The sequence below is a fragment of the Saccopteryx bilineata genome, chromosome 5, assembly GCF_036850765.1.
Source record: "Saccopteryx bilineata isolate mSacBil1 chromosome 5, mSacBil1_pri_phased_curated, whole genome shotgun sequence".
Taxonomy (NCBI): Eukaryota; Metazoa; Chordata; class Mammalia; order Chiroptera; family Emballonuridae; genus Saccopteryx; species Saccopteryx bilineata.
This window is the reverse complement of record NC_089494.1, coordinates 100963441-101107619: the sequence shown is the minus strand read 5'-3', so window position 1 is coordinate 101107619 and position 144179 is coordinate 100963441. Positions and strand designations below refer to the sequence as shown.

At 36.4% G+C, this 144179-nt stretch overlaps 1 pseudogene; it reads left to right on the top strand.

The window, feature by feature from the left end:
• The first annotated feature begins 83593 nt into the window (after positions 1 to 83593).
• Positions 83594 to 83734, top strand: LOC136307189 (small nucleolar RNA SNORA57; annotated as a pseudogene).
• The last annotated feature ends 60445 nt before the right edge of the window (positions 83735 to 144179 follow it).

The window sequence follows — 144179 nt, the reverse complement described above, 5'->3', positions numbered from 1 at the left end:
ATTTATACAGTGTGACATGTTTAAAGTATTATAGATTTTTGCATCAATGATAATTCCAAAAAGCTCTCTTTCCATCTCTTTTATTCACATGTTCCTTGGATCTCTCATGAACATGCTAGTCTCCTTGGTTACTTCCTCCATCACATCTCCCCTCCCCTTTCTTGGGCCTGGTCAGTCTTCCTCTCTTGTCTGGTAGTTAGGTTGTTCCATGGAGGCTCATTCTTATAAAAAGGGTCAAAGGTATATTATTCAGTTAAAAGGGAAATGTTAGTGCAATTATTATTTCTAGAATCAAAGATAACACCTGAGTCCACAGAGCTCCCTTGCTATCTGTTCAGCCTAAAAATCTCATAACTGCATTTCTTAAAGTGCATTTAATGGAAGAATCACAAAATATGCTATTAAAAAATATAAAAAACCCCACAGGCTTCCAAAGTCAAATTTGCTCAATTATTTTCTGTTTAGAGATTCAACATATATTTCAACATGGTAAAGATTCTGAGATGTGTATAGTAAAGAACAATCTTTTTTTTTAATTGATCCATTATTTCCTAAGATGAATTAATCATAGAATTGGTTACTTTCTTAGCTATATCTTATAAGTCATATTTTGTGGAACTCTAATTTAGGTTATCTTGTGGAACTATGGAGAAAGTATTTTCTTAGTAGTTGACAGACTAAATTTCTTTTTCCTTAGAAAATGGTCATTTAGTTGAAATTTCTACTGATGGTAACAAAGGGTAGTAGAGTAGAAAGACATGATATTTGAATGGAAGCAGGATCAATTAAAATGACAGTGAAGACTGTGGTTTACAATGAAATTAAGACTTTAGGGGAGACAACATAGCTGATGATTACTTTGCTATGTGGTATACATTATAATATTCTTTTTCTCCCCATATTTTTTTTTTCATTTGACTCTATAATGCTTATTAATGCTCTGTGAAATGCACTTGATTTTGGCTAATGGGACATAAACATGCTGAGTCCTTTCCATGGCAACACTTTGGTAGGCAGTTAGACAGACATGAACAGAGCAAGGATGACAGGCCAAGTACAGAAGATCACCAGGGCAGAAAGCCCGGGGTGCCTAGCAATAGGCAAAGCTCAGAAGATAAGAACCCCATTCCCAGGGTAACCTTTCCTCCCCTGGCATGCTGCTAGTCATGCAAGTTAGACCCCCCTTAAGTGGAAAAACTAATAAAACAGAGGTACAGAATAGTCCTTAAGCATTAACCCCCCGAACAATGAGATGCATCAAATACATGTAGGCCTCAGTTATATTTTAGCTCCAGCCTCAGAAATGCAGCAAAACCAGACAAGCCACCATGGCTGACAGCAGGACAGCTGCATTGACACCCTGCCATGGTACCAGCTAATCAGGGGAGACACACCTGGGAAGCTGATGAAGAGTTTATTTAGGTCCCCCTAAAATCTGCACCCCGAACGTCCTCAGTACGGAGGATCCAGTAGCCTCTCCCTCTTGGGAACAGGCCCACACCTTCCTCCTCCCTCCCCCCCTAGTCCCCCAGGTGTGTTTTTTTACCCTTCTCTCTCCTAAGCTCCAAAAGACTTTTCTTTTGCCTTTGGAACTTGTATCCTGATTTCAAGCTCAGCTGGCTCATTTTTCCTACTTCTGTAACTTTCTAAGTACATTTTCTCTTATAGTTTGAGTCATGGTTCTGGATTTTCTCTCAGTGAGAACTTAAATATCGAGGTTGCTCCACCAGGTTCAGTCTGACTTCACCTGTCTGACACCTGGCACCATTTTGCTGCCAACAAACCCAGAGGCTTCTTGTTCATGGAAGAACAGACACTTAAACCTCTATGAACCAAGATGAGAATCTTATTAATGGAAGTCTTAATAATGTGTGTAGTGGGAGGAATATGATTTGCCAAAAGAGAAAGAGAAAAGAAGCATCCAAATATGAAAGTGTACAAGGTTGACAGGGAGAGATTTTGAAGAAGGCAACATTCAATATGGTGCTTAACTATCTATATGGGATTGAATTTTTCACATTGCATCTTATAACCCTAGTTCCCATGGATTACTGGTTAATACATATCTTTAGCACAACCCATCCACAGACTGCAGATTGGAAAGCCATCTGCTAAAGACAAAACAAAACAAACAAACAAAAAAATTCCACCTGCTATTATGTAGGCAAACTCACTTTTAAAACTCATTGCAGCAAGAGTGAAGGTCACACAGATACTTCTGAAATGACGTTTTGTTATGTGAAGTGAATGTACAATTTATATAGCTTATGGGTTGGGCTCAGAAGTTCTTCGAGTTGGACACTAGGTGCTGAGAGAATATTTAGATTGATTTCTTAAAAGGAGGGTTATAATGTTCTGATCAAAGAAAGAAGTGCTATTCAAAATATTTCTTACTTATGTTTGTTTCATAGGGTGATTGCTCAGGTTCTTGTGATTAAACAAGTAGTATCAAGACATATATTTTATGAACTTTTGTTATTCTGATACTTGATTTCAGACCCTCCAAATAAGTATCTGCTTATATAAAGAAAAGACTTATATAAAGAACAACAGACTTTCTGAAAAAAACATAAAGCTCTGATTTTTAGAATTTCCCATTTATTTGGTATAAATGTTCCTTTCTACCATGATCAATTTCAAGCTATCAATGTTAAGTAAGGATGCATAATAGCACAGCAATGTATAGTATGCACTCCATACAGAGATAATAGAATATAAATAATCTTAAGAGTATACATAAGAATAAAATAATTATAAAGTCTAAGTTTTGAGTACTTATTAACTTTGGTTTTGTAATTACACAATTCTGAGTTTATGTGGTACTTCTTGTTACTTTTAATAATGGCTATATTTAAGAACAGGTTTATAACATTACTGAAATATTTTGGGTTGGCTCTGATAAGTTGAAATGAGTTGCCTCTAGCATATCACTGCCTGCATCCAAAGAAAGTGATTTAAAGATTACCAACAATTATCTTTCAAGTCATTTGCTTAGCCAGAATTCATACATTTTTTGTTCTTAGCATTGTAGTTGTGTATGTCCATAATAAACTGTGAGGTGTTATCCTGGTGATGGAACTGAGAGGTACTATACATGCTTCCAATGGAATGGAATACTGTACACAGAAGGTTGATGAGGTGGAGGAAAATGAGAGAACGTTTGTGATGCATGCAGGGATGCTGGGCAGAAAGAAGTCATAAATACTCAACACTCTGACTTCTTAAATGTTTTACTAGAAATAATGAAGACCGTTTTTAGTCCTGAACTTTGATCTGAACTAATCACACTTAGAATGAAACCAACAAACCAACCAGCAAAATTCTTCTTCACATACTTCCAATGAACTAAATAAACATTAAGTATTAATATTTATAGATCTTTGTTCACAAATCCTGTGACAGAATCAGATCATGAGTGTAAAAATTAACAGAGAAATAAATCATCCCAGTAGCAATCAATGCACGTGCAAGTATGAACAATGAAAGCATGGTTTGTATTGATGTCACCTCATTATCATCACTCTTTTAATAGTTCTTGAAACTTATGAGAGCAGAAACTGTTTATTTTGTTTAAAACGGCGTTTCCCCACTGCCTGGTACAGTGGCACTGGAGGTTTTGTATAGAACACAGAAGTTGTTCAATTAAATTTTTGTTGAATGAATTAATATATGTTATTATTTTTAACATAGTGTACTTGGGTTAATTTTATCTGGAGTATGTTTCTCTATTTAGCACCTGTGTGACTATTTACAAAATATGTAATATCAGCATCTAAGGTAACTCATGTATGAAACAAGGATAATAATGGTATTATCTTATATGGTTTTGTTAAGGTTTAAATGATGCAATTAACAATGTCCTCAGTATAGTGTTTGATCTTTGGCAGTGTATTATTGTTCTATCCTCTGATGAAGAGACATTGATTATATTCTTGGCATCTTATGGATGATATAATAATAAGCACAGTTATATCTAAAATAGTTTTTTGTGTTAATAAAATAACTCTGTTAGATAATGAGTCTCAGGATTTTGACATTAACAAAAATGATAGAAAAAATCAAGTTTTTAAAATTTTTTACCGGTATAAACTCAGAGAATTATTGACAATGTTGTGTTAAAATTTAGTTTTCATATCATCTAAAAGCTAAGTAGATGGTTTGTTAAATGTAAAAATAGAAACAGTTTCTATTAACCAGCAATGGTAAATAAATTCACAGGAGTACCTGTGAAATGTTAGGCTTGGTTTATTAACTCAAATGCTGCACTATTAAAATAAGGGGCCAGATTGAATTTCTTTATGATAATTTCACAAGTTCTTGTTTAAATATGCTTTTAAATTCAGAGCAACACCACCTTAGCGTTTGACATAATACATGTGGTTGGCTTTTATCTACGGCAATAATAATGGCTCAAAATGTCACTACCATTACACAACACACTTTATGTTCTTGTGAAATGCCCTTAAGCAGCCTAACTGCTAAGTAGAACAGCAAATTACTGGACTTAAAGATAATCTTCTTTCAGTAGCTTGGTATTTGTATGTTTTTAATTGTCAAAGTAATTATAGAGCCTTCTTGAGCAGGCTGTGTTATGTCGTCGGTGTGACTTTGTGTGTATCAGTAAAATCTGTTGGTCACATTCCGCAAGGTCTCATGTATGCACTTTCTGTTCTTTCACAATCGATGTCTTTCAACTGATTTTGAAAACAGCAGAGATATAAATCTGGTATATTAGAGCACTGGTGACTATCAATATATATAAATATTTTTCTGTTTTTAAGTTTCCTACCATTTTTGCAACTTTAAATGATAGGAAATCTCATCATTTTTATTGTACTTAAGGCACAGTGCTTTGCTTTTCTCAAGTTCTCAGTAATGTGCTATTTCTTTGCAAGTGTTCCCTTCAGGTCAGGCATCAAGGCATCATTTTAGCACTGTCTTCATGAAAAGGCAATAAATATGAAACAGTCTCTGAAATTACAAGTAGAGTTTTGCATAATGATGATTAAGGCTCTAATTGATGGTACCCTTGATACAATGTTCAATATTCCCTGAAAAAATATTAGCCAACTCTCTGAATAAATGACAGTCAGAAGAAATATAGACACAACTATTGATTGGTTCAAAGCTGTCTAGGTGGCATAACATTTGGTGCATTCAGTCCAGTGTGCATAAAGGCAATAGCTCATCAAATTGTCAATTCAATCCGTCAGATCACAGGAAAGTCTGTCTTCTCTAGTGGCGGGAGGCCTCATTCCCCATGCCCAGCTCTTTAATAGGGAAGACTTAATGAGTATCTAGTTGTTATTTCTTTTTTTTTTCCAAAACTAGGTTGAGTAAAAGAGTTAAGAGCTTTTAGAACACATCACAGTGCAAACATGCTAGGATATTTCTCTTCTTTTTTTGTTTATATCAAATTTATGTTCATTTCATGGCATAACTGTATTTATGGGATGATATATAAAAAGGACCTGGCTGAGTGGCACATGGTGCACAGTCTATAAGTGCTTATGGTTCATGGTCAAGGTAAAGAACAAGATACTGAGGCCCTGGTTGGTGGCTCAGTGGATAAAGCATTGGCCTGAAGTATGGACATCTTGGGTTTGATCTCCAATCAGGGCATACAGGAGAAGAGATCATCTGCTTCTCCATCCCGCCCTCTTTCCCTTTTCTTCCTCTTCTTCTCCAATGAGCCAATGGCTCAATTGGTTTGAGTGTTGCCCCAGGCTTTGAGGATAACTCAGTTGGTCCAAATGTGTTAGCCTCAGGTGCTAAAAATAGCTCTGTACTCAAGCATTGGTCCAAGACAGGGTTGCCAGGTGGATGCTGGTCAGGGCGCATGCAGGAGTCTGGCTCACTATCTTCCCTCCTCTCAACTACAAAAAAGAAAAAAAAACCCAAAAAACAAACAAACAAAAAAGACATACCTAGGTATAGTGCTCCTGTTCTGTACATATTGAAAATATCTGATTAATCTATTTTTAGATTTTTATCTCCTGAATCACTTTTTTTCTTTTCTAATCTAACTTTCAGATAGATAGCAATGCCTTACTTTTAAATTTTTATTTATTTCATGTAGAGAGAGAGGAAGGAGAGAGAAAGAAAAACATTGATTTGTTGTTCCACTTATTTATGCCTTCATTGATTGATTTTTGTATATGTCCTGATGGGATTAAACATGCAACCTTGGTGCGTTGGATGTTTAACCTCAGCCTAACCAACTGAGCTACCCAGCCAGGGCATAGAATTGCTTTTTTTTCTCTGGATATGACTAATTATTTTTTCTCTCAGAGTCTTTGCTAACAGAGGTTCTTTTAATTCTCTTTGCTTAAATAAAAATCCAACAATTTTAAAAGATCCAGTTCAATTATAACCCAATCCATGGAAATTATTTAAAACTGAAAAGCCTGGAACACAGGTAATCTTCAATAATGTATGTAAGATAAACTAATGAATGAGTGACTGAAGAATTAGGAGGGATTCTCAGCCCTTCCAAATTCAGTGGGGTTTTTCATACCCATGTCATTAAAATATATTACTTTACCATTCTTAAAGGTGTAAGAGACTTTTGGAGAGAAAATGTGTCATGAGTTAAACCAAACAGTTAATTAGCATAAATATGGCATAGATTTTTTTTTTTTTTTTGTATTTTTCTGAAGCTGGAAACGGGGAGAGACAGTCAGACAAACTCCCGCATGTGCCTGACCGGGATCCACCCAGCACGCCCACCAGGGGCGATGCTCTGCCCACCAGGGGGCGATGCTCTGCCCCTCCGGGGTGTCGCTCTGCAGCGACCAGAGCCACTCTAGCGCCTGGGGCAGAGGCCAAGGAGCCATCCCCAGCGCCCGGGCCATCTTTGCTCCAATGGAGCCTTGGCTGCGGGAGGGGAAGAGAGAGGGGAAGAGAGAGACAGAGAGGAAGGAGGGGGGGGGGAGAAGCAAATGGGCGCATCTCCTATGTGCCCTAGCCGGGAATCGAACCCGGGTCCCCCCGCACGCCAGGCCAACGCTCTACCGCTGAGCCAACCCACCAGGGCCTAGTTTTTTTGTTTGTTTGTTTGTTTGTTTTAAATGATGTATTTTGTATGGCTTTGGGAAAATACTTAAATTTCTGTGCTTCAGTTTCCTTGTATACTAAATAAGATCATTCTTAAGTAATCTTTAGGAAAGCTTTTAGCTTTGAAAATATGATTCTGTAAACAAACAAAAAATGAATCTAAAGTAAGACCATATGAGAATAGTACCCTAAATATCAATATAACAGAGTTTGTACTAAAGTGTCATTTTATATGAATTAAATACAGGCCATTCAATGAATTAATGTGGAAACTGAGGATCAGCATTTAGTGACCTGCCAAAGGCAAAGACATTTACTGAAGAAAATGATTCTACCAAAAATTAAAAAGCTAGTAAAAATGAGTAAAATATATTATATCAATTAAGTTTCTTATGTTGCAAATAAGAGAAAAAATCCACTGTGGCCTAAATAACAAAAGAAATACATTGGTCCACAAACTGAAATGTTCCTAAGTTGTTCTGGTATAAGGTGAGACTTGATCTTATAGCCCTAAATATTTAAGAAATGATCTGATTTTTCTTTCTCATTTTTTTTTTTCGCCTTGAGTGCCTTGCATCTTCAGTTATCCTGGTTGATTGAACACAATAAATTTTGAACACCAAACTTTCTATTTCACCCTAAAAGAACCAGGGAAAATAGTAGCATTATGGATCACTGCAATCAGAAGAAATAAGATATTTGCCACATTTAATACAATCAGGGCCCATTCTTGGGGTCTGGGTTGTGGGGTCAAACACATTGACTAAGAATGGGAGAGGAGAGATGATTGTCTAAAGGAAATTTAGAAAACTTCCTAAAAGGTAGGGAAATAGAAATGAGAGTCAAAATCATAAATATTAAAAAGTAATAATTTTTATTACTTTTTCTCACCAAATATTTACTGAGTATAAATACTACATAATGGACACTGTTAGCAACTAGAAGTTCATGGTTCAGAAAGGATAAGCAATAAAACCTATGGTGAGAGCAGTGTGGTTAGTTTGCGAGTGTTCTGCAGAGAGAAGCACAGAGATCTAGTTTATGGAGCATTGATCAGGAACTAAGCTAATTATCTTGTATTTAAATCTTTAAGAGGTTGAATAACCTGTTCAAGATCATACTAATAAGATTAGTGCAATCATGCAATAATACTACAAAGCCTTTGCCATTCACCTATCTTAAGCAGATACGTAAATTTATTGCAATGAGACAAGGTAGCTCACATAGTCAAAGAAAGAGTTGAACATTAAAGACTATGATGATAGCAAATATAGTGCCCAGTTTTGAAAATCTCAGGGGTAGTGACACATAAAAATACATTTTGTAATTGCCATCAAAATGATTATGAGTGGCTCTAATACTACAAGGTGATAGAACATGGAGGAAGGTAAGTGGAGCTTCAAAAGATACTTCTATGAGAGGGTAAGTTTTAAATTGAGTCTTGAGTTGATAACACAGATGAAGAAGGGAGTAAGAACAGTCCACGAGTAAGCTGGAGCATTTAAGCAAGCCTGGAGTCATGGGAGACCTAGCTATGGTCAGGAGTCTTCAAATAATTTTTTGTGCTTAGGTTTTAGGTTGCATGTGAGGAATGGATAGGTCTTTACCTGACAGTAAGCAGGTGCCCAATTATAAAGGGCCTTTTATATAATAGCAAGAAGTTTGGACTTCATGCTTCAAATAAAGTGACCTGTTAAAAGGTTTAATGTAGGGAGTGGCATGTTTCAATAGACATAATAAAAAAAACTTAATTGGGGAAAGGACAGAAATAAGAGATAGAAAATTATTTGGTATCAATAAATAAACAGAAAGATGAATAACACATAATAATGCATTTGTGTGTGTGTGTGTGAGAAAGTCTGCTGTAATACTGTCCGCACTCCATCTACATATGCTTTAGATTTTTTCAAGTAAAGATATCTAGTTAGAAGTTGAGATATGAATTGGAGAAAACTTTAGGGAGTCACCAAACCAGGGGTCCCCAAACTACAGCCCGCAGGCAGCATGCAGCCCCCTGAGGCCATTTATCCGCCCCGCCGCACTTCCAGAAGGGGCACCTCTTTCATTGGTGGTCAGTGAGAGGAGCATAGTTCCCATTGAAATACTGGTCAGTTTGTTGATTTAAATTTACTTGTTCTTTATTTTAAATATTGTATTTGTTCCCGTTTTGTTTTTTTACTTTAAAATAAGATATGTGCAGTGTGCATAGGGATTTGTTCATAGTTTTTTTTTTTATAGTCCGGCTCTCCAACAGTCTGAGGGACAGTAAACTGGCCCCCTGTGTAAAAAGTTTGGGGACCCCTGGTATAGACAGTCACCAAGGGAAATATGTACATAAAGGAACAAGAGCAGAAGGTTAAGGATGGAACATTATAGAACATCCATATTGAAGTGTTGGTATGAGGAGGAAAACATAGCAAGACAAATGGGAGGAAAATCAAAATAGTGTTATCTCTCACAATTACCATGGAAAACTGTGTCAAAGGCCACCAAGATTTTTTTTTTTAATTGCAAAGAAGTAACCATTGAATTTGACCAATATAAATACCATTAGCCAAATTAAGGGAGAAATTTTCTGGCTTGGTGATAGCAGAAGTCAGATACAGTACTCTGAGGACAGAAAAGGAGGAAATAAAAACATTGAGTGTTGATTGGTCTTTATTGGAATTTGTTCATGAAAGTCGAGAGAAGGATGGTAAGATGTAGGCAGGGGAGATAAAGATTTTTTAAATGGCAAGTATTAAAAACAATAACATGGTTTTTTTAAAATTTGTTTTGTTTTGTTTTTTAAATGAGATGGATAAGCTGCTGGTATAGGGAAGAGAAGGTAATTGGTGATAACTCCAAGAGATGGAGAGCAGGACTGGGAGCCAGGGGCAGGATTAGATGTGGATAGAGAGGGGGTCTACGGCCATACCACCCTGAACGCGCCTGATCTCGTCTGATCTCGGAAGCTAAGCAGGGTCGGGCCTGGTTAGTACTTGGATGGGAGAGAGGGGGACATATTTCCTGCAGTCTACAGGCCAGCAATATTGGCTCTGTCAACATTACAAACTTGAATTTCTAAGGAAGCAATTTCTGAACATTTAAACAAAATTATTTTAAAAACCCTCATAATTGAGGTTTTCTGGGTTATAGTATCTATTGTTGGAAGATATTAATGTCATATTAACTTGAGTGAAACACTTTATAACTTCACTCGGAAGGTCTTGTCCCTGAAGTAGGGTATTGTCATAAAAGGAATTTTTACTCTGAATGTTTCTAATATTTCAAAGAACAGGTTGACCTAGTCCTCTCCACATGCTTTTTTCCTTGCTTTTCTAATTAAATCCAGATACATGGTCCAGCTTGAAACAAAAGAGGTGTGATAATTATTTAGTTATAAAAATGTAAAAACAAAGTATTTGCCTTTATGTTTCAAATTCACCCAAAGAAATAAAATTCAAGTATTTATTTGGTTTATAGACTGCATCTGTGTTTTAGATAGTATGAGGTTTCATTAAAAAAAAAATCTTAGTAATTTAACTGAAGTAGAAATAGGCGTTTTAGGAAAATAGTAGTTTGATACCCTGGCCTCATTTGGAAAAGCTCCCCCTTGTTTCCTCTCTGCAAGCTGACACTTAGAAATAAGTTTCAATTCTTGTTTTGTCATTAGAATGAGAGGAGATAGAGTAGAGAATTAAATAAACCTGTAAGAGTCCTTGTCTCATATTTAAATCTGAGTATTTCAATTTCTGTATGGCTGTCTTCTGGCAGCAATGATTTTTAATTATTCTGTTTCTTATTAAAATGTCTTTTTGTTATTTCTGCTTTAAAATTTATGTCTTTTCTATTTCTTATTATGGTCACTGTAAATTTGCAGAGATTTTCAAAGTGGTTCTCTTTAGGCTACATTTCTTGGCAACCTTAGCATCTGATTTTATAGGTTCATCTGGGGACTTTTTCTCCTGAATCTTTAAGCTTTTCCATCAGAATGCTCTAGCTACAAAGCCTCATTCTTCCCGGTTTTCATGATATCACAGTGAGTAACATTTGCGAAGCACATGGCAGTTTATAAACCTTTTGATATATGTTACTTTATCTCTCAAACAAGACTTTGGTATTGAAAGGTGACAGTCCTCATTTTATGTAGTCTTTTGGAAATGGTACTGGAATGAGAAACAAGAGACCTGAGTTATAATCCAAGGTAAGATACTAACTTTTAGCCTTTTTGTTTTAAGTAAAATAAATTATTTTTGTTAAAACCAATTATTACTTACATTTTATAAAAAGTATAAGATTTCCTTTAAGAATAAAAATTACATGTAATCACTAGACACGTTGTTGGAATCGCCTGACAATATCTGGAGGCAAATGCTGACTGTGGAGTATATTTCTCTAGCTTCCTGATCACTTTTCATGAGTCCTTGAGAATTCCTGGATAGTTCTTGATGCTCCATCATGTTCTTTCCCCTCCATTCTCTTTAACTGAAGTTAATAGACCCTTAAAAACAGAAAATAGCAAAAGTATGACTTGTGGGCCAGATTCAACTTGTAGATGTGTTTTGGCATTTACAATACTTTTGAAAATATTTAAACACCTTGGCTAGTTGGCTCAGTGATAGAGCATTGGCTGGGCATGTGGATGTCCCCAGTTAGATTCTCAGTCAGGGCACACAGAAGAAGCGACCATCTGCTTCTCCACCCTTTCCCTTCCCTTTCTCTTTCTCTCTTTCTCTTTCTCCCACAGCCATGGCTAAATTGGTTTAAGCGAGTTGGCCTCATGGCTGAGGATGGCTCTGTGGCCTCTGCCTCAGGTGCTAAAAAAATGGGCTGGGTTGCTGAGCAACAGAGCAATGGCCCTAGATGGGAAGAGCATCATCCCCTAGAGTGGGCTTGCTGAATGGATCCTAGTCTGGGAACATGTGGGAGTCTGTCTCTTCCTTCCTCTCACTAAAATAAAAAAATTAAAAAATAAGAAAAGAAAAAAATATTTAGTTGCTAAAATTAATAAATTAGAATATTTCACATAAAAGCTAAATTTTTTGATACACCAGAAATATCAGAAAATCCGAGACACTGGATCCTTGCAATGATCAACTGGGACTCTGTAGAGATTCTTCCTTTTAGATATGGCATGGAGTCTCCAGCTGGCCACTGTCCTGGTATATATTTATGCTGCCCTCTTTGTCCCTGTGCTCTCTTTTAGTTTTAAGCCCCTGGTTTACAATCAGGAAATATGCAAAAGAACACCAACCTCTGCCAAGCATAGAACCCAGGGCTTCCATTTTCCAGGTGTTTTCTTATATAACTCTGCAGAGTTGTCCATAATTTGACACCATGTACTATTTGCCATTTGATCCTGTCACGTGATTCACTGCAAAGTCTTTTCATGTCTTAAATTTTTATTTTAAAATTTTAAAGTATTAGTTTGGAAGATAAGATCAGATCACTTCCCTTGCTCCTTCACACTGGAGCTTTCAAGTAAGACGTCGAAGGTATCAGAGCTGCTGCCGGCGTGTCTTAGTTTATCATTTCCTCATGTCCGTCAACTAATGCATACAGGGGTCCCTGGTTTTATGGTTCTTAAAGAATTCTCTGTCACATTCGGGTGCACAGTTCAGAGAAGTGGTGCCTTTTCTGATTAGCAGCATGATTTTAACTTTGACTAACTTCATACTTTTCAATAGGAAGTCACCTAATGATAATGTTATGGTAGTGTGTGTATGATTTCAGATATTTTGGGGATCCTCCATTGTATATGATATGATAGCAATGATCTAATTCTTATTATTGAGGGAAAAAAAGGTTTTTTTGTGTGTGGTGGGGGAGAACTGCTAGTGATTCAGGCTTTTGGTTTTATAATTCATCAGGATTTATTGTGGAAAAAGAAAGAGAGAATAAGAATATGGCCTTATAAAAAAGTTTTATGTGATGGACAATGACCACCAAAGCAGGATGAGAAAAAAGGAAAGATTCTGGTGTGAGTGTGTGTGTGTGTGTTCACTCACATGTGTATACACACTAGCTTCACAGTGACCAACCATCCCAGTTTTCCAGAGACTGGGTTTCCTAGTATCTGAGACATGCTGTGCTAAAACCAGAAAATCCCAGGAAAACTAGCCCACGTTGGTTTCCTTAACTATCCTACCACCATTTCTCTTTCTTATATACAGCCAGAGTTGAGGGAATTGCTTCTCACATTGACACAGTTGGTGGAAGTGGGCAGAAGCTCCCAACACATTCTTCACTAGAAAGCTAAATGTTCGTTTATGTCATTTAAAAGAAAAACAAGAACTCCTGGCAACTGGGGTTCGATTTCTTCTCCCCAGAGGATTTGTGACCAGCCTTTTACTCCTAGGAAACTTGTAATTCCTGGTTCCTGGCAATTCCCAAACAGCCTTGCATTCTTCTTATCCCAGAACACACTTTTTTTTTTTTTTTTACTGTAACCAAAATTCTTCACAAGTATAAAAGATTTCCATATTCAGTGCCAAAGTTACAATTTATTCCAGAATATTTGTTGAAGAAATGAGAGGGAATGCTGTCAGGAAGACCTGGAAGGTGAGCCTGGTGCTGGAGCTATTGTAAGTGCCCATGGGATGCTGTCAGCTGAGTGGTAGCCCCTGACTCAGCAGAGTACATAGAACAACAGTAGTTTAGAACTTCCACCCAGAGCCTACCAATTGATTCCACTATTTGCCAATCAATTATCAGCACTAAGGTAGTGAAGAAGACATTGTTCAATCTATGTTTATACCTCACTATTAATGGCCAGGAAGGGTTGCCTGAAGTTTGCTATCATTTGACATTTTTTTGTCTCTAATTAATTTGAGTAGACCCGTCATACACTACACTAACATACCTATACCAAAAAAAAAGGTAGAAACTATTCACTTAGTGAGATGATAAAAATATTTCCCTTGTTTTTTTTTGTTTTTTTTAGCCTAGAGGAGAATGAGTTAGAATTTAGAATGAGTTTAGAATTTCAGAGCTGGGATATGATTGCTGAAGACCTTCTTATGTTATCTCATAATACCAGTATTCACACTCTCAATTCTGACCTAGATTATTTATTCTAAACCTTCTAATAACCATTATATTTTCTTAGAATTCAAAGGATTTAATAGTATTTTCAACTTTATATATTTGTACATTAGCAGGGCACCAGTTTTAATTATGCAGTAAATGGAATTGATTACTACTTGATAGAAAATGCAGATGGTGCATACTTGCAAAACCATTAAGATGATTTCTAACTGTTCCTACTGTCTGGAAGTCATGGTATCCTTTATGGCTGTCCTCTAGTAACAGTCTACTACTAACACCTGTCATTGTTGTTGTTGCTTTTAATTTGCTTTTTCTCTTGCTTAGCTGTATTGTTTTTATTATAAAATATTAATAATTATTACGCACATGTGATTTTTCTCAAACATGGTGCTCAAAACACTGTATTATCGCAAGCATGTAAAGGCAGTGCAATATATGATTAACAGTCCTGATTCTAGAGCTAGGCACCTGAACTTGCATTCAATGTTGTCATTTAGCACAGTGGTAGTCAACCTGGTCCCTACTGCCCACTAGTGGGCATTTCAGCTTTCATGGTGGGTGGTAGTGGAGCAACCAAAGTATAAATAAAAAGATAGATTTAACTATAGTTTATAAAGATTTATTCTGCCAAACTTAGCAAAAATCCAACATAAAGTACTTGGTAAGTAATTATTATTATATGCTTTAACTTGCTGTAACTCTGCTTTATAAATTTTATAAAGTAAAGTTACTTCCCTACTTTATAAATCACCATTACTGTGGGACTGGTGGGCAGTTAGAAAATTTTACTACTAACAGAGATACAAAAGTGGGCAGTAGGTATAAAAAGGTTGACTACCCCTGATTTAGCATTATAGGCATGCAACATAAGCCTCAGTCTTTCAACTGTAGAATAGTGATGACAGTGGTGTCTGTCTCACAGGGCTATATGGGTTAAATGAAGTGATATATGCAATCACTTGAAACAGTACCTATTGATATATGTAAATCACCTGAAGTTGTATATTCAAATGTGATAGAGAATTCTTCAAGACTCATGCAACCCAGGGACCTCTATATTTATTGGTTGATTGACATGAAAAAATAGAAACTATAGATACAATGGCAGCATCTCTGGTGTCCAGAGGTCCTTCTAGAAAGTCCTAGTGTGGAGGGAACATGGGAAGTGATTTCATTTTATCTTTTGTATTTATTTGATCTTGCTTGGTAAATTTTATATCCATTGCCTATTCTCACTGTTATATAAAACCAAGTGATTTTGGTTTACCCCCTCTCTGGACCTGTTGCCACAGATCTTAGATTTTTCTTATGTTTTATTTCTGACTCTAACTTCCTTTGTGATGAGCATGCTTGTGTGTGTGTGTGTGTGTGTGTGTGTGTGTGTGTGTTTCCTCTAGAATTCTTCTTTTTAAGTGTCATTTTTTATTTTCTTTTACTAAAAAAAATATATATATATTTTTTCATTTTTCTGAAGCTGGAAACAGAGAGAGACAGTCAGACAGACTTCCGCATGCGCCCGACCGGGATCCACCCGGCACGCCCACCAGGGGCGATGCTCTGCCCACCAGGGGGCGATGCTATGCCCATCCTGGGCGTCACCATGTTGCGACCAGAGCCACTCTAGCGCCTGAGGCAGAGGCCACAGAGCCATCCCCAGCACCCGGGCCATCTTTGCTCCAATGGAGCCTTGGCTGCGGGAGGGGAAGAGAGAGACAGAGAGGAAGGAGGGGTGGAGGGGTGGAGAAGCAAATGGGCGCTTCTCCTGTGTGCCCTGGCCGGGAATCAAACCCGGGTCCTCCGCACGCTAGGCCGACGCTCTACCGCTGAGCCAACCAGCCAGGGCACTAAAAAAAAATATATATATATATATATATTTTTGTGTGTGTGTGTATTTTTCTGAAGCTGGAAACGGGGAGAGACAGTCAGACAGACTCCCGCATGCGCCCGACCGGGATCCACCCGGCACGCCCACCAGGGGCGACGCTCTGCCCACCAGGGGGCGATGTTCTGCCCCTCCGGGGCGTCGCTCTGTTGCGACCAGAGCCACTCTAGCGCCTGGGGCAGAGGCCAAGGAGCCATCCCCAGTGCCCGGGCCATCTTTGCTCCAATGGAGCCTTGGCTGTGGGAGGGGAAGAGAGAGACAGAGAGGAAGGAGGGGGTGGGGGTGGAGAAGCAAATGGGCGCTTCTCCTACGTGCCCTGGCCGGGAATCGAACCCGGGTCCCCCGCACGCCAGGCCGATGCTCTACCGCTGAGCCAACCGGCCAGGGCCTAAAAATATTTTAAAAGAATAATTTAAATTAAATCAGTCTGTCCCTAGTAGTAGGAATATAGTTTCTTCCAATGAGAAAAATTCCTGGTCGCAAAGATAACAAACTAATCTAACTGTTCAAGACTATGTGCTATGTATACAAAAAATAAAGTCCTAAACAACTCTTAAAATATTTGTCATTTGAGATATTTAAGATACCCTAGATGAAGGCATTTATCATTCCACTGTTAAATGTAATATAAGTCACTAAAAATATAGTCATTATATTCATGTTATATTATATATATATATATATATTCAGTATATATGTGTACTCTGCAAAAGGCACTGTGCTAAAGTATTGTTAAATAGTTTATTAGTTACCTACCCACTGTTCATTTTTCTTCTTTTTTTTTTCTTTATTTTCTTTTTTTTTAATTTCCACTAACATAAAACTAAACTTGTTTAGGGTAATGTGCTTAAATAATAAAATAAAGCAAAAACTTGATTACTTAGGATTTCTAGAACCTAGGATTGGCTGTGTGATATATCTATCATCCCACTAAGTGAATAATTTCTACCTTTTTTAATGTATGGCTACATTGGTGCAGTGAGTGAGGGTTCTACTTAAATTAACTGGAGACAGAAGAAAGTCTAATGACAGTTTTGATCAATAGGATGGAAGTGGTTGTTGTAGTACCCCAGCCTGCTGGGAACTACCAGCGTCCTGTGGAAGAAACCTACTCAAGACACAAACTTATGTCAAGAGGAAGAGGCGGAGCCCTGCCAAGGGAGGCAAAGAAGAGCTCCTGGAACTCCTTCTCCCTCAGCTTTTATTGATCAGAAACAGAACAGAGGAAACAGGATTACAAGAAAGGTAGGCCAGGTGATAAGAGGAAAGAATAACTAATGGATATTTTGATTACATGGACAGGGCTAATTTGGGTCAGTACTTCTTTTTCTTTTGCTAATTAACAAGCACAAAGGAAGGGGCAATCTAGAACCTCTAGGCTAATTTTCTAAAGCCTGTTCACATGCATTTCTTTGTGTCTGCACAAAGGTCACTCATACAGCTTCTTGGTGTTTTCATCCAAGAGACATTCACTCACGGCTTTTAACTGAAGTTCCCCAATCTAAGCCATGGAAGGTTCAAGGTTAAATGGGTAATTCTCTAAAGGTTGACTGAAAGATAAATTTTCCAGGATAATTATCAGTTTTCTATTTGAAAGTTTATATTTATGTAGCCCATGACTTTTACCTTTGTCTTTTCCCCATTATTCCAGCCTAGAGCTGGCATGCAATGCCTGGAGCTGTAGCAGCTATGTTATGATCTATGTTGTAATTGAAAGGATAAAAGGCAAGGTAGCTTGGCTTATTGATGATAAGGAGCCTGGTTCTTTATTACTTTCTAGGGTATCTGGACTATGTCTGGACTACTTACTTCCAGGTGTTTTGTTGACTGAGGAAAATAAGCTTCTCCTTTCTTAAGTAGCTCTCATTGGTTTGTTTTAAATGCAGCCAAATAAAATCCTTGCTGACACACTGAAAAAATACACATGATGTTTCCCCTCAGCAAGCTTGTCATTTTGCAAAAATTAAAAAATATTCCCTCTTTCAAGTCAGTTTCAATTTTTTTTAGTGTCTACCTATAATTTACCTTGCTATGTTTATTATGTGGTTGCCTTTATGTTTTTTGTTTTTTTTTTTCTTTCTTTCTGAAGCTGGAAACCGGGAGAGACAGTCAGACAGACTCCCGCATGCGCCTGACCGGGATCCACCCGGCACGCCCACCAGGGGCGACGCTCTGCCCACCAGGGGGCGATGCTCTGCCCCTCTGGGGCGTCGCTCTGCTGCGACCAGAGCCACTCTAGCACCTGGGGCAGAGGCCACAGAGCCATCCCCAGCGCCCGGGCCATCTTTGCTCCAATGGAGCCTTGGCTGCAGGAGGGGAAGAGAGAGACAGAGAGGAAGGAGGGGGTGGAGGGTGGAGAAGCAAATGGGCGCCTCTCCTATGTGCCCTGGCCGGGAATCGAACCCGGGTCCCCCGCACGCCAGGCCGACGCTCTACCGCTGAGCCAACCGGCCAGAGCGATGTTGTTGTTTTTTTTATTTTATTTTTTATTTTTTTGTATTTTTCTGAAGCTGGAAATGGGGAGAGACAGTCAGACAGACTCCCGCATGCGCCCGACCGGGATCCACCCGGCACGCCCACCAGGGGCGACGCTCTGCCCACCAGGGGGCGATGCTCTGCCCTTCCGGGGTGTCGCTCTACCGCAACCAGAGCCACTCTAGCGCCTGGGGCAGAGGCCAAGGAGCCATCCTTGCTCCAATGGAGCCTCGGCTGTGGGAGGGGAAGAGAGAGACAGAGAGGAAGGAGGGGGGGTGGAGAAGCAAATGAGTGCCTCTCCTATGTGCCCCGGCCAGGAATCAAACCCGGGCCCCCCGCACGCCAGGCCAACGCTCTACCGCTGAGCCAACCAGCCAGGGCCAATGTTGTTTTGATTTTGTTTATTTTTGTTGTTTTTTTTGCAACAAATACAGTGATTAGTCAGCAATAGGCAGAGTAATTGGTGGAGTGATTGACTTTCCATGTTTAGTAGGAAATATAAATATATATGTAAGTGAATCCTGCTTATGATTTTGCAAGGAACAATGTATGAAACACATACTGAATGAAGAATTTGGAAGCACATAGGGAAATAGGGACTTGGTATAACCTTAGTGGTCTGTGTGGAATATTTATGACTGTGAATTATGTTTGGTTGATAGAAGCCTTTTCTGAAAGTATATCAACCAATTTCTCTCCTGTTAGTAGCACAAAGAGACACCAATGTAAAATAACAAGTTAAAAATTAATAGGTGTTAGGGAAAGGGAGATTGAAGAGGGATATTTTAAAACCAGTAGCCACGGGCACCGTCACAGCCGCCTGTCCCATGCAGGTTCGCATTAGATTTGGACAGACGGTAATGAAACAATGGAGCCAAGAACTGGTGGGCCATCATCTTTAATCCTAGCTTGCACCCAGCGGGCAAGTAAAAACACACACTGGGCTCCAAATCCCACTCATTCAGCGCTCACAAAGCTACTGACTTATCCAAGTTTCCTAGAATCAAAGGTTTCTAGCTCACCAGACTTATTCACCTCTGTTCCCCATCTCTTTCCTTTTCCCTGCACAAACTCTGCACAAACTGGCTTCGCCCTCAGCACTCCACCATCTTGGCTGCTTCTCCTGGTCTCCTCCATGTGACATTTCTCTGCTCTCCAACCTGCTCTCCTCTCTAATGCTAATCTCAGGAACTGAGAGAGAGCAAGCTCCTGGTCTGCCTCACTTTTTAGTGTAGAAACCAAAACCTTTAATCCAATGTACAAACAAGGAAGTCTCTGATACAAAGTCATTTATCTGAGGCATAATGGGATTCCTCATGAGATTGCACCACCTTACATCAAAAAGGGTTGGAAAGGCTTAGTCCTAAAACCAAGCCCCAAGCTACAAGGATCCTGCCTGCCCACAACCCACCCCTAACACACATTAATATAACCATGCCCATTCCAAGCAAGAAGGGCAACTAATATCACCTGGGTGATAGGCTTCCACGTGGGCAGCGCCATCTTTTACAAAGTGAGCATAATGTATTTTACCTGCTCAACAGATATTACACTGTTTTGGCTTTGAAGACCTTATACAATTTAAGAAATAAAAAAAAGCATGTAATACAATTTAAAATACTCAATATGATTTATAGCAGGGGTGGTCAACCTTTTTATACCTACTGCCCACTTTTGTATCTCTGTTAGTAGTAAAATTTTCTAACTGCCCACCGGTTCCACAGTAATGGTGATTTATATAGTAGGGAAGTAACTTTATAAAATTTATGAAGCAGAGTTACAGCAAGTTAAAGCATATAGTAATAATTACTTACCAGGTACTTTATGTGGGATTTTCACTGTTTGGCAGAATAAATCTTTATAAAACAACTTACTATAGTTAAATCTATCTTTTTATTTATACTTTGGTTGTTCTGCTACCGCCCACCATGAAAGCTGGAATGCCCACTAGTGGGTGGTAGAAACCAGGTTGACTAACACTAATTTATAGTATATAGAATATGAAATCTAAAATTTATAAATTATTTTAGGGTGGAAAATAAAGTTAGTATATGGAGACAAAGTAAAATAAGGAAGATCTCCTGGAGTGGATGGGTGTTGAGCAGATGAATTTGGGGGTGGATAGAAAGGAATGAAAGGACTGTTTCTGAAGTTGAGGAGGGTTTATACAGCAACCATAATAAGACCAAAAATAAATATATCAACCACTGAGCCAGAGATGTCAGGAATCAAGTTGCTGAGATTCAGAGAGCAAGACAGAGGAAATATATTTGGGCAAGGCACAGACATACTTATGGATTTACAAAGGTCACGTGAGAGAGTCTGGGGTCTATAAATAGACAATAAGAAAATATTTTTTCTCTTTTATTTCAGAAAGAAAACAGTTTCTTTGGAATTTTTCTGTTTATATCCTTCTGTTTTGGTCAAAGTATTAAGGAAGAATGAAAGAATGCATATCTAAAGTTTGCAATTTAATTAGAAATTAAAGCACTTTAGGGCAAGTGACAAATTAGATTTACACTCATATTTATCTTTTCACCAACCCCTAAATACAACAACAAACATGACGAAACAACTCTTTTTTTCTTTCCCTCCATCCTTTTTTTAAATTTAACACGTCTGAGTTCCTTTTTATTTTTTAAGCAAGAAGTTTCTGGTACATCAAATGAGTCTTTGAAAACAATATGCACTGCAGTCAAAGCAGGTCAGCCCTAAAGGAAAAGGCACACTTATTAAAGAACACACAACTCTGAATAAAGAGAGGGAAGCATTTCCTTCTCTGAAGAAAAAAGTTTTCTTATAACAGGGCAAGGGATGCTTTTGAGCCCAGTGACAAAACCATCTTTTCAATCCCCCAAAGGTCATATAATAATTGAGATTCAGTGGTTTTCTTTTTATTTTTTAACAGCAACTTCTACTAAGTGAACCAGTAAAAGTTAAGTACTTAAATTAACTGAGCTGAGCATAGACCTAAACATCCCTAAGGCAGAAAATGACTTTTACTTTGACTCTCCACACTTTCATATCCCTGGTGGTTACAAACATACACCTCAGCATCATTGCAGCTTAAATACAAAACACATGATCTATCAGAAGCAATTTCAAACTTTGGCTTCCACATATATAGAGCTGTCACTTTGCAAAAACTTTGGGATTTTTCTCTACCAAATTCCCTAAGGCCTCAAAATTCCAGTTCCCTCTCACATAGCTGACTTTAAGTCTCTTCTTTGGAAACTAATTGTTGCCACTAGCATAAACTTTTTTTTTGCTTTGAAGCCTTTATATTTTTTGCTTTACCTGGATTGAGGTTTTACTTGGTAAAATACTAGCTTCCTTCAATACTTAGCCAAATGCTCTCACCCTTACTGAATTTTTTATGGTATCCCCTGATTCATTAAAACAAAACTATGTCTCTTATTAATTTTTGTGTTTCTATAGCTTGTATCACAGAGTTTTGATCACAGAAGTTTCTTATTAAATTTCATTGAATGAAACTCTACCATGTCCTTTAAACATAGTCACAATTTATCAAACTCTACCTTCATCCCTGACAAACTTTTAATGAGCACTAATTGATATAAAAAATGTGTGTATGCATAGATAAACCTGTAGTACATATATATGTATATATACTGTATCTTTTTTTTTTCTTTTGATAGAGACAGAGAGAAGGACAGATAGGGACAGACAGACAGGAAGGGAGAGAGATGAGAAGCATCAATTTTTTATTTGGCACCTTAGTTTTTCATTGATTGCTTTCTCATATGTGCCTTGAGTGTGTGTGTGTGGGACTACAGCAGAACCAGTGACCCCTTGTTCAAGTCAGCAACTTGGGCTCAAACCAGCTACCATGGGGTCATGTCTAGGATCCCACGCTCAAGCCAGTGACTTCACACTCCAGCTGGTGAACCCACACTCAAACCTGGTGAGCCCCCACTCAAGCCAGCGACCTTGGGGTTTTGAACCTGGGTCCTCTGAGTCTCAGTCTGATGATCTATCCACTGTGCCACCACCTGCTCAGATTTATACTGTATATTTTTATATCCATACTATGGGTATATATATGTATTATATATGCTTAGATACACAAATGCATACAGACACACTTCTGCTTAGATGACCTCTTTTAAATGATGAGACATATAGACAAGAAGCAGTTTGAAGTAATATGCAACGCAACTGAGAAACAGAAACTTCTTATTTTTCTTAAAATATGCTTTCTTGTGAATAAATTTGAATGCCAAATATGACAACAATCATTCTGAGATAGACTTATGTATTCTAAATGAAATTCTTAAAAAATATTATAAAATATCTAATTATACCTATTTTGTTTTAAATTTTGTTAATATATTTCAAAATTTTGTTTAATGTTGAAGCCATGGTAGATCAGGTTAAACTCATTTAGCTGCCCCTGGCCAGTTTGCTCAGTAGATAGAGCATCGGCCCAGTGTACAGACGTCTTGGCTGTGATCCCTTCTTCTCTGTGTCTATGAGTTTTCTTTTTTCACTGTTTTTTTTGTACTTTTGTGCTCAATCCCTCCACCCTCCTCACTCAGCTTCCCCTGCCACCACCCTCCACTCTGACAGCTGTCAGCTTGCTGTCTGTGTTTGAGTCTAAGACAATTGTTTTAAAGTCTTTTCTACTACATCCAATATCTGAGCTTCCTGAGAAATTATTTGTCAATTTCTTTTGTTTCTTTGAATGAGCCATACTTTCCGGTTTCCTGGTATGCATTATGATTTTCTGGTTGTTGTTAAAAACTAGGCTTTTATATTATATAACTTAGTTGCTTTGGAAATTAAATTCACCATATCCTCAGGTTATACTGTTTCTTAATTTTAAGTTTTGAAGGATACAACTGTCCATTTCTTTAGTACATTTTTAAAACTATTTTTTGCAAAGATTATGTTCCTCATGTGTGGTCAGTGAATTCTTTGTTTCTTTACCTTGTGCTCAAAGAATATTTGACAGATTGCCAAACAATCTCTTAATTGCTGTTTTCTTGATTCAGTGTTATCTCAATTGCTGTAAATTTTTGATTATTTCCCAGATTCTGACAAAGCTCTGACAATTTCTGCCTGGTTTTCAATTCTGTGGGCAATGAGGGCATGGGTGTGCATATCCCACTACCTTACTGACCATTATCTTGAGATGAGTTGTTTTGTTGAATATTGAATTATTTATATATATGTATATATATGTATATATATGTATATATGTATTTATATATATATGTGTATATATATATGTATTTAACACTTTAAATATGTCATCAAAATGCCTTCTAGCTTCCATGGTTACCAATGAGAAATCAGCTTCTAATTTTTTTGAAGATTCTTTTTTTCATTTTTTTTTTCTGAAGCTGGAAACAGGGAGAGACAGTCAGACAGACTCCCGCATGCGCCCGACCGAGATCCACCCGGCACGCCCACCAGGGGCGAAGCTCTGCCCACCAGGGGGCGATGCTCTGCCCATCCTGGGCGTCGCCATGTTGCGACCAGAGCCACTGTAGCGCCTGGGGCAGAGGCAAAGGAGCCATCCCCAGCGCCCGGGGCCATCTTTGCTCCAATGGAGCCTCGGCTGCGGGAGGGGAAGAGAGAGACAGAGAGGAAAGCGCGGCGGAGGGGTGGAGAAGCAAATGGGCGCTTCTCCTGTGTGCCCTGGCCGGGAATCGAACCCGGGTCCTCCGCACGCTAGGCCGACGCTCTACCGCTGAGCCAACCCGGCCAGGGCTGTAGATTCTTCATACATGATGAATCACTTCTCTTCTGCTGCTTTCAAGATTATCTCTCTTTGGCTTTTGACAGTATTGTTATTGTATGTTTAATTGTGTATCTCTTTATTTTGAGTTTATTGATATTGCTGGATTTACAGATTCATGTATTACTTCAAGCTTGGAGAGTTTGACCATTATTTCTTCAAATATTTTTCTGCCCCTTTTTCTCACTTCTTTTTATCTATCCTTCCATTATGTGTATGTTGAAACACCTGATACTGCCCCAGACTTTTTCTTAGGCTCTGAACATTAGTTATTGTTTAATCTCCTTCTGCTCCTCCAACTGGATATTTTAAATTGACCTGTTTTCCAGTTCATTGATCCTTTATTCTGTCTGGTCTAATATGTTATTATAGTGCTCTAGCAATTATTTTTTTATATCAGTTATTATGCTTTTTATTTCTAGAATTTCTATTTGATTCCTTTCTATAATTTCTTTCTCTTTATTGATATTTGGTGAGACATTGTTCTTCTCATTTCCTTTAGTTTTTATCCAAAATTTTTAGCTTGTTTAGTTAAGACAATTTATCTAAAGTCTTTGTCTAGAATGCAAAATGTCCAGTGTTTGAGTTCCCTTCAGCACAGCTTTGTTTAATTAGTGTGTGTGCACCAATGATACATTTTGTTTTATTCTATGTCTTATATTTTTAATAAACACTGGTCATTATAAATGTTTATAACTTTAGAACTCAACTCAGTTTTTCCCTTTCTTTAGAACTTGTTATTTTTACTTATTCTAGGTTGTAGTTTGTTTATATAGTGACTTTTCTAAACTCTTTTTATAATGACTGAATACTTTGTAATATGTAGTCACTCAGTCTTCTTTCTGTGAGCTTAATAGTTAGCTGTTTAGTAAATAGCAATATCCTTAAATGTTGTAACCAAAACAATAGTAATCTTTTCTGGTCGTTGCAGTTTTGCTCTGTGTTGGGGCATTTCTATGTTTATTCATGCTGTTTACTCTGCCGTTAGCTTTCAATTCTGTGTGTACACAGAGCCTAAATGTCAGTCAGAGGTGATATTTCTTCTCAGTTCTTTTCTGAGCATGTGTTTAGCCCTAAGCATATCTATAGCTTTCTAGATTCTCCAATATATGCAAAACATTTTTAAAGATTTAATTTCCTATGTATTACCTTCCCCAGCCTTTTATTCCCATACTTTTGGTTATATACACTATTTGCTCTGCCTTTTATCCCTTACTCTAGGAATTTGAGACTAGTATATATGCTTTTCAATGCTTTTAATAAGCCCCTCCCAGATGTACATTTTAGCCCGGAACATGTTCTGCGATAGGTAAAATACAAGTTCTTGAGCTGATCTTTGAAGAAACAAGCAGATAGGTCAAAATATACAACCACAATTCTTTGAGAACAAGGTTTGTAGTGTTCCCTCTGGTATCAACAAGCTGTATGAAAAATTTAGATTGCCATTTTATTTTCACTACTAAACTAGGGAGTGAGGATTAGTAGGTAGGTAAATTTAAATTCTGTAATACTTTCTTACATAATTTCAGTAGACTGTATTTATATTAAACATTCCTTTGTTTTCTTTTGGTTTTTCGGTTTTTTTAGTGAGAGAAGAGGAGGCAGAAAGAATCTCCTACTTGTACCCAATGGGGATCCACTCAGCAAGCCCACTAGGAGGCAATGCTCTGCCCATCTGGGTCCCTTTCTCTGTTGCAACTAGAGCCATTTTTTAGCACCTAAGACAGAGGCTATGGAGTCATCCTCAGACCCTGGGGCCAACATTACTCTAATAGAGCCTTGGCTGCAGGAGGGGAGGAGGAAGAGAGAGAGGGAGGGAGAGATATGTGAGAGAGAGAAGGGTGAATAAGCAGATGAAGCAGATGGCTGCTTCTCCTCTGTGCCCTGACCAGGAAATGAACTTGGGACATCCAAAGGCTGAGCCAATGCTTTACCACTGAGCCAACCAGCCAGGGCACCTTTGGGCTTTTTAAAAATTTTTTACTAGTTCCCAGATCCCCTTCCCTCCAAATTTTATTCTGACAGTTTTTGCCAGTTTAATCATTGCTTTATTGGAGAAAAATAGTTTTGGAGTATCTTACTCTCTTTTCCCCAGTGACATTACCCTTGGAATAATAACTTTTATATGATTAATAATAAAGGAGGAAAAAGATAGAAGCATTAAGAAGAAAAGAGAATAAAGGGCATTTGATAGATATACCAATAAGAATGATTTTGGAAATAATCAGCCTTCTGCAATAAAAAAATATGCCATCCCAGACAAGAAGTTTATGTGGCTGTTATGGAGAACTAGGTTTATGGATGCTAAAAACTTTTGTCATGTTGAGATATAGGATGGGCCATTGTAGAGATGAACAAAAATTATTAAGCCCATGCATTTCTATACTTGGCATGCAATTTAAAGTCATATTTGCAAAGGTAATTTATTCTTTCCATTTTTTATTATCTTGGCAAAATAAAATTAGGGTAAATTTAATTCTACCAAATTATTTTTTCCAAAAAAAAAAATTCACAAACAAAATAAATGCATACCTTCTTTTTTCTGCTCTGTTTCTTTTTCTCAGATATGAAATTCTGCTTCTAAATTAGGTTAGATCTTATGTGAACAAATAAACTAAAACACCACTTGGCTTTTGACTATAGTAATTTCTCCATGTGAAGTTCAATATTTATATTTTTTCTAAACAGTGGTTATATTTAACCAGTTTATTTGCAACATTTAACAAACAATGTTAGAATAATATTTTTTCACTTTTTGGAGAAAAATGAGTTTAAATACAAAAACTATTGTTAAGTAGTAAGGTTTTATAATTACTTGCTAAATAATAATCATAAATGATTATTAATTTTCATGACTGACTTACTTTTCTTATTATTAAGCTATACCTTCCCAGTGTGATTCTGAGTTACATAGTTATTCCAACTAGGAGCTATTGAGTAAAGAGCTATTACTTGGGTAGTTTTTGAAGTTCTCTGGCTCAGAGCTCGCAGTAAGATCCATTACTCACAGCCTCTTGCTTTGGTTGTCATCAAGTATGAGAGTTCAAACAGAATTGAAGGTTGTTTTTTTTTAATCTACATCCCCAAAATTGAATGTTACTAGGGTAAATAAAGACATGTAATGAATACTTCTGTCAGCACAGGAGCATCGTATTTTAGAGAGGATAACATTTAAGAGAGTTTTTGTTGTTGTTGCAAAATAAAGCTACATTTGAGTGATTTGTTTTCAAACCATAAAAATGGATGAAGAGCCTGACATGTGGTGGTGCAGTGGGATAAAGCGTTGACCTGGAACACTGAGGTCACCGGTTTGAAACCTTAGGCTTGCCTGGTCAAGGCACACATGGGAATAGATGCTTCCTGCTCCTCCCTCTTCTCTCTCTCTCTCTCTCTCCTCTCTCTCTAAAAATCAATAAGTAAAATATTTTAAAAAAATGGATGAAGAGAAGAAGATGCTTCTTTTAATTCCAATATTTGTCCTCTTTGTGTGGTGTGTCCCAGGAGTCAGATTTAAAGTGGAACCTTCTGCTACAGTGCCTTGTTATTAAATGATTCATTTCTTCAGTGGCCCACATAGAGCTATAATAATTTTCTTTCTGTTGGTTTTCACGTCAGTGAGAAGATGAGTGAAAATGGATATATCTGTTCTCAAAGTGGTAATGTCTCACCTTCATCTTTTATCCCAATTTCTCTCTATCAAATGGAAGTATTTTTGTTTTTGTTTAAAGAGTAAAGAAAGGCAAATAAATATTCTCTTTGTTGACTATGTTAGTCCAGCATAAAGCCAACCACTCTGCCTTATTAATGGCTGGGAGTGGAGAGCACCAGTTACACATTCACTGAGTGAAAAATACTTCCCAAGAACAAGAAGCAAGAACATATGGGGTATGGTAATAAAAAACTTCTTTTGTATTTATAATTTGAGAAAAAACACTTGCCTAAAGTATTTTTTTGTACACACAATAGCTTCTAGGTCTCAATGCTTTTGAAATACAAGTACTATAATGCCGAGACCAGCTTAGCCGTGGGCGTGCACAAAAGGAAGGCACTGCAGGACTTAAGAAGAAACATACACAAGACACAACATACAGAAAAGATGGGTACAGGGGACTCACAGCCTTTAGGACTGAGAGCCCAGATCTCTGCAGCCTCATTGTACTTATTGGTCTCTTTGTCATCAAGCAAATTAGCAGAGCCTGTGTCAAATTAGTCCACAATGGATTCAGGTGCAGAGAAAGATGGCCAACCGATGTCCCCCCAGGCATGTAAAGAAATGGCTATACGGATCAGCTGCTTCCTATAATCAGTCATAGTAGTGCCTGCCGGGGCAGTGTTCTTCCCCCACAGGACTTAGCATTCCAAAGTCCACTCCAAAGATTTGTCTCAAGGCTGCAGTTTAATCTCTCAGCCATTTTTATAGACTATAATAACCATATTTAATCTACATAAAAGCTCCATGAATATCCTGATAATCCTAGGTTGATTTAGGCTTTATCAAAAATATAAAATTGTCTTTGGCTGGTTAGTTCAGTGGCAGAGCATCAGCCTGAAGTGTGGAAGTCTCTGATTTGATTCCCAGACAGGGCACACAAGAGAAGTAACCATCTGCTTCTCTAGCCTTCTCCCTTCTCTCTATCTCTTTTTTTCTCTGCCTCTCCCACAGTCATGGCTTAAATAGTTTGAGCTAAGTTAGCCCTGGGTACTGAGAATGGCTCAGGACCTGGCCCGAGGTGCCAAAATAGCTTGGTTGCTGAGCAATGGAACAGCAGCCCCAGATGGGCAGAGCATCAGCCTGGTAGAGGGTTTGCCGGGTGGATATCTGTCGGGGCACATGCAGGAGTTTGTCTCTCTGCCTCCTTGAGTTATATATATATATAATTGTCATTAAGTCAAGGTTTCACTTTAAAGTCTAATAGTAAAATTTTACCTATCAGGAAAAAATAAAAACACTAAAATGCTTTTTGTTTTGTTTTTGGCCAATGTACTAATTATGATCATTATTATAGAAATGATATCCGTAAGAATTGTGATGTAAGATGGATGATTTTGTGTGTTCTTGAGTGCATACAGAAATAAAATAACAAGGTCAAGTCCTTTGTAAGCTCAAGTGCCAGTATAAAAAAACATTGTTTTTCTGCAGCAACTTCAGGCTGTAGTAAAGGCCACACTACCACTTGAATCTTGGGGTAAACAGATATAAAGATACTTGAAATATTTATGAAAAATGGAGGTAGTATATGGAATCTCTGGGCAGCACTAATGGGAGAGCCAGAGCCAGAGCATTAGAATGGGGGGGGGGGGGGAATCTATGTTATTCTGAGAAAGAGCTACTGGATTAGTACTAGGCCTTTAAAAAGACTGAATTCCCAAGTGTGGAATATCAGATTGCTGTGTAGTTTAAGCTTTCCATCATAAGTTGGCTGTTGTGTGACACACTTGTCCATAAATTTGGGCGTATTCAGCAGTAATGTATAGAAATGGGGCAACACTTCAAGAGGCAACAGGGCTAACCTAAGCAGCTCACTGACACTGAGGTTTGTTTACTGATTTTAAAAAACTACAAGAATTAGTAAATAATGAAGGCCAGCAATTTGAGTACTTATAAGGTAGTACCTAAGTGCCCTCTGCCACTATAATGTTCTTTTGGGTTAATAAAGCTACTGTAATAATAATAACCTGCTTGTCTTTTATAATACAAACAACTGTAAACCTACTTTTATAATTAAATGATTTATAAAATAAAAATATGTCTAAATATATTTTGTAAAATGAGAATGTATAATAAAATGAAAATGGCCTATAAGAGACTGAACTCAAGCAGGTCTTAAAGGTATGAGTGATTTCCATATGCTGATGTCACTCAAAAGTGGGCGGCTACAGTACTGCAGCTCCTCTTAGGGTGCTCTCTGAATGACACCATTGGAGGAAATGTTTCCCAGTGGAAGAACTTCAAACAATGCATTTGATTGTCCACTATGCCTATAATGAAAGATATAGGGAAGTAATATATAATAGTAATAATGATATAAGGATTATTATTAATTTATGAATAATTACTAATGGTTTGGCTAGATTATCAGGGACGTGAAAGAAACATAATTTGATAATTGGCAACAAGAGAGTCTGAGAAAGAGGTAGATGGACCTCTCAGAATGGGAGCAGATTGGGAAGATATTTGTGATCCACGTGAATGCTGACCAAAGTTTATCCAGTGAGGAGGACAAACTTAATAATCAGGTGGACAGAATGATACATTCTGTGGATAACCATTTCCACCACATTCTCTAGTGCATGATCAATGGTCTCATGAACAAAGTCATCATGGTGGTAAAGATAAACTACACATGGCTTAACAGTATGGTATTTCTCTTACCAATGATGACACGGCTAACATACTGTTTCGTATATAGTAGATCCGTGACAGAGACAAACACTTAATTTCCAATATAGCACCATTTTTCAAGGGGAGTAGCCAGCCCTCTGGTGGCAGTTTGATTACATTGGGAGATCATCTCTCCAAAACAGACACATAGTCTAGAGATAGATTTACCTCTCCTGCCTATAATTCTTTTGAGAGCACCACTATCCATGGAATGAGAGAACACCTTATCCACTGTTAAGCCATTTTCTATAGCAGTGCTTCTGATGAGAGAACTGATTTCACAGCAAAGGAGGTACAACAATGGTTTATGCTCATGGAATTTACTGGTCTTTCCACATGCTTTGTCAACCAGACATTACAGATTAAATGAACATACAGAATGCCTTACTGAAGACTTCGATTCAGTGACAGTTAGGAAACACCACCCGCAGAGGATGAAATTCTGATATAAAAACTAACTACATACTTGGAAGAATAAACCTTCATATGATGTTATCTCTGCCATAGTGAGAAGACATCAACCTGTGAACATGACAGTAAATTTTCTCACTATTATGCCTAATAAACTCCCCTTGCAGAATTTTTATTTTCAGTCCTAACTACCTTACATGCTGCTAGTTTGAAAATCTTAGTCTTTAAGTTGGGCATGTTTCAACTATGGGACACAAGAGTAATTCATTGAATTGGAAGTTGAAACTGCTACCTGGCCAATTTAGGCTCTTTATGACACTGAATCAACAGACAGTAAAAGAGGTTATTCTACTTGCTGGAATGATGCATCCCGACTACCAAAGATTGTTACTACATGATGGAGATAAGCATGACTAATTCTGAAAATGAGATGCTCTTCTTGCATGTTTTCTAGTACTTCAATGCCCAGTGATAAAGGGTAATCAAAAACAAAAGTTAGGAGAGACAAGATGGTGATGGAGTAGGTGGACATACCAACTTCCACTTCCCAGAACCAAAGTGGATTACAAACTAATTTTAAGAACCATCATCTTGAAAAACCAACTTTGGACTAAACAAAGAGGACTCTTCAACCAAGGAACACTGATGAAGTCACACTGAGACTGGTAGGAAAAGCAGAAAAGCGGAGAAGGCTGCCCAGCTCCCAGGAGCAAATGGCAGCCAGGAGAGACTCATGTGGTGGGAAGTGAGTTCAGCAGAGAGGGAAGCATCCTGAGTCCCAGGAACAAAGCCCCAGCCTGCAGTCCCAGAGCCTAGAAGAGGCAAATAGATAGTATTTCGCTGGAAACAAGACAGGATACTGTTTGTGAGAAAGAGACAGATTTCGCAGACCCAGGATTCTTCTTAAAGGGACTGCGCAGAAAACCTCTCTTACAACCACTCACCTGGGCTCCAGGGGACAGGGAGAGAGGAGAAGACTGGAGTAGAAGAAATAGAGTGTAATCTAGGAGGCACAGGGAGAAACATTTTGAGAGACAGCCACCCTACTCTCTGGGACAAGTCATTCCCCAAATCTGAAGTGAATATTTCCCCTGGAAACAGCAATACCAGCAAAGGGAAGCAGGACACCAGCCAAACAAGCCCTCCTGCGGCACTCAGAGCAGAGTCACTTAGAATGAGGGAGCTTCCAAAACTACAGTAGTGAGTCTTAGGGTCTGAGCTGCAGCACCCCCACCCACACGGCTGAGAGCTCCCTGGAGGGTGGATGGTGGCAGGATGCAGAAGCACGGTTCTATCATAAGGGCAGAAGCTGAGTGGCCACAACTAAGGCCCAGGTGTGAGCAAAGTCTTGCCCAGCTGGGGAGGAGGGGACGTGCAAAAGTGAACAATCCCAGCAACAGGCTGCCTGCAATCCAGCCTGTGGGGGAAGGGCAGAAGCCCTGGAAGGGGTGGAGTCCTGCCTTTGAGCAAGGGCACTGCAGCACAAACTTGCCCTGCCCACGGAACCTGGGTTGTGGCCCAGAACAGGCAGAGTCCCACTACTGAGCGTGGGCATGCAGTCCCACCCAGCCTGTGGAGCCAAGGCTTGCAGCCATCCCACCAGCGAGCTCCTCCTGCAAGGGCGGGACAAAAGCCAGGAATCAGGCGGAGACCTGCAGCTGAGCAAAGGTGCACACCCCTGCCCTCAGGACTGAGTATAATGCCACCCACGGAGGTGGGGCAAAGACTGAGGCCACCAAGGCATGTACACCTGACCATGTGATCACAGCCACTCCTGTGAAGGAGAGGAAGAACCTATAGCAACAGCCTGGCACCAGCAATGACCATACCAGAATGCCCTAGGCAACAAAAGCAGAGGGGGTGGTGGGCCTGCAGACAGACAACACCTAGGGAACACAGAGGCCACACTCAGTGGACTCTAGTGGCCAAAACCTTCCTATACACAGACAAAATTATAAAGCAGAGAAATGCAACACAAATGATTCAAGAGAAATCACCAGAAAAGGACCTCAATGAGTCAAATATAACCAAATTACCAGATGCAGAGTTTAAAATAACGATTTTTAGGATGTTCAAAGATATTAAAACAACAATAGATGGTCATTACGAACACCTAAATAAAGAGATAGCAAATATAAAAAAGGACATTGACATAATAAAAGAGAATCAGACAGAAATGACAAATACAATATCAGAAGTGAAGAACACAATGGAAGGAATTAAAAGCAGGATGGATGAAGCTGAGAAATGAATCAGCGAGTTAGAAGACAAGATAAATAAAGGCATGGAAGCAGAGCAGACAAAAGAAAAGAGACTCAAAAAGTCTGAGGAAACTCTAAGAGGGCTCTGTGACAACATGAAGAGAAATAATATTCGTATCATAGGGGTTCCTGAAGAAGAAGAGAAAGAACAAGGTATACAGACTTTGTTCAAACATATCATAGCTGAAAACATCACACAATTAAGGCAGGAAAATGTCTCACAAGTTCAAGAAGCACAGAGAACTCCATTAAACAGAAACCCAAAAAAATCTACACCAAGACACATCATAATTAAAATAGCAAAGCTAAGTGATAAAGAGAAAATATTAAAAGCTTCTAGAGAAAAAAAGACTATCACCTACAAAGGAACCCCCATATGATGACTTCCGACTTCTCAACAGAAACACTTGAGGCCAGAAGAGAATGGCAAGAAATATTCAAAGTAATGCAAAACAAGAACCTACAACCAAGATTACTTTATCCAGCAAGGCTATCGTTTAAAATTGAAGAAGAAATAAAAAGCTTCCCTCCCCAAAAAACTCAAGGAATTTACTACAACCAAACCAAGGCTACAAGAAATGGTAAGGGGCCTGTTGTAAACAGATCAAAGGAGAAAAAGAATATAGCAAAAGAGGAATACAATTTTAAAGAATAAAATGGCAATAAACAATTACATACCAATAATAAACTTAAAGGTAAATGCATTAAATGATCTGATCAAAAGACAGGGTAGCTGCATGGATAAGAAAACAGGACCCATACATATGCTCTCTACAAGAGACACACCTTAAAACAAAAGATGCACATAGACTGAAGATAAAAGGATGGAAAAAATATTTCACGCAAATGGAAATAAAAAAAAAAAAGCTGGGATAGCAATACTTATATCAGACAAAATGGATTTTAAAACAAAGACTATAGTAAGAGATAAAGAAGGTCACTACATAATGATAAAGGGAGCAATCCAACAGGAAGATATAACCGTTATAAATATCTACGCACCTAATATAGGAGCACCTAAATATATAAAGCAGACTTTGGTGGATTTAAAGGGTGAGATCAACAGCAATACTATAATAGGGGATTTCAATACCCCACTAACATCACTAGTTAGATCCTCAAGAAAGAAAATTAACAAAGAAACAGCAGACTTAAAGGATACACTAGATCAACTCAATTTAATAGATATCTTCAGAACCTTTCACCCTAAAGCAGCAGAATATACATTCTTTTCAAGTGCTCATGGTACATTCTCTATGTTAGACCACATGTTAGGGCACAAAAGCAGCCTCAACAAATATAAGAAGATTGAAATCCTATCGAGTACTTTCTCTGATCACAATGACATGAAACTAGAAATCAACCACAGCAGAAAAACTGAAAAATACTCAAACACTTGGAAACTAAATAGCACATTATTAAATAATGAATGGGTTGACAATGAGATCAAAGAAGAAATAAGAAAATTCCTAGAAATGAACAATAATGAGTATACATCAACTCAAAATTTATGGGACACAGCAAAAGCAGTCCTGAGAGGGAATTTCATAGCATTACTGGAATACCTCCAGAAGCTAGGAAAAGCTCAAATAAACAACTTGACCCTCCACATAAAAGAACTAGAAGAAGAACAGCAAGAAAATCCCAGAGCTAGTAGAAGGAAGGAAATAATAAAGATCAGAGCAGAAATAAATGACATAGAGGCTAAAGAAACAATACAGAGGATCAATGAAACCAGGAGCTAGTTCTTTGAAAAGGTAAACAAGATTGATGAACCTTTAACCAGACTCACCAAGATAAAGAGAGGACTCAAATAAATAAAATTAGAAATGAGAGTGGAGAAATAACAACTGACACAACAGAAATACAAAATATTGTTATAAAATACTATGAAGAACTGTATGCCAAAAGACTAGACAACCTAGATGAAATGGACAAATTCCTTGAAATATATAATCTTTCAAAAATTAATATGGAAGAATCAGAAAACCTAAACGGACCAATTACAACAAATGAGATTGAAACAATTATCAAAAAACTCCCCCCCCAAAAAAAGTTCTGGGCCTGATGGCTTCACAAGTAAATTGTACCAAATATTCAAAGAAGAACCAACTCATCTCCTTCTCAAGCTATTTCAAAAAATTCAAGAGGAAGGAAGACTCCCAAGCTCCTTTTATGAGGCAAGTATAATTCTGATTACAAAACCAGGCAAAGACAACACACAAAAAAAAGGTATAGGCCAATATCCCTGATGTATTTAGATGCTAAAATCCTCAACAAAATATTAGCAAACCAGATCCAGCAATATATATATAAAAAATCATATACTATGATCAAGTGGGATTTATTCTTGGGAGGCAAGGCTGGTACAATATTCGCAAATCAATCAATGTTATTCATCACATAAACAAAGGAAGGAGAAAAACCACATGATAATATCAATAGATGCAGAAAAATCATTTGATAAAGTCCAGCACCCATTCATGATCAACTCTCAGCAAAGTGGGAATACTGGGAACAAACCTCCACATGATAAATGCCATCTATGACAAACCCACAGCCAACATCATACTCAATGGGCAAAAATTAAAAATAATCCCCTTAAGGTCAGGAACAATGCAGGGTGCCCCCTTTCACCACTCTTATTCAACATAGTTCTGGAAGTCCTAGCCACAGCAATCAGAAAAGAAAAAGAAATAAAAGGCATCCAAATTAGAAAAGAAGAGGTAAAACTATCATTATTTGCAGATGACATGATATTGTATATAGAAAACCCTAAAGTCTCAGTCAAAAAACTACTAAACCTGATAAATGAATTCTGCAAGGTGGCAGGATATAAAATGAATACTCAGAAATTAGAGGCATTTTTATACACTAACAATGAACTGTCAAAAAGAGAAATTAAGGAAGCAATCCCCTTTACCATTGCATCCAAAAAAATAAAGTACCTAGGAATAAATTTAACCAGGGAGATGAAAGACTTGTACTTGGGCCCTGGCTGGTTGGCTCAGTGGTAGAGCATTGTCCTGGTGTGCGGGATTCCCAGGTCCAATTCCCAGCCCGTGCACACAGGAGACATGCCCATCTGCTTCTCCACCCCTCCCCCTTTCTTTCCCCTCTCTCTCTCTCTTCCCCTCCCACAGCCAAGGCTCTATTGGAGCAAAGTTGGCCCGAGTGCTGAGGATGGCTCTATGGCCTCTGCCTCAGGTGCTAGAATGGCTCTGGTTGCAGCAGAGCGATGCCCCAGATGGGTAGAGCATTGCCCCCTGATGGACATACCAGGTGCATCCTGGTCAGGCACATGCGGGAGTCTGTCTGACTGCCTCCCCCTTTCCAATTTAAGAAAAATACAAAAAAAAAAATCCCATAAAACAAAAAGACTGGTACTAGGAAAATTATAAAACAATAATAAAAGAAATCAGGGAACATACAAACAAGTGAAAGCATATACCGTGCTCATTGTTAGGAAGAATAAACATCATTAAAATGTGTATATTACCCAAAGCAATTTATCAATTCAGTGCAATACCGATTAAAATACCAATTACTTACTTCAAAGATATAGAACACATATTCGAAATCTTTATATGGAACCAAAAGAGAACACTAATAGCCTCAGCAATCTTGAAAAGGAAGAATAAAGTGGGAGGTATCACACTTCTGGATATCAAGTTATACTACAAGGCCGTTGTACTCAAAACAGCCTGGTACTGGTGTAAGAACAGGCATATAGATCGATGGGACAGAATAGAGAACCCAGAAATAAACCCACAGCTCTATGGACAACTGATATTTGACAAAGGAGGTAAGAGCATACAATAGAGTATAGACAGCCTATTTAATAAATGGTGTTTGGAAAATTGGACAGCTACCTGCAAAAAAAATGAAACTAGACCACCAACTTAAACCATTCACAAAAATTTACTCAAAATGGATAAAAGACTTAAATGGAAGCCGTGAAACCATTAGTATCTTAGAAGAAAACATAGGCAGTAAGCTCTCCAACATCTCTCACAGCAATATATTTGCTGATTTATCTCCATGGGCAAGTGAAATTAAAAACAGGATAAACAAATGGGACTATATCAAACGAAAAAACTTCTGCACAGCTAAAGACAATAAGAACAGAATAAAAAGACAAACTACACAATGGGAGAATATATTTGACAGTACGTCTGATAAGGGGTTAGTAACCAAAATTTATAAAGAACTTGTAAAACTCAGTACCAGAAAGACAAACAATCCAATCAAAAAATGGGTGAAAGAAATGAATAAACAGTTCTCCAAAGAGGACATACAGATGGCCAATAGGCATATAAAAAATGCTCAACATCACTAATCATTATAGAAATGCAAATTAAAACCAAAATGAGATATCGCCTCATACCAGTCAGAATGGCGCTCATCAACAAAACAACACAGAATAAGTGCTGTCACGGATGTGAAGAAAAGGGAACCCTCCTGCACTGCTGGTGGGAATGCAGACTGGTGCAGCCACTGTGGAAAACAGTATGGAGATTCCTCAAGAAATTAAAAATCAAACTGCCTTTTGATCCAGCTATACCACTTTTAGGAATATATCCCAAGAACATCATAGCACTGTTTGAAAAACAGAAATGCACCCCTATGTTTATGACATCATTGTTCACAATAGCGAAGATCTGGAAACAGCCCAAATGTCTGTCAGTGTATGAGTGGATTAAAGAGCTTTGGTACATATATACTATGGAATACTACTCAGCCATAAGAAATGATGACATCAGATCATTTACAACATGGATGGACCTTGATAACATTATACTGAGCAAAACATAAGTAAATCAGAAAAAACTAAGAACTGTATGATTCCATACAGAGGTGGGATATAAAAATGAGACTCAGAGACATGGACAAGAGTGTGGGGGTTATGGGGGGGGGAGAGGGAGTGGGTTGGGGGAGGGGAGGGGCTCAAAGAAACCCAGTTAGAAGGTGACGGAAGACAATTGGACTTTGGGTGATGAGAATGCAGCATAATCAAATGTCAAAATAATGTAGAGTTGTTTTCTCTGAACATATGTACCCTGATTTATCAATGTCATTCCATTAAAATTAATTAAAAAAACCACACAAAAAAACAAAAAACAAAACAAAAAAACAACAAAACAATGAAAAGAAATAAAGAAAAAAACCAAAAGTTAGTAATAAAGGCTGTATGATTGAAAACTCAGACCTTTCAAGAAAGGAGTTTTGCCTTATCCCACCATGTGAAGAGCCCTGACCATTGGAGATTCTGGTTGACGGCAAGGTAAACATGAAATTGTGAGAGACTGAAGCAATATGTATCAATTATATCCCTGTGATCAGTTACAGAGATGAGGCAGGTAGTAGTCTTATATAGATATTTTTGCTTGTTCTATGTATGTTTATTGGTATATACTAACAGTTTTTTCTTCTCTTACTTCCTCCTTATTTTTGCTTTTTATAGAAGTTATTGGAAATTAACTTTAAAATTTAGTTATTAGGTAAGAGAATATTTCCTGAAACTATGATTGACCTTGAGGATTATTTGATATACTCTTCCAGTAATTGATATAATGACCTGTGAGATGGTGTTTTTCCTCATTTTGAAGAGAAAGTGAGAACTTGCTTACTTGTAAAAAGAATATCTTGTTAGGTAAGAATATAGAGTTGTTTTGTTATGGTAAAAGAATACAAATAGGAGAATACAGAAGCTGAGAAGCCAAATTGTGAACTGAGTCAGTTACCAATATATTGTTTGTCGGTTCCCAATTCACCTTCATTACTTACTCTGTTATAATGAAGATGGGGCCCTGTAAAACTTTTTTTTTTTTGCAGCTACCATGAGAAGGCAGGTCAGTAGAGGCCATTGGAGGGACGCTGGGGCAGGAAGAGGTTCCGATGGGCTTCTCGTGCAGGCTCCTGCAGGGCGCACTGGTTTTCTATCCCAGGTTCTTGAACTGTGGGTGGATTCAACAGCATCAGCCTTCTGTAGTGCAAGTGGTTTCTAACATGGGTTCTGCTGAGCATGGTGACCATCAGTGCCCTTTAGCAAGCACTTCCCCTATCATTCCTTTGATACCCTGGCATTTCAAGTTCTGAGAATGTGGCAACTTCTGTGTATTAAATCCTAATGGTGTTTAGGTGAGTGTGTGTGCCCCTGTCTTAGATGTTTTCCTTATACACGCTATTTCTATATTTTTTAGTCTTGTTTTATTTCTTGAAAAATTGTGTTACTTGCCTTATAAGTTACTATATTTATAGTTAATTTTTTAATTAAATTACTGTGTGGTTTCTGGCTCTTAATTATATCCTTTTTGTGTGTGTGTGACAGAGACAGAGAGGGACAGATAGGGACAGACAGGCAGGAAGTGAGAGAGATGAGAATCATCAATTACTCATTGCAGCACCTTATTTGTTCATTGATTGCTTTCTCATATGTATCTTGACTGAAGGGCCAAGTGACCCCTTGCTCAAGGTAGTGATTTTGGGCTCAAGCTTGTGAGCCTTATTCAAACCAGATGAGTCCATGCTCCAGCTGGCGATGTCAGGGTTTCAAACCTGGTCCTCTGCATCCCAATCCAACACTCTATCCATTGTGCCACCACCTGGTCAGGCGGTATCGTGACTGATAATGTTAACTAAGTGGCTTCCTGCTTGGTTTAACATATAGCACACCAGAAAGAACCCTTGCCCTTGAAATATTTCCCATTATTCACTCTACATTCCTAGCATATCATATCTGCAGACCCATTTAATTTCATAGATATTTATGAATACCTGGGTGCTGGCTCTATACTATGTTTTGGGAGGTAAATAGAATAATTGTGTTCTTTCTTCTAGGTTTGTGGGGCAGAAACTTATAAGCAGTCTTTTAAATTATGTATTTCCAGAGAGCTAATAGGTTAGTCAACATACAAGCAACATAAATTGGATTCTGTGATTTTTCCCCCCTTATTGGACTGTTAACGAACACTACTGAAGTCAAGGTATAGAAGTTTTATTTTAGTTAGGCACAATAAGAGGCAGATAGAAATAGGATAATCAGCATTCAAAAATATTTCTAATTTTAAAATAATTACAAACTCACTTGTAGGAAATGTGGAAAATATAAAAATTAATAAAGAATGAGTCAATATTTATTTAAATTCTTCCATGTGCCAGGAATTAGACTAGATTTTTAAAAACATATTTTAATTCACAAATGCTTTAAAAAAACTACAAATAATATATCTATTTATTTTTAAGTTAAAAAATGCTAAAACTAATATTTAAAAGTATTAAATAACTTCCTCAAAGAAAAGAACTGGGATACAAGGTCCATAAATCTCTCTCTAAAATTTATACTTTCTTACTGTGGGATATAGCCTTCCATTATGAATTAATCAGTCTTAGTCCTAAATCAGTGATAAATATGTTGACACATATATAATAAATATCTGCATTTGTAATAGGTATTTGAGTTATACTATGCACTCACTATTGCAAGCTTCTTATTTTCTTAATGTTATGTCCTATTTGCCACATCTTTAATAATGGCTTTTTATTATTATTTATCACTTTAGTACTGGTTGAAAATATCTCTTGTTTTTACTACTAGAGATAGCACCTCATAAGATTTTGTGTGTGTGTGTGTGTGTGTGTGTGTGTGTATCTTTTGATGACCTCATGATGATTTCTTTAGAGTAAATTTCTAAAGGTGAAATTATACAGTCATAATTATAGCTGTTTGTAATAATTTTGACACACATTGCCAATTTTTTATCTGAAGGATTGTAACAAAATACCCAGAATTTATGATGGCATATTATTTTCCTTTTAAAATATTGGCTAATTTCTTTGGGAAATGAATTTTTTTTTAAATTAAGTATAACACTGGAATTGAGTGGGGAGAGTAAACTATATTGTGTTTTGTCCAAATAACTTTAAAGTGATTTTTGTATTTTATATAGATATGCAAGACTATAGGCAGTGTTGGGTTATGAACAAGATGGAGTCTGTAACTTTGTTCTTAACTTGAATTTGCATGTAGTAAGTTGGAACAGGTACATTTACATATTAAATGCAACTGAGACAGATGTTTATCTTAACACAGTATTAATTTAAACTTTCTATACATATAAATACTTAAGCATTTTCAAATACAACATTAAACAATCTTGGATGCTGCAAAAGATAATAATAGGCTTGTTGGAGAGGATGGGACTGGTGTTAGGGAGTCAGGGGCTGATTCTGCTGCTGGAGTCAGGGTCTTGAAGTAGGCATCCAGGAGGTTTGTACTGAGCTTTTCATTTTCTCATCATAAATGGTCCTATAGCATCCCAGGCCCTTCGTAACTGTATGTAAATTTTGGTGAACCTCTCTGTTTCCGGATCTTGTCCTCTAATTTTGCCATTTTTGATTCAGTGAGATGAAAAGCATCAGCTAACACTTTTGTAGAAAACTTTTTCAGTTCTAGAGTTTCTAGATCCCTACTTTCTTTCCAATCATCTGCTCCTCTAGTTCCATAAGGTCTTCATCTGTTAGTTCTTTGCCATGAGAGTCAAGTAACTCTATGATATCATTTTCCCTGATGTCCTACTGCAGTTGATTACCAAATAGCCCTTATGGTGCTCCATTTGTGAGTATGAGTTTTACATAAGTCAGATGTTTGTAACTAGGGAATTTACTGTATTTTAAAAAAATAGTGCATTGTATTTGTCATCTTTGTTAAAAAAATTTTATGCCTGGTGTTTGCTTTAAATTTTGTTTATGGCATTAATATGAACAGTTTTATTTAATTTTTCTATAGTGAAATCTATTTATCTTGTTATTAATCTGTAGTTAACTTTAAAAAATATTTACACTGAGAGTTTATATTAATTAATGTTACCTATCTTTTATCTATTTTTATCATTAAAATATGTACAATTAAGCTTTGATCTCCCTGTAATATATTTTGTTGTATGGCTTAAGGTCAGCAGTAAGAATCTAAATCTTTTTGTATTTTGTTTTGGCTCTGTAAAGTAGGCTTGTAATAAATAGTTCTTAAAAATAGGAAGGTATTTTAAAGTGATGGCATAGTTGGTCATGTCAATCCTCGGTGGAGTTCTACTTTTGAGAAACTTAGATTTAAAGAAGGTCAGCATAAAACTGAGGTTACACTGGAGGTGAGGAGAATAATAAATAGCACCCATTAACATTTAATGGCTATGTACAATGCATCAGGCCTTTGGCTAAATGTTACCTACCTATTGTTTATTCTCACAACTTTCCACTGGTTGTATTTTATTATCTTAGTTTTACAGATAGCCAGAGATGTTAGAAAATTAGTGGGTTAGTAGATTTTCCCAAGGTCAGTAAGCTAGAGAATCTCAGAAGTAGTATACATGAAGCACACACTTTTAATTTGAGAAATGTATTTTTTTTATTTTGAATACATGATTTAACTTTTTATTTAAAAACATAACACACTGTAGAACTGTGTAAAGTGAAATATTTAAATACCTTCTGTTTTTTCTCCATTTTTGTTACATAAATAGGCCATATTGTTGTAAGGTACCAAAAGCTGAAAACTGATATTGATATTCTGGTAGGAAAGGTCAGGCTTTCCTATCAGGCTTTCCTGTACCCTCCATCCCTCCTTTAGGGAGGGAGAAGAATGTAGAAGTTTCTGACTTGTAAGAACAATGGGTCATTCAGTTTTAAATCTAAAATAAAGGTTAACCTAGAAACTTCTTCTCTTTCAATAGGAGACAGAATTTACATACCACCTTGCACTGACTGTAGTTCCTCCCCCTTCCTGGAATCTTGAGAGTAAAGTACCTCTAGGTTAGTGAGGGAAGATGAACACTGAAAGATTTGTAAACATCTTTGATTGTGTTACCATAAGAGTTTTAATGTTTCTGTGTATCCCCTACAAATGTTGCCTGCTCATACCATAATATAATGCTCTCCCCTGCCCGTGTGTGATCAAGGGTATATAAGCAGCCCCTGAACTATTTTTGGCCCTGCACGATTTGGGCTTGCAGATGCCCCCTGTCAGCCATATGTGGCTGGCATATTAATAAATCTCCTCCTCTAATAAAACTATTCAAAATTCTTCTGGACTGGGTGTCTCTATGTGAACTCGATGAAATGAGGTATAGTGCCTTTCAGAATCTGGGGTGTGGTACTTTATAACAATATTATTCATCCAACAATTCTTTATAGACCAGCTACCATGTTTTAAAAACCCTTTTAGAGTAGTTTTCATGGTGCATACTGTAAAGCCAGTAGCCATGGCCACCATCACAGCTGCCTGGCCCATGCAGGTTCGCACTGGATTCAGACACACAGTAATGAAACAATGGAGCCAAGAACTGGTGGGCCATTAGCTTTCATCCTAGCTTGCACCCAGCAGGCAAGTCAAAACCCACTCATTCAGTGCTCACAAAGCTACTGACCAAGTTTCCTAGAATCAAAGGTTTCTAGCTCACCAGCCTTATTCACCTCTGTTCTCCATCTCCTTCTCTCTGCACAAACTCTGAGCAAACTGGCTTCTCTTTCAACACTCCGCCATCTTGGCTGCCTCTCCTCTCCTCCACGTGACCTTACTCTGCTCTCCAACCTGTTCTCTGCTCTAATGCTAATCTCAGGAACCGAGAGAGAGCAAGCTACTGGTCTGCCTCACTTTATAGTGCAGAAATCAAAATCTTTAATCCAATATACAAAATAGGGAAGTCTCTAATACAAAGTCACTTATATGAGGCATGATGGGATTGTACCACCCCACACCAAAAAGGGTGGGAAAGTTTTAATCCTAAAACCAAGCCCCAAGCTACAAGAATCCTGCCTGTCCACAGTCCGCCCCCAACTCACATTAATATCACCTGGGCGATGGGTTTCCATGTGGGCAGCGCCATCTTTAACAAAGTGAGCATAATATATTTTATCTGCCCATCACATACATTTTTGTATTGTTCTAAACTTGCATTATTAGTTTGTTTTTAAGTTAACAAAACTTATTTTGTAAGCTTTTGTATATCTATTTCAATCCTTATCTCAGTAAACCTATCTTTCTCTCCATCTTTATTTCTATCTCTATCACCACCTCTATCTGAGCATTTCTTATTCCGTTTAATGGCTCCATAATATTTCCTAAATACATGTACTCTAATTTATTTAATGACTGGTGTAAGTTTAGATTGATTCCAGGGAATTTTTTTTTTTTTACAGAGACAGAGAGAGAGTCAGAGAGAGTGACAGATAGGGACAGACAGAGAGAGATGAGAAGCATCAATCATCAGTTTTTTGTTGTGACACCTTAGTTGTTCATTGATTGCTTTCTCATATGTGCTTTGACCGTGGGGCTACAGCAGACCGAGTAACCCTTTGTTCAAACCAGCGACCTTGGGTCCAAGCTGGTGAGCTTTGCTCAAAACAGATGAGCTGGTGATCTCGGGGTCTCAAACCTGGTTCTTCCGCATCCCAGTTCAATGCTCTATCCACTGTGTCACTGCCTGGTCAGGCCAGGGAATGTTTTTAAGACAAGTTTTTGGTATTGAAAGTATGGAGTCAAGTGGCTTACATTTATAATGTATAAAAATTGTCAAATTGTATTCCAAAAATAATTCACCAATTGGCATTCCTATCAACACTATGGGAGAGTTCTCATTTTTCTTCATCCTTAAGAAAAATGGATTTTACCAGTCTTAAATTGTGCCAGTCTGAAGTGTGCAAAATAATGTCCATGCATTAGTTTATATTTTCCTTACCTTTTCATTTGCAACTTCATCTTTTAAAACATAAAAAGTTTATTGAATGAACTGGTAAAAATGATGCAACACAGGAACATTATTATTTTTCTGCCAACTCTCCAGAACTCCTCCTTGCAATCATTTTTTTATGCTGGATGAAATTTGGGGTAGGTTTCATTGATTTTCTTGGTCATTTTCTTCTTTAATACATTCTCATCTCAGTAGTTTCAGAAATTCTATGTAATATACAATACTAATATTAATGCTTGCTATTTATTTAAAAACTTTATCTCAGCTTGAAATATTCACCAGTAAAGAAAAACATTTTTTAAAATCGCCTTTTTAACCTTCTGTCTTCCCAATTCTTAACATACTTTTTTGACCCTTGGACAGTTGGGCTTAGTAAGAAAAGATTATTAGGAAGAAAACACAAGTCTTTGGGCTTTGTTAGAGTTATAAACTCCAGTTAGTGTGTCCTTGGACACTCGTATTTCCTTTTCTCTGTAGGAGTCTTTTTTTTTTAAAGCCTCCTGAGGCTCATGATACTTCTCCAGTTTCTGGGTTCCCAGTGGTCCGCCTATCTGTTAGACCCTTTTTGTGTCTTCAGGTCATTTAGAAAAAGGAGGATCTTCCTTTAAAGTAACATTCTACTTTTAAAATCTATGAGACATACAGGAAAGTACATACTTAAATGTACAATTGCAGGGTTTCTCCCAAAGTGAACATATTCACATAATCACCACTCTGACCAAGAAATGGCATCTTTCCAGCAGAGCGAGAAGATTGCTCTGTGCCCTTCCTTGGAGGTGACCGGTCCTCAAAGTAATCAGTGCCTTCACTTATAAATCGCTTTGTCTATTTATCTCTAATAATGCTTTGATCTTAGCATCTGCTTTACCTCGTTTGGTACAGTGTCAACAGCTCTCTTTTTGGTTAGTTATTGCATTCATCTTTCTCTATCCTTTAACTTTCAACTTTTTGTGTCCCTATATAGTCAACATGTATGTTTCCAAAGTAGCATGTAGTCACATTTTAACAGTGTTGATATTTTTGTTTTTCAATTAGAATATTCAGAATGTTGCTTTGTAATGTAATTGTTCCCATATTGAGTTTGAATCTATAATCTATCTTCTTACCATTTGTTTAAAATTTCTATTTTTAGTATTCAAGTATATTTATTATTCCATTTGCATCTTCTCTTGTTATTAGTTTTATATTCTTTTACTACCATTTTATTTTTTTCTTTCTTTTCTTTTTTTATTTACTGGTTAACTTTGAGATTAAAAACAGGCATAACTTGACTTCTTCAAGTGTTTTGTAAATTTCTACCTGTTAATGCTTTCTATTTTTTTACTCCTTATTCTGTGAACTGGTCTGTATAACCATTAATAGAATCTCTTTTTGTTAGCTGTAACCAATAAAACTGATTAAACCTGAATCCTGTTTTAAGGATTGATTTATATCCATAGCTCCAATTTCTTTAGTTATATTTTATTTATAATTGCTTTTTTTTTCTTTAGGCAGTTTTGATGATTTTTATTTTTCTAGGATATCACACATTTTTATCTGTATTTGAAAATGTGTGAGCACTTGCGGTAATTCCACACATGTAGACAATTGAAAGCACTCATGAAATGCCACAAGGTTTTTTGTATATCTACTTGTCTTTTCATATCATTTCTTTTACTGCTCATTATGGTCACATATACCTTTTTTCCTAGTCATTACTTCTTTACTTCATTTATTAATAATTATTTAAGCATAAATTAATTAGAAGATTAATTTTTTTACTACCAGTTTTGTATTTTACACTTTTTAATCTTGAACCATAAATTATATGTTTGCAAATGGTCTCAAGCAATTACTTCATTTGTAGTCTTTGCATCTTCGTAAATGGTCTTATTTTTTTTTGTTTATATATGTTTGCTGCAGATAGGATTGCTACTTGAGAATTTTTGTTTTTTGGTTAGCCTTATAAAGATACTGCTTCATTATATTCCAGTACCCAGTGTTGCTAGATAATGTTTGATAACAATTTGATTTTCTTTAATATCTGAATACATTTTGGTATTTTTTTTAATATTTAATTATTTGAAATTTCACCATAGTATTTCTTATTCTCTGGGAAATAAAGATTTTGCTTGTTGAGCATGATCTTTCTATTTTAAGGTGACAGATTTGGAATATTTATTAGTCTCTATCTATTATGATTTCCAGATCCTAGTATGCCTAGTTGTACTGTTCCTAGCCACGTGCCTCTGCCAGTTATCAATGTGTGTGGGGGAACTTACTATCTTTTCCTTGGCCACTTGTTACCATAGTCACTCCCTTGCCTTTCCATCCTCACGCTTACTAGTCCAGACTAAGGGCAAAGGCTACTGCTGCCTGCTGCATAGCAATGCAGGAAGGGCCATGGCTACCTGACCTAGCTGCTTCAAACGCAGTTCCCAAATTAGTCATCATGACAGAGATCTCAGAACTCTTTCCTCTTGTTATATTCATTTAATATACTTCAAGATTAGGAGTCTCTAAGCCTCTCTTATTTTCATAAATCCTTTTAGGTATTTTAGTCATGCTCTGTTGAAGTATTTGTTTCTCTATGGGTTATATCTTTCAGCAATTCTTCAAAAGATTTATGTTCTGTTGATGGCTCTTTTTGTTGTTTTGCCCTCTTTTTATTGATTTTCTTCTCTTTTTATAATCCAGTATGTTATTTCATGGGATTTGTAAACATGAGACTAACTTTGATATCAGTATTTAAAAGAAGGGAGCAACAGAGAAATAAGTTATGGAAACTATGAGGTTATATTTCTTTTGAGTCAGAATTTTAAAAAGAGTCTAAGCCTGTCCATTATTAATTTTGCCTTTCCATTATCTTACTTTATTTTTAGTTTAAAACAACTAAAGGCCCTTATTTGATTTTACACACATTGCAACATTTAATATCAGGACATTCTGTGGAGGCAAAAATATGCTGATTATAAGATTAATGGTGAAAAACATTAGTGGTGACACATCAGTGTGATTGTATCCTCTCTAAAAAAATATCAAATTAATAGTACTGCAAGTTTCCTAAGATATACTGTATATCAAGCTTTAAAAGGTACAAAAGGAATCTCCCTGAGAGTACTTGCTCACCAAGGATCTAGACATTTCTTTTTGTATTTAAGTCAAGTATCATTTTTTTTTTCATGTCTCACTTAAATAAAAGCAGTAACCTCTTGGGGCTTTAGTTTTATCTGCTTGTTGCCCAATTAACATATTGTAAAAATCAAACAGCATTACTTCTAATGGAATTTTAGTCTTCACCTTGTCAAAAATAATGGTAATGACCTGTAATGTTAGTCAAGATTGGACAAAAGGCAAAGAGAAGTATTTGTTTTAGGTAAATGTTTTCTAATCTCTGAAAGTGATGGAATCTTATATAAGTGTCTTTATTAAATATTGTGCAATCATTGTCTGATTGTTTTTAAGGAAGACTGGTGTTTCAGTTATCAGATTAAGTAATAAAGAAACTTAGTTTACACTCTCTTAAGCTTAAGTACAGATGTGATGTGGGTTTTAGGTTCATTGACTCTTTCCTACTCCATGTTATGCTTTTATCCTAAGACTCACGTGTAGATTGCTGTTACAGCTTCAGATATCTCATCCAGCCTCACCAAAACCCAGAGGAAGAAGTCATCTCTTCCTGTGTCACTTTTCCAGAAGCATTTCAGTAATCAGCTCAAATGATTCATTAGCTGACATTGGGTTACATGATCATTTCTAAATCAATCACTAGCAGTGGGAGTAAAATTATTACAATTTGCTAAACAGAGTAGAATACCTCGGATGGAATCAGGTTCTTCTAACCCATTTGTCTTTGTGAAAGTGAGTGGTTCTGTGAATTAAATTAGGTAAGAAGGAGTGAGTACAGAATAAATATTGGGTCAGCAACCCAATATATTAGTGTATACTATATCTTAGAAGTAGAAAAACAACCTAGATTTGAAATTTTTAATTAAAATTTTTTTAAGTAAAAAAATTTCAAAGTAGCTATATTAGGAAAAAATTAGTGTAATCTAATACAATCTAATATGCAATTAATTATGAAGTAGAGTATTAGATACATGTTTCTGTCAATCATGTATTTTAAATGGCATGACTTACATTAATTAAATGATAAAATATCAGTGAGCAAAATGGAGCATAAATGTATTATTTTATTTTATTTTTTATTTTTAAGATAAATAAAACAAATGTAATACAATTTTCATATTTATAAGTTAATATTTTCAATATTTATTTTCTTTAAAATATATTTCTATTTAAAAAAATTTTTAGGGATATTATTTATTCATTTTAGACAGAGGAAAGAGAGAGAGGAGCAGGAAGCATAGATTCTGTATGTGTCTTGACCAGGAAAGCCTGGGTTTTGAACCTGCAACCTCAGTGTTCCAGGTCTACTGCTTTATCCACTGTGCCACCACAGGTCAGGCTCATTATTTATTTTCTGAAGATGCTTTCTATACTTGTGTAACATGATTGCATTTGCAATCAATTGAGTTCATTTAGAAAAAAATGCATCATGAACTATATTAAAATGCAAGTATATGTTATGATATAAAATACAATATAATGAGATAAAAGTCTTATTTTTTCTAATTTTCAAAGAATCAGAAATTACATTGGACACAAAGTATAATCATTTTTGATAAATACCTAGTTTTTAAAATCAAGTTTAATGAAGTTTTGAAAAATCTAAATAGGTCACCTCAGAAATGTATTACATCTCAATAGTTCTATGATTCTTGCTTCTTTTGGTAAACAGAGGATGCTAATTATTTTGGAAAGCATAAAGTTTAGACACAGAAAATTGATTCCAGTTAAGTTTAATAGTTCTCTTTCTAGCCCAAATATAAACCTGTATACTAAGCTCTGCTATTGTCTTACAATCACTACCAGGTGCTCAATTTTACTTCTCTGAAATTTGGAGTAGGTACACTTCTCTGTGAAAATGATAATGGATATTTATTTTTATTTTTTTATTGATGGATTTTATTTATATATTTATTTACCTTTTAAAATTATTCCTTTTGTAGATTTATTTATTTTATTATTTTTAATTGAATTTATGAGGGAGACACCTAACATAATCATTCAGGTTTCAGGTTTCCAACTTCACCATGCAGCTCTGTCCATTGCCCTGTGTGTTCACCCCTCCCCCAAGTCAAATCTCCATCCATCAGCATTTATCCCCCACATATCCTTCTCCACCTCCCATTCTCCTAGCAATCATCACACTGTTTTTATGTCCATGTTTTCTTTTGTCCTTTTTTCTTCTATCTCTTCACCTCCCTTATCCACCCCCACAAACCCCTGACAGCTGCCAGTCAGCCTTCTCTCTATGTCTGACATCTGTCTTTATTTTGTTGTTAGTGCATTAGGTTCATTAGATTCCACACATGAGTGAAATCATAGGGTACTTGCCTTTCTCTGACTGGTTTATTTTATTTAACATAATAAACTCCAGATCTATCAATGATGTTGCAAAACGTAAAATGTCTGTCTTTTTTGTGGCCATGTAATATTCCTCTGTGTAATGTACCACAGCTTTTTTATTCACTCATCTACTGATGGGTACTTGGGCTGTTTCCAGATTTTTGATACTGTAAATAATGCTGCAGTGAAATACGGATGCATATATTCTTTTGAATTAGTGTTTTGGGATTCTTAGGATATATTCCCAGAAGTCGGATTACAGAGTCAAACAGAAGTTTTGTTTTTAATTATATGAGATAACTCCATACTGCTTTCCACAGTGGATGCATCAATCTGTATTTCCACAAGCAGTGCATAAGGATTCCCTTTCCTTTACTCCCTTGACAACACTTGTTTGTTGATTTATTAACGATAGCCATTCTGACAGGTGTGAGGTAATATTTCATTATGGTTTTAATTTGTATTTCTCTGATGATTAGTGACATTGAGCATATTTTCATATGTCCACTGATCATCTATAAGTCCTCTATATAGAAATGTCTATTTGGAGGGCAGCAAGATGGCGATGGAGTAAGCAGATGTACCAACTTCCACCTCCCAGAACCAAAGTGGATTACAACTTAATTTTAAGAACCATCATTTGGAAAAACCAACTTTGGACTAAACTAAGAGGACTCTTTAACCAAGGAACACTGAAGAAGCCACACTGAGACTGGTAGGAAAAGCAGAAACACGGAGAGTGCTGCCCAGCTCCTGGGAGTGAATGGCAGCCTGGAGGTTCTCACTTGGTGGGAAGTGAGTTTAGCAGAGAGGGCAGGGTCCTGGGCCCCAGGAACAAATCCACAGCCTAATGCCCCAGAGTCTAGAAGAAGAGCATGGACAGTTTTTAGCTGCGAAACAAGTCATGATACTGCTTGTGAGAAAAAGAGAGATTTCTCAGACCTAGGATTCTTCTTAAAGGGACCACACAGAAAACCTCTTTCACAACCACTAACCTCAGACTCTGGGAGACTGGGAGAGATGAAAGGACTGAAGTAGCAGGAAGAAAGTGTAATCTATGAAGCACAGGGAGAATCACTTTGAGGGACAGACACCCTAACCCGTGGGCTGAGTTACTCCCAAAATCTGAAGTAAATATTTCCCCTGGAACCAGAAATACCAGAAAAAGGAAGCAGGACATCAGTCAAACAAGATCTCCTGTGACACTCAGAGCAGAGTTGCTTAGAAGGAGGGAGCCTTCAGGAACACAGTATTGAGTGCTGAGGTCTGAGCAGAAGAGCCCCCACCCATACTGCTGAGGGTTTGCCAGAGGGTGGAGGGCAGTGGGACATGGAATTGTGGTCCCGTTAGTGGGGGCTAAAGCCAAGCAGGCCTTGACTGAGGCCTGGAATGAGCTCTGTCTCACCCAGCAAGAGCAGAAGGGGTGCACGAAAGCAGTCCAACCCGGCTGTGGGTTGGATGAGCAAGAGTGGTCCTGCCTGCAATCCCACCCACAAGGAAAAGGCAAAAGATGAACGGCAGATACCTATGGCTGAGCGTATGCATGCAGCCCTGCCCAATATGCAAAGCCAAAGCAAGTAGCCAGCATGTGAGCATGGCTTGGCCTTCAGGGACTGGGCAAAAGACAGGAAACAGATGGAGACCTGCAGTTGAGTGTAGGTGCACAGCCCCGCCTGCAGTGAGAGGCTTGTGTCCCCAACATGGCATGAAGCCCCACCCATGGGGGCAGGGCAAAGGCCAAGGCTGGCTGAGGCTGTAGACTGGGCACATGAACAGCCCCTCCTGTGAAGGAAAGGTGGAAACCACAGGGACTGCTGCAGTAGGCTGGCACTGGCAATGCCCATACCCAAACACCCAAGGCAGAGGCAGAGGGAGTGGTGGGCTTGCAGACAGACCACACCTAAGAAACACAGAGTCCATACCCATTGGACTCCAATGACCACACACTTCTATAAACAGACAGAATGAGAAGAAAGAGAAATGCAACCCAAATGAATCATGAGAAATCCCAAGAAAAGGACTTGAAGGAGTCAAATATAACCAAATTACCAGATGCAAAGTTTAAAATAATGATTGTTAGGATGCTCAAAGATCTTAGAACAACAATATATAGACACAACAAATACTTTTAAAAAAAGAGACAGAAGTATAAAAAAGGACATTGAAATAATAAAAAAAATCAGTCAGAAATGACAAATACATTATCAAAAGTGAAGACCACAATGGAAGAAATTAAAAGCAGAATAGATAAAGCTGAAGATTGAATCAGTAAGTTAGAGGACAAGATAACAAAGGCATGAGAGCAGAGCAGAAAAAAGAAAGACTCAAAAAGTCTGAGGAAACTGCAGAGACCTCTGTGAAAACATGAAAATAACATCCGCATCATAGAGATTCCTGAAGAAGAAGAGAAAGAACAAGGGATAGAGACTTTGTTCAATCAAATCATAGATGAAACTTCTCTAAATTGATGCAGGAAAAAGTCACACAAGTTCAAGAAGCACAGAAAATTCCATTAAAGAGAAACCCAAAGAAATCTACACCAAGACACATCATAAATAAAATACCAAAGCTAAGAGGAAAGAGAAAATATTAAAAGATCTACAGAAAAAAAGGCTATTACCTACAATGGAGCCCCCATAAGGATGACTTCTGACTTCTCAACAGAAACACTTGAGGCCAGAAGGTAATGGCAAGAAATATTCAAAGTAATGAGAACAAGAGCCTACAACCAAGATTACTTTATCCAATAAGGCTATTGTTTAAAACTGAAGGAGAAATAAAAAGCATCCCAGACAAAAAAAAATTCAAGGAATTTTTTACACCCAAATCAATGCTGCAAGAAATGTTAATGTCCTGTTGTAAACAGATCAAAGGGAAAAAAGAATATAGCAAAAGAGGAATACAGCTTTAAAAAATAAAATGGCAATAAACAACTACATATCAATAGTAACCTTAAATGATCCAAACAAAAAACATTAGGGTAGCTGCATAAATAAGAAAACAGGACCTGTACATATGCTATCTGTAAGAGACACACCTCAAAACAAAAAATGCACACAGACTGAAGGTAAAAGGATGGAAAAAAGATATTTCATGCAAATGGAAATGAAAAAAAAAAGCTGGGTAGCAATACTTATATCAGACAAAATGACTTTAAAACAAAGGCTATAGTAAGAGATAAAGAAGGTCACTATATAATGATGAAAGAAGCAATCCAACAGGAAGATATAACCATTATAAATATCTATGCACCTAATATAGGAGCACCTAAATATATAAAGTAGACTTTGAGGGATATAAGGATGAGATCAACAGCAATACTAGAATAGTAGGAAATTTCAACACCCCACTAACATCACTAGATAGATATTCAAGAAAGAAAATTAACAAAGAAACAGCAGACTTAAAGGACATACTAGATCAACTTGATTTAATAGATATCTTTAGAACCTTTCACACTAAAGCAATAAAATATACATTCTTTTCAAGTACTCACGGTACATTCTCTAAGACAGACCACATGTTAGGGCACAAAAGCAGTCTCAACAAATTTAAGAAGATGGAAATCATATCAAGCATTTTCTCTGATCAGAATGGCACGAAACTAGAAATCAACCACAGCAGAAAAACTGAAAAATACTCAAACACTTGGAAACTAAATAGCATGTTATTAAATAATGAATGGGTTAACAACGAGAAAGAAGGAGAAATAAAAATATTCCTAGAAATGAATGATAATGAGGAACATACAACAACTCAAAATTTATGAGACACAGCAAAAGCAGTACTGAGAGGGATCTTCATAGCATTACAGGCATACCTTAAGAAGCTAGAAAAAGCTCAAATAAACAACTTGACCCTGAATCTAAAAGAACTAGAAAAAGAACAACAAGTATAGCCCAGAGGTAGTAGAAGGAAGGAAATAATAAAGATCAAAGCGGAAATAAATGATGTAGAGGCTAAAGAAACAATACAGAGGATCAATAAACAAGGAACTAGTTCTTTGGATAGGTAAAAAAGATAGATGAACCTTTAGTCAGACTCACCAGAAAAAAAGAGAGAGGACTCAAATAAATAAAATTAGAAATGAGAGTAGAGATATAACAACTGGCACAACAGAAATACAAGGGATTGTAATAAAATACTATGAAGAACTGTATGCCAAAAAACTAGACAACCTAGATAAAATGGACAAATTTCTTGAAATATATAATCTTATAAAATCAATCAAGAAGAATCAGAAAACCTAAACAGGCTAATTACAACAAATGAGATAGAAACAGTTATCAAAAAATTCCCAACAAACAAAACCCGGGGCCAGATGACTTCACAGGTGAATTTTACCAAATATTCAAAGAAGAACTAACTCCTATCCTTCTCAAGCTATTTCAATAGTTCAGGAGGAAGAAAAATTTCCAAACTCCTTTAATGAGGTGAGCATTATTCTGATTCCAAAACCAGGCAAAGACAGCACAAAAAAAGAAAAGAATAGGCCAATATTCCTGATGTATAATATTTAGATGATAAAATCCTCAACAAAATATTAGCAAACCGAATCCAGCAATATAGGAAAAAAATCATACACCATGATCAAGTGAGATTTCCTTTGGGGAGGCAAACCTGGTACAATATTTGCAAGTCAATCAATGTGGTTCGCCTGACCTGTGGTGGCGCAGTGGATAAAGCATCGACCTGGAAATGCTGAGGTCGCCAGTTCAAAACCCTGGGCTTGCCTGGTCAAGGCACATATGGGAGTTGATGCCTCCAGCTCCTCCCCCCTTATCTCTCTCTCTGTCTCTCCTCTCTCTCCCTCTCTGTCTCTCTCTCTCCACTCTAAAAATGAATTAAAAAAATTAAAAAAATCAATGTGGTTCATCACATAAACAAAAGAAAGTAGAAAAACCACATGATAATTTTAATAGGTGCATAAAAAGCATTTGATAAAATCCAGCACCCATTCATGATCAACTCTCAGCAAAGTGGGAATTCAGGGAACATACCTCGACATGATAAAGGCCATCTATGACAAACCCACAGCCAACATTCTACTTAATAGGCAAAAATTAAAAGCAATCTCCTTAAGATCAGGAACAAGGCAGGGATGCCCCCTTTCATCACTCTTATTCAACATAGTTCTGGAAGTCCTAGCCACAGCAATCAGAGAAGAAGAAGAAATAAAAGGCCTACAAATTGGAAAAGAAGAAGTAAAACTATCATTATTTGCAGATAATATGATATTGTATATAGAAAACCCTAAAGTCTCCATCAAAAAACTACTAGACCTGATAAATGAATTCAGCGAGGTGGCAGGATATAAAATGAATACTCAAAAATCAGAGACATTTTTATACATGAACAATGAACTGTCAGAAAGAGAAATTAAGTAAACAATCCCCTTCACTATTGCAACCAAAAAAATAAAGTACCTAGGAGTAAATTTATACAAGGATATTAAAGACTTGTACTTGTAAAATTATAAAACATTGTTAATAAAAAAAATCAAGGAAAATAAAAACAAGTGGAAGCATATACTGTGCTCATGGTTAGGAAGAATAAACATCATTAAAATGTCTATATTTCCCAAAGCAATTTATAAATTCAATGTAACACCAATTAAAATACCAATGACATACTTCAAAGATACAGAACACATATTACAAAAAATTATATGGAACCAAAAAACAATAAGAATAGCCTCAGCAATCTTGAAAGGAAAAAATAAAGTAGGAGGCATCACACTTCCTGATATCAAGTTATACTATAAGGCCATTGTACACAAAATAGGTTGGTACTGGCATAAGAACAGACATATAGATCAATGGAACAGAACAGAGAACCTAGAAATAAACCCATACCTTTATGGACAACAGACATTTGACAACGGAGGTAAGAGCATACAATGGAGTAAAGACAGCCTCTTCAACAAATGGTTTTGGGAAAATTGGACAGCTACCTGCAAAAAAATGTAACTAGATCACCAACTTACACCATTCATAAAAATAAACTCAAAATGGATAAAGGACTTAAATGTAAACCATGTAACCATTAGCATCTTAGAAGAAAACATAGGCAGTAAGCTCTCCAACATCTCTTGTAGCAATATATTTGCTGATTTATCTCCACAGGAAAGTGAAATAAAAGACAGGATAAACAAATGGGACTATACCAAACTAAAAAGCTTTTGCACAGCTAAAGACAATAAGAACAGAATAAAAAGACAACCTACACAATGGGAGAATATATTTGACAATATGTCTGATAAAGGGTTAATAACCAAAATTTTTAAAGAACTTGTAAAATTCAACACCAGGAAGACGAACAATCCAATCAAAAAATGGGCAAAAGAAATGAATAGACACTTCTCCAAAGAGGACATACAGATGGGCAATAGGCATATTAAAAAATGCTCAACATCACTAATCATTAGATAAATGCAAATTAAAACCACAATGAGATATCACCTCACACCAGTCAGAATGTTGCTCATAAACAAAACAACACAGAATAAGTGCTTACGAGGATGTGGAGAAAAGGGAACCCTCCTGTACTGCTGTTGGCAATGCAGACTGGTACAGCCACTGTGGAAAACAGTATGAAAATTCCTCAAGAAATTAAAAACCAAACTGCCTTTTGACCCAGCTAAAGGACTTTTAGGACTATACCCCAATAACACCATAGCACTGTTTAAAAAGGATAAATGCACCCCCATGTTTATGGCAGCATTGTTCATAGTAGCGAAGATTTGGAAGCAGCCTAAGTGTCCGTCAGTGGACGAGTCAATTAAAGAGCAGTGGTACATATACACAATGGAATACTATGGTGCCATGAAAAAGAAGGAAATCTTACCTTTTGCAACAACATGGATGAACCTGGAAACTATTATACTAAGTGAAATAAGCCAGGCAGAAAAAGAAAAATATCATATGACCTCACTCTTTTGAAGAATCCAATGAACAATGTGAACTGAAGAACGGAATTGAGACAGAGGAGAGATCAAAGGGACCAGAGGAAAAGAGGACAGAGGGAAAGGGGATGATAGAATGGGATAAACCTGAAGGGAAGTGGTGTGGGCATTATGGACAGGGGGCAAAGGAGATGTTGAGGAAAATACAGGGGAGGAGTAATGCATTCAGTGCAACTCTAGAATCTACATAAACACAATAAATTAAAATCAATTAAAAAATGTCTATTCAAGTCTTTTGCCCATATTTTAACTGGATTGTTTGTCATGTTGGTGTTGAGTTTTATAAGTTTTTTAAATAAATTTTAGATACTTTCCTTATTAGATGAATTGTTGAATATGGTCTTCCATTCAGTGGTTGTCTTTCTATTTTGTTGTCCAATTTCCAAAATCTTTAGTTTGATGTAGTCACATCTGTTCATCTTTTCTCTTATTTTTCTTGCTGAGGAGATAATCTGAAAAAGTATTGCCATAAAAAATATTTGAGATTTTAACATTTATGTTTTTTTCTAGGATTTTAATGGATTTAAACCTAACATTCAAGTATTTACTCCACCTTGAATTTATTTATGTGTATGGTGAGGGAGGTGGTCTAATTTTATTTTTTTGCTCATGTCTGTCCAATTTTCCCAACATCATTTATTGAATAGACTATTTTTATGCCAATGTGTGCTTTTACCTCCTGTGTCAAATATTAATTGACCGAATAGGAGTGGGTTGAGTTCTCGGCTCTCTATTCTGTTCCGTTGATCTATGTGTTTGTTTTAATGGCAATACCATGCTCATTTTGGCTTTGGAGTATAGTTTGATATGAAGCAGCATGATTCTTCCAACTTGTTCTTTCTCAAGATTGCTGTGGCTATTTGAGTTCTTTTTAGGTTCCATATACATTTTTGGAATATTTGTTCTATTTCTGTGAAATACACCATTGATATCTTGATAGAAATTGTTGAATCTATAGATTCCTTTGGGTACTATGTTCATTTTAATGATGTTAATTATTCACATCTATAAAGATATGCTTCCACTTATTTGTATCTTTTCAAATTCTTCAGTGTCTTATAATTTTATGAGTATAGGTCTTTTACATTTTTGATTAAATTTATTCTTAGATATGTTATTTTTTTTGGAGCAATTGTGAATGGTATTGTTTTCTTCACTTGTTTTTTCTTTCTGATAGATCATTATTGCTGTATAAAAATGCACTAATTGCTGGATTTTTGTTTTTTTTCCTGCTATTTTATGAAATTTATTTATCAGTTCTAGTAGATTTTTTGGTAGAATCTTTAGGGTTCTCTATGTATAGTAGCATGTCATCAGTAAATAAGAATTTTACTTCTTTTTCCTATTTCTATGCCTTTTTTTCCCTCTTTTTGTTTGATTGCTGTGGCTAAGACTTTCAGAAGTATATTGAAAAAGTGTGGTGATAGGAGACATCCTTGTCCTGTTCCCAGTCTTAAGGGAAACACATTGTTTTTTTCTCATTGTGTATGATCTTTTCTGTGGGTTTGTCATATGTGACCCTTATTACATTGAGGTATGTTCCATCTATGCTCACTTTGTTGAGAATTTTTATCATAAATAGGTACTGAATTTTATCAAATGCTTTTTCTGCATCTGTTGAGATGATCATGTGCTTTTAATCCTTTGTTTTGTTTATGTGGTGTATCACGTTCATTAATTTGCAGATGTTGTACCAATTATGCATTCCATTTGATCATCATGGCTGACCTTGTAAAATGAGCTTGAGAGTCTTCCCACCTCTTCAATTTTTCAGAATATTATGAAAAAGATAGGTGTTAATTTTTCTTTGAATGTTTGGTATACTTCAGCTATAATTCATCTGGTCTGGGACTTTTGTTTGTTAGAAGTCTTGATTTTTGCTTAAATTTCACTGGTTTTAATCTGTCTATCTAAATTCTCTGGTCCTTCCTGCTTCAGTTTTTGAAGATTGCTGTTTTTAGGAATTTATCCATTTCATCCAAATTGTCCAATTTTTTGGCATAGAGTTCTTCATAATATCTTTTTGCAATCCTTTTTGGGTTTTTTTTCAATTTTAGTGAGGAGAGAGAGGGAGAGTGTGTGTTTGAGAGAGAGAGAGAGAGAGAGAGAGAGAGAGAAGGGGAGGAGCAGGAAGCATCAACTCCCATATGTGCCTTGACCAGGAAAGCCTGAATTTTGAATCAGCGACCTCAGCATTCCAGGTTGACCACTTTATTTACTGCAGCATCACAAGTCAGGCCTTTTTGTATTTTTTTTTTGTATCTGTTGTTACTTCCCCTCTTTTATGCCTGATTTCATTTATTTGAGTTCTCCTTTTTTTCTTGAAGAGTCTAGTCAAAGGTTTGTCAGTCTTGTTTATCTTTGCAAAAAAACAGCTCTTAGTTTCTTTGATATTTTGTATTTTCAATCTCTATTTTGTTTGTTTTTCTTCTGATCTTCATTATTTCTTTCTTTCTACTACTTTGGGTTTTGTTTGTTGTTCTCTTTCAAGTTTCTTAAAGTGTAAGGTTAGACTGTTCATTTGAGATTGCTCTTGTTTTTTGAGATAGGTCTGTGATGCTATAAATTTCCTTCTTAAAACTGCTTTCTCTGAACCCAAATTTTGTTCTGATTTTCATTTATTTCATGGTATCTTTTAAGTTGTTCTTTGATTTAATTGTTAACCCACTCATTGTATAGTAACATATTGTTTAGCCTCCATGTCTTTGTGTTTCATTCATTTTATTTTGTGATTGATTTCTAGTTTTATATCATTATGGTCAGAAGAGATGCTTGATATGACTTCAATTTTCTTAAATTTCTTGAGACTTGTTTTGTGTTTTAATATGTGGTCTATTCTAAAAAATGTTTTATGTGCACTTAAAAAGAATGCACTTTCTGCTGTCTTGGCATGAAATACTCTAAAGATATCAATTAAATGTAGCTGATTTAATGTATCATTTAAGGCCACTGTTTTCTTATTGATTTTCTGTCTAGATGATCTAGCCATTATGTCAATGGAGTCTTAAAATCTCTTTCTATGGCTATATTGCTGTCGTGCTCTTCCTTTATCACCATTAAGATTTGTTTTACATATTTAGGTCCCCCTACGTTGGGTGAATAAATGTTTACAAGGGTTATAACCTGTTGTTGAATTGTTCCCTTTATCATTATGTCATGTAATTCTTGGTCTTTTACTATAGTCTTTGCTTTACAGTCTATTTTATCAGGTTTAAGTATTACTACCCCAGCTTTTTTTAATTTTCATAAAATATATTTTTCCATTTCTTTAGTTTTAATCTGTTTGTATCTTTCATTCTGATGTGGCATATATATGGGTCATATTTTCTTAGCCATTCAGCTACCCTATGTCTTTTTGATCATTTAAGTCATTTACATTTAAGGTAATTGATAAATACATATTTTTTGCTATTTTTTTCTTTTAACTGTGTTTCCCTTTTTTTTGTTTTTGTTTTCTTTTTCTTTTTTCTTAAAGAACACCCTTTAACATTTCTTATAATGCTGGTTTGGTCATAACAAACTCCTTTAGCTTTTTGTTTGGGGAGCTCTTTATTTCTCCTTCAATTTTAAATGATAGCCTTGTTAGGTAAAGTAGTCCTTGATTTTTATTACTTTGAATATTTCTTGCCAATTCCTTCTGTCCTGAAAGATTTCTAATGACTTATCAGTTGACAGTTTAATGGAAGCTTCCTCGTAAGTAATTAACTGCTTTTCTCTTGCTACTTTTAATATTGTCTTTTTGTCTTTAACTTTTGACATTTTATTATGATGTGTCCTGGTTGGGACTCTCTGAGATTCCTGGACTTGATTATCTTTTTCTTTAACCAGGTTAAAAAAATTTTTTTGAACATTATTTCTTCAACTAGGTTTTCAATCCTTTGCTTTCTCTTTTCCTTCTAATACCTTTATGAGAGAAATATTGTTACACTTTATGTTGTCCAAAACATCCCTTAAACTCTTGTGAATGAAAAAGTGGCCACATGTCAAAGCTGGCAAGCTCAGGGCATCCCTGCATGGTGGCCTTGAAGACTCGAGACCTAAAGTAACCACAAAGTGTGTTCTGAAATGAAAAGTTTCTAACTAAAAGCAGTTCATAGTGGGTAGTCATGCTCTAGGGAGTTATTTTTCTCTAAAAAAAAGGTCAGTGCTTACCTTAATCATGCCTAATGTATTTTGTAGCTACAGCAATGTACCTGATAACACGTTTTTGAGATGTAAGGGTAATCTTTTTTTCCCCACTTGCTCAAAGCAGGCATCCAACCAGAGCAGAAACCAATAAACCCTCTCATTGTTTTTCACTATCATGTTAATTAATTATTAACTCTCTTATTCCTGCCTATGTAAAATAATTTTCTTTGTAATATATTTTTACTTTTTATTCAATCTCAGAAGTTTCCCAGTTTTTCTTTCTCCTGCCTTCCTAATCAATCAATTTCATGTCTTTTCCTTTGATTCTGATGTATAAAATAAATGGTAAAAATGCCATTTTCTGGAGCACTTTTCTAATCTTTTGAGACTCTGTTTCCTGGCTTTTTGTCAACAGTGTGGCTCAAATAAACCCTTAAAAATTCTTACAAGTTTGGCTTGACCAGCCGGTGGCACAGTGGATAGAGCATCGAACTGGGATGCAGAGGACCCAGGTTTGAGACCCTGAGGTCGCCAGCTTGAACACGGGCTCATCTGGTTTGAGCAAAGCTCACCAGCTTGGACCCAAGATTGCTGGCTTGAGCAAGAGGTTACTCGGTCTGCTGTAGCCCCATGGTCAAGGCACATATGAGAAAGCATGAGAAAGCAATCAATGAACAACTAAGGTGTCTCAACAAAAAACTAATGATTGATGCTTCTCATGTCTCTCCATTACTGTCTGTCTGTCCCTATCTATTCCTCTCTCTGACTCTGTTTCTGTAAAAAAAAAAAAAATTTACAGGTTTGGAAGTTTTGTACATTGACATTTTCTCCAATTATTTTTTCTTTTTGTTGCTCTGATTGGGTGTTTTTTTTCTTACCTTGTCTTCCAAATTGCTGATTCAACCTTCAGCTTCATTGAACCTACTGTTTATTCCTTATTCTGTATTCTTGATGTCAGAGATTGTTCTTCATTTCTGATTGGTTCCTTATTATGGTTTCTATGTCCTGTCTTATGCTTGCTATCTCTCTGTTGAAGTTCTTGCTTTGTTCTTTGAGTATTCATGTAACCATTACTTTGAATTCTATATCTGATAAATTGCTTACCTCCATTTCAGCAGCCTCTTTTCCTGGAGATTTCTCCAGTTCTGTCATTTTGGGTGTTTCTTTATGTTTGTTTTTCTGTAGTTGATAGTTCTACTATGATTCCCAGTCTTTGTGGGATAGTGTTATGTAGTAGATGTTCTGTTGGGTTCAGTAGTTTGGTCTCCTTGATCACCTGAGCTGGGTGTTCCAGGCATGATCCTTGTGTGGATTATATGGTTCCTCCTGTTGTATTGAGACTTGATTATTATTGGCCTGTTGCATGTCAGTTCAAACCTCAGGTTGGTCAACTAGGAGGTTTTGCCTTAACCAAAGAGTGAGGGCTGCAGTGCAGGTGCTGATTACAGGAAGTGGAATTTGCCTCAACTGGGTTTGGTGTCTGACAAGATCTCCTTTTAGACATGTTATTTGTGAAGCTAATTGGATCTTGATTTGATGTTGTCTGAAGTTGTCTACTAATTCTAGGCTTCTTAGAAGGTAGCCTGGTACAGGCCAATGTTAGATGCTGCTTGTGACTGGCCCTCCATAAATTGTTTGGAACATAGTTGATCCATAGTGTGTGGCTTCCTCTGCTGAACTGAGGTACATGAGGAAAAGGCCAAGCTGCACACTGAAGTCAGCTTTTGTTAGCACTAGACCTGGGAGCAGATCAGCAAAAGAACCCAGGCACCCTGAGATCCACCTCCAGCTGCCTCCATTTGCTGACTGCCTATTAGGCTCTGGTTATGGTGGAGCCAGAAGAATGAGTCTAGTGGTTTTCCCTTGAGAGGGAAGTGCCTGTCAGGCTTCAGGCAAGGTGATGGTTGCATTCCTACTTGAGTCTCCAGTCTCAGACTGTTTCTTTGCAACCAGGAAGGTGGTTCTACTTAATCTCCTGTGAGGGGGAAATACCAGTCAGATTCACAGAAAAGTGAGGGAAATATCTCTCCACCTTAATGCTGGATAACTAAGTCACTTTCACCTCCTTAGTCTGTTCAGACCTCCATTTTATGGCCCAAGCTGCTGATTCATCAGTAGATATTGATTGACTTTAGTGAGAAAGAATGAAGAAGGAGAAGAGAATGAGAGAAGTTTTCATTTGTGTTACACTTAGTGTGCATTCACTGGACATGTCCTGACTAGGGATCAAACCTGAAACCTTGGTGTTTCAGGATGATACTCTAATTGACTAAACTCATTGGCCAGGGCAATATTTAGTTTTATTAAAAATAACTTTATAGGTCAGAGTAATGGTGCTGTAAGGAGCGATACCGATAAATCTCCCCAAAAACTCAACAAGATCTTCAACCAGAAACAGAAAAATCTGTCCTTGGAGCCTCCAGATGTTCCACAATACACACGAAGGTATGGTCAAGCAAAAAATTGGGTAAATATATAATCAAACCCCAAAGGAAATAAGGAGTAAGAAACACTCCGCCTTCCTCACTAACCTAAATAAGGGCTACTTTCACTGGGAACTGAGAGTATAGGAACTAAGGGGGTGAATAGATCCAGGCTGTGGCACAGAGATCCAAGCCGAGGAAAAACTGTGCCTGTGGCAACCCAGTCAATACAAGCTAATGCTCACGCCAAACCCAGACAAAGAAAGGCACTTGGGACAGCCATCCGCCCCGATCTCCTGGTTGGCGCACGCAGATAGCGGGCGAGAGATTTCTATAGAGCCCCGGAGTGGGTATTCGTGTTACCTGACAGAGGGCAGAGTCAGAGGCCTTTGTGTGGGCTGAAAGCAGAATCTCAGGGCTGCCACAGTGCCCTGAAAAAGCCTGGGGAGGGAGCGAGAGCTAATTCCAATGCTGGAACTTTTCCGTGTGGGTGGGGGTCTCATTTGGAGTGAGAGGCGGCCTGCTCTATATCCTGGTCTGCGCATGCAGATAGTGAGCGAGAGATTCCTCTGAGCGTCCTGGGAGTGGGCGCCCACCCATGTTACCGGACAGAGGGGCAGAGTCAGAGGTCTTTGTGTGGGCAGAAGGCCCACCTAATTATGCTAACAGCTCTGACTGATTGAGCCTTACCCAGATCCCTGTGCAGAGTGGGAATAGAGTAGGGATTTGCCAGCTCTTTGAGCCTCTTGCTCTACAGGCAGAAGCAGCAGCAACCCTATAGCTGGATCATCAGGCTACTAATTCCGGAAGGAAAGACTAGGAGAGAGGCTCCGGGAAACGGACTCTCTCACTGTTGGAGCCTAAAAATGCTAATGGGCCTCGACTGCCAACGAGACTGAAACCCAATATATGACATCGACATAGAGACTTATCAACTGCAAACTTCTACTTAAGCATGCCACAGGGGCAGAACACGGGGTACAGAGTCACCAACCAGGAAGAGAGAGAGAAAAGAAAAAACAAGAAGATAACCTCTAAAAATCAAGAATAATCCACAGACTTTATAACCTTTCTCATTTTATTATATTTGTTCGTTTCTCTTATCTTCATGTCTTGATTATTTTTTTGTTCTTCCAATTGGATTGTTTAATTCTCTGCCGGTCTTACTGTCTCCTCTCCTTGAAATACACTACCAATAAGTGTTACATCTCCCATTATCTTTTCTTTCTTCTTCCTTTCTCTCTATGAGGATTGCACTCCAAAACCCTTAACTCTCTCACTCTCTCTCCCTCCTTTTTTATTTTTTCTTCTTTTAGTGATTCCCTCTTTTTTATTTTTCTCTTTCTTTTCTCCCTCTATATTAGTTTCTTCCTTTCTCCTTTACGTCTCCTCTCATTCAATCCTCAATTACGAACAAATTATTATATCTGGGACTCAAACTTATGTTTGTGGCATTTTGGGTTTTTTTTACTTCGCTTTTTTAACTCATTAGCAGTGCTCCCACCCTGGCTCTCCATTTAATCTAGTTCTTGTTCCACTAAATACAATAGTAATTTTTAAATTTTCCCCCCTTTTTCCTCTTTCCCTCTTATTCCTCTCATCATATCTCTTAGTCAACCAACACCTAAAAGCAAATCATTTTATTCTTGACACAAAATTTTTCCTTATTTGCATTTTGTGGGTCCATACCCCCTTTTTTGCCCCTTTATTACTTCTCCGCAACTCAGGCCCTCCATTATAGGTATTATTTGTTCCATTTAGCACAATATAATTCACAGTTCACCACAAGATTTTCTGAAAAAGGAGGAAAGAGGAGAGGAGAGGAAAAAAAGAAGTGGAGAAAATAATTTTAAAAAAATTATTTTTTAATTAATTTTAAATTATTTTTTATTTTTATTTTTTAACTTTTTATTCTTTATTAATTCTCATTAATATTATCAACAAAACCACCCTCAGATGCCATTAAAAAAGAGGAAATCGAATATCATGGATAAAAAAGAAAGAGCGGTAACACAGAGAGATGAGGAAAAATCTATGGAGAAAAAATTTAATATATTGGAAACCTTGGAGCTAAATGACAGAGAATTTAAAATAGAAATCCTAAAAGTACTCAGAGATATACAAGAAAACACAGAAAGGCAATTTAGGGAGCTCAGAAAACAACTCAATGAACACAAAGAATACATTACCAAGGAAACTGAAACTATAAAAACAAATCAGATGAAAAACTCAACTCATGAGCTGAAAAACAAGGTATCAAGCTTAGCTAATAGAACAGCCAGACAGAAGGTAGGATTAGTGAAACAGAAGACAAGCAACTTGAGACACAACAGAAAGAAGAAGAAAAAGACCCAAAAATTAAAAAAAATGAGATAGCCCTACAGGAATTGTCTGACTCCATCAAAAAGAATAACATAAGAATAATAGGTATATCAGAGGGAGAAGAGAGAGAAAATGGAATGGAGAACATACTCAAACAAATAATAGATGAGAACTTCCCAAGCCTCTGGAGAGAATTAAAGCCTCAAATTCAAGAAGCAAACAGAACTCCGAGTTTTCTTAACCTCAACAAACATACTCCAAGGCACATCATAATAAAATTGGCACAAACCAATGACAAAGAAAAAATTCTCAAGGCAGCAAGGGAAAGAAGAATACAACATATAAAGGAAGGCCCATTAGATTATCATCAAATTTCTCAGCAGAAACTCTACAAGCTAGAAGAGAGTGGACCCCAATATTTAAAGTCATGAAAGAGAGGAACTTTCAGCCATGATTACTATACCCATCAAAGTGATCCTTCAAATATGAAGGAGAAATAAAAACATTCACAGATACAGAAAAGATGAGGGAATTTACCATCAGTAAACCCCCACTCCAGGAATTACTAAAGGGGATTCTCCAACCAGATACAAAGAACAAAAACAAACAAACAAACAAAAAAACCACAATTAAAAGCTCCACCAAGAACACAATAAAACCAAATTAAAACTGTGACAACAACAAAAAATAGGGGGGAGGAGAGGAGGAAGGAGATTAACAGTAGCAAAAGACTATGGAGTGCAAAAGTACTCACAAGATAGTGCACTACAATGAACAGGGTAGGAACCATTTTCATTACTTAATGGTAACCACCATTAAAAAAACCACCACAGAAGTACATGATTTTAAAAAGATAGCAACAGAGGAAAGATGTATGGAATACAACCAAATAAAAACAAAAGATAGAAGAACTCAAGAGAAGGATCAAACAAGACACAAAACTAACAGAAAATATTCTATAAAATGGCAATAGGAAACTCACAAGTGTCAATAATTACACTAAATGCAAACGGTTTAAACTCACCAATAAAAAGGCACACAGTAGCAGAATGGATTAAAAAAGAAAATCCAACTGTATGCTGCCTAAAAGAAACTCATCTAAGCAATAAGATTAAAAACAAATTCAAAGTGAAAGGCTGGAAAACAATACTCCAAGCAAATAACATCAAAAAAAACAAAAAAAAAACAAAAAAAAAACCAGGCATAGCAATATTCATATCTGATAGTGCTGACTACAAGACAGCAAAAGTACTCAGACACAAAAATGGCCATTTCATAATGGCTAAGGGACACTGAATCAAGAAGACATAACAATTCTTAATATATATGCACCAAACCAAGGAGCACCAAAATATATAAGACAGCTACTTATTGACCTTAAAACAAAAACTGACAAAAATACAGTCATACTTGGAGACCTCAATACACCGCTGACGGCTCTAGATTGGTCATCCAAACAGAGAATCAATAAAGATACATTGGCCTTAAACAAAACACTAGATCACCTGGATATGATAGACATCTACAGGACATTTCATCCCAAAGTGACTGAGTATACATTTTTCTCCAGTGTACATGGATCATTCTCAAGAATTGACCATATGTTGAGCCACAAAAACAACATCAGCAAATTCAGAAAAATCAAAGGTGTACCAAGCATATTTTCTGATCATAAAGCCTTGAAACTAGAATTCAACTGCAAAAAAGAGAAAAAAACCCCCACAAAAATGTGGAAACTAAACAACATACTTTTAAAAAATGAATAGGTGAAAGAAGAAATAAGTGCAGAGATCAAAAGATATATACAGACAAATGAAAATGATACGACATATCAGAATCTATGGGATGCAGCAAAAGCAGTGATAAGAGGGAAGTTCATATCACTTCAGGCATATATGAACAAACAAGAGAGAGCTCAAGTGAACCACTTAACTTCACACCTTAAGGAACTGGAAAAAGAAGAAAAAAAAATGCAAAACCAGCCGAAAAAAGGAGATAATAAAAATCAAAGCAGAAATAAATGAAATAGAGAACAGAAAAAGTATAGAAAAAATTAATAGAACAAGGAGCTGGTTCTTTGAAAAGATCAACAAAATTGACAAACCCCTGCAAAACTTTCCAAGGATAAAAGAGAAAGAACTCATAATCCAAAATGAAAGAGGAGAAATCACCACAGACACCGTAGCTATAAAAAGAATTATTGTAGAATACTATGAAAAGCTTTATGCCACAAAATTCAACAACCTAGCAGAAATGGATAAATTCCTAAAACAATACAACCTTCCTAGACTGAGTCAAGAAGAAGCAGAAAGCCTAAACAGACCTATTAGTAGAGAAGAAATAGAAAAATTATTTAAAACCTTTCCAAAAATAAAAGTCCAGGCCCAGATGGCTATATTAGCAAATTTTATCAAACATTCGAAGAAGACTTGGTTCCTATACTACTGAAAGTCTTCCAAAAAATTGAAGAAGGAGCAATACTTCCAAATACATTTTATGAGGCCAACATAACCCTCATACTGAAACCAGGCAAGGATGGCACAAAAAAGAAAACTACAGTTTTCTGTAGTTTTCAATATCTCTAATAAATACACATTCTAAAATACTAAACAAAATACTAGCAAATCGAATACAACAACATATTAAAAAATAATACATCATGATCAAGTGGGATTCATCCCAGAACCTCAAGGTTGGTTCAACATATGTAAAATAGTTAACATAATACGCCATATAAACAAAACAAAGAACAAGAACCATATCATCTTATCAATAGATACAGAAAAGGCATTCGATAAAATACAACACAATTTTATGTTTAAGACTCTCAACAAAATGGGTATAGAAGGAAAATATCTCAACATGATAAAGGCCATATATGATAAACCATCAGCTAACATCATATTAAATGGCACAAAACTGAAGGATATCCCCCTTAAATCAGGAACAAGACAGGGTTGTCCACTCTCCCCACTCTTATTTAATGTGGTGCTAGAGGTTCTAGCCAGAGAAATCAGACAAGACAAAGAAATAAAAGGCATCCATATCTAAAAAGAAGAAGTAAAGGTATCACTTTTTGCAGATGATATGATCCTATACATCGAAAACTCCAAAGAATCCACAAAAAGACTACTACAAACAATAAGCCAATACTATAAGGTCGCAGGATACAAAATTACCATACAAAAGTCCATAGCCTTTCTATATGCCAACAATGAAACATTTGAGAAAGAACTCAAAAAAATAATCCCCTTCATGATTGCAACAAAAAAAATAAATACCTAGGAATAAACATAACAAAGAATGTAAAGGACTTATATAATGAAAACTACAAACCATTGTTAAGGGAAATCGAAAAAGATACAATGAGATGGAAGAATATTCCTTGTTCTTGGTTAGGAAGAGTAGATATAATTAAGATAGCCATATTACCCAAAGCAATATACATATTTAATAAAATTCCCATCAAAATTCCAAATGACATTTTTAAAAAAAATAGAACAAAAAATCATCAGATTTATATAGAACTATATAAAACCCCGAACAGCCAAAGCAATCCTAAAGAAAAAGAATGAAGCTTGGGCATTACAATACCTGACTTCAAACTATATTATAGGGCCATGACAATCAAAACAGCATGGTATTGGCAGAAAAATAGACACTTAGACCAATGGAACAGAATAGAAAGCCCAGAAATAAAACCACATATATATGGTCAAATAATTTTTGATAAAGGGGCCAACAACACACAATGGAGAAAAGAAAGCCTTTTCAACAAATGGTACTGAGAAAACTGGAGAGCCTCATGCAAAAGAATGAAAGTCAACTACAGTTTGTCCCCTTGTACTAAAATTAATTCAAAATGGATCAAAGACCTAAATATAAGACCTGAAACAATAAAGTACATAGAAGAAGAAATAGGTTCTAAACTTATGGACCTTGGTTTAAAGAGCATTTTATGAATTTGACTCCAAAGGCAAGAGAAGTGAAGGCAAAAATTAATGAATGGGACTACATCAGACTAAGAAGTTTTTGCTCAGCAAGAGAAACTGATAAGAAAATTAACAGACAGCCAAGTAAATGGGAAATGATATTGTCAAACAACAGCTCAGATAAGGGCCTAATATCCAAAATATACAAAGAACTCATAAAACTCAACAACAAACAAACAAACAATCCAATAAAAAAATGGGAAGAGGATATGAACAGACACTTCTCCCAGGAAGAAATACAAATGGCCAACAGATATATGAAAAGATGCTCATCTTCTTTAGTTATTAGAGAAATGCAAATCAAAACTGCAATGAGATACCACCTCTCACCTTTTAGATTAACTAGTATTAACAAGACAGGTAATAGCAAATGTTGGAGAGGCTGTAGAATAAAAGGAACCCTCAATCACTGTTGGTGGGAATGTAAAGTAGTACAACCATTATGGAAGAAAGTATAGTGATTCCTCAAAAAGCTGAAAATAGAACTACCTTATGACCCAGCAATCCCTCTACTGGGTATATACCCCCAAAACTCAGAAACATTGATACGTAAAGACACATGCAACCCCATGTTCATTGCAGCATTGTTCCATGGCCAAGACATGGAAACAACCAAAAAGCCTTTCAATAGAAGACTAAATAAAGAAGATGTGGCACATATACACTATGGAATACTACTCAGCCATTAGAAATGATGACATCGGATCATTTACAGCAAAATGGTGGGATCTTGATAACATTATATGAAGTGAAATAAGTAAATCAGAAAAAACCAGGAACTGCATTATTTCATATGTAGGTGGGATATAAAAGCGAGACTAAGAGACTTTGATAAGAGTGTGGTGGTAATGGGGGGTGGGAGGAGAAGAAGAGGGAAAGGGGGAGGGGGAGGGGCACAAAGAAAACTAGATAGAAGGTGACAGAGGACAATCTGACTTTGGGTGATAAGTAAGCAACATAATTGACTGACAAGATAACCTGAACATGTTTTCTTTGAACATATGTACCCTGATTTATTGATTTCACCCTAGTAAAATAAATAATAAAAAAGAGAATAACTTTATAAAGGCTAAGACTTTTTCATATTATCTCAAATGTTGTTTTGATTAATATCAATTTTAATGGAACCCAGTGAAGCCTGAAGGAAGTTTGTGATCATAAAGACAGAATGAGATCTACTATCTATGCTGGTATAATCAAAGCCGGGGCCAGACTTTGGCAAAAATGGCAGGGTAAAAACATGTTTGTCTTTGGTGATAAACATCTATGTCAAATCATCCTCAGAGGCATACTGGAGTTTCAGCACTGTGGTTAGAAGATAACTTGCAGCAACATAAAGTCATAGCTTTAATGTTGATCGTTTGCATGACTAGGACTGAGTTATTGTTAAGTTTTGTTTCAAAATACATACCTTTTAGCACCTGTGATATCTGCACCTTAGGGCGACTGCTACTGGCAAATGAAAGTGCATAATTTGCCAGAATACTGCTGAAAGTATATATACTGTTTTATATAAATAAAAAATGAATGACATCCCAAAACAATTTTTTCCTAGTTATTTGAGATGACCTTAGTTGCTTTGAACCCTACCCAAATATGAAGCATTACAGGAATTTTCAGATTTATTTCCAAAATTTTCCATGATGGTAAAGAAATTGTGCCAAGTGTAGTCCCTGATTGGTACACATTGCATATATTTTTGAAATGAGAAGAAAAAGAAATCTCCACTTAAATGACACACAAAATGACAGAAAGGAGACCATTAAGAACCAAAGAAAAGTGGGATATATTATAAGGCTGCTACTTTTAACAGTGAAAATATCACTTTACTGAATTTAAAATAAATGGAGTCAGAGTTCAGTACTGCTAGAATTTGGTGTGGATAGGTAAATGCATAAAAAAATAAAAAAATAAAAATTTGAAGAATGAAAATTTAATAATACAATATTTAAAAAAGATGTAATATTCTAAAAATCATTTTTATTGTATTTTTTTTAAGTGAGAAAGGTGGAGCTAGAGAGACAAACTCCCTCATGTACCTTGACCGAGATCCATCTGGCAAATTCTGACTGATGCTCGAATCAACTGAACATCAGGGGCCAACACTCAAACCAACTGAGCCAATGGCTGTGAGAGGAGATGAAAGAGAGAAAGGAGATAAGGAGAGGAAGAGAAGCAGGTGACTGCTTTTCATGTGTGCCGTAACTGAGGTTCAAACACGGGACATCCACATGCCAGGCAATGCTCTACCCACTGAGCCTACCGGCCAGGGCTTATTGTATTTATTTCTAAACTTTAAGTGATGGTTTACAACATATAGTGTAAGATAGAATCAACTGGAGAATTAGGTGAAATGCTTATCTCTTAGATTGTGATATTTTCTTGTCTATTCCAATCCAATGGGTTTGAGTTTGGCAGAAAATCTACATTTTTTAACAAGCACCCTAGCTATTCTAAAGCAGGGTGTTTTGAGACTAAGAAACAATGGTCTATCAATACGAGTCAGGAAGAAATAATTGGATCTTTACATGTGTTGGAAGTTGTTCCTTTTATATACTCTTAACATATATAGGAAGATGTTGGCATAAAAGATAATACCATTTGGAAGATTTTGAAATATGGTTTTATCTATGTTACAAACCTAATGTTATGTCCTCCTTAATTTGTATGTTGCAGCTTCCTTGTTCTAGTATCTCAGTGGACACACAAATGCAGATGATAATGTCTGAGTGGCTGAGGGTCATATTAGACAAGGACAAATAATGGTGGTTCTCTAATCAAATCGTATACATTGTCATATCGGTTTTCTGAGTAAGTGATAAGAACTACATCCAGGCTAAGGATAGTTTATTCATCTCAAAACTATACAATGCTTAATAAGATTAGAAGTAAGATCACAGCATACTCATATATAAGCAAAGTTTTTATCACTCTCAATTGTCCAGGACAAAATGGTAATGATCTACTGTTATTGCTGATCTGGGCATTGTAGAACCCAAATGGGAATCAAGTTTTTAGGTATTTCCATAATTGTGACTAATGTGCCCTTAAATCATTTAAAAATTTATACTGAATATTAAAAATAGAAATTTTGGGGTAAAAAGGTACTAATTATTTTATATTTTGTTAAATATATTACCTATGTGGAGACAAATAGTATAATTTTGTCTTTGGCTTCAATTCAATTAAAAAACATTTATTAAATGCTTATTATGTGCAAATTTGCAGCTGTAAATAATACAAAGACACAATTTCAGGCTATCTCATGGGAATATATAGACTCAAATATCATAAACTATGATACAAATCAGACTGAGATGTTATTTTAATTATAGGAGTACAAACAGCACGTGAAGAGCTCAGAGGAGCATACTTCACTTGAAGTGACTCTCCTAAGTATGAAAGTGATAAATAATTTTGGAGAAAGTAATCTAGTATATTCTTGAAATCTTTAAATTTTAAGCATGTCATTATTCATTTAAGCTTTGTTAGAGGACAAGTATTTGTGTGTATACAAATCTTCCAGAGAATGTTGCTTACCTTCTCAAGCACCAATTTTATTGCAAGTATGATTTTTAAAAATGTATTATAAAAGTAATAGAGAATAGACAATTGTTAAAAATCTCACTATTGGGACTTCCAGTTTTAATTCTGATATAGAGTGCTTAAAAGTTATTTATCTTCAATTTTACAAAATGAAGAAAAAAGACAAACTGAAGATCAGGACCCATGTGAAAACTGAGTTCAAGGGCAATATCTTCCCCAGAAATATGGAAAGATGGACATATTCAGAGATACAGAATTAGAGATATCCATAAAGAGAAAACAAGATCAGTTTCTGCTTACCTGAATCAGACTTTACTGGAACCATAAATCAATTGAAACATTTAAATAATTTTGGTGAATTCATAGAGGCTGACTGTGGACTAGGGTGACAGTGAGAATCTCTGAGGAGCTGAAGTCTGACGGATCTGCGTACTTTCATGAGCTTTTGTTCTAGGAGACGTACAGGTTCTTTTGGTGAGCACCTGAGACAAAGCATCCATGGCTCTGGCAGGGAAGGAGAAGGGTAACCAGTCTTCTTTATAACAAAGGTTTATTTTTCAAATAAAATGACTTCACCTAAACTCAGTTCTGACAACTCATCCCAGCTGAAGGAAGGAAATCTCTCCTCACTCCACCTCCTTTTGTTTTCCTATGTACATTTAGCAGGAAAATAGTTAACAAGGGGCAGTACTTCATGAAAATAGTTCAATAATTCTGCAACCAAGGAAAGAAGAAAGGACCAAGGAAGAAAATACAATACCACTGGAGAGGCACTGATGGCCCCATCACTGAGACACTGGTCACTAAAATGTTATAGAATTTAATTGGAAGATTATAGAAATCCCTGTGGTACCACACCAACAGGGATACAATATAATAATAGTGGATTACATTTTAAAGTATTTTAAGGCACACTCTATTTAAGCAGTTCTTAGGTAATCCCAAAGATAATACGGAAGACAAAAATTAGGACAGTGAAGGAATTTGAAACCTCTGGTAAACCTAAAAATTTTCTAACTCCTAGCAAGTTTAACACGAGTCTTCACACTGAAGTACTAGTTAACTCAGATACTATTACCTGGTACAACTTGTCTAGCTTTACACAAAAATTTATAACATGTTAAAAAACAAGAAAAATCTCCCTTTGAAGAGATAAAGATTTTAACAGAAGCAGGCTTAGATATTACACAGATGTTAGAATTATTAGGCAGAGAATTTCACATGCTATAGTTCATATGTTAAGTAATATATTAGAAAAAATAAATAACATGCAAGGATAGGACATTATAAAGAGAGAAAAAACTCTAAAAGAGAATCCAAACAAATGGCTAGATATGAAAAACACTACAAAATAAACAAAAAATGTTACAGTTTATCAGTAGACTCAACATGGCAAAGAAAAAAATATCAGTGAATTATAATGCCAACACTAAACTTTACCTTAAAGCTCTGGTCCACCCTGTTCCCTCATATTCTAACATATTATTTTGTTTCAAACTACTTCTAAATAGTCTTGGTTCCTTTTCTTTTTTTAAATTAGGGAGTTTTGTTTTTGTTTTCTATTTAGTTTGTGCATGATCACTTGCTTTTTCTGACTGATTTTGATCCAATGATCGTGAACAAAGCCAGCCCCACCTGATGAAGTAGGTGCAGGCCACTTGAACAAGTGCCCCTGTTAGGAAAGGAGACTGTGACTAACTGAGGCAGTGGCTTCCCTTCTAGATTCTTCCCATTGGGTTCCCATTGAATTGTAGTAAATACAGAGTTTTCAGATTGCAGTAAATATTCCGTATGAAAAAATATTAATGAGGATTAAACACATTCCTTACACCCCGAATATTTTTTAATGTTTGTGAAATTCATTGGGGATATCTTTATATTGAAACCTTTGGAGTTTTCAGACCTGTGACTTTTATGGTTAGTAGAAAGTCAGAAAATCTTCAGAACGTAGAATTATGAAGAAGATTGTGGACCACGTGTTGTATTTAGAGGCCCTGTGGTGCGACAGGGGCTTCCCAGACACATGGTCTTCGGTAGCATTCCAGAAACACGAGGGAGGAGAAAGAAAAAATTATTTCTTCCCTTCTACTGAAATATTCAGGCAGCTTAATGCATTAGTGCTTTTTTTCTTAACATGTTCAAATTTCAACACTTTTCATTATTTGAACATTTGTGTCCAGCACTCGCTTTGTATTAAACCTCCTTGTCTACATGTAAAACTGACCTTTTGTTTTTGAGCAGATCTGTCTCCATCAGACGGTTTGATGACTCGCACAGGTTCGAGGACACTGGGGAGAGGAATTGGTAGGAGCTGTGGTCAACAGCTCAGAGGTGGATTTAACGGGAGTGCACCAGGCTTGTGCCTTGGGCCCCTTAGGGGACTAATATTTTTTTCTGCACTGGGGCCTCAGCCGACCTTAATCTGCCTCTGGCTGTGGTGGTGGTTTTCTGATGGTTATAAGAAAGCTAGACCATTTAAAGCTGACACCAGAGACCTGACAGGGACTCATAAACTGTATTAAGCATTTTTCCTTTGCTTTTGACCTTATGTGTAGTTATGATGCCAGATTAGAATTATAGTAGCTTCAAGTTATATTAAATGACATTTTGCTTTCTGTAATACTGTTATAAAACAAAATCGGTTTATTCTCTAAAAAAATGACAATTTCTGCTTTTATTTTATTAGTTACCTCGGTTTCATATACAGCTTCAAAGAATGCTGAGAGAGAACGCTTGTTGGCTAAGTACAGAACCACTGAAAAAATGAGGGACCCTGGTTTTTAAGTAAAAAAGGAAAATGAAAAGTAATGGCTAAATGACAGTATCTTTCCCAATGTTCATAAAAAATATGGTTCTGAGACTTAATAGGTTTTGGGATCTAAATATTCTTTTTGTCCAGCTCAAAAACTTTTAATATGTCCTTATATTTTCCTCTGCCCTTATGTTATTAAATAATGATTGAATTTTCTGAATTTATTCTGTCTTTTAATTAGTCTTTCTCACCATATTTTTCTGTCCCTTTACATTACATGCATTGAGATTCAATAATTCAAACATGCAGATTGATTTAGAGTTCAACCCTGTTTCTTTAGATATTCTATTAATAATGTTAATAACTTTTGTTACTTTTCAAGACCTCGTTTTTTGTTCTTTTATAGGAATGTGATTTTTCTTATAAATATAATAGTTTATAAAAGTTTTCTGAAAATACTAACATATTTTTTAAGCTATTTTATGATTTATGTATTAACTGTTTTCATCAGTTAATGTTTTTTCAATTAGATCAGTATTGTACATCTTAGTCATGCTAATAATATTTTTCTGATCTGATGCTTGTTAGTTCTTGGTTACTGCTTATATTTATATTTTATTTATAAAAAATGGACCAAATTTATTAATTTTAAAAAATAAATTGCAATTCTAACATTAGCAGTCACAATTACTTGGATTACAGGGTAATTATGGACAATGTGCCAGATTTCATCCTCTTGACAAGATACCTAGCTTGCTTACACCTCAGTTTTCTCTGTCCCCCAGGGCTCTTCTCATCAGTCCCATGTAAAAGACCTGTTCGATTTAGGAAGCTTTTGTTCTGCCTTTAGCCTGGAAACAAATACTACTTTTGGCTGCTTTGAAAAGTCCAATACTTCTTTAATGTTTTAATTGACTATGCTATAGCAGCTTGATGAAGACCATTCTGTTTCTAGAACCTCTTCTCTATGATCATGGGCTTTTCTCCTGATTTTCCATGGTCTCCTCTTCCACAGGAAAAGAGTAGCTGCATTTTTATATAAACTTGCTCTTTATGAGCATGTATTTCTTAGTTTCTCATGAATGCTGCTGAAAACTGCTTCAGTTATCCAGTGTTGTTGGGGATGTGATTTTCTTCTGCCCATGTCTTTTGTTATGTATAAGCAAGTCTTTAGAAAGAGCAGAAAGATGCATCTGTGTGTCTGGTAAGTCATCTGGTTTTTAGGTAACACTAAAGAGAACCATGTGATAGAGGAAAAGTTTATGTTATATAGTAAGAAGAGGTTAGATGGTGGTAATGCTGTATGATGAGACAAAGGACTCATCATGAAAGTGGCATTTAAAATCATCGTTCTCTAATGATTAGTGATGTTGAACATTTTTTCATCTGTCTATTAGCCTGTCTGTATGTCCTCTTTGGAGATGTGTCTATTCATTTCTTTTGCCCATTTTTTCATTGGATTGTTTGTCTTCCTGGTGTTGAGTTTTACAAGTTCTTTATAAATTTTGTTTATTAACCCCTTATCAGACATATTGTCAAATATGTTCCCCCATTGTGTGCTTTGTCTTTTTTTTTTAAACATTTTTTTTTAATTCCAGGTGTTTTTTTTTAATTAATTTATTTATTTTAGAGAGGAGAGGGAGAGACAGAGAGAGAGAAGGGGGGGAGAAGCTGGAAGCATCAACTTCCATATGTGCCTTGACCAGGCAAGCCCAGGGTTTCAAACCGGCGACCTCAGCATTTCCAGGTCGATGCTTTATCCATTGCGTCATCACAGGTCAGGCCTGTGCTTTGTCTTCTTATTCTGTTCATATTTGTTAGAATTAATTGGAGTCTGAAAAGACCAGTGTAACAGGCTTTACTGAAAGGAAACCTGCTGGCTATCTCCTAAGGGAGAGTCGCGCTAGGCACAACCAGGACCGTGCTTTTTTAAGGGTTAGGGGAGGGGGAGTAGGAAGGGCTGTGGGGCATTAGCCGATTGGCTGCTGGACAAAGAATGGTCTTTTATGGATGTTTGAGTATGTTTAACTTCTAGCGGTTTTCAATCATCCAGGACTTCTCAGATTGTGACATCAGACATTCCTTTGTGGTTGGTCATCTGCCGCAAGCCCTGACATGTAACTCGTGCCAGCAGGGTGAAAGAAATGAAACCTAAGAATATTGTCTTTAGCTGTACAAAAGCTTTTTAATTTGATATAGTCCCATTTGTTTATCCTGTCTTTTATTTCCTTTGCTTGTAGAGATAAATCAGCAAATATTTTGCTAATCATTATAAAAATGCAAATTAAAACCACAATGAGATACCACCTCACACCAGTCAGAATGGCGCTCATCAGCAAAACAACACAGAATAAGTGCTGTGGAGGATGTGGAGAAAAGGGAACCCTCCTGCACTGCTGGTGGGAATGCAGACTGGTGCAGCCACTGTGGAAAACAGTATGGAGATTCCTCAAAATACTAAAAATGGAACTGCCTTTTGACCCAGCTATCCCACTTTTAGGAATGTATCCCAAGAACACCATATCAGTGATTCAAAAAAAGAAATGCACCCCCATGTTTATAGCAGCACTGTTCACAATAGCAAAGATCTGGAATCAGCCCAAGTGTCCGTCAGTGGATGAGTGGATTAAAAAGCAGTGGTACATATATACTATAGAATACTTTGAGGCCATGAAAAAGAAGGAAATCTTATTCGCAACAACATGGATGGACCTGGAAACTATTATGTCAAGTGAAATAAGCCAGGCATAGAAAGAAAAATATCATATGACCTCACTCATTTGAGGAATCCAAGGAACAATGTGAACTAAGGAACAGAATTAAACCTGAAAGGAAGGGGGGAGGGAGCTGTTGGGAGGGTGGTCATCCCAAGGGAGTAGCCTCTGAGGGTCAGGACTGGGAGGAGCCCATTGTGGGCTGAGAATAGAGAAAGGGGGCAAGGGAGATGTTGAGGGGAATATGGGGGAGGGGGGATGCACTAGAATCTATGTAAACTCAATAAATTAAATTAAAAAATACTTAAAAATAAATAAAATCATTCTTGTAGGTGAGTTAACAATGCCTCCTGGTTTGCCTGGGACACTTACCATTATAGCACAGAAATTCACACATTCTGTGAACACCCTCAGTCCCAGGCATACCTGAGAGATTGATCACCATACCATGGGATGCATTTTCAGAACCAATAGATATGGGAAGGAAAACTGAGCTCTCACTGTGCATAGAGAGTAAGGACCATGCTAATATTGTGATCTGGAGTAAAAGAATGAGAGTTATTAAGTGTTGAGTTCTCAGTTTGTAATTTAGTTTTTAGGCTAAAAAATTAACATTGTAATGTTAACATTTAATATTATATTTATGATGGGTCACAATTTCTTTAAGAACATCATCAAAATATCTAATGTCCTTGGTGAGTAACTGACCCTTGATAGGTCACTAGGGAAGAGTAATTTTTTAACTATGGTTGTCATTTTTTTTCTGGGGTGATTATTTCTTTAAGAAAAATAGGCTCTGTCTTAGTTCAAAATACCACAGACTATGGTGGGTTAAAAACCAAACATTTTTCTCTCACAATTATAGAGGCTGGGAAGTCCAAGATCAAGACACTAGCAAGTTGGTGTGTGACGAGGAACTTTTTTCTAGTTTGCAGAGAGCCATCTGCTTATTGTGTCTTCACCTGTCAGAGGGGTGAGGGAGGAAAGAAAGAGAGAGGGGAACATGGAAGAGAGTGGAAACAAGCACTCTTATTTATAAGGACACTGATTCCACTTATGAGGGCTTCACCTTCAGGACCTCATTTAAACCTAACTGCTTCCAAAAGGGCTCACCTCCTGTACCGTATGTAGAAAAATGGCCAGGAATAAGACTGTTGTCCTGAGACAATCAATGATGCGGACTTTGGAACCCCAAGTCCTGAAGGGGCAGATGGCTGCCCGCAAGCACTGATAAGATTGTTTAGGAAGCAGCTGATCCCCATAGTCTTTTCCTGCATACCTGAAAGCTATTGTTTAATCATCTTTCTTTGCACCTGAATCCATTCTAGGCTAATTTGACTCAGGCTCTGCTAATTTGCTTGATGAGAAAAGACAGGAATAAATACGATGAGGCTGCAGATATCTGGGCTCTCAGTCCTAGAGGTTGGGAGTGCCCTGTACCCATCTTTTCTCTATGTTGTGTCTTGCATGTGTTTTCTTAAGTCTTGCAGCGCCTTCCTTTCATGCACACCCATTGCCGACCTGGTTGCGGCAACCATACATTGGGGGTGAGGTTTCAACTTATAAATTTGAGGACAAACATTCCGTCTGTAGCATGATCTTAATAACTATATGGGAATGATGCTAATTAGAAAGCTAAATTATTAATTGAGAGTGGGCTATCAAATTATTCAATTCATAAAAATATAGTTTAGAAAAGACTCATCTTTCTTAGGGAGTTGGTTCATGTAGCTAAGCAAATAAAAAATAAATGTACTGGCCCTGGCCGGTTGGCTCAGCGGTAGAGCGTCAGCCTAGCGTGCGGAGGACCCGGGTTTGATTCCCGGCCAGGGCACACAGGAGAAGCGCCCATTTGCTTCTCCACCCCTCCGCAGTGCTTTCCTCTCTGTCTCTCTCTTCCCCTCCCGCAGCCAAGGCTTCATTGGAGCAGAGATGGCCCGGGCGCTGGGGATGGCTCTGTGGCCTCTGCCTCAGGTGCTAGAGTGGCTCTGGTCGCAATATGGCGACGCCCAGGATGGGCAGAGCATCGCCCCCTGGTGGGCAGAGCGTCGCCCCTGGTGGGCATCCCGGGTGGATCCCGGTCAGGCGCATGCGGGAGTCTGTCTGACTGTCTCTCCCTGTTTCCAGCTTCAGAAAAATGAAAAAATGAAAAGAAAAAAAAAAAAAATAAAATAAATGTACTTAATTCCTACACATTTATTTTTTTAGTAAATTAAAAAAAAACAAATACCACAGTTATTGGAGATGTAATTATATAGTGTTGGGGAAAGATTAAAAATATGTTTTTACATTTTTGGACCAGATAGTTTACTCTTCTCCCTTACATGGGTGCTATTAGCTATACAATTCAAATTTACTTTCTAAAATCAAACTTCTCTTCTAGTTATTAATCAATTCACAGTATCCATTTTTAAAACTGTTTGTTGACCCTCAACCCTTGATTTCCATATTTCCAAGCACACTGTGAACACTGCATGACACTTTTACAATATTCAATAGCTCAGTGTTCAATAATAGATCATCTTGTGTTTGTACATCTGGGTTGTTAATTCCTGCATAGTGTATTGATTTCTGTCACATGTTCTGAATATGCTCTTTTAACCTTGCTGGTTATACCTTTCCCTAGTTGTCTACTATGTCTATTTTACTTTAAAGGCAAGATTGTCCATTTTCCACAATTACCTAAAAATCACCATTTTGAAGCTAAATTTTAAAAGATGTTATGTTCATTCAATACAGGTGACCAAAAACTAATCTATTGTAGTTACCTCAAACTGAAACAACAAATAACTTGGTACAATTGAAGTATGATATTATTGAGTAGACATTCAAAATAGTAAATACAATAATACTTCTTTTAGATTTGTGAGTAAAGACAGCCTAAAATATGAGAAAATTAATCTTATTTTGAAGTTCTAATATCTTTACTATACATAGTACTCATAACAGACTATCAAGTATGCAATTGTAAGTTGTCTCACTATAACTTCTGGTTATAAGATAATATTTTTACTGAATTTATTGGGGTGATATTAGTTAATAAAATTATATAGGTTTCAGGTGAACAATTCTATAATACATCATCTATCATATTGTGTGTTCATCACCCAAATCTAGCTCCCCTCTATCACCACTTGTCTCACCTTCACCTCTTCCGTCTCCCCCACTCCCATGTCCCTCTTGTAATACCCATGCTGTTGTCTGTGACTATGAGTTGTTTTTTGTTTTTGTTTTTGCTTAATCGTTTAACTTTTTTTCACCCAGCCCCTCCAACCCCTATCTCTTCTGACAGCTGTCTGTTCTCTGTATCTATGAGTATGTTTCTATTAATTCCTTTATTTTCTTATTGGATTCTACATATAAGTGAAATCATACAGTATCTGTCTTCCTCTGACTTGCTTATTTTACTTGCATAATACTCTCCAGGTCTATCCATACTGCCATAAAAGTTACAATTTTGTTTTTTTTAATGGCTGAGTAGTATCACATTACTTCTGAAAATATATCCAAAGAAACCCAAAACATTAATTCAAAAAATAAAATGTATTCACCCCTATGTTCATTGCAGTGTTATTAACACTAGCCAAGATTTGGAAGCAACCCAAGTGCCCATGACTGTATGAGTAAATAAAAAGCTGTGTTATACTTACACAATGGGATACTACTCAGTCATAAAAAAGATAATGTGGTTTTGTTGATTTGAGCTGAGAAGGGAACTAAAGTAAATGTTATTGAAGGGAAGACCAAATCAGTAGATTTGAGTCTAAGTCTCTCTCTCTTTTTTTTTAATACTAACATGAGACTGCCTATGAGAATAGTGGTTTTCAATAAAAGTTTAAGGTAAAAATTAAGCATAGCTGAGTTTGACTGTTTTTATACAAAGAAAACAAATTTCAAATATTTGATTTAAAATATTATTCCAGTTCAGTTTTGTTATTAAATAACTAACTTGAGTAGCTCACATAGTTTTCTTTCCAAAATGTGAGTTGGAAGTATGTGTTCATAATTCTGCAATATTTCTATTTCTAAATAAAAAATATATTTCCCTTTGTTGAATATAACTTTTGTTACCCTGTTAGTTGGGATAAGGTGAGATTAAGGCCAGTAAGGTCAAAATATGTCACGACTGGGAGTACCATCAGGGCTATTGGAAAAATACAGCTACAGCTTGAAATCATTATTTGAAATAAGTGGCATTTCGTGTATAAAGAGAATACAGTTACCATAAGCAAAAAGGATAAAGTCAAGGACAAAAGTTTATAATTTATATTCAAGGTTTTAAGTCCAAATATGAAAACTGGGAAAAGGCAGGGTTGGGCGTGCGGTCCCAATCCCCGTAGTGTAGGGAGGCAGAGCAGTGGGCTCCGCCCCTCCGTGTCATGTCTTCGGTGCCTATGGTTTTCATCCGCCGGTTCTATCTTCAGGCGCCGGGACACGGAAAAAAACAAAACAAAACTGGAAAAAAAGAAAGTCAGTGTAGCTTATGGTCATTCTTTAACTAATAATTATTGAAAATATATGCAGTTTTAATTTATGGCTTACCAATTCTTCTGGTGATATTCTTTTTCAGTAATTGTGACACTTTTATATTTCTCTCCCAAAATTTTCTATTTTGTTGTTGTGAGCCCCACCCATAATTCTGTCTTTGAATATATTTTTCCTCCTAAGTTTGTTTTCTCAATTTCCTTCTTTTCTTTTTATATTTTCTCTTTTGGTACCATACCCTTTCCATATTTCAATAATTAGCTCCTCTATCAATCTCACATTCACGTTCTGGTTTCTGTTATCAACACCCAGACCAGGGTTTCAAAATTCATGCTGGATCAACTAATGACATTTTTCAAGTAGTACAGAGTTTGAAGTCACAACTTTCATCTAAGTTGTGAAACTTTCTATCATTATTTCTTAGAATGTGTTTATTTTTTTTTTTTATTTTTTTTTTATTTTTTATTTTTTATTTTATAATTTTATTTTTTTAATGGGGTGACATCAATAAATCAGGATACATATATTCAAAGATAACAAGTCCAGGTTATCTTGTCGTTCAATTATGTTGCATACCCACCACCCAAAGTCAGATTGTCCTCTGTCACCTTCTATCTTGTTTTCTTTGTGCCCCCTCCCACCCCCTATCCCTCTCCCATTCCCCCCTCCCCCCCGTAACCACCACACTCTTATCAATGTCTCTTAGTTTCACTATTATGTCCCACCTACGTATGGAATAATACAGTTCCTGTTTTTTTCTGATTTACTTATTTCGCTTCGTATCATGTTATCAAGATCCCACCATTTTGCTGTAAATGTTCCGATGTCATCATTTCTTATGGCTGAGTAGTATTCCATAATGTATATGTGCCACATCTTCTTTATCCAGTCATCTATTGATGGGCTTTTTGGTTGTTTCCATGTCCTGGCCACTGTGAACAATGCTGCAATAAACATGGGGCTGCATGTGTCTTTACGTATCAATGTTTCTGAGTTTTGGGGATATATACCCAGTAGAGGGATTGCTGGGTCATAAGGTAGTTCTATTTTCAGTTTTTTGAGGAACCACCATACTTTCTTCCATAATGGTTGTACTACTTTACATTCCCACCAACAGTGTATGAGGGTTCCTTTTTCTCCACAGCCTCTCCAACATTTGCTATTACCTGACTTGCTAATAACAGCTAATCGAACAGGTGTGAGGTGGTATCTCATTGCCGTTTTGATTTGCATTTCTCTAATAGCTAAAGAAGATGAGCATCTTTTCATATATCTGTTGGCCATTTGTATTTCTTCCTGGGAGAAGTGTCTATTCATATCCTCTTCCCATTTTTTTATTGGATTGTTTGTTTGTTTGTTGTTGAGTTTTATGAGTTCTTTGTATATTTTGGATATTAGGCCCTTATCTGAGCTGTTGTTTGAAAATATCATTTCCCATTTAGTTGGCTTTCTGTTTATTTTGTTATCAGTTTCCCTTGCTGAGCAAAAACTTCTTAGTCTGATGTAGTCCCATTCATTAATTTTTGCCTTCACTTCTCTTGCCATTGGAGTCAAATTCATAAAATGCTCTTTAAAACCCAGGTCCATGAGTTGAGTACCTATGTCTTCTTCTATGTACTTAATTGTTTCAGGTCTTATGTTTAGATCTTTGATCCATTTTGAGTTAATTTTAGTACAGGGGGACAAACTGTAGTCCAGTTTCATTCTTTTGCATGTGGCTTTCCAGTTTTCCCAGCACCATTTATTGAAGAGGCTTTCTTTTCTCCATTGTGTGTTGTTGGCCCCTTTATCAAAAATTATTTGACTATATATATGTGGTTTTATTTCTGGACTTTCTATTCTGTTCCATTGGTCTGAGTGTCTATTTTTCTGCCAATACCATGCTGTTTTGATTGTCGTGGCCCTATAATAGAGTTTGAAGTCAGGTATTGTTATGCCCTCAGCTTCATTCTTTTTCTTTAGGATTGCTTTGGCTATTCGGGGTTTTTTATAGTTCCATATAAATCTGATGATTTTTTGCTCTATTTCTTTAAAAAACATCATTGGAAGTTTGATGGGAATTGCATTAAATTTGTATATTGCTTTGGGTAATATAGCCATCTTGATTATATTTATTCTTCCTAGCCAAGAACAAGGTATATTCTTCCATCTCATTATATCTTTTTCGATTTCCCTTAACAATGGTTTATAGTTTTCATTATATAAGTCCTTTACATTCTTTTTATGTTTATTCCTAAGTATTTTATTTTTTTGTTGCAATCGTGAAGGGGATTATTCTTTTGAGTTCCTTCTCAGTTGTTTCATTGTTGGCATATAGAAAGGCTATTGACTTCTGTATGTTAATTTTGTATCCTGCGACCTTACTGTATTGGCTTATTGTTTCTAGTAGTTTTTTTGTGGATTCTTTGGGGTTTTCGATGTATAGGATCATATCATCTGCAAAAAGTGATACCTTTACTTCTTCTTTTCCGATATGGATGCCTTTTATTTCTTTGTCTTGTCTGATTGCTCTGGCTAGAACCTCTAGTACCACATTAAATAAGAGTGGAGAGAGTGGACAACCCTGTCTTGTTCCTGATTTAAGGGGGAAAGCCTTCAGTTTAGTGCCATTTAATATGATGTTAGCTGATGGTTTATCATATATGGCCTTTATCATGTTGAGATATTTTCCTTCTATACCCATTTTGTTGAGAGTCTTAAACATAAAATTGTGTTGTATTTTATCGAAAGCCTTTTCTGCGTCTATTGATAAGATCATGTGGTTTTTGTTCTTTGTTTTGTTGATATGGTGTATTACATTAACCGTTTTACGTATGTTGAACCATCCTTGAGATTCTGGGATGAATCCTACTTGATCATGATGTATTATTTTTTTAATATGTTGTTGTATTCGATTTGCTAGTATTTTGTTTAGTATTTTAGCATCTGTATTCATTAGAGATATTGGTCTGTAGTTTTCTTTTTTTGTGCCATCCTTGCCTGGTTTTGGTATGAGGGTTATGTTGGCCTCATAAAATGTGTTTGGAAGTATTGCTTCTTCTTCAATTTTTTGGAAGACTTTCAGTAGAATAGGAACCAAGTCTTCTTTAAATGTTTGATAAAATTCGCTGGTATAGCCGTCAGGGCCTGGACTTTTATTTTTGGGGAGGTTTTTAATGGTTTTTTGTATTTCTTCTCTACTGATAGGTCTGTTTAGGCTTTCTGCTTCTTCTTGACTCAGTCTAGAAAGGTTGTATTGTTCTAGGAATTTATCCATTTCTTCTAGGTTGTTGAATTTAGTGGCATAAAGTTTTTCATATTATTATACAATAATTCTTAGTATATCTACAGTGTCCGTGGTGATTTCTCCTCTTTCATTTTGGATTTTGTTTATATGAGTTCTTTCTCTTTTTTCCTTGGTAAGTCTTGCCAAGGGTTTGTCAATTTTGTTGATCTTTTCAAAGAACCAGCTCCTTGTTCTATTAATTTTTTCTATAGTTTTTCTGTTCTCTATTTCATTTATTTCTGCTCTGATTTTTATTATCTCCTTTCTTGGGCTGGTTTTGGGTTGTCTTTGTTCTTCTTTTTCTAGTTCCTTAAGGTGGGAACTTAAGTGGTTCACTTGGGCTCTCTCTTGTTTGTTCATATATGCCTGAAGCGATATGAACTTCCCTCTTATCACTGCTTTTGCTGCATCCCATAGATTCTGATATGTCGTATTGTCATTTTCATTAGTCTGTATATATCTTTTGATCTCTGCACTTATTTCTTCTTTGACCCATTCATTTTTTAAAAGTATGTTGTTTAGTTTCCACATTTTTGTGGGATTTTTTTCCTCTTTTTTGCAGTTGAATTCTAGTTTCAAGGCTTTATGATCAGAAAATATGCTTGGTACAACTTCAATTTTTCTGAATTTGCTGATATTGTTTTTGTGGCCCAACATATGGTCAATTCTTGAGAATGATCCATGTACACTGGAGAAAAATGTATACTCAGTCACTTTGGGATGAAATGTCCTGTAGATGTCTATCATATCCAGGTGCTCTAGTGTTTTGTTTAAGGCCACTATGTCTTTGTTGATTCTCTGTTTGGATGACCGATCTAGAGCCGTCAGCAGTGTATTGAGGTCTCCAAGTATGATTGTATTTTTGTCAGTTTTTGTTTTAAGATCAATAAGTAGCTGTCTTATATATTTTGGTGCTCCTTGGTTTGGTGCATATATATTAAGAATTGTTATGTCTTCTTGATTCAGTGTCCCCTTAGCCATTATGAAATGGCCATTTTTGTCTCTGAGTACTTTTCCTGTCTTGTAGTCAGCATTATCCGATATGAGTATTGCTACACCTGCTTTTTTTTGGATGTTATTTGCTTGGAGTATTGTTTTCCAGCCTTTCACTTTGAATTTGTTTTTATCCTTGTTACTTAGATGAGTTTCCTGTAGGCAGCATACAGTTGGATTTTCTTTTTTAATCCATTCTGCTACTCTGTGCCTTTTTATTGGTGAGTTTAATCCGTTTACATTTAGTGTAATTATTGATACTTTTGAGTTCCCTATTGCCATTTTATATCTTTCTTTCTGTTAGTTTTGTGTCTTGTTTGATCCTTCTCTTTCGTTTTTCTATCTTTTGTTTTTATTTGGTTGTATTCCATACATCTTTCCTCTGTTGCTATCTTTTTTATCTCATGTGCTTCTGTGGTGGTTTTTTCAATGGTGGTTACCTTTGAGTAATGAAAAGGGTCCCTACCCTGTTCATTGTAGCGAACTATTTTGTGAGTACTTTTGCACTCCATCGTCCTTTGCTACTGTTAATCTCCGTCTTCTCCCCCTCTTTCTTTTTGTTGTTGTCACAGTTTAAATTTGGTTTTATTGTGTTCTTCTTGGAGCTTTTACTTGTGGCTATGTTTTTTTTTTGTTCTTTGTATCTGATTGGAGAACCCCCTTTAGTAATTCCTGGAGTGGGGGTTTTCTGATGATAAATTCCCTCATCTTTTCTGTATCTGTGAATGTTTTTATTTCTCCTTCGTATTTGAAGGATAGCTTTGATGGGTATAGTATTCGTGGCTGAAAGTTCCTCTCTTTCAGGACTTTAAATATTGGGGTCCACTCTCTTCTAGCTTGTAGAGTTTCTGCTGAGAAATCTGATGATAATCTAATGGGCCTTCCTTTATATGTTGTATTCTTCTTTTCCCTGGCTGCCTTGAGAATTTTTTCTTTGCTGTTGGTTTGAGTCAATTTCATTATGATATGCCTTGGAGTGGGTTTGTTGGGGTTAAGAAAACTTGGAGTTCTGTTTGCTTCTTGAACTTGAGGCTTTAGTTCTTTCCACAGGCTTGGGAAGTTCTCATCAATTATTTGTTTAAGTATGTTCTCCATTCCATTTTCTCTCTCTTCTCCCTCTGATATACCTATTATTCTTATGTTATTCTTTTTGATGGAGTCAGATAATTCTTGTAGGGCTATCTCATTTTTTTTAATTTTTGAGTCTCTTTCTTCTTCTCTCTGTTGTGCCTCAAGTTGCTTGTCTTCTATTTCACTAATCCTCTCTTCTATCTGACCTGTTCTATTAGCTAAGCTTGTTACTTCGTTTTTCAGCTCGTGAATTGAGTTTTTCATCTCTGTTTGATTTGTTTTTATAGTTTCAATTTCCTTGGACATATATTCTTTGTGTTCATTGAGTTGTTTTCTGAGCTCCCTATATTGCCTTTCTGTGTTTTCTTGTATATCTTGGAGGATTTTTAGGATTTCTATCTTGAATTCTCTGTCATTTAGCTCCAAGGTTTCCAATATATTAAATTTTTTCTCCATAGATTTTTCCTCATCTAGCTGTGTTACCTCTCTTTCTTTTGTATCCATGATATTCGATTTTCTCTTCCTTAATGGCATCTGAGGGTGGTTTTGTTGATAGTATTAATGAGATTTAATAAAGAATAAAAAGTTAAAAAAAATAAAAAAATAACAAATCGAAAAGAGTTGTTTTTTTTAAAAAAAATTAATAATGAAATAAAGAAAAATAAAATAAAATAAAAATTTTTTAAAAAAGGAAATTATTCCCCCCCTCTTTTTTTCCTCTCCTCTCCTCTCCCCTCTTTCTTGAGAAAATCTTGTGGTGGACTGTGAGTTATAACAAACAATGCCTGTGATGGAGGGCCTGAATTGGGGAAAAGTAATAAAGGGGCAAAAAAGAGAGAAAGAAAAAAAAAAAAAAAAAAAAGGAAAAAAAAAAAAAAAAAGAAAAAAGAAAAAAAAAGAGCGTATGGACCCACAAAAAGCAAATAAGGAAAAAATTTGGGTCAAGAATAAAATGATTTGCTTTTAGGTGTTGGTTTTCTAAGAGTTATGATGAGAGGAATAAGAGGAAAATGGAAAAATGGGGGGACAAATTAAAAACTTACTATTGTATTTAGTGGAACAAGAACTAGATAATATGGAGAGCCAGGGATGGGAGCACTGCTAGTGAGTTAAAAAGGTGAAGTAAAAACCCCCCAAAATGCCACAAACATAGGTTTGAGTCCCAGATAAGATAATTTGTTTGTTATTGAGGTTTGAATGAGAGGAGATGTAAAGGAGAAAGGAAGAAACTAATATAGAGGGAGAAAAGAAAGAGAGAGAGAGAAAAAAAGAGGGAACCACTAAAAGAAGAAAAAAGAAAGGAGAGAGAGAGAGAGAGTTAAGGGTTTTGGAGTGCAACCCTCAAAGAGAGAAAGGAAGAGAAGAGAAATGATAATGGGAGATGTAACACTTATGGGTAGTGTAGTTCAGGGAGAGGAGAGAGTAAGACCGGTAGAGAGTTAATCGGCCAAATTGGAGGAGGAAAAAAAAGTCTCAAGAATGAAGATAAGAGAAACAAACGAACAAATATAATAAAATGGGATAGGTTATAAAGTCTGCAGATTATTCTTGATTTTGGGAGGTTATCTTCTTGCTTTTTCTTTTCTCTCCCTCTTCCTGGTCGGTGACTCTGTACCCCGGGTTCTGCCCCTTTGGCATGCTCAGGTAGAGGTTTGCAGTTGATAAGTCTCTATGGCAATGTCATGTATTGTGCTTTATTCTCGTTGGGAGTCGAGGCTCATTAGCATTTATAGGCTCCGACAGTGAGAGAGTCCGTGTTCCTGGAGCCTTTCTCCTAGTCTTTCCTTCCTCAATTAGTAGCCTGATAGTCCAGGTATGGGGTTGCTGCTGCCTCTGCCTGGATAGTAAGAGGCTCAAATTGCTGGCAACTCCCCACTCTATTTCCACTCAGCACAGGGCTCTGGGTAAGGCTCAGTCAGTCAGAGCTGCTAGCATAATCAGGCTGGCTTTCCGCCCACTCGAAGACCTCTGGCTCTGCCACTCTATCCGGTAACACAAGCGGGCGCCCACTTCCGGGGCGCTTGGAGGAAACTCTCACTCACTGTCTGCAACCAGGATATCCGGCCAGCAGTCTCACGCTCTGAGTGAAACCCCCAACCGCAGGGAAAAGTTGCAGCGTTGGAATTGAGTCTCACTCCGTCCCCGTGTGCGGCTTTTGCAAGGCGCTGGGGCGGCCCGAGATTCTGCTTTGGCCCACACAAAGGCCCCTGACTCTGCCCCTCTGTGCGATAACAGGGGCGCGCGCTGCCGAGGCACTCGGAGGAATCGCTCACTCCTTATCTGCGCGCGCACACCAGGATATGAGGCCGGCCGCGGTTCCCTCTGAGTGAAACAGCCTCCAGCACGGAAAATCTCCACCGTTGGGATTAGTTCTCACTCCCTCCCGTGCGTGGCTTTCCCAGGGCGCTGGGGCTGCCCAGAGACTCTGCCCTCAGCCCACAGAAAGGCCTCTGACCCTGCCTCTCCGTGGGGCAACACGGGTACCCACTTCCGCGGCTTAGGAAGAAATCTCTCTTCCACTAACTGCGCACTGACCAGGAGACCGGGTAAAATGGCCGCTCCGCTTGTCTTTCTTTGTTTGGGTTTGGCGCGAGTGTTAGCTTGTATTGCCCGGGTTGCCACAGGATCAGATTTTCCTCGGCTTGGATCTCTGAGCCACAGCCTGGTTCGGCCGTTTTTGCTGCGGCAGCCTAGATCTATTCACCCCCTTTGCCCGCCTCAGTTTCTAAATTCACAGTTACCAGAAAAAGCCGCCCTGTTTAGGTTAGTGAGGAAGGCGGAGCATTTCTTACTCCCTATTTCCTTCGGGGTTTGGTTATATATTTAGCCAATTTTTCACTCAATCATACCTTTGGGTGTATTGCGAAGAATCTGGAAGCTCCAAGTATAGGTTTTTCTGTTTCTGGTTGAAGATCTTGTTGAGTTTTGGGGGAGATTTATCGGTATCGCTTCCTACTCCGCCATTACTCTGACGTCATCTCCAGAATGTGTTTTCTTTACTTATAAAATGGAGCAGTTACTTTCCTTAAGAGCTTTAAGAAAAATACATTTATGAGTGTAAAATGATTATTGATTTTAAGTGTAAAGCTATTACTCTATTACACATGGAAATAAACACCATGAAGATTTTCCTAGTTGTCTCAATGAGATGAACCCATAGTCCTCTGAAAAACAATTCTATTCTGCCTAGTGTTTAGTAACTTTTACACTTGTTTTATTTGCACCCTCACTGTACCCCCTGATTAAAAGTTCAGAAAATGCAGGAACTTATCAATGTATCTCTTTAGTACCTGAAATACTATCTAGCAAATCCGAGGCACTCACAAGTAGTTGGGTTAAATTAATGACCAGCTTTTGTATTTGAGAAAACAAAAACAAAAACAGATTCTGATTAAACTATCATTTGTTAACAAAATGAGATACAGTAAGGTTTTTCAGATAGACCTGTTTCTGATGATGGCTGAGAATTAAATCTGTGCTTGGTTTGAAAGTCTGCAGGCAGGCTGTACCTGCCTCGGCTGTCAGGGCTCAAATATGTAACACCAGAGGAGAAGCTGCTCCTCATTGTCAGGCATTAAAATACGCAAACCTAAACTTTCTATCAATCATATATGAAGTGCATTGTGTCTGCCTGCTGCTTTTTGAAGCTCTATTAAAAGAGTTTAACATCGGACGGGAACTGTCAGAGATTTAATCTATCCATGTCACCTCTTTCTGCATCCCAGATGAATCATAGACTGATGGAAGTTATTGGCATGCTGATAACACATAAGAGGGAGAAAACTTGTAGATGTCATTCATGAATTTTATTTTATTTCTATTTTGAAAGATTTGAGATACACACTTTGCATTTACATTTTCTAGCTATATACTACATATGCAAATTTGTGTTAGCAAAATGAGTATGTAGGTATTTTAATAGTCAGGATGAGGTGTAGTTTTTTTTTTAAACAAGTCTGACTCTATTTAATGACACTGTGTTTCTTTAGTCTGTTGTGAAATAATTTATTTCTCTTTTTAGAAGAAAGAAATGATGGCAAAGGCATAGAAACATAATCTCCACTAGCTCAGTAGTGGGGAGGCTACTAGTTAAATCATATAAACTTATTATTTAAAGAAGAATAGTGTGAACATTTAAAAAGTAAAATTGAAAGAAAATGACTCTACCCAAATTGAGAAAAAAAATAGCCCGGTCTGTCTGAAGGGATGTCTCTCCTGTCAGGTCACTCTTGCTTTTTCATGTGAGTCTTTGAACAAGAGATTAAGACTAACATAAAGAACAAAGCTTTGAAGTGTCAGTTTCAAAAGATGCAGCTATTCTTAGTGATCATTTATATTATTGTATGGTGTAAAAACTGACAATGAGTCATTAAATCTTATTTTAGTGAAGTCACTGTGTAACATAGAGACATTGCTTTCTTTAGAGTTAGCATAATATGAAGAGAAGTTAGAACAGCACAGAGTAATTTACCCTAAAGTCCAACCCACTCAGATGTCCTAGGTAAAATTTTGGTAAACGTTGGATCATCAGTTCAGAGTTACACATTCTGATAACTATTGAAGTGTCACTATTTTACATTTTTAATTTAAGCCAGACAAGAATACTTTAGCTTTTTGAAATGTCAATAGTAGAATGCACAGTCTGTTTTTAAAATACGTTATTTATAAAATTATTTTTATGTGGAATTAGATTGCATTTTCTAGTGGATATAAAAACTAGAGAACTTGAATTATATGATGGAACATAATCATTTAGAAAAATTTTTAGATGCTATTAATTAATTATATTGACCATAATAGAACCTTAGTATTTCCTACTTTTTAGCTATGTCTTTAAAATCATGATAATTTTTTTTTTTAGAAACCATAGGTTTTAAGAATCAAAGCACATTTAGATTACTTAAACCCTGATCATGTGATAGTTAATTTTATTTGTCTACTTGAGTGGGTCAAGTGATGCCCAAATGTCTGGCTAAACATGATTTTTGGGGTATATTTCTGAGAGTGTTTCCACCATAGATTAGTGTTTAAATTGGTCGGCTAATCAAAGTATTTGCCCTCTCCAGAGTGGGTGAGCATCATTAATCTCCAGAGGGCCTGGAGAGAAAAAAACTGGGTGAAGGAAGAGTCTCCTACTCTCTGACTGCTGAAAGTGGGACCTTAAAATTCTGCCTTCAGTGCTCCTGATCCTCAAGCCATCAGACTCAGACTAGAATCCATGCAATCAATTTTCAGACTACCACCAGCTGTCCAGGGTCTCCAGCTTGCAGAAAACAGACTGTGGGACTTCTCAACGTCTTTAATCACATGAGCCAGTCGATACCTTATAATCAATCTCTTTCTCTTTACATATATCTTATTGGTTCTTTTTGCCTGGAAACCTGACTAATAAAGGCACATTCATACAGTTGAATATTATATCACTACCATAGATCATGATGCATATAAAAATATTTTCACATATGAAGATTCAGGAAATATTAATTCGTTTCTGCTGTCTTTCTTTCTGGGAAGTATTTCTCATTAGCTGTATCCATTTTGGTTGTGAGCCTATGTTCCGCAGGACCTGTTCTCTGTGGGAGTGTGGTGTGCTTCAGACTGCAGATCCTTCCCGGCCAACAGAGGCAGATTAAGGTTGGTTGAGACTCCTAGAGCAGAAGAAAATATTGGATCCCTTAAAAAAGAGAGAGAGAGACAGGGAAAATAAAAATATATGTTAATAATATTTTTAAATAAATAAAAATATTATGTACTATTAATGTTAAAATTGATCATGTGAAACCAAACTTGGTGTCATTAGACAAAAGTGTAAAGTTGGGGTTTTGCAGGGCCCTTCAGAAGTCGGGCCCAGGGTGCACACCTGATGTGCCCGCCATTACATCTGTCTCTGTCTGTCAAATCGTTTGGGCTTCTGCTCTGAAATCCAGGGACTCATTGTTTCAGGACACTGTTTACTTCGATTTCTTAGCTTGGGATTCCTTCCTCATGGCAATAGGAAATATTTGCTTCCACAACCATCAGTTGTATGGATGTAATATCTAAATACCCTGCCACTTCCCTGAACAAGACAGAGAAGGTGTTAATGTCCATCTTTTAAGAAGAGGCCATATTTTCCAGAGACCTTCACTTCTGGCATCAAAGAATTTCCTTTTCTCTTTTTTTCTTCTTCTTTCCTTTCTCTCTTCCTTGTCTTTCTTTTCCAAAATAACTTGTGTTAATATTTTTATTACTATTTTAATTTTTTCTAGGAGTTAATCTTTCTTAGGAAGTGAAAGGAGAGTGTTTGTTACTTAAAGATTAGAAACGTCAAAGTGAATTTCAAGTATACAATGTATATTTTACTTTAAATCAGACCATTCTAAACATTTCCTCCAATAAAGGTAAATAATCCTTTATTTCTTTTCAGGTTATGAAGGAACAGATAACACCATTTTATTTATATGTTACTTCTATTTGTGAAACTGAAATAGTAGACATTATTATCCAACTAATACAAATAAGAAAACTGAAGCTCAGAAGAGCCAGGAAACTTGTCCCCAGTCACTCAGCTAGTTACTGGCAAGTGAATCTTGAAACTGTCTAATACTAAGTTCTCTGAACTTTTTACCAGGTCTTGTAGCTGCCAATAAAACGAATCACTGAGCTTTATATAAGCTAGGATAATAATATGTCTTTTCTATATGAGATGCAATGTAAGGGATTCCAATAACATTGTTGACTTATGCCAATATAAATTCCAGAATAAATTCTACATATTTGCCAAAAGAGTAGTGACTAAAAAAACTAACTCTTGCATCATATGTCTGGATCTTAAAATCTAGCTCTGTGTGAGTGTGAACAAGTTACTTAACCTATCTGAGCCTCAATTTCCTTATTTATAAGATGAAGATCCAGTTCGTTGGTTAGTTTGGTGATGTAATCTAGCAAATATATGTAAAGCACTTAGAACAGTACACGATACTTAGTAAACAGCTTAATACATGTTAGATATTATTATTCAAATGAACTATAAGGAAATATCTTGCATCAGTTGGCCTATAATCGACATATTTAGCATGCATCAAATACGGTAAAAAATTTTCATATCTGTGAAATTCAATGTTGGTACCTTGTTCTAAGTGGATCTGTTAAAGTCTTTTCTCATTAGCAGCTGTGGTTTTTAATAGCAAAACATTTTTTATACTTTCAATTTGTGAAAAGCTAAGAAGCATGTGATAATTTTATTTACTCTTTTCCAACCTATTGCTGACATCAGCATTGAATCTCTTACTGTGGAGTTTAATTTATATGTTGGAATGCCAAAACCATGAAAATATTTCTAATAACACTATGTGAAATGTATTCTGCTTAGCTTCTTCATTCATTCATTCATTCATTCATCCATTTAATTAGACACCAAAGATATATTGACTCTAGAAGTAGATCTATGCTTTGGGGGGGCTGGAAGCATATAAGATTTTGTGGCCCTTAAGAAAAAGAATATAGGCCCTGGCCGGTTGGCTCAGTGGTAGAGCGTCGGCCTGGTGTGCAGAAGTCCTGGGTTCGATTCCAGCAAGGGCACACAGGAGAAGCGCCCATCTGCTTCTCCACCCCTCCCCCTCTCCTTCCTCTCTGTCTCTCTCTTCCCTTCCCGCAGTGAGGCTTCATTGGAGCAAAAGATGGCCCGGGCGCTGGGGATGGCTCCTTGGCCTCTGCCCCAGGCGCTAGAGTGGCTGTAGTCGCAACAGAGCGACGCCCCAGAGGGGCAGAGCATCACCCCCTGGTGGGCAGAGCGTCACCCCCTGGTGAGCGTGCCGGGTGGATCCTGGTTGGGCACATGCGGAGTCTGTCTATCTCTCCCCGTTTCCAGCTTCAGAGAAATACAAAAAAAAAAAAAAAAAGAAACAAAAAGAAAAAGAATATAAAATTACAAATATATAATTACAAGGCATGATAGGTAAAAAATTTGGAAGGGGACCCTATAGCTCAAAGGACTTGAAGCTTAAAATGAATTAGCTTTTTAGTAAATCCATCTCTTGTACCTACCAGTATTTCAGGTGCTATGCCAGACACAGTACATAGAGAGAGATACTTAGAGATTCTGGCACAGTGAGACTGGCTGTCTTACACCAAATCAGGAATAAAACACACTATGGACCTTCATAAATAAAATATCTACAATGTTATTCTTAGTAAGAGAAATAACTGTTTTCATTGGCAGTGTTCTGAGCTTTATGAATTTGTGAACCCGACATGGGCACATTCAGCCTATCACTGCAATTACATTCTTCATAAAGGAAAGGGCAGCCACATTTTAGGGCTCAGATAATTAACTGCCACTGCAATATAGTAGTTGAAATCTCTTTATGGTCCAATGTCTTAGTTGTGTGCAATATTTTCCTCTATTATCCTTTCTGGAACAATTAACCAAACTTTTTCTTCCATCTTTTGTTTTTCCTGTCCACCCTAAAAATGAAATAAATCAGAAGTAATGAGGAAGAATAGAAAGACTAATAAAATGTTATAACCACAAACAGTATGTCATTAAATAAATAAACAAAAGTGTCTGTGTCTGTGGCATTTTAACTGTAACCTCTTTAGAATTGCTATTGAGAAAGAACTTTGTCTGAAATGTAATTATACTTACACAGAACTTTCTTAATATCATGTAATATTTTATGAATAGCATTGTAGTAATATAAGGTTATAGTAATTAAATATATAGAAATATTAAATATGAAAGATATATAAAATTAATTAAAATAATATTAAAAATAATTATTAAAATTAAATAAAGTTATGCCATTTGAATAGGAATTAATATAGTGGCTTAGTGCCATAATGTGATAAACAGACTCTGACTTTCAAGCAGGGCCCAGTTAGTATGTGTGAGAGGTTATACATAGATAAGTAGTAGCTTGATGTTATTTACATTAACTTTGTAAATTAATGAAAATAAGAACATCTTAAAAAGGGGTTTAATGTAAACATTTCAGTAGATTGACATAAAGGGGATTCCCTGTGAGGAACTCCCAAAAAGGTGGTTTGAGGTGATAACCCTGTAGATTGACACCTGTTAGAAGGGTTGGCCAGAAAGGGTACTAAACCTGAGGAGGGGCCCCGTACTACAGTAGTTGCCCAGACTCCAACGTTGATGTGGACTGTCTCCACGCCACTCTGAGCTCTGACCAAAGCCAGCTGAGAGGAGCACGCCGACGGGGCCCCCTTAAGCTGTACCCAGACATGCCAAAAGGATTTGTGAGTAATAAATTGCCTGTGTGATTATTGTAACTAATTTGTGTGTTGGTCGTGTCTTTCCTCCAGTGGCAGTTAACAGTAGAATTCTCATAGCCACCTCAAGAGTAGTCTCAAAGAGGCTGCCAGCCCTGCTGATAAGCAGGAGAGTCCCACTGCACAGGGAGGTCGATCAGGGACGCCTGATCGATATAGAACTTGGGCTCTACTGGGACAACTAGAGTAATGACAATACTATTGCTATTAGTGAAATAATATTTTGCAGTTACATAACACTTGTCTTCAAGATAAGTGGGCTAACAATAGCCTGGATTCCATTGCTTATTAAAACAGTTAACATAATAGGTTTCTGATTTATATAACCTGCAGATTAATGGTGTTTACTGATCAATGGAACTTGTACTTAGATTCAGAATGCCCATGACAGAAAGCATATGTAAGTCAGAGGCATCCCACCCCCCTGTAAATCAGTCCTATGTTTCTCTTTGGTGAAATGATAAAAGCACATTAGCCTAGCAAATCAGTCAAGCTTAATGCAAACATAACTAATTGAAAATCCTGGAGGTTTGTGTAAGAATAAAATGACTACTTCATTCAATTAAAGCAAAAGTAACTATTTAATGACCCATTTTAAAACAAAGACAATTGCAAAACTGAGCAGTGAGTTTTCAAGCCTCATTGCAAATTTTAAGGTTGCTTTAAATATGTAAATAAAAGTTACCAAATGTAGTAATGCTATTATTAGCTCCTACAGGAAAAAAAATTATTTTTCATTTTACACTCCCTTTCTTTCATCTATTATCTATCATCTATTTATCTATCTATCTATCTATCTATCTAATCTAACAATTCTCTTTCTTTGTGATAAGACAGCCTTCATCTTTTTATGTGGACAATCCCAGAGAAGGACCTTACCATGTCATTAGATGCATCATGAGGGAAGATGAATATAGCGTCTACCAGTTATAACAGCCTGCATTTCTTTCCAAGGCTGCTTTCTCCCCTGGTCCTTCAGACATAATGAATGAGCTATGGGACTTGTAAGAGATTCAGTATCATCTTTATTTTATCCTAAAGGAAGAACTGAACCCTTTGACAGAGATCAGTATGCACAGAAATAAATACTTCCTGTAATGAAGTGTTGAAGGTGACTTATGTCAGTAATTGATACAAACATAGTTTTTTAAGGCTGGAATGATTGCTCCCTAGGTATTTCTTTGCTCTATCTTGGATTTTATGATTGTGAGACAGATCCTGCCTTTTGAAAGGAGGATTTAAATGAAGAACTCCTTGAAAGACTTATCAGTGTAATGTTTTATTCAAGATAGTTTTTTACTCTCGTGAGAGATAAAGAATGATTAAAAATATGATAATATATATGTGGGGTTGGATTTTGTGACTGCATTCTAGATTTAAAAGTACATTTATAAGAATTCATTCTTATACAAAAGCATGCTATTAATTCCTAGGAACTCAAACAGGAATTACAAATCTTAGCAGATTTTAGAAAAGAAAAAAAAAGGTTATACAATATAGCATCTTCGCCTTCAGATAATTCCATCTCTTCTATGAACTTCCCAATCTTCGCCCTTGGCAAATATAATTTATTCCTTTCGCTATTTGCTTTGATGTCCATAAAGTTCAATGACTCTACTATTCCTGTTTGGACTGTCTCTAGTGTTCCAGGCAGCCTTATTCTTTACTGTAGCATTTATAAAGCATTTTGTACCCATTTGTCTGTGTCAAAAAAGGTAGCTCATTTTAGCAATTAAGAGAATACTTTAAATATGTTACTTTATTTTGACTTACCTAACACACTTATAATTTTTGTATCAATATATAGGTACTATATATTGTTTTGGTTTATTTATTAGTATTTTTGCTTTCATATATGCTCAAAGTAAAAATCCCAGAAACCAAAATCAGTTCAGACCAACACAGAAGGATTTAGGGAGGGGAATAGAAGTTCCTTGAAAAGTATACCAGAATGAACACATTGTTTAACTCTCTTTTCCATGTCTTTCTATGAACACACACACAGGATTGCATACTCACTGGGATTTCATTTATAAGGTGATTTTCTTGTGGGCCCTTATGCTGCGGCTGTGTTTGCCATTCTTTTCCCCATCCTTATATTCTTCACCACTCACAGCTGGGACTACCTGATGTGTGTCCTTCCATGTTTTCTCTTCTCTCACTCATTCAGTTGTGCACATGCTTAACTAAATATTTTTCTCATTTTTATATTTAGTTTTTAAAAATAAAATTTGGATCACATTCTATATATTTGACTGCATCATGCTTTTTTTACTGAACAACAAATACATATAAGAAATTATTCTGAGCTTTGGCCAGTTGGCTGAGTGGATAAAGTATCAACCCATCACATGAATGTCCTGGGTTCAACCCCTAGTCAGGGCATACATGAGAAGCGACCATCTGCTTCTCTTCCCTCATTCTCCCTCTTCTCTCTCTTTTCCTCAGGCAGCCAGTGGCTCAGTTGAATCGAGCCTGGACCTGAAGTGCTGAGGATGGCTCTGTTGATTGAGCATGGACTCTAGAAGGAGGCTGCCAGGTGGTCTGTTTAGGGCACAGACCTGTCTATCTACCTCCCCTCCTCACACTTAAAAAAAAATTATTTTGAGACAGTGTTGACTCATTTGTAAATTTATATATCATTTTCAATGGATCTATCAATTTATTCACTTTTCTATTAATGATTATTCAGTTTGTACTTTTTGTTAAAAGTAATACTGCATTTTGTTCATTAGGTTCCACATATGAGTGAAATCCTATGGCACTTGTCTTTCTCTGACTGGCTTATTTCACTTAGCATAGTGCTCTCCAGGTCCATCCATGCTGTCATACAAGGTAAGATTTCCTTCCTTTATATTGCCACATAGTATTCCACTGTGTAAAAAAAAAAAAAGAAAGAAAGAAAAAATAATACTTCAATAAACCTATACATGCATCCTCATGTATTTACTCTTTGTTTAATGAAGTAGTTAATCTAAGAACAAAACTGTTGAGATAAAGAGAAGGTGCACTTTTAATTTTAATATTAATTTTTCTAGAAATGTTGAATATCTTTTTTTGCATGAATGGCCTATTTAAATCTTTATCTTTTCTTTCTTCAATTAAGCTTTTGTTTTTTTATCCAATTTTAGGTTCTTATCTTTTGGAGAGGTTTTTGTGTATTGTAGATGTAAATCCTTTTCCTTATTTATTTTGCAATATTTTTGTCGAATTACTTGCTCTGGTTGGATCTCAACAGAGAGGTGTTATAGAATTAATTCTGCCTGCAAGGTAGAAGTCAGATCTAAGGTAGGAAAAGTCTGACGTAAGAATTAAATCTCTTTGATTCCCATAAACATCATGGCCATCAAGGAACAATGGACCTGCTTTCAATGGTTCTTTCTGATAAGCTGAATTTTTCATTCTCTCACTTGTCCAGTTCTTTGTTGGTTACATACATTATATTCCCTTTAGTTCCTGCATAACACCTGCTTGAAGAAACTGAATAATGGAGACTTCTTTGAAACATCCATATCTGAATTAAGAAATATGGGTCTTCCTTTGAATAGGAAAGAAACTTTAAAATAAAACTCTGAAAGAGACCACTTGGACTAAAGAATATTTTTATTTATTCAGACACTGCTTATCATAGCTATTGTTGGCTGTAAGAAATATTTAAGTTACAGAATTTTTAGGACTTATAGAGCTGAAGAAAGATTGACTTCATTAATAAAGTTGAAGCAAACTTCAAGTGTGATTAACACTTGACTTACTCTAAGTGTCAATTTCTGGCTAGCTAATAAAGACTAGAATATTGTGTTGTTAACTGACAAAATGAACATAATTTAGTTGGTTAAAAATTATGAGATACATGTAGTTAATTATTAATAAAAGCATGAATGATAAGAAATTAATAAATGTTTATAAAAATTACTTATTTTTAATGACCTAATTTTTTTGATCTATTTATGTATCTCATTCTCTTCACATGTAGAATGAACTATCTGAGTTTCCTCGCAAAAACAAACTCAGTTTTATTTTCCAAACCTATATTAAAACCAAAAAAAACCCCACAAAGAGCAGAACTTTTTGTTTTAGAGACAGATGTTTTAACTCACTGCACACCTTCAACAGAAATTAAAAATAATTTTGAATGAAATATTAGTACTGCTGAGATATTTTTAAGTCTAAAATATACATTTAGATGGCACTATGTTTAACCTCAATAATTTTGACCTTTTCTGGATGCAAGGAGGAATTGAAGGTTATTGAAAAACATGGAGAGTTACAAAAGCCATGTAAAAGAGTTAGATGAGTCCGAGAGTTTATCAAGGTCAATCACATCTTCCTGCAGATGAGGAAATGGGAACTCAGGAAGGTTAGATTGCTTGACTAATAATTAATAGAAGTGTTCCAGAATGAGAGAAGAAAAATAGCCTATCACTTTAAACACAAAGCTCTGACAATACTTATTTATAGCTATATTACTTTTTACTTACTTCAACTTATATTAATATTTAAAGTGTATTGAGAAGTCATTTAAAAGGTATTGATCAGATTACTTTTAAATATAGGAACATTGGCCTGACCTGTGGTGGCGCAGTGGATAAAGCGTCGACCTGGAAATGCTGAGGTCGCCAGTTCGAAACCCTGGGCTTGCCTGGTCAAGGCACATATGGGAGTTGATGCTTCCAGCTCCTCCCCCCTGTCTCTCTCTCCCTCTCTCTTTCCTCTCTAAAATGAATAAATAAAATAAAAAAAAAATTTAAAATTAAATATAGGAACATTATTTCTGGAGAATATAGGTTCATTTTTCAAAAGGTATTTAATATTTGTTTTCTTATATTCAAGTCTATAATGCCTGAGTGTAAAAGTGAGATCTCCTGTTTAACTTAATTTCTTAGACTTTCTATTTTCTCATTAATAAAATGAGGATGGTGTGCCAGACTCAGACATTAGGTCCATGTGGTTATGATTCAATCACTGCTCTCACAGGGGACGGACAGACACAGACACACATTACAGTGTTGTAGGGACTTAGAGGAATAACTGGAGCATTGGTTGTACGAAAGAGCATGTCAGGCATTAGCAGTGAAGAGTTTTACAGGATCCAGTATGGATACTCTGCGGGGACAGAAACCAGGAAAATTTATGACCACTACATTTGCCCTGCTTGTTTCACTCTCTGGTTTGTAACTACTCATAAAAATGTATTGGGTGAATGAATTAAAGAACGATAAGGAATTTTGATTTTTGTTTTGAAGGTTTACCAACAGAGAAGTATTATACTTTGTAAGGATTTACCCTGTCTTAGTAGAGAAGTGGATTAAGGAAAACTAAACTGGTGGTAGAGAGACCAGTTAGGAGGCTGGGTTGGTAAGTGAGGAGCCAGATGCTGAGGAGGTCTGAAGCAGGAAAGTGAGCATAGGTAAAAGGGAGAATTCAGGAAATAATTTAATTAGTACAATCCACAGAACTTGTTGACTAACTCTTTGTAAAATAGAAGTCCCAAATTTTTGGCTTGAACATTCAATGAATAAAGTATCTATAGGACAAAATGAGGTTAAAGGAAGGTAGATGTACATTTAAAGTTTGAATGCTGTGACCTGGAATACACAACTGGAATTTAGAAGAGAAGCCCTGAGTGGAGCCATAGCTTTGGAATTCCTAATCACATATGATGTAGTGGTTGAAAGTTTTGCCTATGATGAGTGGCAAAATGTGGAGAAAATGTATGCCAAAGATCACAGTAAACATAAGCACCTAAGAACTTAAGAAGGTTAAAAGGAACTTGAGAAGGTATGAACAGAGAATTATAAGGAAGAAGAGAAAATTTTTCTTGATGTTGACAAGAGTGATTAATATTGTCAAATTCAACAAAGATATAATGAACAAATTCAAAGTTGTTCAACATATTGACTTTCTTTGTCAGAACTGTTTCAAGAAATGTAGTGGAGACCAAAGTATAGTTTTAGGGGGTTGATGTAGAAATGACTAGATGAAAGGAAGATATTCAAAATAGATTGCTCTTTAAAAGCATGGCTGAAGGAAAGGTTGATAAGAGTCTGATGTTTAACATATAACAGGTTCTCAATAAATATTTGTTGAATAAACAAATGAATACCTACACTCTGAGCAATGAAATAGTGAAAGAGGCATAAACACATTTATATGTCAAAGGACATGGGGCAAATGGAGAAGGGGAAAAGGGGAGGTATAAAGAAAGTCCTAGAAAGTGAAAAGGGAGTATCTCAGCACATAGGTAAAACAGTTTACCTTGCATATTAACATATCAGATGTAAAGATGTAAAGAGACATTCAAATGGCAACAATTTGTAAATGAGGGGCAGAAAGCTGAGAACATTTATATGGTAGTCTCTATTATCTCTATAATTTAAGGAGCATAATGCAAAGAGTAAGAATGGCAGGCAAGGGACCTAGAGAAATGAGGTGAATGATTAGAGTGGCTCCTGAGATAATGGTAAATGGAATTGGTCAACAACACAGAATACCCAAATGATTTTAGATATCAAGAGTCTCAGTGGGAGCAATCTCGCGATTTCTGTGCATTCCTGCAGCTCTGCGGATGGTCTAGGTATAGTTGTAGAAGAAGGGTGAGTGAATTGATGATTCCCTAGAATATTTAAGTCTGAAACAATGGGAGGAGAAAAGTATGAGGAAATGGACAGTGCTGGCAAGACAGGGTTTACCTTAGGGTCCTCACTTGAGAAAGAAGAAAACCAGATTAGGGGTTATGAAATTAATTGCACAGATTCCTAAGGAATAACATGCATTCTAATTGTTTTAAGATATTAACAATTTAAAATTGAGATTTCTAAAATGAAACATTTCCAGTGCTGGAAGAGACCCAAGGGGTCACGAAGTGGAGTGGAGATGTTTATTGGAACTGAACACATCAGCAGGGCGAGAGCCTGAGGATAGGATGTGGAGATATTTGCTGGAACTGAACACATCAGCAGGGCGAGAGCCTGAGGATAGGATGTAGAATACATGTAAAATGACTTGGGATTTTAAAAGTCTGTGGAGTATTCAGAAAGACAATCACTTCTACATTTAGCAAGTGTTCAGCAACAGTGCTAGTGGTTTACAATATAAACAAAACACTCCTAAATGCCTGTATAGTGGTTATTGCACCTGAATATTTCATTAATGCATCTGTTCTAAAAGTGTAGAACATTATAAATGTAATCCTTTGAGTGTTTTTATTTTTATCTGTGCTTAGATGTTGAACATGTGCTCTTTAATATATTTTTTTAGTTTTGTTCTATATATATGTATATAAATATACAAATATGCATCAATTAACTGTGATTCAGTATTCAAAGTTTCATTACATTAAAATAGAAGCTTAGGTAAACAAAAATTTTATATACATAAAATTTATGCTATATTATCATATATATATAATTTGGATTCACAGATTTTTAAAAATCACTCTGCTTACTAGATAAAGTGAGTCTATAACAGTCTGAACAAACTGCCTACACACTAGGTAATTTTTACTGCTTATATTATTTGTATTATTGTTTTAAAAATTCAAATATTTGCCTAATAGCTGCAGTAAGGAGAATCTTAAAGGAGATGTTAAAATATGGAGGGTTAAAAAAAATATAGAGGGTTAGCATTGAGGAAGGCACCATTTTTAAGAGACTTTCACAATTAAGTGTTTTTATCTTTGCGCTCACAATTTTTTCCTTTTACCCCACTTTTTAGCCCAGCCATGTGCCAAAAAATCAGCTCTTTCTACCTGCAAATTTAAAATCTCCTGAAATAATATTTGTTTGAATATCATTATTCCATTCTAGATAAAAGAACTCTAGGCTTCCTCACAAGAAATAGTGTTATTTCAGGATTAAACTATTGAAAAAGTAATATTGCCTCTAAGAGGGTACACCATCTTAATAAGACATATTTTCAAGACAAGGAAAAATGTACTTTTCAAATCCTACATGCATTATAAACCACCACATACAAAACCTTTGTTCTAAAGTGTTGCCAGTTTTACCTGAGGCAGGCATTTCGCTGCATTTAAAAGGTCTCCAGGGATGTTGGGGAATCTTCGGTGAACCTGCAGGCTGGTGGATATAATGAAAATGAAAGTTTTTGTTTTGTGAAGTTTTCACAAGGCTTTTCTCCTGGGCTTTGAAATATAGCTTCCATTTTGCCAGTCTAACTTCACCATGTAGTGCTGGCAGGGATTTTAGCGAGAGAAATAGCTGGAGAATGTAATAAACTAGAAAACAAAACTCTTCTCTCACTCACCTGCTGTTCCACTGAAGGAACTGGCAGCAGAAAATATGTTAATCTAATCAAAAATAGATGTCAGCAGTTTGTAAAAGTGAGAGACCAATGTTATTTTAAAAATGTTTTACTTTTGTAATTTAACTTTGCTGGTTACCTTTAGAAAAAATTACCAAGCAGACATCCGCCCATGTCTTTTCTTCCCCCTCTTCTTTCTAAGGTCTCTCCATTCTTGTTCAGTGAGCCCAGAGTTTTGCCCAAACTGATGATCCAATAAACCAATCCACATTAAGGTGCTGGTTACAATATTATTTAACTCAGAGATACTTTCTGCTTATCTTGCTTAATATACGTGAAACTACTTATCATTTATTTGTCCAAAAATCTATTTTTTGAACACCTAATTGACTGCATGGCTGTCACTGTTTGAGGCCCTGGAAATAGAGTAGCAAACAAGACTTTAAAGAGCTCTGCTATTATAAAGCTTATGACTCACTGGTGGGCAGACAAACATCACAAAATGATATTTTGTTATACAGATACAATGGCCAGGTGACAAGGGCTAAGAAAAAATTAAAACAGAGTAAATGGCTTGAGAGTGGCTAATGGGCTTTTTACATCTTGCCCCAAACACCAAAATCAAAGAAGAAAGCTAGAGATATCACACTCCCCGACTTCAAATTATACTACAGCGACAGTAATCAAAACAGTATGGTGTGGCAGAAAAACAGACACACAGACCAATGGGAAAGATTTGAAAGCACAGAAATAAACCTAGATATATATGGGCAAATAATTCTTGACAAAGGAGCCAAAAACATGCAATAGAGAGGAAAGGAAGCCTCTTCAATAAATGGTGTTAAGAAGAATATTAGAAAGCCAAATACAAAAGAATCAAACTAGACTGCTCTTTGTTACTATAATAAATCAAAGACCTAAATAGAAAACCAGAAACAGCCTGACCTGTGGTAGTGCAGTGAATAAAGTGTCAACCTCAAATGCTGAGATTATCGATTCAAGATCCTGGTCTTGTCTGGTCAAGGCACATAGGAGAAGCAAGTTAATGCTTCCTATTTCATCCTCCATTCTTTTTTTCTCTCTCTCCTCACTCTAAAGTCAATAAAATATGGGGTGGGGGGGAAAGAAAGAAAACCAGAAACAATAAAATACAAAAGAGAAAACCTAGGTACTAAACCTATGGACCTTTGTTTTAGAGAGAGTTTTATGAATTTGGCCTCAAATTCAAGGGAAGTAAAAGCTAAAATAAATGAATGGGACTATATTAAATTATTAAAAGCTTCTGCATAGCAAAATAAACCAGCAACAAAACAAAAAGGTGTCAACTATATGGGAGAAGATATTTGCAAACTTCACCTTTGATAAGGGATTAATATCTAAAATATGTAAAGAATACATACAACTCAACCACAAAAACCAAACAATCCATTTAAAAAATGGGCAGAGGACCTGAACAGATACTTCTCTCAGGAAGACATACAAATATCAACAGTATATGAAAAGATGATCAACTTCACTAGCTATTAATGATACGCAAGTCAAAACCACAATGAGATACTACCTCACACCTATTAGAATGGCTATTAACAAAAAAATAAAAATAAAAAGTGTTGAAGTTATTGTGGAGAGAATGGACCCCTCTATACTGTTAGTGGGGATGTATGAAAAACTGTATGGAGTTTTCTCAAAATATTAAGAATAGTTACCGCATGATCCAGCAATACCTCTTCTAAGTATCCACTCAAAAAATTGAAAACATATATTTATAAAGCTATATGCATCCTTAGGTTCATTGCAGCATTATTCACAGTGGCCAAGACATGGAAAAATTCAAAGTGTCCTTCAATAGGTGATTGGATAAAGAAGATATGGTACATATATACAGTGGAATACTACTCAGCCATAAGAAAAGATGAAATACTTTCATTTGTGACAACATGGATGGATCTTGAGAATATTATGCTAAGTGATGTAAGTCAGACAGAAAAAAGCTAAGAATAATTTAATTTCACTAATAGTTGGTATATAAAACTGAAAGCAATAAATGAACAAGCAAGACATGCAAACAAAAGCTTATAAACACAGATGGCACTATGGTGGTAACCAGAACTAGAGGGAGGTGGAGGTAGAAGAGAGTAGAAGCGATTTAATATACAAAGTGGGTCAAAAGTAAGATAGAGTTGTGAGTACACTAAACAGAGTTTATTCTTGTATAATTATTTATTATTGTATTATTTTCTATAACATACAACTGCAAACCTATTGTTGCCTCACCCTGTATAGTGATAAAAGAAGTCTTGACCTGGGGTGGTTAACACACAATGCAGTGGACAGGTGAGGTATTATACAATCATGCACTTGAAGTCTATATAATCATATTAACCAATGTCACCCCAATAAATTTGATAAATTTTTTAAAAAATTAAAAAGAAAATAATGTCTTTTTTATTCATAAAACATAAATATCAACATTTATTATTATCCATTTAATATCAATTAAAGTTGACAAAAAAGGTATAGTAACAAAAATATTTCCCATTGGAGAGAATAAAAAAATAGTGTAAAAACAGGGAAATCTTAATGTTAAATTGTTTCCTATTCAGTGATAATGTTCTAATGGAAAAATTGGTAAAATATCTTTAATAATAAAAAGAGGAAATTGTGAGGACAAAACACTTTTAAGGTCTAGACCTTAAATTTTTTTATATTGGCTGCGTATTGAAGTGATGGTATTCAGAGTACATTGGATTCAATTAAATATATGATAAATATTAACTAATCTTGTTCATTTTTATCTTTAAAATTTTTCCTTCTGGAAAATTGTATGGTACATAAGTGACTCACATTATATCACTAATGACAGCACTATGCAAAGCTCTAAAGGCCTCACATCAAGAGTTTGCAGACTTTTTCTGTAAAGAACTAGATAGTAAATATCTTTGACTTTTTGTCCAAGGGGGAAAAAATACCCCACAGCTATCATGCCTGTAGTTTTATAATCAGTTAAAGTTATCTTTTGATTGCTCATCATAAAAAAATAGACAGTGGGCCAGATTTGTGCTCCCCCACTTTAAGTCATTGTGGAATGACTTCAGAGCTCTAGCATCAAACATTTTCTTTACTTTTAAGTTGTATTCTGTGCTTTATTATAAATGAAAATATCTTTAGATGCTATATTTTGTTTACTTATTCCTTTTTAGCATCAAATATTTACTCTGCCATTTAGCCAAAAGGAAACTTTGGCCAGACACAGCTTTTGTTTCTTTTCCCTTATTTGTAAGATGAGAGTAGTAACAGCTACCCATTCAAGGATGTTAAAGAATTTATTACAATTTGATGAAGTTGGTCTGTAGCCACTTGACAAAGTATCAGTTCCTGATTTCTTACAAAATGTGAAATTATCAATAAATACTGGAATATTTGGAAAGCACATTCTGAAGGAAATACTGTATAATACACACACATGCTCACATGCACAGATTTTTAAAATAAAAGATGTGAAATGAGTCATATAATAACAGCCTAAGTTGTTAGGAAACAACAAAATCTATACTTCATGTGTGTGTCCTGACTCTCTAAAGTGCAACCTGTGCAATCTGATACTACCCGAAATGTCAAGGTTTGCTTAAAGCAACAGAGCTCTCTGATGGTGAAATTTCAAACACCTGTGTTGGGGACTATCTTTGAACAACAGTGCTACTTGAAGTGTCTCAAAAGAGACCATGTAGAAAACAGCTTTAATATCAAGTGCTTTTGAGTCCTGCTTCTTAATCTTTTTCAGGGTTGAGAGGAAAAAAATGAATGAATAAGAACTTTCCCAAATCCTTTAAGTACTTTAGTTTGTTGTTTTTGTTTGTGTTTTAGTAATCACAACAGCTTTCAAATAATGTTGGCAAGTATTTGTAACAATGTGTATGAGACATATGATGTATTCAGGATATAGATAATCTTAGAAAAATACAAGGATCGCAGACTTTGCAATATTCTATAAGCTTGCAGGGCTCAACAACCCTATAGGCACTTCCTTAGAGAATAATACCTATTCTACAAGATTAAGTCATAAGAAATTTAGAGTTAATTTTATCACCAAAGTAATGCTGACTTACACTAACATACCCCACATTTACTACCTCCATGTACCCTACAGTAGTATTCCAAATTCTCTAATCCTGCTTCACTGTTCTAAGAGTGTTTTCATATTTATGTGTGTATTATATCACAATTTCACCGTGTGTTTGGCCTTTAGCAACCTAGGGTAACTAAGCATTGATACTAAGTGTCTCTTTTCTTTCACTGATCTGATAGACCAAGGCAGAAAACAAAACTAGTAGGCCACTGCTTTCGTTGCTCATGGCTCAAAATGCAATTAAAGATGCCCACTGAATCTAAATAGATATGCCTTTGAGAAATTTCAAAATGCCATTGATACCATCATTGCATATGATACACTATAATTTTCATGCAAAGTTGTTCTACAGAATTTCAAGCTTTCTACTCAAATTAGTCAAGATTAAAAACTTTGAGGAGAAAAATCAGCCCAGGTTATAAACTTTCTTACTTACTAACTGATTGAAATGTTCATTTGCCAACATTTATTTAATGCTCATAACAGAGCAAAACTCCAGGTACTTCTTAATCACTCAAAGTGATACAATTACACTGAAGTTCAGTTATTCAAACTAGAATTTACCAATTCTTCTTTCCATCAACATTAATTATTGTGGAAGCCTTGACCTTGTTAATTAGTCTTGTTTTATGCTTAAGTGAAGCGCATGTGTAATGCTGGCAGTTGAGGCCAGTCAGGTCCACATTGGTTTTGGGCAGATGGTAGAGAAACTGTGGAGCTGGAAAGTGTTGGGCCATTCAGTTTAATACAGTGTCACAACAGCTGACATGCACACAGGCAGGGGAAACTGCTTCTCAGGCAAACGAACAGCAAGAATGGCCCCTCACATTGGGGCCAGTCAACTTGCAGTCAACTTGCCATCCACAATCTCCCATCTCCCTTGAGTGCAAGCACCCATAGCCTTATATAATCTAAGCATATGTGCCTCTCCCAGGTGCTCACACACTAATAAAGCAAAGTGCTCGAAGCTAGTAAACCAGCGAGCAAGCCTAACACAGCTGCCCCACATTCCACCCCTTTAGGGTTGCTAACCTCACAACAGGCACATTACATATTGATACATTCCAAAACTGACAATTACAAAGGTGCCCTTCACAATGTCTCCCTGAGCACTCTGCCCAGGGAGTTAACTAGAAGCCCACCTCCAACTCTCCACCCCACGGTGCTAACAAGGCCACCCATCATAGGTGGGGGTCTGTACAGTCCAGGGCCACGTCCACTGAACCAAAAAGTGTCCTTGGTGCATCTCTGCAACTCTGTGAGAGCAGCTTCCTGGTGCAGGAGTGCGTCCACCAGAGCTACACACCCCTATCAGGGTCCCTCATAGTCACAGTCCAGGATCAGTCTGTGATAGACAGCCAGCTGCCTGTGCAAATCAGCAAGGTAAAGGTCCATTACAGGCAACTAGGTTCACATGGGGCCTCCGGCCTCCCCCTCATCCCTGCCGTCACTGCAGCTCTGAAGATGCTGCCCCAAGGAGGAGCACGTGGAAACAGTGGCCAACCTCTCCACCTCTGCTCCAGAGAGCATGCTGCCGTCCACCCCTCTGCCCCACAGTCGCAGGAAGCCTACCAGGGGCTCAGTAGGTACTCTTTGCTGCTGGGTTTTTACTTCTGAACAACCTCTGGCCAAGCTCTGAGTGTGCAGACGGCAGCTTCAGCCCGAGCCTCCTCATCCTCAGAAGAGGAGCTGGAAACGCCTGCTCCTGCCAGCGCAGACCCACTCTGCCAGCACAGCTTCATCTTTGGCTCCTGCGGCTGCTGGCTCTCAGCCTGAAGCTGATCACACAGTTGTTCCTCCAACAACTGTCACTGCTGATGTTCAACTTCTAGGACAAACTATAACTCGCAAACCCATGCAGACTCCTCCAGTGTTCGCTCCAGTTCAAGCCATTGCTGCCCTTAGGTTTGCAACATTCTGGAGCTTTGACCTCAGGTGGCCTCTTGCAGGGGATGTAAGAAACAGCCAGCCTATGGCCTCCAAAAGGACAGCCATGGGGAATTGTAACAATGACCAGTCCTCTACCTTACCCCTCAAGGGTGGTTGTGGCTCCATATCAATCTGCTCTGAATCCTGCCCACTTTGCCAGATATAATGCCAGTGGCCAAGGCCAGGCAGGTTCACATTGGATACGGGCAGACAGTAGAGAAAGTATAAAGCAGGGGTCTTCAAACTACAGCCCACGGGCCGCATGCAGCCCCCTGAGGCCATTTATTCGGCCCCCGCTGCACTTCCGGAAGGGGCACCTTTCTCATTGGTGGTCAGTGAGAGGAGCACAGGATGCGGATGCAAAGCATGGCATCACTCACATACAGTACTAGCTCCAGTGACGTGGGACACATGCATCACGGCTCCGGGAGCATGTCATATCACTAGTTATGGCTAGCAGTGACAAATATGGAACCGGACATTGACCATCTCATTAGCCAAAAGCAGGCCCATCGTTCCCATTGAAATACTGGTCAGTTTGTTGATTTAAATTTACTTGTTCTTTATTTTAAATATTGTATTTGTTTCCGTTTTTTTTTTTTTGTTTTTTTGTTTTTTACTTTAAAATAAGATATGTGCAGTGTGCATAGGGATTTATTTGTTCATAGTTTTTTTTATAGTCCGGCCCTCCAATGGTCTGAGGGACAGTGAACTGGCTCCCTGTGTAAAAAGTGTGGGAACCCCTGGTGTAGAGCCAGAAAGTGTTGGGCTGTTCCATATAATAAAGTCTCACAACAGTGGACAAGCACACAGGCAGGGGAAAACCTCTTCTCAAGCAAACCGCAAGAATGGCCCCTCACAGTGGTGAGCAGACAACCCGCTATCCACAATCCCCCATCTCTCTTGAGCTTAAGCCCCCATAGCCTTATACAGGCTATGCACACGTGCCTCTGCCACATGCTTATGCACTAATCAAGCAAAGAGCTTGCAATCGGTAAATCCCATGAACAAGCCTAACCCAGCTGCCCCACAATATGTGATCTTTTCCCACAGAGAAGATAAAACCAGATAACTGGGATTCACATTGTGAGATTTCTACTTGTTTTTGATCCTATCAAGTTATTTAATTTATCTGATCTCAATTTTAGGTATAAAATAGACATTAATGATATCTGTCTCACAGAGTAATTACAAAGTTTAAATCAGTTGGTGTTTGTAAAGTGCCTGACATGAAGAAAGCCTTTATAAACAATTGTTAATTATACTAAATAGGGAAAGAAAACAGATCAGATGTTCCAAGACACCCTTTTGAGCAGTACAAACGTTCATGTACATCCTCATGCCTCCTGCCCATCCAGAGTACAATTGTATATATGTAAGGCAACATTTAAAACAGGCAAATGTATGTTCTTCTTGTTTTCATAAATTGGTTACCAAACAAACATGATTTTAAGTTAATAAAACTGGAACTGGAACTAATTTCATTAAAAAAAAAAAAAAACTCACTCCCAGTGGTCAGTGAGCATGAAAAAATCTCACTATTCAAAGGATTAATCAGCATGATCATATATCCTTCTATTTAGAAAGGTTTATAAGAACTTCTATAATTTAAATAGAATATTTTCATTGTAAATTTTCTTTAAATTTTTTTTAAAAAATTTAAGTACAAACCACATTAGAAAATTTTATATTCAACTTTCTTACTTCACTGGTGAGAAAACTAAAACTTTTAGAAATGTAGTGATTTATTTAAGAATGCAAAACTAGTTTGTTACAGAACTTGGACTGAAACGTAAATATTCTGAGCCTTGACCCAATTTCAGTGCACAATTCTGAAAAAATTAAAGTTTTACAACCAAATAAGTCTACAGTTTCAATTGTTTTTTTATATGTTTCTAGATAGAAAAGTTTAAAGAAAAAAAGGCATATTATGACTATCAGACCAGGAATATGCATTCTTTCAGTTTAGTTACCAGACAATATAGGACTTCAGTTGTGTTTGAGTTTCATTACTTTAAAAAAAATTGGTTCTTGTTTATCTGTAATTAAAACATAATTTGGGATCTTGTATTTTATTTTATTATTTTTAAGACTTTATTCATTTTAGAGAGGAGAAAAGGAGGAGAGAGAGAGAGAGAGTGAGAGAGAAAGAGAGAGAAGAGGGGAGGAGCAGGAAGCATCAACTCCTATATGTGCCTTGACCAGGCAATCTCAGGGTTTTGAACCGGTGACCTCAGCATTCCAGGTCGACGCTTTATCCACTGCGCCACCACAGGTCAGGCAGGATCTTGTATTTTAATTTGTTAAATTTGCAACCCTACGAAGCCCCAAAAGAAGATTTAGTCAGTCAAAGAATTCAACTGGATTAGCAATTCCCATGTGGACAAACAGAACACAACATAATCCAAGTTGGTGACTTTTTGTAAAGAAAGAATAAAAGTATAATTATTTGTGAAAGGCCAATATGTCATCATTATAACCTCTTCTTCGACTTAGATATATATTGAATTTAGTCTATGTGCCAGACACTTTATAAAATCTTTATGGATATTGTTTCATTTAATGCTCATAAAACCTAGTTTAAGTTTTATTATTATCCTTGTCATGTATGAGATGGCTAAGTCAGTTTGGGCTTGCACTTACAGAGGTTTATTTCCTACTCATGCTGTGTCTGTCAGGGTGAGCAGCAGTCCTGTTTCAAGGAACCAGGTAGAGAAACAGCCTTCATCTAGAACATTCTGTGTCTCATGGTACAGGAAAGAGAGATCATAGTGGAACTAGGTCATGGTTCTTAATGCTTTTCAATGGCACATGCCACTTTCACTCACATGTCATTTGCCAAAGCAAAATACCAATCTACATCTAGAGAAAATGGAATAAGAACATATAATTCTCCTTGATGAAAGAGTGGCAAATATTCTGAGCAATAATGCCATGTGTCTGATGAAGAGCTTGAGGCACTGGGCAGTTAAGGAATTTGCCCATTGATACTTGGTAAGATTTTGACTGTGGTATTCACAACTTACTGCTTGTGTTTTTTAACTTTCTCCTAGTTTGTTTTCTTTTTATGTGGGGACAACAGCCTGTACATTCACTTATATCAGTTAGTATGAATCGTGAGTATATTGATTGTGAAAAGGAGAAAGAACCTGGGATTTGTGTCCTCCTGGGTGCTCCTGGCTGCCTCCTTGGGAAGCCAGCTTCAGCAGAATTGGTAGGTCACATTGGGGACTTTGTTTCCTGTTTCATGTACAACACTGTAATTGAAATAGAATGTCTTTTTAGTTTTGTTATGTAGGGCTTTTAAAAATGTATAAATAGCATCCTGCACTTTAAATAAGATCCATTAGCAAAACCTAGACACTATTAGCCAGTAAAATGACATTCAGGTCCCAGATGTTTGTACACTTTTCGCTGTGGTTCCAATGATTGCCAATGAATGGTTACACCTCCTTTTCAAAGAAGAATAATACATCACACTTAAACTGACATCTCACCAGAGACAGAGTGCTTCTGCAAGGCCTTAGAGAGCCTGAATTGTTGAAATGAATGGATATTAAAGTGAAATATTAGACCACATAGCAGAGCAGAGCTTGTTGTATAGGAATGTTAAAATGATGTTATTGGCAAGTTGAAGAACACAATAAGGAGAAAATGATTATAACAGCTAGCAAAAAAAAAAATGACATCTTATAAAAAATTCATTTATTACCTTAAAGGGCTTGTTCATAATTGTAACTATTTCTCCATTGTGGTAAGAAAACATAAATCTCTTTTTCATGCTCAGGTAGGTAATTTTTTCTTTTTAAACATCCTTTCAAAACTTAGATTTATTTGCATTTCTCTAATTGAGAGAAATAAATTTTACACAAATCAACATCAAGCAAAAAATATTTGCATATGGTATTTCTGAGAGAAAATTCTGAAACTCCTGTTTAGATGTGTAATTTTACAAATGCATTTTATAGTACATAATTTATCATAACCACTTTCACTCAAGCATTTGAGTGATTCAGAGCAAGGCTTATTGAAATGGCATTAAATATTCTGTTTATAAAAATTAGGGGATATTTTATTGCTTCATAGTCATTTTGAAGTATCCCCTAATTTTTGTGAGCAGTATAAAATCCCTATAGATACAGATGTTGAAATTTCTCCTTCTGGAAATGCATATAAAACATCAAGATTAAATGGACTTTGAGGTCCACATCACATTGAATCTTATTCTCAAAGGAGATCAGGACATTTTTATTTGTGAGTCAATGTATTACAGGATAACTTGCCTTCTCTTTTTAAAAGTAAACCTAACAGAGAACAATGCCAGAAGTCTAAAGTTATGTTTTAATCCATCCTCTTCTTTGCTAAAAGAATATGTTCATTAAAAACAAACATTCCCATAAGAAATGATGACATTGGATCATTTACAATAACATGGATAGACCTTGATAACATTATACAAAGTGAAATAAGTAAATCAGAAAAAAATAAGAATTATATATATGAATCCATACATAGATGGGACATAAAAATGAGACTCAGAGACATGGACAAGAATGTGATGGTAACGGGGTGGGGGTTGGGCAGTGGGTGTGGAAGGAGAGAGAGGGGGTGGGGGGAGGGGAGGGGCACAAAGAAAACCAGATAGATGGTGACAGAAGACAATTTGTGGGTGAGGGGTATGCAACATAATCAAATGTCAAAATAATTTGGAGATGTTTTCTCTGAACATATGTACCCTGATTTATCAATGTCACTGCATTAAAATTAATAAAAAAGAAAAATAAACAAACAAACAAAAATGTTTCCAACATGTTTTACTTTTCCAGAGCATAATGTGTTAATTGGAGCTAACAAATCCTCAGATGGTGATGGTGAAGATTGAGGAATGGAACTGAGTAATTATGCTCAAATTCAGCTCATATTGGAATCACCTGTAGGGATTGCAAATCCTGTGGCCTGGATTGCATCCCCAGTGTTTCTGATTTAACTCTGCTTTGGAATGCAGAATTTTAGGGCTTTTTAGACAATTCTAATGTACAGCTAAGGTTGTGAATCACTGGAATCAGAATTGAGGGAGAAGAGCCCATTGGTCAAGAGTGGGACAGACAGGGATCTTGTGCAGGTATTAATGACTTCATTCATTTCTGGTGGAGTTCTGGGAACAATTACCTATTAAACCTCTTTTCCAGTCTCCTGCTGGTATCTTCCTCCTTCTTTTCACTTTATCACATATTGAGTTCTTACTGTACTCCAGACAAAGTACCCTGCATGAATTCATTCCCTAAGCCTTCAACACAAAAATATGCATTAGTTAATAATATTATTCCTGTTTTGCAGAAGAAAATGATACCCAGGTAGGTTTAGTAACAGACAGTGTTTTACACTCATGATGGGGTTCTGCTTGGTTCCTCTTTTAAAGAGATAAGCCCAGAAATGTATTCTATTCTTCTTAAGAGACTTATATAATTTGCAAAAGTGATTAATTCACAGTGTATTCTGAGTTTTTATTTGTGTTTGAATTTGTGTTTCTGGAGTAAAAGTAATTTTGAGAGTTCAGAGACACTTCTCAAATAGTCCCCCTTAAGTTTCATATTCCATGAAACCTACTCAATGGGCAGCTTTTAGGTAAGATTAAGTATGGTCTTCTATGCATATCCAATTGTCCCTAAGGGGGTAGGGTAAATTTGTAGTAGATTTAGTTATTAAAATTCTTTTACACAGTCACCAATGCTTTTCAAATTCTCACTCTGACCTTCTCTCATTAGAGACTAAGGCCATGTTTAATAAATAGTCATCAGGGCAATAAAGATGTTTGAATAATAAGAAACTATCTTGAGATTCCAGATGGACATAGGGAAATTGAAATAGTTAAAATGAAAGTGGAAGGGACTGTCCCAATTTTTATGCAAACAACAGCAATTTTGCAAAGGAATTACCTCTTCTTCCTTAAGATTGCACTTATCTTTTGCAGTCATCCTCTTGACTTTAAGTCTCAAGTTCTTATTCATGTGTTTGCCAGAATTTTGTGCACAGTCACATTATTGTTCAATAATAGTTTTGCTCTAATGCACTTCTATATACAGTATTTTATACAACAAAACTATTTCCAGCATGCACATGGACTATAAGCAAGGAATAAATGGTTACTGAGAAAAAAACTTCATAGCATGGGAACAAGTCTGGAAATATTTTATAATGTAAATACAGTGGTATCTTGAGATACGAGTTTAATTTGTTCTGTAACTGAGCTTGTAAGTCAGTCAACTCGTATATCAAACAAATTTCTCCCATTTAAAATAACTGAAATAGATTTAATTCATTCCAGCCCTGTGAAACATCCCCAAACCATTCTAAATTATGAAAAAAGACATGTTTTTAATTAAGAAACACACATGTATACTTTACCAATGCATAACAAAATACATGAAATAAAAGAAAAAAGTGTTATTTAGTACTGTATTCTTACCTTGGAGACAGATGAGTGTGGCTAACAGGTGAATGGTGGAGGAGGAGGGAGGGAGGAAGGGATGCAGGCCCTGTAGACACGTCAACTAAAACTGCACTTTATTAACACTAAATGTAAACTAAAACTGTATTTTCTTTACTTTAAACAAAACTAAAACTGCACTTTTTACTTAAAATGAAACAACAAAAACATAGTTGTAAAAAACTGCACTTTCTGCCTGACCTGTGGTGGCGCAGTGCATAAAGCATCGACCTGGAAATGCTGAGGTCGCCGGTTCGAAACCCTAGGCTAGCCTGGTCAAGGCACATATGGGAGTTGATGCTTCCAGCTCCTCTCTCCTTCTCTCTCTCTCTTTCTCTTCTCTCTCTCTCTCTCCTCTCTAAAAATGAATAAATAAAATAAAAAAATTTGAAAACAAAACAAAAAAAAACTGCGCTTTCTTTATTTTAACTTAACCTAAGCTTAACATTACATATTTTTCATTTAATCATCACCTGTCTTTGCCTTTTTGGCTACACTTTCATCACTTTCACTTGCAGGACATTTGAATAAAAATCTATCCAAAGAGGTTTGCTTTTGCCTACCTTTTAAAATGTTACAGAAATGTGACAAAGAAGTGTCATTAAAAAGTGCTGAAGCACGACCAGTTGAAACTTTTTCTGGGTGTTTCTTTTCAATGAAACTTGAAAGCTTCTCCCACATTGCCAGCATGTCTTTAATTTCACTTGTAGAAATCACTTCCTTGGACTCCACCTCCTCCTCACTACTAATCTCTTGCAGAAGCTCCTATTGTTGCATCATCTGTAGCTCCTTCAACTCTCAGTTGAGAGTTACTTCTCATGTTCCTCGACGAGCTCATTTACATCATCCTTATCTACCTCCAGACCCATCAACTTTCCTAGGGACACAATTTCCTCCAACGCTTCTACCTCGGTCTCGTTCTCTAATTCAAATCCTTTGAAGTCCCTGTTTGCAACAACATCAGGCCATAACTTTTTCCATGCCTAATTCAAGGTTCTTATTGTAACCTCTTGCCATGCCAAGTCAATAATGCGTAAATATATCATGATGTTGTAGTGATCTTTCCAAAACTCTTGAAGGGTTAGATTTGTATTCTCAGTCACCTCAAAGCAGCAGTGAAACAAATGCTTTGTGAAAAGCTTTTTAAAGTTGGAAATGACCTGCTGACCCATAGGTTGCAAGATTAAAGTCATGTTGGGTGGAAGGTAGAGGGCTTTTGCAAATTTGAACTCATCGAGAAGGTCATCTTCAAGACCAGGTGGGTGGGCTGGAGCATTTTTAAGGATTAGTAATGCTTTCATCGGGAGTTTATTTTCTTGAAGATATTTCTTCACTGTAGGACCAAAGACAAGATTTACCCATTCAATAAAAAACTGCTACGTAACCCATGCCCTAGCATTGGCACACCATATAACCTGCAGTTTTTCTTTAAAAATCTTGTGAGTCTTAAAGGCTCAAAGATTTTCGGAATGATACACTAGCAGTGGCTTTACTTTGCAGTCACTGCTAGCATTTATACACAATGCAAGGATCAGACAGTTCTTCATGGGTTTATGGCCTGGCAGTTCTTCTCCTCTATGGTGATGAAAGTCCTCCAGGGCATTTTTTTCCAAAACAATCCTGTTTCGTCACAGTTGAACACTTGTTGGGGGTTGTAGCCTTTCTTTGTGATAAGCGCAGCAAAACTTGTGATGTACTCCTCAGCTTCCTTAACGTCAGCACTCGCAGCTTCACCATGCCTCACCACCGAGTGGATGCCAGATCTCTTCTGGAAATTTTCAAACCAGCCATGACTTGCCTTAAATGTATCTTCTGCTGCCTCTTTTGAGGTTGTTTCTTTCTTCTTCAAGTCACCATAAATAATACATGCCTTTTACATATTACAGTCTCTGTCACTTTATCTCCTGCCAGCTCTTTCTCTTTCACCCACACCAGCAGAAGCTTCTCCATTTCTTTATGGATATTTGTCCTTAATTGGGACAGAATTGTAGTTCCTTTTGCTGGATTTGACTTTTGATGGCATCCTTTTGTTTAAGAATGGTACAAATTGTAGATGTATTGTGGTCGTACAGCCTTGCCAGTTCAATCACTCGTACACTACACTCATGTTTTTCTATTATTTCTTGCTTTACTTCTATCAACATCATTCTCTTCTTATTCTCACCATATTCACTTTCTTGGGCCCCATGATAGAACCCAAAAACAATTAGTAAAAAATGCAAAAATGATGCAAGAACGAGTACAGCGCACAAGATTCGACTTGATTCTGCGGGTAACACATGAGAAAGAATGAGATGCTGGTGTTATGCTGCTGATACTGGACCCATGCGCCAACGTGCCAACTAGTGGCAGCTTCCCGAATCATGACTTGTATCTTGGAATTCCGCTCAGATCTCAAACAAATATATGGACCGAGTCACAGCTTATATCTTAAAAAAATTAGTATGTTGGTCTGTTTGTATCTCACGGTACCACTGTATAATGAAGCACTAGTGTGGAAGGATTATCTATCTCTATCACCTACTGTCTGTCTATCTTCCTTGCAGGTTAGACTATGAGAACAAAACTCTACTTTTTCAAAATTTGTTTGGTATCTCTTAGAAACTTTTGACATTTTAATATTATGATTTTGCACAAATGTAGCACTAGAAATAGTTTATTTTGGTGTTTTGTATTCTCAACTGATGCTAGAAAATAGTCAGTGGACACTTTGATTTAGAGCATGACCATGTTCACTGCCAAACAGGAAGCCACAAAATGATCCTTGCCACTGACTGTGATTCCAGTAATAGTGCCTTTAATTAAATGCTATTAAAGACACAATATGAGGTCATATGATATATTTTCTAACAATTGTCCTCTAGCTTGCTCATTGCCAGTAAAACTCACCCCAGAAGTCACTTTAGTTCCATGGAGCTTCTATTATTCTGTACATTTTAAAAATATTGCACATATTTTCCACAGTCAATGCATCAAGATTCTTTCTATTTTTGGAATAACCGTGTACTTGATGATATTGAGATTTCCTTTCTTTTAGCCTGTAGCAAAAATAAGTAAGTAGATCTACATGAAACTTAAATATAATTCAGCCATGAGAAAGAAGAAAATCCTGCCATTTGTGACAACATGGATGATCTTGAAGCATACACTACATGAAGTAAACCATACACAGAAAATCAAATATTGTGTAATATCATCTTTTTGTGGAATCTAAAAAAGTTGAATTTTTAGAAACAAAATGTAGAATGGTAGTTGCCAGGGGCCATGGGTTGGAAGAAATTGGAAACACTGATCAAAGGGTATAAACTTCCAGTTTGAGTAAATTGAGTAAATTTTGGGGATCTAATGTATAACATGGTATCTATAGTTAATAATACTGTACAATATATTTAAAATTGTCAAAGATGACTCTGAATTTGGGGTGAAATGCTTAGAGACAGAAGATAGAAGAAAAAAGTTAAAATCCTTTTGGTTAAAAACCTGTTATATTATTAACTGAAAAAAAATTGATATAATAGTTTTATTCTACTCTTCTAGCAATGAAATACTTTGAGGATATTAAATTTGAGTTCATGAGTCAAATTTAACACAATTATCAGATAAATGATTAAAATATATTAATATGCTGTAGGTGCTGTAGTTTCTGTAAATGCGATAAACATCGTGAATTTTAATCACAGAACCTTATCGCATGAAAAAAAATACTTGGCTTATGGTAATATTAACATTCTAACCAAACAGTTCTCAACTATTTTTTTTATTTTAGAGATGTTTACAATCAGCATTTTAAAATACATATGGTTGTTAATCTATGCCTATAATTATTTTTATATTTTAGAGGAAAATGTTCCATTTCATGTTTTAAATATATTATTTTTAGGTTTGTGAAAGAGTGTTTCTGGGTAGTGTGGGCGATTAAATGAAGCTTTAAATGTTCTTGAGTTTAAAAATATTAGAAATTTCTTAAATTATATGGATTCTCCTTGTCCCTAACAACTGGCTTTGACAGTTGTAAAATTGATTTGGGGGGTGTCTTGAATCAATTTTAGCCTCCCAGCTAATTGGAAAACTATGCTTGTGCTATAGCATGTCTTACAGCAGTTGAGATAGCAGATGGTCTCTAAAGCCAGTGAAAGCTAACAAGTCCAATTTGGTCATATTTGACAGCAGCACTTAAAATGCAAAGGAAAAGTGGACAAAGTTCTATTACTCTGACAATGACAGTATATTACATATATCTGTTTCCATTTATAAAGGAAATCTGGGCATATGCCTTTCAGCTAACAGTCTCTCATTAAAGCAAAACATCCTTCCTCTCGTACCTTTATTAGATCTTCTCTGTAGTCCTTTGTCCTTGGTTTATACATGCGATCTTTCAATTTTGAAGTGTTTTTATAATCTTGTAGGGCACTTCGATCATTATAGTCCTTCTTTGTCCTCCCCAACAAAAACTATAATTTTCTGGCATCTCTTTTCTCCCTGTTATCTTTACAGTGCACTTTGGTTTCTAACCAACTAGGGTTTAATTAAATTGTGGAGAGGAGGCTCTCACACCTGTGACTCAGTCTCACTGTTCTAGATGGATAAGTCTAATCAAACAGATATGGCAGCAGGAGTTTGAACTTTGTTCCTTGTGTCACAGACACCAAGGGCTAGTTCCTTTTATTTGCTTACTCAGCATGTGGATGAGACATGATAGGCAGTTTGCACATCAGAATTCTCTTTCTCTCTAGGAGGTATCATTTGGGAGGTAAGTCCATTAATTTACAAGAAATTTTGACAAGGTCACAGAAGCCTCCTGTGGCTAATTAGTGGGAAAATAATAATAATAATATATTTAAGGGTCAGAATTAATTGACCACCACCCCTCCCTCGGCGAGAATAAGGGAACTAACCCTGTATGCTTTTATGCATCACTAGAGGTCTGGATACATATTTCACAGTATTCATTTTACTTTGATGACCTGATAGTCGTCAAGATGATCAGATTTTTAGGTTTTTCTTTAGTAACATGAGAAACATGCTAGACACTTCTTTGCCCTCTGGAACCTACATATTTTGTTAGCGAGAATTAATATATTCATTCTATATTTCACATCATATATGAGGCATATAGTAGACACTTGGAAAATACTGATTGACCAACTGGTTATTTGACAGAACCTCAGCACTATTGGTTTTATTAAATATTAAGAGTTGCATTGTTACAACCACTCCAATATATAAAATGTCTTAGAATGTCTCTGGAATTGTTGGCTATTTATTTGAGTTTAATATATTCTTTAGTATGCTTCTACTCTCCAAAAAGCCACAAAAATCTGAGTATTTTCATAGTAGTAGTATTCAGTCATCAAATGTTATTTTTAAAAAAATCTAAATTATTAAGAGTTTTTCTCATCTGAATATATCTTACTGTAATGTGGACAGAATTTCTTTTAGGGCATCTATCAGTTTTAGGAAATAGAACTGAAGTTCAATAGAGTTTTTTATTGTTTTGCTCAAAGCCTACTATTAGCCATGTATACAGAAATACTGATTTGCTAGATAAAGCTTTAAAGAAAGATGCCCAATTTTATCCACTATAATTCACTTCTTTGCAACTTAGCAGTTAATTTGATGTAGCTTGTTTGTGTATCTTTTGTGCAAACATTAACACTTTATTTCTTTTCATTTTTATTATTTTTTAAACTTGTATTTGTATTTAAATGATGAAATAATCAAGGGTTTTCTGCTGAGTACAAATTCTTGCTTTTATGGCCCCTTACATTTTATAAATTAATACCAATCTTAATAATTCCTTCTAGTTTGCAGTTTGTATTAACTTGGTAAGAACATGGTGACTGTATGCTTCACAGCAGAGGAAACTGACACTTCAATTTTTAATTTGTTTAGTCAAGGTCATTTAGCTAGTAAAGCTGAGATGTGGGCCAAAGCTGCTTCTATTACACTCTAATGATAATACTCTCTAAGTGTACCTAAAAGCATTACTCTACACTATAGATTCTCAATTTCATAGTTCTTGGATGTTGGATTTTTAAAAGTATTTTTGGAATTTCTTTGAGACAGTCTTCTGATCCTTGCTGAAAGTGAAAGACATATGACTCTCCTGATCCACACAAGATCCTGACGTGCAGCTGGTGTTCTGTGTGTCCCTGTGCAGGGCTGCTTCGTGCTGCTCAGGGCTATGGTCTCTATTGAGAAGATGTGATTTACTTATTTTAACAGTCTTTTGCTCAACTATAGACAGTTTATTTGAGAGGCTGCCTCCATGGAAAAAAACTCTAAGAGATTGTTACTTTTTTTTTTCCTTAGCAGCTTTGTTTTGTACAAACAGTTTGACAAAAAGAAAATATATAAAAGATGAAAATTCAATAACTCTAGAGAGGGAAGAAGAATCTTGAGGAGAAGTAAGTCTCTCTTCTTCTCTCACAGGAACTATTGATTTTTTAAAATCAAGAATTGAGATTTGATTTTGATCTCAATACGAAGGGTGAGAGAATATCATCTCTGACAAGTCAGACTGCAGGTCCTGGGCTGGCCATCCTCTGAATTGTGTTGCCAGGCCTGTAACCTCTCTGTTGTTGATGCTACAAAAGCATGGAGAATAGCAAAGCTGTCACCGAGAAAAATGTGAAAGGTTCTCTCATTTCCTGTCATTTGGGTTGTAAGAGAAACACTGTGAAGTTTTCTAAGCAATTTTTCAGTTTAATTCCTAAACAGACCTTCCTAATGAGCTAAGAATATGCCCTTTTTCTTTATAAGTTAGAGGAGAAGAGAGAGAGGAAAAAACAGACTCCCACATGTGCCTGACCAGGATCCACCCAGCCAACCCCCATCTGTGGCTGATGCTCACAACTGAGTTATTTTTAGCACTTGAGGCAGAGGTTCCATGAAGCTATTCTCAGCACTTGGGCTGATGCATTAGAACCAACAGAGCTATGGCTGTGGGAAGAGAAGAGTGAGGGAGAGTGAGTGAGAGAGAAAGGAAAAGGGGAGGAGGAAGGGTGGAGAAAGAAATGGTCACTTCTCCTGTGTATCCTGACTAGAAATTGAGCCCAGGACATCCACACGACAGGCCAATGAGCCAATGAGCCAACTGGACAGGGAAGAGTATGCCCTCTTTTTAGTTCAGTCCCACATGACTATGAGGAGACCAAGGCCCTAGCAGAGTCTGTGCCCTTCTCCAGATCTAGTTAATATTTGGAATTTTTGCAATGTACAATTTTTGGGAATTAAAATTTTTTCAGGGATATATTTTCTTTATTTGATGGGAACAACAAACACTGTAGTTTAGTACTTACACCTGCAGTTAATGGTGACCCTTCTATATAGGCAGAGTGACTCAAAATAGCTATGAAATCTGCAAAGGAAACTAGAAAGGATGAAGACAAAGAGGCAGAGCTTGGCTACTGCAAGATGGCCTGCACACCTGTATTTCAGCTAAGGCAGGTGAGCCAGAATTGCTGACTCCTTTCCTTATTGACATTTCCTTACTAATAAAGGCCATTTATTAAACACCTACTGTGCTAATTCTTTTAAGAACACAAACTCATTTAATTCATGTTTATAACATATTTAAAAGATAGATGTTTTTACAGATGAGGCTAAGGTGCAAAGAAGCTACATATCAAGTATGTTGCTTATCACATTTTATAAATTGTGGAGTAGGTTTGTCTCACTGGAAAGACCAGGCTCTATCATATTATGCTGTTTGAATAAACTTAATTTCTAGAAAACTAATGTTATTTTCCTCCCATTTTTTTTATCATTTTTTCCTGATTGAAGCAACATGTAACTGCTAGTCATATTCTACTAACAAATAGCATAGTTCATATCTTTACTAAAATTTTTAAGTCTGAGTGGATATTTTTAAGCTGAACCTCATTCTGCATTGTCTTCTAGAATTTAAACTAATTTAATAACCTCCAATTTAAATCTAGAAGTGTTGTGAAACTCAAACCTGTATGTACTGTTTCAGAGACAGTTACTACTCGGAGATCAGATAGAGTGCACTGAGGGTCTTAGGGGAGACCGCCTCACAATCCCCTATGGAGGTTTCATGAGACAGCCCCGCCTCCTAGATCTTATGAATATTTACTGATACACAAAAATAGAAGCAGGGGTGAGAATGAAGAAGTCAGAAAGATGAACTTCTTTAGAGCAGACAAAGGGTATGGGAAGTAGCTTACATTTGAGATATCTACCCTGACTATTGATTAGCCAGAATTGCTAATTATATTCCTACTGTGCTCATTTAGCACAGTACTGTATTCAGTACTTTCTGTCAGTAACACCACTGTGGCTTTTGCCTTAGGGCACTAAACTCTGTCCCTGTTCTATGTTCCTATTCAGGGCCTCGACAGTATACTACCATTTTTATTTTTACATTGTAACCGAATCATTTTATCAATATTTATATTTTTTGCACCTGAATGCAGAATAATTTTTACTTAGAGAGTCAGCCTTCTTAACTCTCCTAGTGTTGTTATTTGTGGTCTGAGGAGAGAGAAAACAATTTCCTGAATATTTCAGAAACATTTTAAAATTTGTTTACCAAATTTTTGGTGGACCTGAATTTTGCCACTTGAGCCTGTGTAAACTACACCAGTGAATTTATACACAACCATATTACACTGGTCATATTTCCTGAGGACATCAAGATGCCCTATTTCCAGAGCTTGGTCTGTCTATTTTTCTATGCCCGAAAGGTTCTTCCCCCTAGTTCATTCTAAAAAATACTTATTTCTTCTTCACAGTTTTGTGGAAGCATTGATTTCCTAATTATTCTTCTACTTTCTTTATCCTATGTCTGATTTTCATTGTATCTGCATCTGACTGTGAGTCTATGTATTTCTGAGTGTATGTATTCATGAATTTGTGTAACAAATAATTAGCGTGGCACAATTTGGTATATGCAGAAACCATTTCTTCTTTTTCTCTAAATCCAAGAAGCAAGCAGAGTGTATAATGCACAGTAGTCACTAGATATGTTTACCAATTAATACTAACAAGTCTAAACTTCAGAATTATATTATGATATTGGTGTAAGAGATTTTTTGTGGGTTTTATTAAAAAGAAAAATATAATTTACAAAGGAGCAGATTACTGGATGTTCATATTTCATTGAGATAGCTGGAATATTGAAGAAATTTTACAGTTATTATTAAAGCAAAATCTAATTTTTGTTGCTTACTTATTAATAACAAAATTTGATAGCTTATTATTTTAGAAACATAAAAATAAAAAAATCACTAACATAGTGTATAAATGTTAAAATTACAACTGAATTTCAATGTCTGTAGATATAGTCATATTGGGTCAGCTAACAAAATGTTTTAACTAGCAAGAGATATTTTCTTCTATATATGTTTTCCTGTATGTTAATGAGGTGAAAAAATTGTTGGCTAAAGAACTCACATAAAATATATTGCTTCTTTTGAAACATAGCTTTATGTCCTTTGGGAGACATCAAGTGTTGTATGACTCTAGACAAGGGTGGGAAAACTGGGGCCTTTTATATAATAGCCCTTGGCTTATTTTTGTACAACCTTTGAGTTAAAAATAAATTAAGGAGTGACATCACAGAAATGGGCCGTGAGCAGCGTGTCCGACAGATCTCCCCCAAATTTCAACAAGTTCATCAACCAGAGACAGAAAAATCTATCCTTGGAGCATCCAGGAGTTCCACACACTGAAGGCGAAGGGGTTGCTTTCACTTGGAATGGAGAGTCGGGAGGGAGCTGAGGGTGTGGAGGAAGCTAACTGTGGCACGGACATTTGTTCAAGCCAAGGAGGGAGTGTGCCTGTGTGCTATCAACAAGACCACTCTCAGATGCCATTAAAAAAAGGAAATCAAATATCATGGATACAAAAGATAGAGAAGTAACACAGATAAATGTGGAAATATCTATGGAGAAAAAATTTAATATATTGGAAACGTTGGAGATAAGTGACAGAGAATTTAAAATAGAAATCCTAAAAATACTCAGAGATATACAAGAAAACACAAAAAGGCAATTTAGGGAGCTCAGAGAACAACTCAACGAACACAAAGAATATATTACCAAGGAAATTGAAACTATAAAAACAAATCAAACAGAAATAAAAAACTCAATTCATGAGCTGAAAAACAAGGTAACAAGCTTAGCTAATAGAACAGGCCAGATAGAAGGTAGGATTAGTGACATAGAAGACAAGCAACTTGAGGCACAACAGACAGAAGAAGAAAGAGGCACAAAAATAAAAAATAAAAAATAAAGCCCTACAGGAATTGTCTGACTCCATCAAAAAGAAAAACATAAGAATAATAGGTATATCAGAGGGAGAAGAGAGAGAAAATGGAATGGAGAATATATTCAAACAAATAATAGGCAAGAACTCCCCAAGACTGTGGAAAGAACTAAAGCCTCAAATTCAAAGAGCAAACAGAACACCGAGTTTTCTTAACCACAACAAACCTACTCCAAGGCACATCATAATGAAGATGGCACAAACTAACAACAAAGAAAAAATTCTCAAAGCAGCCAGGGAAAAGAAGAATACAACATATAAAGGAAAGCCTATTAGATTATCATCAGATTTCTCAGCAGAAACTCTATAAGCTAGAAGAGAGTGGACCCCAATATTTAAAGCCCTGAAAGAGAGGAAATTTCAGCCAAGAATACTGTACCCATCAAAACTATCCTTCAAATATGAAGGAGAAATAAAAACATTCACAAATACAGAAAAGATGAGAGAATTTATCATCAGAATGCCCCCACTCCAGGAAATACTAAAGGGGGTTTTCCAACCAGATTCAAAGAACAAAACAAAACCAAACCACAAGTAACAGTTTCACCAAGCACATAATAAAACCAAATTTAAAATGTCACAACAAAAGCAAAAAAAAGGGGGGGAGGAGAGGATGGAGATTAACATTAGCAAAAGACGATGAAGCGCAGAAACAGTCATAAGATAGGGTACTAAAATGAATATGGTAGGTACCCTTTTCAATACTTAATGGTAACCACACTTGAAAAAACCACCACAGAAGCACATGACTTTGAAAAGGTAGCAACAGAAGTATGGAATACAAACAAACAAAACAAATGATAGAAAAACAAAAGAGAAGAACCAAGCAATTTATAAAACTAACAGAAAGCAATTAATAAAATGGCAATAGGGAACCCACAAGTGTCAATAATTACACTAAATGTGAATGGATTAAACTTACCAATAAAAAGACACAGAGTAGCAGAATGGATTAAAAAAGAAAATCCAACTATATGCTGCCTACAAGAAACACATCTAAGCAACAAGAATAAAAACAAATTCAAAGTGAAAGGCTGGAAAACAATACTCCAAGCAAATAACATCCAAAAAAAAGCAGGTGTAGCAATACTCATATCTAATAATGCTGACTACAAGACAGAAAGAGTAATCAGAGACAAAAATGGTCATTTCATACTGATTAAGGGAAAACTGAATCAAGAAGACATAGCAATCCTTAATATATATGCACCAAATCAAGGAGCACCAAAATATATAAGACAGCTACTTATTGACCTAAAAACAAAAACTGACAAAAATACAATCATATTGGAGACCTCAATACACCACTGATGGCTCTAGATCGGTCATCCAAACAGAGAATCAATAAAGATATATTGGCCTTAAACGAAACACTAGAGAATCTGGATATGATAGATATCTACAGGACACTTCATCCCAAAGCGACAGAGTATACATTTTCTTTAGTGTACATGGAACATTCTCAAGAATTGACCATATGTTGGGCCACAAAGATAACGTCAGCAAATTCTGAAAAATTGAAATTGTACCAAGCATATTTTCTGATCATAAAACCTTGAAACTAGAATTCAATGGCAAAAAAGAGGGAAAAAACCCCACAAAAATGTGGAAACTAAACAACATACTTTTAAAAAATTAATGGGTCAAAGAAGAAATAAGCACAGAGATCAAAAGATATATACAGACAAATGAAAATGACAATGCGACATAGCAGAATCTCTGGGATGCAGCAAAAGCAGTAATAAGAGGGAAGTTTATATCACTTCAGGCCTACATGAACAAAGGCCTACACACCTTAAGGAACTTATCATGATCAAGTGGGATTCATCCCAGAATCTCAAGGATGGTTCAACATACGTAAAACGGTTAATGTAATACACCATTTCAACAAAACAAAAAACAAAAACCACATGATCTTATCAATAGATGCAAAAAAGGCATTTGATAAAATACAACACAACTATATGTTTAAGACACTCAACAAAATGTGTATAGAAGGAAAATATCTCAACATGATAAAGGTCATATATGATAAACTATCAGCCAACATCATATTAAATGCCATAAAACTGAGGACTTTCCACCTTAAATCAGGAATAAGACAGGGTTGTCCACTCTCTCCACTCTTATTTAACATGGTGCTAGACGTTCTGGCCAGAGTAATCTGACAAGAGAAAGAAATAAAAGGCATCCATATTGGAAAAGAAGAAGTAAAGGTATCACTTTTTGCAGATGATATAATCTTATACATTGAAAACCTGAAGGACTCCACAAAAAGATTACTAGAAACAATAAACCAATACAGTAAGGTCACAGGATACAAAATTAACATACAAAAGTCCATAGCCTTTCTATATGCCAACAATGAAATTTTAGAAAACGAACTAAAAAAAATAATCCCTTGGCCCTGGCCGGTTGGTTCAGTGGTAGAGCATTGGCTTGGCGTGCGGAAGTCCTTGGTTCAATTCCCAGCCAGGGCACACAGGAGAGCCACCCATCTGCTTCTCCACCTCTACCCCTCTCCTTCCTCTCTGTCTCTCTCTTCCCCTCCTGCAGCCAAGGCTCCATTGGAGCAAAGATGGCCCGGGCGCTGGTGATGGCTCCATGGCCTCTGCCTCAGGCGCTAGAGTGGCTCTGGTTGCAACAGAGCGACGCCCCGGAATGGGCAGAGCATCACCCCCTGGTAGGTGTGCCAGGTGGATCCCGGTCGGACTGCGTCCCCGTTTCCAGCTTCAGAAAAATAATAATAATAAAAAAAATAATAATCCTCTTCATGATTGCAACAAAAAAATAAAATACCTAGGAATAAACTTAAAGAATGTAAAGGACCTCTATAATGAAAACTACAAAGCATTGTTAAGAGAAATCGAAAAAGACACAATGAGATGAAAAAATATTCCTTGTTCTTGGATAGGTAGAATAAATATAATCAAAATGGCCATATTACCCAAAGCAATTTATAAATTTAATACAATTCCCATCAAAATTCCAATGACATTTTTTAAAGAAATGGGACAAAAAATCATCAGATTTATATGAAACTATAAAAAATCCCGAATAGCCAAAGCAATCCTAAGGAAAAAGAATGAAGCTGGGGACATTACAATACCTGACTTCAAACTGTATTATAGGGCCACAACAATCAAAACAGCATGGTATTGGCAGAAAAATAGACACTCAGACCAATGTAACAGAATAGAAAGTCCAGAAATAAAATCACATATATATGGTGAAATAATTTTTGATAAAGGGGCCAACAACACAATGTAGAGAAAAGAAAGCCTCTTCAACAAATGGTGCTGGAAAACTGGAAAGCCACATGCAAAAGAATAAAACTCGACTACAGCTTGTCCCCTTGTACTAAAATTAATTCAAAATGGATCAAAGACCTAAATATAAGACCTGAAACAATAAAGTACATAGAAGAAGACATAGGTACTAAATTCATGGACCTGGGTTTTTAAGAACATTTTATGACTTTGACTCCAAAGGCAAGAGAAGTGAAGGCAAAGATAAATGTATTGGACTACATCAGACTAAAAAGTTTTTGCTCAGCAAGAGAAACTGACAACAAAATCAATAGACAGCCTACTAAATGGGAAATGTTATTTTCAAACAACAGATCAGATAAGGGCCTAATATCCAAAATTTACAAAGAACTCATAAAACTCAACAACAAACAAACAAACAATCCAATAAAAAAATGGGAAGAGGACATGAACAGACACTTCTCCCAGGAAGAAATACAAATGGCAAACAGATATATAAAAAGATGCTCATCTTCTTTAGTTATTAAAGAAATGCAAATCAAAACTACAATGAGATACCACCTCACACCTGTTAGATTAGCTATTATCAACAAGATAGGTAATAGCAAGTGTTGGAGAGGCTGTGGAGAAAAAGGAACTCTTATTCACTGTTGGTGGGACTGTAAAGTAGTACAACCATTATGGAGGAAAGTATGGTGGTTCCTCAAAAAACTGAAAATAGAACTACCTTATGATCCAGCAATGCCTCTACTGGGTATTACCCCCCAAACTCAGAAACATTGATACGTAAAGACACATGTAGCCCCATGTTCATTGCAGCATTTTTCACAGTGGCCAAGACATGGAAACAACCAAAAAGCCCTTCAATAGAAGACTGGATAAAGAAGATCTGGCACATATACACTATGGAATACTACTCAGCCATAAGAAATGATGACATCAGATAATTTACAACAAAATGGTGGGATCTTGATAACATTATACGGAGTGAAATAAGTAAATCAGAGAAAACCAAGAACTACATGATTCCATACATTGGTGGGACATAAAATTGAGAGTAAGAGACATGGACAAGAGTGTGGTGGTCACCAGGGGTGGGGGGAGGTAGGACACAGGAGGGAAGGAGGGAGACGGGAAGGGGGAGGGGCACCAAGAAAACTAGATAGAGGGTGACGGAGGACAATCTGACTCTGGGCGATTGGTATACAACACAATTGAATGACAAGATAACCTGGACATGTTTTCTTTGAATATATGTACCCTGATTTATTGATGTCATCCTATTAACATTAATAAAAATTTATTAAAAAGTTTTATTAAAAAAAGAATAAATTAAAACTTTTTAAATGGTTGAAAAAAATAAAAATATTAACAATATTTCATGACATGGAGACATTTATGAAATACAGATTTTAGCATGTATGAATAAAGTTAAGTTGGAACACAACCATAGCCCTTCATTTATACATTGTCTGTGGTTGTTATTGTGCTGTAGTGTCAGGACTAAATGCTTTCCACAGTAATAGTATGGCCCACAACTCTAAAATATTTACACTTTGACTCTTTTGCAGAATGTTTGCCAATCTGTCCTCTGAAACAGTTGTTTTTAACATTTCTACACTTGGGAACCAGTGACCTAGCTGGCGGAAAAGGAAACACAGTGAATAAAGTTTTATCTTATTGTGCATAGCTGTACAACACAGTATAAGCTAGAGCTTGATTTCTGAACTCCACATGTACGATGCATTGAATACTACATAAATTTCTCTCAATGCTTTTTGTCCATTGTGCAAAATTTGTAAATGCTTTGCATGATGCAAAAGGTTTTTTTGAATGAGCCTACAAAGTCCAAAGATATGTAAGACAATCTCAATAGTATTTTCATCTACGATACAGGCTGATAAGTGGCAATCACCCTGAGCATAAGCAAATTTGACTAAGATCATTGGGTGTATAGTTTTCATACAACATCAGGGTGGTTAACTTTTTTGCAGACCAGCACAGAATTTTCTGGTGGACCAACAATGGTCCACAAACTGGTAGTTGAAAACCACTGGTCTAAAAGACATGTTTCTTCCACTGCCAATTTATATTGGGAGAAATATACAATCAGTGCTTTCATACCACACTGGCCAGTCCATTCTCAGAATCTTATATCGTTCGTTATATGAAAAATCAATGTTATTTAATGTAGTTTTGGAGTTTTTGATAAGTCTAGTTTGTATCATGAAAATAAGATTAAATGTAATCTTCATTCTTGTTTGTCTTTCACATTTCAATAAATAAGAATGAATGTAAAATAATCCTATGAAGACACATTAGTATGTCATAAAGATAATAGAAATTTTTTAACCAAATTATTTTTATTTATATTAATTCAATTATTAATTCTAGTAATCATTCTGCACTGCTCTCAAATAATTTTTTTTGTAACTCTCAGGAAAGGGATTAGATTGGACCAAGAAATTTAATATTTGGCTTTGCTTTTCAAAACAGTCTTTTCAGATTAAGCATCTATGCAGTCTCAAGCCTTTGATTTGCAAAAATGTGTTTTGCTGAGAGTGAAAGTTTTATAAAACAATCTTATATCTGAAATTTAACAAGGTAAAAATAAAGTCACGCACTACTTTTTTTTTTAATTTGGCATTTTGCTGTCAGCTACTCAAGGAGAAGGGCATACTACAATCACAATTCCTATTAGAAAAGTTAGGAGAAATAGAAAGCTTTTCTTGCTAAAGGGTGCAAAGAGTAACAAAATCAGTGATAAGAGTACGAGCAAGGCAGGAATTCACAGACTATGGTATATCTTTGTTGTAATCATTACCTGCTACCTTAGGTTTTAACCTAAGTTGGGTGTTAGAAATATTTAGTTAAGTTCAGGACAATTAAAGAGCAAGAGTCTTCCTCCCCATTTCTTTAGCAAAAACTAAGTGCCTGTGGTCTTGTGGCATCATGTTCAACATGGCAGAACCCAGACATTCCAACACATATTGTATCATGGACAGAAAACTGATGGTTTGGCCTGGAACATTTAGTTATCACCTTCTGCAGCACAGAAGGGATCAGTAGGAGTTCCAGCAGATTTTGGACCAAAATAACACTAAAAGTTTGGAAAACTAAACTGTAATTGAAAACACAGTAGAGAAAATATACTGCTCATAAAAATTAGGGGATATTTCAAAATGAATATGAAGCAATAAAATATCTTCTAATTTTTGTGAGCAGTATAGTTTAAGACTCATGTGATAAACCTAGACAGAATGACTTTCACTAAAATCAAATATTTTCATAGAACCTAGAACCTCCTGGTATAATAAACAATATGTCCTGGATACCATAAAAATCACTTGACATAATAAGTACCAAGAAAACAAAAATGTGAATGAGAAAAAAATATTGATACCAACATTGAGAAGAATCAGATATTAGATTATCTGACAAGGATTGTAAAGCAGCTATTATAAAAATGTTTCAACAATCAATTAGAAATCTCTTGAAATAAATAGAAAAGATTTAAATCTCAGAAAAAAAATAAAAGTTATAAAAATATTAAAAATAGAAGTTATGTAACTGAATAACAAAATAACAAATAAAAATGTTTTGGATGAGTTCAGTAGTAGAGGTTATTTTAATTTTTCTTTTCAGAGACAGAGAGAGAGTCAGAGAGAGGGATAGATAGGGACAGACAGACAGGAACAAAGAGAGATGAGAAGCATCAATCATTAGTTTTTCATTGCAACACCTTAGTTGTTCACTGATTGCTTTCTCATATGTGCCTTGACCATGGGGCTACAGCAGACCGAGTAACCCCTTGCTCTAGCCAGTGACCAAGGGTCCAAGCTGGTGAGCTTTGCCCCAACCAGATGAGCCCATGCTCAAGCTGGTGACCTCGGGGTCTCAAACCTGGGTCCTCCATATCCCAGTCTGATGCTCTATCCACTGCACCACTGCCTGGTCAGGAGAGGTTATTTTAATTTTTAAATTTAGTAACCATATAACTTTATTGGAAAAAAATGGTAAAAATTGGAATAAAAAATACTCAGTGGAAGTTTTACAATATTATTATTGCAATATGCATACCTGGCATAGTGACCAGAAGAAGTCATCCCCTGGCTATGGGGAAGGCAGCTCAAGCTTAGTTCTTTATATATCCCAAGATTCAACAATTATATCGTTAGAGTCACGGAAGGTGAGAACAAAGAGAGTGTGATTGAAAAAGTATTTAAATAAAAATGGCTGAAAACTTCTGAAATATGATAAAGCACAGGAACCTACATATTCAAGAAGCTGATTGAACCTAAACAAGATGATCCCAAAGTAATGCAAGTCAAGACACATAATCATTTAACTTTTAAAAATTAAATATAAGAAAAATATCTTTTAAGCAATCAGAAGTAAACAGAGGAATACTAATTCAAATAACAGTGTACTTTTAATCTGAAACAGTGGGGCCCAGAGGGAAATGGCATAATATTTGCCAGGTGCTGTAAGAAATGTCAACAAATTCTACATCTTGTGAAACTATCCTTTAAGAATGAAAGAAAATAAAAACATTTCAAATGAATCAAGGTAAAAGAATGTCTCTAGCAGACTTACCCTCAAATATCACCTAAAGGAAGTTTAAAAAATAAAATAAAATAATAAAAGAAGGAATCAGGGAAAAAGAAAAAAAAATAGAAAGAATAAAATTATAATAGTACACAATAGACTTTCTTTTCTTATATGAGTTTAATAAATCAGCTGATAATTGAAGCAGTTATTATGGCATCAGGCAACACCTAGGACAATAATATTTAAAAATGGGAAAGGAAACAGGAGCTAAATGCAAGCATGGTGTCTATACTTTGTTCAAAGTAATAAAATACTGATATTAGTAGACAGTTTTGTCACAAAAGTATACTGTAATACTCAAAACTGTGACTACAAAAACCATGCAAAACACTAAGAGTAAATTAAGTTGTAATACTAAAGAAAATGGTAATAATCTTTGGAATGCAAAAAAAAAAGAAACAGAAACAAAAATTAGAAGAATAAAATAGAAAACAAAAAATGACATACAGGTGTGTTAACACATCATTGATTATTTAAATTGAAATGGTCTAAATATGCCAATCAAAAGGCTAAGATTAGCAAAGTAGATTTAAAAAAATAACCCAACTCTGCTGTTCATATGAAACTCATTACAAATATAAGCATATAAGTATATTGAAAGCCAGGAATAAAAGAAGGTATAACATGCACCCATTAGTAAAACAACAAAAACATGAGTGATACATTATTATTTGATAAAGTAAACTTTAAAGTAAAAAAAGCTACTAGAGATAGAGAGGAATTTTATATATTTATCCACTAAGACACAATAATTCTAAATTTGTGCACACTAAACAACAGAACTTCAAACTATATGTAACAAAATCGGAGAGTGAAAGAAAACAAAGGAAAAAGTACAATTATGTGGGTGGAGCACAGAGCGCATTCCTAGCAACTGTGGCTGATGCAATGCTGTGAGAATACTCCAGCTCCCAGAACCCTCCTGGGCATACCCAGAAAGGAAGCTCGCCCGCTATAAGGAAGTGACTTAGCACCAACCACGCAGCTCCCTGATCTTTTCAGCCATTGGCTGTGAAGGACACGCTGTAACATCCTATTGGCTGAACCCATGTATATAAGCTAGTTTACTTCCTGAATAAAGTGGATCTGTGTCACTGAACCTTGTCCTCGGAGTTAGGTCTTTGTGTCTCCGTTGTCCTCACCCCTGGTGGGACTTGTCTACATACTGGTGCCTGAACAGAGGCCTAGCTGGCACCCAAGGAATGACCAATTTGGATCCCAGGAACCCCTCGACCTGCTTGATGGGGTTTCTTGGGCACCCACTAAGTGATTCAGTCTTCACCTGTCCAAAGCCACATCCCTGGCCTCCTCCACACCAACTATGCCTGAGGGGAAAACATCCTCAGCGCTCCAGAAGACCTTGCTGCCAGCATGGGCACCCCATCACCTGGGGGGATGTGGAGACTTTGGCAGGGTGGGCCCAGAGAGTGGCCCCTGATGGACCTCCAGGTACAGGCACTCTGTTCCTCCTCATGTGTGCCATTATCACAGCGAACACTCAGGTGCAAGGAGATCCTCATGTATGGGCGGCTGTTCCCCACCCTGGCATAATTATGTCTGTTGAAGTTAATAGCCCGCAGTTTCCATCAGTATATTTCAGTAACTGCTTCCTTAGTCTCCCTTGTGACAATAGTGGCAAGGAATCCCAACAGTGGAACCGCACTATATGAGGTAAACCATTATTACTTAAGTTTACTCTGAATAATAACACTGTCCCCTCGGAGGGGTAGGTCCTCCTTTGATATCATACTACAGGGGACTTTGCTGAAAATGATACTACCAATCAAGGCTCCGTACTTGGCCTACAAGCCCTCCTCCCCCTAGCTACCAACAGCTGGGCCTGCCCCACTAACCTTGCCTTTCCAGGGTTGCCTCTTTGCCCGTTCCTGTATGACGAACATCTAAGAACACTCCCGAGAGAAGGAATTCCCTGGAGAGACTGCCGCATTGCCTCTGGCCTGGATGTGCAGACTATCAACCTCAGAGTTTGTCATTGAAGGCTGAGAGATGGAATGCAACCATATGCAGTACGCAGCCCACAGCAAGCCATCTGTTTCATGTTTGGACACTGGGACTTCAGTGGGAAGGGGGTGTGCATGGACCTACATCCATTTTTTACAATCAAAAAAAGAACTGTGTTTAACAGCACCTGGAAGGTCTCTGTAACACAATGGGAGGGAAATGACATCCCGACCCCTAGGAGGAATCCCCTGTTTAAGACCCTCGTTCTATTTCCTAACTAATCAAACATTACAGAAGCTTGCTTCGTTGTTTAATTCAGCTAATCTATTAGCATATAATATAATAGGTATTATAGTTGTTTTAGTTCTACTAGGGTTCCATTGCATAATGCGTAGCATTTAGAAGCTACAACAGCAACAAGCAGTCATCAAGCAAGTTCAACTGGACTTAATTAAAAGAGAAGGGGAATCTGTGGGTGGAGTGCAGAGCACATTTCTAGCAGCTGTGGCTGATGCAATGCTGTGAGAACACTCCAGCTCCCAGAAGCCTCCTGGGCATACCCAGGAAGGGAGCTCGTCCACTATAAGTAAGTGATTTAGACCAACCATGCAGCTCTCTGATCTTTTCAGCCATTGGCTATAAAGAATATGCTGTAACATCCTATTGGCTAAAACCATGTATATAAGCTAGTTTACTTCCTGAATAAAGTGGATCTGCGTCACTGATCCTAATCCCCAGAGTCAGGTCTTTGCATCTACGTTGTCCTCACCTCTGTCAGGACTTTTCCACACAATTATAGTCATGAATTTTAGCACTTCCCTCAGGCAGTGTTGGGACCACCAGACAGAAAATTAGCAAGGATGTAGAAAGTATGACAGATTTTTTCAAATGATCATAATGCATTTACCAAGATATACTATCTTCTGAGCTATATAACAAACCTCAATTAATTTAAAAGAATTAAAATCATATAGAATATGGTCTCTAATCATAATGAAATCAAACTAGCAATCAATAAGAAAAGACAATAAGAAAATTTCTAAACATGTAGAAATTAAATAATATACTTCTAAGTAATCCAAGGGTAAAAAAGAGGTTTCAGAAAGTATTTAAAAATATATGGCAATTGTCTTTCTTTGCCTGCCTTGTTTCATTTAGCAAATAATATCCAGGTCAATCCATGCCATTGATAAAGGTAAGATTTCCTTCTTTTTCATGGATGCATAGTATTCTATTGTATATATGGACTACAGCTTTTTTTTTTTCATTCATCCACTGCCAAACACTTGGGCTGGACTGTTGGACACTTCAGAGGTGGGGTCATAGGGAACAGGGGGACAGCTGTCAGAGGGAAAGGGGATGAGGGGACAAGATCAGAGAAGTTAAAGGATTAGCCAAATTATATATACATATCACATAGATACGTATAACAGGACAGCAAGTCCCAGAGGGAAAGAGGAGAGAGAGGTTGGGGTAGAGGGGCATGTCATTGGGGGTTGAGGGTGTTACATTGAGTGGGACACTTGAATCCATGTTAACATAATAAATTTTAAAATTTAATAAAAAAATAAAAGATGATAAATTCCTTGAAAAATATATGGAATTCAATAAAATAGAAATACAATATATCAAAATTTATGAAACATAACTAAAACAGTGCTAAGAAGAAAAATTATAGTTGTTGCTACTAGTTGCTTACATAAAAACAAGGACATTCTCAAATCAGTAACATGAAATTCGTACCTCAAAAAAATTAGGAGAACAGAACAAAATAAAACCAAAGTAAGCAGAAGGAAGAGAATTAATATGAGCAGAAATCAAGAAAATTAATAATAAGGAAGCAGAGCCCTGGCCGGTTGGCTCAGCGGTAGAGCGTCGGCCTAGCGTGCGGAGGACCCGGGTTCGATTCCCGGCCAGGGCACACAGGAGAAGCGCCCATTTGCTTCTCCACCCCTCCACCGCGCTTTCCTCTCTGTCTCTCTCCTCCCCTCCCGCAGCCGAGGCTCCATTGGAGCAAAGATGGCCCGGGCGCTGGGGATGGCTCTGTGGCCTCTGCCTCAGGCGCTAGAGTGGCTCTGGTCGCAACATGGCGACGCCCAGGATGGGCAGAGCATCGCCCCCTGGTGGGCAGAGCGTCGCCCCTGGTGGGCGTGCCGGGTGGATCCCGGTCGGGCGCATGCGGGAGTCTGTCTGACTGTCTCTCCCTGTTTCCAGCTTCAGAAAAATGAAAAAAAAAAAAAATAATAATAATAAGGAAGCAGAATAAAACAAAAAGCTGATCATTAAGAAAAATAATTTTGATAAGGTTATACAGCAAGACTTTAAAAATGAGTTGAAACAAATTATTAACATCAGGAATGAAATAGGGGTTATCAGATCCTGTAGCCATTGACAAGATATCAGGGGCATACTATGAACAACTTTATGATCATAAATTTGACAACTTGGAGGAAATAGATTAATTCTTTAAAAACTAAATCAAAATAAAGTAGGCTAAGTAATGCTATAACATCAAAGAAATTGTATTTAATAGCTCCTCCCCAAAAATATTTAGTTCTGATAGTTTGATGGGAGAATTCTGCCAAATATTTAAAGAAAATGTAACATGAAATTACACAATATTTTCCAGAAAAGAGAAGAGAGTATACTTCCCAACTCTGCACAAGACCAGTATTACGCTGATACCAAAACCAAAAATAATAAAGGCAAACAAACAAATAAAGAAATCTTCCATAAATTTAGATGCAAATTTTCTCACTAAAATATTATATTTTAATTTATTTAGAGAGGGAGGAAAGAGAAGAAGAGATAGAGAGAGCAACATTGATATTTTGGTCCACTTATTTGTTCATTCATGGTGATTCTAGTATGTGCCCTGATCAAGGATTGAACTTATCACCTTGGCATATTGCGATGATGTGCTAATCAAGTGAGCTACTGGGCCAAGGTTCTCACTAAAATATTATTAAACTAAATAGAACATTATATAAAATAATTATAAGTCATAGCATAGTTGACTTTTTAGTAGTTGTGAGAGTTTGTTTCAACATTTGAAAATCAATCAATGTTTTCTACCATACTAATAAGTTAAATAAGAAAAGCCATATAATCATATCAATAAAAAAAATGCATTTGACAAAAACCCAACACTCATTCATAGTAAGTTAAAAAAAGAAAACATTTAACAAGGTAGGAGAAAACATGGATTCTCTCTATAAACAAAAGAAAACAAAACAAAAAACACCACCACCAACAAAACCCCAACTAAATGTTTTGTTTAATGCTGAAAGATTGAATGATTTCCCCTAACATCAAAACAATGCAAAGGTGTCTGCAACACCCTTAATCAATATAGTTTTGGAATTTCTGGTTATTGTAATAAGGCACAATGAAAGAAAAAAAGAAAGAAGGAAGGAAGGAAGGAAGGAAGGAAGGAAGGAAGGAAGGAAGGAAGGAAGGAAGGAAGGAAGGGGAGGGAAGAAAGAAGGAAGAAGAAAAGCCACACAGTTTGAAAAAAAAGGAATAAAATTTAATCCATTTGCAGATGACAAAAATGTCTATGTAGAAAATCCCCCCCAGAAAAAGAAAAAAAAAAAAAAAGAAAATCCAAAGAATACTACAAAAAACTCCTTGGAAAATGAGTTCAACAAAATTACAAAATTACAGTCTATAAAATTAATATAAAAATCAATAGATATCTGTATACTTATATTAACATGTAGAAGCCAAAATTAAATCACAATACCATTCAATTCACATTTTATACAAAGTAAATAAAATGCTTAAATATAACTTAACAAAACATGTACAAAATTTGTTTGCTGAACATAACAAGATGCTGATAAAAGAAATCAAGTAAGAATAAATATATGGAGAAACACAGTGTGTTCAATGGATTAGAAAGTCAACATGGTAAAGATGTTAGTTCTCACCAAAGTGATCTATAAATATTTTGTAATTTCTATCAAAATCCCAGCAAACTTTTCTTTAAAGATATTAACAAGTTTATTCTAAAATGTACAAAGAAAAGGCACAGTCCTTAAGATAGTTAAGACAACAATCTTGGCAAAGAATAAAATGGAAACAATCACTGGCCTGATATTAAGGCTTCATTTATTTATAGCTACAATAATCAATACAGTATAGCACTGAAAGGATAGACCCATACACCAGTGGAACAGAATAAAGGTGCTAGAAACTGACCACTGAAATATGTCTAATTGCTTTTGATAAGTGTGCAAAAGCAATTTGCTTCAAGAAGGATCAACTTTTTAACATATGGTACTGGAGCAAATGGACATCTATGAGCTATAAACCCAAACCTTATATAAGAATTAACTCAACATGAATTATAGGTTTAAATGTGAAATATGAGCTTATAAAATTTTAGAAAAAATATAAAAAAATATTTAAGATCTCAGACTTGGTAAGTTTTTAGACCTAATATAAAACTCTAATCCATAAAAGAAAAAAATCAATAAATTGAACTTCAATAAAATTAAAATGTGAAAAGCAGCCTACGTGAAGAGAATGAACGGCAAGCTGTATAGTGTGTAAGAGGCACATCTTTGACAAAAGACTAGTATCTAGCATATAAAGAACTCTGAAAACAACATATAAAATAAAGAACTTGACTATAAAATAAGCAAAAGATATGAGCAGAATTTCACTAAAGGAGATGTATAAAGGGCAAGTAAACAGGTGAAAAGATGTTTATCATTAGTAGTCATTAGGCAAGTGTAAATTAATATCACAACGGAGCTAGCTCTATATACCTATCAAATGGCTAAAAAATAAAAGTTAAAATCCAAATGCTAGTTAGGATACACACAAACTGGATTAATCATACATTGCTTAGTGAGGATG